This window comes from Bactrocera tryoni, chromosome 4, assembly GCF_016617805.1.
Source record: "Bactrocera tryoni isolate S06 chromosome 4, CSIRO_BtryS06_freeze2, whole genome shotgun sequence".
In the NCBI taxonomy this organism is placed as follows: Eukaryota; Metazoa; Arthropoda; class Insecta; order Diptera; family Tephritidae; genus Bactrocera; species Bactrocera tryoni.
In genome coordinates this window covers 63,536,435-63,680,613 of record NC_052502.1, presented here as the reverse complement: position 1 = coordinate 63,680,613, position 144,179 = coordinate 63,536,435, and the positions used below count along the sequence as shown (strand labels likewise).

At 36.3% G+C, this 144,179-nt stretch overlaps 10 protein-coding genes across 12 annotated transcripts; 4 read left to right on the top strand and 6 right to left on the bottom strand.

Annotated features, from left to right (window-relative positions):
• Window positions 1-37,735: 37,735 nt before the first annotated feature.
• Window positions 37,736-45,861, bottom strand: LOC120773560. Of its 2 annotated transcripts, XM_040102529.1 has the most exons (3): window positions 45,280-45,861; window positions 38,340-38,978; window positions 37,736-38,269 (listed from the first exon to the last, which is right to left on the bottom strand). In XM_040102529.1, the coding sequence occupies exons 1-3, from the start codon at window positions 45,431-45,433 to the stop codon at window positions 38,253-38,255; spliced, it is 810 nt and encodes a 269-aa protein (XP_039958463.1). In that variant the 5' UTR covers window positions 45,434-45,861; the 3' UTR covers window positions 37,736-38,252. The 2 variants fall into 2 exon arrangements, with proteins under 2 accessions (XP_039958463.1, XP_039958462.1); XM_040102528.1 differs by having other exon boundaries at window positions 37,736-38,978.
• Window positions 45,862-58,086: 12,225 nt separating this feature from the next.
• LOC120774653 (serine protease Hayan-like) lies at window positions 58,087-59,003 on the bottom strand. The gene is made up of 3 exons (XM_040104378.1): window positions 58,812-59,003; window positions 58,557-58,722; window positions 58,087-58,415 (listed from the first exon to the last, which is right to left on the bottom strand). Exons 1-3 carry the CDS (start codon window positions 59,001-59,003, stop codon window positions 58,087-58,089), a joined length of 687 nt encoding a protein of 228 aa, XP_039960312.1.
• Window positions 59,004-59,284: 281 nt separating this feature from the next.
• Window positions 59,285-92,312, top strand: LOC120773566 (general odorant-binding protein 19a-like). 2 transcript variants are annotated; one of them, XM_040102536.1, is made up of 4 exons: window positions 59,285-59,334; window positions 91,165-91,243; window positions 91,862-91,953; window positions 92,037-92,312. In XM_040102536.1, exons 1-4 carry the CDS (start codon window positions 59,299-59,301, stop codon window positions 92,235-92,237), a joined length of 408 nt encoding a protein of 135 aa, XP_039958470.1. In that variant the 5' UTR covers window positions 59,285-59,298; the 3' UTR covers window positions 92,238-92,312. The 2 variants fall into 2 exon arrangements, with proteins under 2 accessions (XP_039958470.1, XP_039958469.1); XM_040102535.1 differs by lacking the exon at window positions 59,285-59,334 and adding an exon at window positions 89,973-90,087.
• Window positions 73,154-73,860, top strand: LOC120773562 (probable 39S ribosomal protein L49, mitochondrial). The gene is made up of 2 exons (XM_040102531.1): window positions 73,154-73,261; window positions 73,315-73,860. The coding sequence occupies exons 1-2, from the start codon at window positions 73,184-73,186 to the stop codon at window positions 73,792-73,794; spliced, it is 558 nt and encodes a 185-aa protein (XP_039958465.1). The 5' UTR covers window positions 73,154-73,183; the 3' UTR covers window positions 73,795-73,860.
• LOC120773561 (breast cancer metastasis-suppressor 1-like protein) lies at window positions 73,927-75,381 on the bottom strand. The gene is made up of 3 exons (XM_040102530.1): window positions 75,177-75,381; window positions 74,857-75,101; window positions 73,927-74,427 (listed from the first exon to the last, which is right to left on the bottom strand). Exons 1-3 carry the CDS (start codon window positions 75,364-75,366, stop codon window positions 74,146-74,148), a joined length of 717 nt encoding a protein of 238 aa, XP_039958464.1. The 5' UTR covers window positions 75,367-75,381; the 3' UTR covers window positions 73,927-74,145.
• On the bottom strand, window positions 76,925-80,835 carry LOC120773565 (general odorant-binding protein 19a). The gene is made up of 4 exons (XM_040102534.1): window positions 80,646-80,835; window positions 79,290-79,368; window positions 77,265-77,353; window positions 76,925-77,201 (listed from the first exon to the last, which is right to left on the bottom strand). Exons 1-4 carry the CDS (start codon window positions 80,724-80,726, stop codon window positions 77,004-77,006), a joined length of 447 nt encoding a protein of 148 aa, XP_039958468.1. The 5' UTR covers window positions 80,727-80,835; the 3' UTR covers window positions 76,925-77,003.
• Window positions 92,313-97,847: 5,535 nt separating the features above from the next.
• Window positions 97,848-98,813, bottom strand: LOC120773564. The gene is made up of 5 exons (XM_040102533.1): window positions 98,717-98,813; window positions 98,562-98,649; window positions 98,393-98,481; window positions 98,194-98,333; window positions 97,848-98,123 (listed from the first exon to the last, which is right to left on the bottom strand). Exons 1-5 carry the CDS (start codon window positions 98,777-98,779, stop codon window positions 98,039-98,041), a joined length of 465 nt encoding a protein of 154 aa, XP_039958467.1. The 5' UTR covers window positions 98,780-98,813; the 3' UTR covers window positions 97,848-98,038.
• A 2,518-nt stretch (window positions 98,814-101,331) lies between these two features.
• Window positions 101,332-102,749, bottom strand: LOC120773563 (general odorant-binding protein 19d). Its single transcript, XM_040102532.1, has 4 exons — window positions 102,631-102,749; window positions 102,238-102,516; window positions 101,689-101,742; window positions 101,332-101,629 (listed from the first exon to the last, which is right to left on the bottom strand). Exons 1-4 carry the CDS (start codon window positions 102,691-102,693, stop codon window positions 101,471-101,473), a joined length of 555 nt encoding a protein of 184 aa, XP_039958466.1. The 5' UTR covers window positions 102,694-102,749; the 3' UTR covers window positions 101,332-101,470.
• A 19,221-nt stretch (window positions 102,750-121,970) lies between these two features.
• On the top strand, window positions 121,971-122,344 carry LOC120775888 (glycine-rich selenoprotein-like). Its single transcript, XM_040106268.1, has 2 exons — window positions 121,971-122,079; window positions 122,160-122,344. The coding sequence occupies exons 1-2, from the start codon at window positions 122,025-122,027 to the stop codon at window positions 122,267-122,269; spliced, it is 165 nt and encodes a 54-aa protein (XP_039962202.1). The 5' UTR covers window positions 121,971-122,024; the 3' UTR covers window positions 122,270-122,344.
• An 18,132-nt stretch (window positions 122,345-140,476) lies between these two features.
• On the top strand, window positions 140,477-141,089 carry LOC120775055 (putative glycine-rich cell wall structural protein 1). Its single transcript, XM_040105035.1, has 3 exons — window positions 140,477-140,586; window positions 140,663-140,911; window positions 140,960-141,089. Exons 1-3 carry the CDS (start codon window positions 140,529-140,531, stop codon window positions 141,043-141,045), a joined length of 393 nt encoding a protein of 130 aa, XP_039960969.1. The 5' UTR covers window positions 140,477-140,528; the 3' UTR covers window positions 141,046-141,089.
• Window positions 141,090-144,179: the final 3,090 nt, after the last annotated feature.

Below are 144,179 nucleotides of genomic sequence, written 5' to 3'. Positions count from 1 at the left end.
ATCTGCTGTACGAAAGTTAAAAAAGCGCTTAAACGCGAAGAAGAACACAACACTGAAAAGTATATAAAGAAATTGTGTCCAAATTCTAGCAAGCAAAACTCCCTTTGGAAAGTCCAAAAGTCTTCCAAGCCACCAGTAGATTCCAACATGCCTCTAAGACAGTTGAATGGTAATTGGGCACGTAGTAGTGAAGATAAGGCAAATTGCTTTGCAAATCACCTAGAAAAGTTATTTCAACCCAATTGCCCATAGAACAACTTTGAGTTGCCAACTTTGCCTAATACCGCAAACGAGTCGCATGTGTCTATTAGGACTTCTGCTTCTGAAGTTACTAGAATAATTAAAGAACTTAACCCAAAAAAGTCACCAGGATATGATAATATTACCCCAAAAATGCTAATTGAGTTACCAAATATTGCCGTAGAAGTGCTCTCTTTGCTCTTCAATGCAATTCTTAATCTCGGACACTATCCTCATTCATAGAAAAAGTCGCAGATTATCTTGATAGACAAACCTGGGAAAGACTTAACACAGCCGTCTTCATACAGACCAATCAGTCTTCTCCCCTGTCTTTTTAAAATATTTGAAAAACTGTTACTATCAAAGATGTCCCCTTTCCTCCACGAAAATAATATAATACCAGCGCACCAATTCGGGTTTCGTGAAAAACATAGCACGATAGAGCAAGTAAATAGAATTACTAACGAAGTAAGAAATGCATTTGAGCACAGAGAGTACTGTTCAGCTATGTTTCTAGACGTGGCTCAGGCGTTTGATAAGGTATGGCATGAGGGCCTTTTATATAAGATTAAAAATATTCTGCCTTCAGAATTAATTAAAACAAGTAAGGAAGGGCTAAGTTCAGGTGTCACCGAACATTTTATACTCTCGCACGATAAAGTGATAATCGAGTTGTCATTATCAGTCATTTCCATATTTTTCAAATACCGTATTTGTGTAAAGTTTTATTCCCCTATCATCATTGGTTCCTAATGTACATATACTCGTATTATACAGAGAAGGCATCAGATGGAATTCAAAATAGCGTTATATTGGAAGAAGGCGTGGTTGTGAACCGATTTCACCCATATTGTGTACATGTCATCAGGGTGTTAAGAAAATATTATATACCGAATTTCATTGAAATCGGTAAAGTAGTTCCTGAGATATGGTTTTTGGTCCATAAGTGGGCGACGCCCAGCCCATTTTCAATTTTTAAAAAACACCTGGGTGCAGCTTTCTTCTGCCATTTCTCCCGTAAAATTTAGTGTTTCTGACGTTTTTTGTTAGTCGGTTAACGCACTTTTGGTGATTTTCAACATATCCTTTGTATGGGAGGTGGGCGTGGTTATTAATCGATTTCTTCCATATTTGAACTATATATGGAAATGCCTGAAGGAAACGGCTCTATAGAATTTGGTTGACATAGCTATAGTAGTTTTTGAGATATGTACAAAAAACTTAGTAGGGGGCGCGCCCACTTTTCCAAAAAAATTAAATCCAAATATGCCCCTCCCTAATGCGATCCTTTGTGCCAAATTTCATTTTAATATCTTTATTTATGGCTTAGTTATGACACTTTATAGGTTTTCGGTTTTCGCCATTTTGTGGGCGTGGCAGTGGTCCGATTTTGCCCATCTTCGAAATTAACCTTCTTATAGAGCCAAGAAATAAGTGTACCAAGTTTCATCATGATATCTAAATTTTTACTCAAGTTACACCTTGCACGGACGGACGGACAGACGGACGGACAGACAGACATCCGGATTTCAACTCTACTCGTCACCCTGATCACTTTAGTATATATAACCCTATATCTGACTCTTTTAGTTTTAGGACTAACAAACAACCGTTGTGTGATCAAAACTATAATACTCTCCTTAGCAACTTTGTTGCGAGAGTATAAAAATGTGCATGTCACATATCTGAATAGAGACCAGCATAAGCAATTTGCGACGAGAAGAAAGAATAAATTGCTGGTATCGTAACAGACTTCTATCGCCATTGGGACACTGAATGATTTTCATTGTAATTTTGATAAGTAGCTTCAGCTTTTTCATGTCATAAATAAAAATGATATTGAACGTTTCAATTATTGACAACATTTCTGTATTACGACGAAAACATTTCGAGCTGCAGTTTGATGTATAAGTGGTGGGGTTTTATTCCACTCTGTTTTATCCATCGCAGTGCCTCTGCGAATGGCAGGCAACTTTTCGTGGTGCAGGGGCATAAGCCGCAAGACATACTCGGCATCACCCAACCAGCGTGAGCGGTTGGCACCACTCCTGCGGGTTGTCAAAAACTGCATGCGTAAGGCAACCAAGAGCTGCCACCTCCAAATATAGGGTGTTATGCGACTCCCGTCCCGATTGTATGATTTGCAGCCAGGATGTAAATTCGGCTGTATTCTAACGGAGCCTTCCCAACACCGGGCCGCATTGAGAAGTAACGTTGGTCTTACCACGTCATATAGCTCTGGCGCGGCAGATATTCTCTTTCCCCTCAACTACAGTCCACGCAATAAATATAGTGTACAAGCTAAAAATCTCTTCTATTCATTTTTAAATGTCATATCATTATTTTTTATGTTATTTATTAATAAAATCAACCTCAAGAAATATTTACACAATATATGTACTATAATAAAAACAAAAATTACTACTTATAAATAAAATAATTCAAAAATTCAATTCACTTGGTACGAAAAAAGTATAGGGTACAAACAAATATTTCATATTAAATCAAACCTATTCGAAGTATTAATAACTTATATGGTTACCGTTAGCCAAAATAACTGTGTTTATGCGCCTCGGCATGGATTCAATTAGAGAGCGAAAGGTGGAAATCAGCATTTTCTTCCATTCGGCTTCAATGCACTTCCTTAGATCTCTAACAGTATCCAATTGTCGGCCAGCTGAATAAACTTGCTGCGGAAGTATTCCCCAGAAATTTTCCATGGGACTTAAGCCGGGACTTTTGGTGGACCAGTCCATTAATGCTATATTTCTGTCCATAAAGAAACGTTTTGTTGCAGTTACATTGTGTATCGCGGCGTTATCTTGTTGAAAATCCATGGTTCCTCCCAAAATATTTCCAATAACTACATTAAGACGTTGTCTAATAATTCCATATAACTCTTAGCATTCATTTTATGCATTACAAAACAAATTGGAATTGCACCCTTGTATTCAAAAGCCCCCCCATACCATTAGAGATCCTCCCTGGAAATTTCTCGAATGCCTTGTTTCTAGTGGTCGTCGAATATCTATCCAATCTATGTCATTGCCGTCGGGGCCATCTAAATTAAATTTTTTCTCATCACTAAAAACCACCTTTTCCACTCGTCGTCCCACAATAAGTGCCTTTGGGCATATTGCATCCTTCCAGTTTTGTGTCGAGGTAGCAACATAGGTTGTGGCGATCGTTTAACATACTGGATGTTACTATTCTCTTTCAAAGTGTGTTGAACTCGACGGGTGGACACTTCAAGATTTAGTTGACGCCTAATTTTTTCTGGGGAAATGTTTTTACTGACTGCCAAATGCTTATTTTCCGTTTCGACCGTTCATCAACCTTAAATGCGCAGGCAAGCCAAATGAGTTTGCTCTCGGGCTCATTAAGAACCAAAACGAAGTCCTCCTCGGCCTGGCGAGTGGTCAACAGTATAATTTATCACTTATGCTCTCTTGTATTTATTCGTTTTCCATCTTTGTTCACAGCTATTTGCGTGTTCTTATTTTTCGTGCGTCACAGTGTATCTCACACTGCTCGTTACATTGGTTGTGACCTCTGATAATCAATTATTATGTTATTGCATTTATTTATTATCTTTTAACTTTTATTATCCAAAATTTTTTTATTTTAATTTAAAATTGTTTTTTTTTTTTAGATTTTATTTTTGATAGTAAAGGTTTGCACTATAGACCGTCAGAAATTGATCTATTTAAAGTCTTAAGGCAGGCGTGTAATAACTTCAAGGAAATCGGTCTTAAACTTGAAAACTTTATGGAAAATTTAGGCATTATGAAATGTTGCTTCAATGATTTAAAGGCCTTAATGATCAAGAATATGATTCGAAACCTTTCTCCAAACGTAAACGCCCGTCTAATGAAAATACCACCGAATCTTCCCTGAAAAGAATGCTCTCTCCAAACATTGAGCTTATTAATCTTTCTCCGCATGTCCTCAAGGAGACAAACTTTCGTCACATGATTAGAATACAATGAAAGTTGTAACTGAAAATTTTTAACTGAAAAACTTCTTGAGGATCCGCCTCTTAATAACTCTAAGTGTGTTACCAAAAATTTAGTTGTAATACCGCGAAAAAAGTCGAATATTTTTTAAATATAATAAAGTGTTGTATCTCATTAAAATTAAAATCGAACGATCTGACATCTAATTGTCAGTTTAAAATCATCGTTTCACTGAAAATTGGCTAAAGCCCAACAGTTTTGAAAATAAGATATTGAATAGCGAATTTGAAGTTTTTAGATCTGACCGGCTGAGCAGAATAGGAGGTGGTGTCCTGTTTGCTGTACATTCTTCAATTGCATCTGAAGAAGTCGATGTTCCTTATGCAGACTTCATTGTGTTTAAGTGCATTCGAATTTGTGTTAATATTTTATTTATTTATTTATTTATTTAACCACCAGGATACAAAGTATATACATAAATAGTATGCACCTATAGAGGTGTTACAGTTAACACCTGTTCATAGGCCTGGAAAACAAGTTACTAGAATTTTCTTATATTATAATAGTGATGATATTTACTTAACTTTATCATATATACCTATATACCGCCTTAATCGCACCTATATGTATGTATATATGCTGCATGTTTTAATAAATAATGTTTTCTACATGTCTAATAAAATTGAGAATTGTTTTGGGAGATTTCAATTTACCGAGTGTATCATGGAAATCTATTGATGATTACATCATTCCTCTTAGTAATCGCTTATGTTTTAACAAGTTTCTAATTGAAATGTCGGAGTTGGGTCTTATTCAAATTAATTAAATTTCACACAAGTTCGGTAAGTTTTTAGATCTGGTTTACGTTGATAACGCTACAATATTCTCTGTTGTCCGATGTGATGCTTTGGTATTGTCAGAGGACTCTTATAATTCTGCTTTGGATATTAATATCGAATTACCTTACTTGATAATACCTGTAATACAGTTTTAATTTGTTAAATTAAAAAAACAGAAAATCTCGTGCTTTTAAACTTAAAAAAATTTATTAAGTTGCTGACTAATAAAAATATTCTAAATTCCGTCGACAATTTGCTGAACTTAGCAAAATATGTTAAAATAATTACAGAAACGAAGTAAAAAATAGTATACGTAATCCAAAATTGATCCATATTTCGTCAACTCCAAACGCAAGATTTCTAATTTTCCGTCCACGATAAAATATACTTTGTCCAGTGACATTCACACAATTTCTAATATGTTTGCTGAATTCTTTAAGTTCAATTACTCTTCAAACTCTCCTGTAAGTGTGCTGTAACAGCATAAGTTACGTCCGATTTCTGTTAATAAGTCACCTATCATTTGCGAGGTAGACATCTTCTTCTTCTTAATTGGCGTAGACACCGCTTACGCGATTATAGCCGAGTTAACAACAGCGCGCCAGTCGTTTCTTCTTTTCGCTACGTGGCGCCAATTGGATATTCCAAGCGAAGCCAGGTCCTTCTCCACTTGGTCCTTCCAACGGAGTGGAGGTCTTCCTCTTCCTCTGCTTCCCCCGGCGGGTATTGCGTGAAATACTCTCAGAGCTGGAGTGTTTTCGTCCATCCGGACAACATGACCTAGCCAGTGTAGCCGCTGTCTTCTAATTCTCTGAATTATGTCAATGTCGTCGTATATCTCATACAGCTCATCGTTCCATCGAATGCGATATTCGCCGTGGCCAATATGACAACAACCGATGAGTCGACGTTACGAGTTTTCGAGAGAAAGGTTCTGCGAAAGATTTATGGTCCTTTGCGCATTGGCCACGGGGAATATCGCATTCGATGGAACGATGAGCTGTACGAGATATACGACGACATTGACATATGTACATAGTTCTGCGAATTAAAAGACAGCGGCTACACTGGCTAGGTCATATTATCCGGATGGGCGAAAACACTCCAGCTCTGAAAGTATTCGACGCAGTACCCGCCGGGGGAAGCAGAGGAAGAGGATGACCTCCACTCCGTTGGAAGACCCAAGTGGAGAAATCTATATCTATTTAGAAACTTTTCATTACGCAATTACGCATGTTCGATGGCGAACAAGTTATTGTTCTAAGCATTTTCGATTGGAATCTTTGTATTATGTCAATATTAGTTGCACAGGGCGTACGCCGCAGTTCAATGCCATACATCCAAATTGGCTTCATGACCGCATTAAATAAAAGCATTTTGTTGTCTAGGCTAAGTTTAGAGTTTTTATTTAAAAGCCAATTTAAATTTGAAACTTATATCTTCATGCAAGTTATTTTACTAGATATACTATATGTTTTCTCAAAGTAAGTCTTCTATTTAGATGAATACCAAAATAAGTTGCTTCTTTCGCTTGGAGTACTAAAATATTGTTCATTTTTACTGGCGGGCACATTTTTGGTCTTAGCGAAAATTTAACTTTTGTTCATTCACATTTATGCGCCAGTTGCCTAGCCATTCTTTGATATAACTTAAGTGCTCCCCTAATATTCTTGATGCTATTATGTGACATTTGTTACGGCTCACTAAAGCTGTATCATCCGCAAAAGTTGATGTCAATATGTACATACATTATTAGCTGTTGGAAGATCTGCTGTATATATGAGGCATAGAGTTGAGCCTGAAACACTGCCCTATGGTACACCAGCCTTTATCTGTCTTTCATCAGATATAAATTCTCCCACTTAACCCATAATATGTCTATTTTTTAAATAAGATTCCAATGTTTTATACAATTCTAAAGGTAGAATGTTTTTAATCTTATATAAAAGGCCTTCATGCCTCAGTTTATCAAACGCCTGAGCCACGTCTAGAAATATGGCTGAACAGTACTCTCTGTGCTCAAATGCTTTTAGTTTTTCGTTAATAATTCTATTTACTTGCTATATCGGCTATGTTTTTCACGAAACCCGAATTCGTGCGTTGGTATTATATTCTTTTCGTAAAGCATCTTTGATAGTAACATTTTTTCAAATATTTTAGAAAGACGGGGTAGAAGTCTGATTGATCTGCATGAAGACGATTGTATTAAATCCCAGGTTTAGTATCAAGCTAATCTGCGACTTTTTCCATGAAATTAAATAGTATCCGAAGTTTTGAATTGCATTGAAGAGCAAAGAGAGTAGAGATGCAGCAATATTTGATAGCTCAATTAGCACTTTTGTTGTAATATTATCAGGTCCTGTCGACTTTTTTGGGTTAAATGCTTATATGATTTTAATAATTTCAGAAGGTAAAGTCTTAGAAGTTGCGTAGAGACATGTTGGAGTTAATTGGTGGCTTCATGGCCTTTTAAGCTTTCCAGAATGAAGTTTGCTTGCTTGAATTTTGACACAGCTTTTTTATAGACATTTCAGTGTTGAATTCTTCCTCGTACAGCAGATTTCAATTGAAGCTCAGTGGGAGCGATTTATCTGCTATTCTCGTCTTGCACGCCTTTCTTCATTTACAAGATTTTCTATTTCACTATTAGTGATTTTTCCGAAACTAATCGGCTTGTAGCTTTTGTTTGGTGTTGCTAAGACAGCTGCGTTAGTTATTATATCATTGAGTTATCTTATGCTTTCGTCAATAACTCTTTCTGTATTCATTTTGTACTCAATATTAATGTGACTACTCACATTTTTTTTATATTTTAGCCAATTCGTTTTATTAGATTTTAAACCCACTTTTGGATCAACTAATATGGGTTGTTCACATAACTTTATTAGTACAGGAGAGTGATCAGAAGATAGGTCAGTACATGTTTCAAAATTATGCCCAAATTATTCCAGTGTGAGAGCGCCTCTATGTAGTCATTTTTAATCGTAATAAATGGCCTGGCCATAATGGATAATGTTATAAAAAACGCTAATTTTAAGGAGCTCTCACACTGGAATGAGTTGGACATAATTTTATCGCTGGCGTGCGCATCCCAATTAATAAACCTCCTCGTTATCGCAGAAATACCACCACAAAAAAATATAGAATTAGCCTGTTATTTTTTTTTTTTCATTTTGTAAACTACTCAACTACTTATAAGCTAAAAAAATACCGGGTTGAAAAGAAATTTAAGCCCAAGAACTCCGCACCTCGTGTTCTACTATTTTAAATCAGAGCTCACACAGAACCATCACAATACTCTACAGCACTAGTCGGCAAACTTACACAATCAAATTACAAAATCATTTTTTTTTTGTTTTTTAGTCCCAAACACCTCGGATTAAATATTAAAAATCCCAACAACTTGGAATCAAACTTAAAATATAATTTATTAATTCCGATGTTGGGGTAAAAATTAAGAGTCTAACCTATATATATCTGATCAGCATATCATTGTAAATTGTATTTGTTATTCCGGGGTAGCTGGTGGTTCACACGATACCACCCTTTACGACAGCAAATATGCCGGCATATTTTTAGTTTTAGGTCTCTTTTAATATGGGGTCAGGAAGCCAAATTAAAGACATTTTTGGAATAAAATGTAACCACCGCACAGTATTATTTAATGCGACATTAGTTAATTTTTTAAAAGCATCAAATGTTGTCGTATTTCTGCAGAGTCCGTATAAATTGGCGGCCAGACATGCATTTGCGACATCACCTCTGACGCTTCGTTTAATGCCAAGTAATCTCAAAAGATAAAAATACCCAATTTTCTACTTTTGGTGTCACAATTAAACATACCGCATTTTTATACCCTGAACAGGGTATATTAAGTTTGTCACGATGTTTGTAACACCCAGAAGGAAGACCCTATAAAGTATAAATATAAATGATCAGTATGTTGAGCTGAGTCGATTTAGCCATATCCGTCTGTCCGTCCGTCCGTCTGTCTGTATATATGCGAACTAGTCCGTCAGTTTTTAAGATATCGTTCTGAAATTTTGCAAACGTAATTTTATCTACAAGAAGCTGCTCATTTGTTGGAAATGCCGATATCGGACCACTTTAACATATAGCTGCCATACAAACTCGGAAAAAAGTTCTTGTAGTTCACGAAATTTGGTATAGATTATTTTCTAATTTCCTTGACGTAGTATCTTCACGAAATTTGACATGGTTTACTGCTTAAGGTAATAATATAATCTCCGAAAAAAATGTTCACATCGGATTACTATAGCTTATAGCTTCCATATAAACTGAACACATAGTTACTAAAAGAAATGCACCTGTGAAGGGTATATCAACTTTGGTGCAGCCGAAGTTAACGTTTTTTCTTGTTTAAATTAAATTTTGCGTCACTATATGAATTATGTTCCCTCCGCTGACGAGAAATCAACGTTGAAGTGGATGGAACACTTGATGAGTTATCAATTGATGGCACTGTTTGATAAGGTGTTTTCTGAGAGAAAACTAAGTTGATGCTTTAGGTAGCGGTAAGCAACTGGACTATTGTATCGCCGACCGTTAGTTTGACGATTACTATTTAAAAAACTACTCCTAACACAAGCACTTAACTGAGGAGCAACTTTGTTGCAAACTATCTCAAGATGATCTGACTTTTCCCTACATGAACTAAGTCTTAACATTTACCTACGTCTTTCTATTTCAGTTGCCATATGGACTGACTAAGTCTTTAAACTCATAATCTTTTTCCGTAATTTTTCATTTTCTATCTGTCTCTGAGCTCTATAGGAATATTGCTGAGCAGTACCAGAGATAAAGAAATGTCCAACTCGTCTCTCATTGGAAATGAGAGAGGAATTGCTAACCTCCAAAATCTCCTGAACTCTGTCAACTGTCAAAGTCCAGGAGGTTTTGACGTTTAGCAATTGCTGACTAAATTCTCATAGTTCAATTCTATTTATTTAAGAATAATAAAGGGTTGAAATCAGATATAATGAAATAAAAATCAAATATACAAAATTATTTCAATTTAATAAATCAAGAATGTTTATGGCTTGTACGTAATACCCGTGATCCGTTCAACAATCATATGCCTTTCAACAATCAGAACAAATGATTGTGCCTGGCGCAACATTTTTTTTTATCGAGGGTATAATTATCTCCGCAGACCTGACATTATCCGGACATACCTCCAACCGCTGGTCGTCGTTGCCATCCTCCTCCATCCCCAACACTCAGTTACCTACTACCCTCTTGCCTAAAACAATGTGATGCGTAACAAAATATCAGGTAGAAGATTTGCGGCAAAGATCCCCTTGCTAAATATGAATTAAATAGCAAAGGGATAAAAAGGAAACGGTACTTTGCATCAAAGTAGCAGTAGTGATATCCTTTAGATAACGTTGATGTTAAAGATGATGTTATACCCTGTTTTTGTTTTTATAACGGGTTCCTAGTCAGCGTGGGGTTGATGACGGGTTGTCGTCGACGTCATCTAACGGAAGGCTCAAGAAACGTGCTGTTTCGGGTCGGACCAAAGGAGGAGGGGTGTTAGATGAATGGGGTTAGTGAGGCATGCAAAGAGGTGACCAGAACATATATTGGATATGTCGGGGTCTATTCGGGATAAGTAGGAGTTTAACCTGCTACAGTATCCAGAACGAAGCTGCGCAAGAGTCAATCTCGTTTCTGGTGGCAACTCGAGCTTTTCGTCTACGATGGGTGGTGGTTTAACTCCAAGTACGCGTCCGAAGTCTGGTCGGCGTACTGTCTAATGTCTTTGACGTAACTGAGGAATGACTTCTTGATGTTCCTAGCAGGCGGTTCCGCTCCAAGCAAATAACTGCAATGGTGATTTCTGTGAAAACATCCCCACAGTAACTGCCATCGATTCCATTGCTTGACGTCAATATCGTGCAATCAATAGCGAACGAAATAGCTGTGGGAGTTTCGAGATATTGAAGTTAAACAAAAGCGGGGAGAGGACACCACCCTGCGGAACCCTTGTTTAATTCTTCTCATTTTAGAATTTTCTCCTAGAACAGAATGGGTAGAGCGGTAAAGGTGTTCTCAGTAAATTCTGTGAAGCCGACCCAGTAAGCTTTGTTAAAGTTATCAAAGGCACGACAGAATGGGAATCATCTTGCCTGTTGGAGCTGCTATGGACCGTGGAGGTCCTCTGTTGGCCACTTAGCTGGAGTGGCGGCGTAGTGCGCGAACTATACGCAGGTTGCACAGCCGTAGAGGCTAAGGTCGCAGTAGTGCGTTGGCAACATGTGGCCACGTAACTCCTGGTCCACTCGCTGTGTCTTGAGACTTGAGCAGGTTTTAAGATGGCTCTATCCCTTGCATGTATTACACCTGATTGAGGTAGTGTTTGGATGGAGCCTTTTAGCGCAAACGTAGCAGACAAACTTAGACTAAAAATTACCGATCTAAACGGGGTTAGATCACCGAAATAACAGCTCGGCTGCTGTGGGAATTGCTGTTATACCCTCTATGGCATTACTACTTTTCGCGTAGAACTCCTTTTTAGAATTCCTTTTTGCGTTGGCACTTAATTTTAATTTTACAAAGTCAGAGAGTATATTTAGCCAACTGGATTGCTAATGTCAGACAGGAGAACGGTTCGGCCGTTAAAGGCTAAAACGTCAAAGAATTACTATTTTTTAAACATAAAAAGTGGATTATTGAGGAGTAAAGTACTCTACCGAAACACATTCTAAGTACGACTTCCTTCATCTCATATTTCATTAGTAAATATGTATATAAAATATGTAGATTTTTATGACTCGTCAGCTCTCAGAGCACTTTATGTCTGTGGGATTGACAGACGAACAAAGGACAGCAAGGAGTAGACGGACCGTTTAACGTGTGACTTTCACTACTGTTAAATGCTTACGAATATATTAAGATAAGGACGAAGATAATAACGAACTGCCGGTAAAGCGTACGTCGACGAGCGAATAGTCGTTTTATGTTCGTCAAACCTGAAAGACCCTATTTTAGTATCGACTAAAATATTTAATAATTTAATTTTAATATTTTAAACATTTGATTAAAAATAACTAACATATATTAACATGAAAAATTGTATATGTTATTTACATCATTAATTTTTTGGTGTATTCCGTATGTTATACTGTGACTAACATACAAGGGAGCTAAGTTGCGACGACTGTTTGTGTGATGATAGGGGATATTTCGTCTTGCCCTCGTTCACTACCAGACACATTTGCTTTGCTTCCTTATCCAGTTTGTAGAAAGCAGAGCTAACGGCGCGGTTGTTGAGGCCAATGATATCAATATCATCGGCGTACGCCAGCTGCTCTATACTCTTATAAAAGATTGTGTCTTCTCAATGCAGCTATGCAGCTTGAATTATTTTCGCCAGCAGTAGATTGAAGAAGTGGCACGATAAGGAGTCGCCTTGTCTGAAACCTCGTTTTGTATTGACCTGCTCGGAAAGGTCCTTCCGATCCAACGATCGACGTCGAACCTTCCGAAAAAGAAGTTCTGAAGGTTTTTACGTCCATGATATACATATGTATATTTTATATATATATATACTTAGGGTATTCTTTATTACTTATTTCGTTTGTCTCCTTTACAAAGAAAAAGCAAATATATTATAGAGTTTTGAAATTTCCGTTTTCAATGGAATACAACAATCCTCTAACAATTTTTCTTTGAAATTTTGGAAATTATGTATGTACATATGTGTTATCCAGTTTTATGTAAGATAAGCATACGGGTGATATAAGTATGTGCATATACTACGTAGTGTACTGACTTCAACAAAGCTTTCAGCCAAGATTTCAAGAGGTACATATGTACATACCTACAATTAATGTCTCTTTAGGTTCCACAAGGTCATTTTGGTCCCATTCAGTTCTTCTTAGTTATTAACAATATCTCGTCAGTAATTTAGTGCTCAATATTTTTATAAAAAAAAAATTTAAATCTAATCTCAATTTTAATTTTTACACTTCAAGTGCTCGCAGGTACCTGTTGCAAAACAGGCCTAAACAATTTGGTTTCTTGGTGTGATAGGAATAGTTTCCTTTGAATCTTTCCTTATGTAATAGAGGTCTATAGTCCAGATAAAGTTTTTAACTTTGGGAGTTACTATATACACTAAGGTTAATCTTAGTTTTCATATTAACACAATGGATTTGAAAGCAAAAGGTGCTCTTACTGTTGTTAAACGTTAGTCTGTAGCTATTGGTTAGCGTGTTGTGTTTTGGATGACTTGGTCAAGAATTTTTTTCAGTTCTTTTGCAACTAAAAATCCTCTGTGGCTTACAGGATTAGAGTAACCACATTTGCAACATTTTCGTTGATGTTGATCAGTTGTTGGAACTGGATCTTTGTTGGCCAAAATTAACTGCTAATAAGCCGTTGTTGTCTCTATCCTAATAAAGTGTTGATACGAGTACTACACCCAACTCCCATATTATCATGTGTGTTTTTCTAACAACTTTGATGCCAAATATGTCGTTCAGTATGTGAGTTATATATTGATAAAATAGTTTTATGTTTTCAAGTATACCTGAACAATGTACAAATTGCAAAATAGCCGTTCTTTCTCTGCCCTTAATATACAACGTATAATGATTTCCGTCTTTCCATCTGACTCTAAACCGTTCATGCTAGTCAAACTGTGATATTTGAATGAATTTTATTGCAAAGCTTTCTTAAAAATTATATGATTTAGCGTTGAATTAAAAAGGAATTGTTATCTTGGTTTAATGTAATGAATTCCGATCCTCTGGTTGACGTTTTCCACTTAAACTCAAAATATTAAATTTAGCCTCTTCGGTCGAGTTGATATTACATGTGCATATAACTAACTTGAAGCTGATTTTATGTAATATAATATTTGCTGACAGAAGCTTCAATATAACAATAAAATTAAGTCCAAGTTAATGTTAAGCCAAGAATATACCAAATTTAATGGTAATACACTTTTTCGTCGAACAATGAATGCTGAAATCTTTCACAACATATTTTGATATAAAGTTTTGCTACCACCTGAAGGAATTTCCATTCCTTACTTGTTATACTATTGCAATCAGTTGCTACAGAGTATTATAGTTTTGTTCTCCTAACGGTTGTACGTATCACCTAAGACTAATCGAGATAGATATAGGGTTATATACACATAAGTACATATATATAAATGATGAGGATGACGAGAAAAGTTGAAATCCGGTTGACTGCTTTGATGAGTATAAATCTTATAAGTAGTTCTACCTATAGTGTAAAATGGATGAAATCGGTGGATAACTCCGCTCACTTCCCATATAACGGTACTGTTAAAAATTACTAAAAGCGCGATAAATCAAAAACTAAATACGCCACAGACATTAAATTTAATCACCTATATGGTATGAGAGATCTTAACCGCTGAGAAAATTGGACGATGGGCATAGTACCATCCACTTTTTGGTGAAATCCCATATCTCGGCACCCGACCAAACCGATTTCGACAAAATTAGCACATGGCATTCTTCTTATATTCTTATGTCACATTGTGAAAATGGGCGAAATCGGACTACAGTCACGCCTACTTCCCATATAGCACAATTTTAAATTCCACTTGATAATATGTATAACGGGTTAAAACTTTGCAATAATAATATCTTTAGTGTGCGCCACCTTATGACCAACACAAATTGATTGACGACCAAAAATTGATCTCATCGATCGACGCTTGTGACCGATTATTTGACCAAAAATCACATTTTAACCATTAATCACTCCCCGTATTTATCTGATATGGCACCGTGCGACTTCTTCTTTTCGGAAAAATGTATTTGCCCATTAAAGGAAAGCGTTATGCAGACGTAGAGGCCACTCAAAAGGCTTGCACCGGCATACTGGCGACCATACCAGCCTAAAACACTCGTTCGACATGCTTTTGGATCGTGCAAAAAGCTGTATTGAAGCAGGAGGAGACTAAATTGAATAAAATAAATTGATCTTGCCGAAAAAAACATTTGTCCTGTTTTTTTAAGTCCTGTTTACTTTGGCAAGGTGCTTTCCTACCTACTACCTACTTTTCTATAGTTAAGTTTTGATGGAAAATGTCGGTCAAGGTGTGATATACATATGTATATAACTGAAATTAAAGGATAATCATTATCTTATTATGGCATGTTTGTATGTGAAAAATGGGTTGAATCGTACCAATATTTCCGTTAGCCCCCATATACCTAATATAAAAGGCTTCGAACTTCGGGGTGAATTTGTATCGCATACATACTTATGTATGTACATACATATGTATATCGGCCAATATGTGATGAAATGAATGTAAGAGAGCGTGTTTTATTCATAACAGTGTATCTTTGTGATAAAAAAATAGATAAATTTGTGCGAAAACTTGGCCTAGTCCCTATATAATTAATATCAGGATTTTCGAACATCTGGTTGACTTTACTCTATATGATTGGTTTTACACCTTAAAGTATTTCCCTGGGTTTGATTCTTGCAAGTTCTTAGAGTATAAAAAGATCGGTTGCACCCGAACACAAAAAGTGTAATATTATTTTATGTAATTATTTAATATGAAAAATCTACGTTAAATGGTTGCAAGAAGTAATTGTGACCAAAATGTGTATATGCATGTATGTACATAAATAAATTAGTTTTATTGAATTATTGTAATTATTTTATGTAATTATATACTATATGCTTTTATGTACTATGTACATACATATACATATAAAACTTATAGTTAAAAATTATATAAAATAAGTTATACATATATTTTAAATTAATATACAGCCATTTAATCTCTATCCATGGCTGTATGTACATACTTACATATGTATGTACATATTGTGCTTGTACTTATAATTATATATGAACATATATGTAGGTACATAGGTTCATAAATAAATCTACGAATAAAATTCTAAATCTAAATTATTTTTATTTCTTTTGAGCTAAAACTTGAATTTAAATATTACCAAATAATCTTCATTCAAATATAGAATAACTCAAACAAAATATGTAAGTATTTTCCTTCAGCCAGCGTGCATAGCACAATCTCTGTACTTTCTTCACTATTTGCAAGAAGTTCCGTGGCATTTTTACTGATATGAAGAATGTATAAATACATACATATGTACATATATCTCGATGTGTATGTAGGCACCAGGGCACATTCGGGTATGTATGCGATCGTGCTTACAAACCGTACGACAGAGCGCTAACAGCGCTGCTAACGTTAGCGTCGACGCTGCCACGAACAGTGACTGCACTGCCAACGTACACACCAACGTCAACGCTAAATGTCTCTCAAACAATGCGAGAATCGTTTGTATTATCACGTTTTTACTATGCATTTCGTTTTTGCCATTTTCTAGACGCATAGAATGTACGTAGAATGAGAGAATGGACGGCAATCAGTTCGTTATGCTGCAAAATCTTCAACAACGACGCAGCAACACAATTAACTTGTCAAGCAGTTGGTCGATTTATGGTTGGCTTCGTTTGAACGGTCGGTCGGTTGTTCGTTCGTTCGTTCGCTGACTTACTAGTTCGGGTGTTCGTTACTTTTTTCTTGTTATTATTATTCGAAGGAAGGTGTGCGGTGGGTACAGAAATATTAAGCAGTACTTATACATGCATATGTACGTAAGTAGTCAAGTACAGAAGCATGTCATATAATCTTCCGAAAGAACTACATATATAGGAGGGGTTCGGGGTTGGTGGCTTTTGTGTTGGTGGAGGCGTAGTGATGTGGCCGACGTCAGTGCCACTTGGCACAATACAAATGCTTAACTGGCTACGTACGAATTTCGATATGTACATAAATACGTTTGGTAGGAACTTGAAAACGAAAATTTTTGAGTAGTAACGAGGATGGTTATGAGTTGTAAGTTAGATCTTTCTTCTTATGGCTTCAGAATAGCTTTTATTGTGTTCATGCATAATTAAATATTCTATGTGCTTCATGAAAGGGCGATAAAAACAATTTTATTACTAAATAATGTTAATATCTCTTGATCGATTTTTAGGTGTAAGGGTTTGGGAGGGCGAAAATTTAGTAGATACATACATACATAGTATATATAAATGTTTTTTAACTTTCTATTGACCGGAACAAATGATAGTGTGAGGGAGCAAGTTCTGAACTATAAGGCGCGTGAGAACAAACTTCCCATCCGTTGTTAATAGTCTGGGAACATAAGGCAGAACGTTGTCAAACTGCCTCGTGTCTGATCACAAATTCTGGTCACCCCTTGGAAATTGCTCTTTTGAATTTGATGTGTTGTTGTCGGTAATATTCTCCATTAATGGTTTCACCGGCTATAGAAGGATATTCAAAATTGCCGTTCATTCGGCTGTTTGGTCATGATTCACATATAATTTTTTGCGTTAGGGGTTAGCAGTCAGAATCGGATGCAAACACGATATCTACTGGTAGCGCTCAAGCAGCATTTCGTAAAATCGTGTTCAAGGTCTTACATACATATCTTCAATTTATAAGACACCTGATTTCCTTTCTTTTGAATGCACCGACTGCTTTTAAACGTTTTTGGTCCCCAGAACATTCTTCGTCTTCCAAGCCAAAAACATGCCATTGGCACGTCCTCTCTGTCAGAGCATGTCACTATAATCTTTCACCAAAAGACTTCAACTTTCTGCTGAGGTTTTCTTCATACGTAATTATACTAAAGTATTGACGAAGAACACCCTGCAAGACAATTTTCCAGACACAAAGCGTGACATTGTATACATATATTTGGATGAAAAAAGTATTGTTGGTTACGCTTTAAAAGAATGCACTGAAAATACGTACAAAGGCAGTGGTTTTCTAAGACATGTTCGGGTATTAACGCCTTGTTGTCTGACGGTACTCTCCAGTACCACTTCGAATTTTTCTGTTTTAAACAGAATCGCTGAACTTCTTGCTGCAAGCAGACCAACGGTACTTTAAAGCACAAAATAAAGCACATATATAAAAGTACTTTTTGTAATATTCGTGAATTTTTCGCTCTCTATGCTCATTTCAAGTTAGTGTTTTCCATAGTGCGGTCATAAAAAAAAGTGTTGTATTATTTTACTTATATATTGCAAAATTATTAAAATTTCTCCAGGAAATAAAGAGAAACTTAAAGTTTTGTTAATTTGGCATTTATTATTGAAGAGTCTAACAAAGGAGTCTAACTTTTTTGTTTACCAGTGATATTTGATTTTCTGAAGGAGACTTGTAAGTACCGTCGGGCTCTGTTGGCCCTTGTTTTTTACACACAACACTGATTTCCTTATATACAGGTTTATACAGATAATATAATATAACGGCTGGAGTTCACGACAGATTTTTGACAGAATATCAAATTGCTTCCATTTTGGAAGAAATTCCACTTGATAATGCACAAGATACGGATATTGAGAGTGAGGATGAAGATGAAGATGAAGAGGTGATGACTTCACCGAACGATGAAGATCAGTTTTTGATTGAAGTTCTAAATCAAATTCAGGAAGAAGAAAATGAAGAGACAAATATTTTGCCGGAAAATTTCCGAAGCACAGTTTTTGAAGAACCGTTGCAGAAATGGAAAAAAGTTGAGAAACCCACCGTGGTTGCACAAATTGCCTCAGTAGAGGGACCAGTAACTGGTTTTTTTTGACGATATGGAAACGCTAACACAATTTTTCGTATCTTATATGGAAGCCATTATGGAAGGAATCATATATCATTCAAATTTATGTACATATATGTATGTATGTGGTACAAAAAAATAAAATTTTAAATCTACAAAAAAGTGAACTATTGGCATTTATCGGCATAAACTTTTGTATCGGCTACCATCAGCTGCCAAGTTATCGTCATTATTGGAGTATCAGTGAAGATCTGGCAGTCCCCGTAGTATCAAAAGCCATGTCCCGAAACGGATTTTATTTTATTTTACGTTTTTTGCATGTAAATGATAATTCTAAAATTCCGGAAAACAATAAGGATCGGCTATTCAAAATTCGCCCTATGATTGAAGCTCTAAATCAACGTTTTCAGCAGGTATGCCATGGAACGAAGGAGCTATCAGTTGACCAATCCATGATTCTTTTCAAGGGTAGAAGTGCCATAAAACAATATTGCTCTATGAAACCAATTAAGCGTGGTTATAAATTATGGTGCTTGGCGGATCAACGGGGTTATATCAAAAAGCTCTCTGTATACCAAGGAAAGGATGAAGCTATCGAAGAAAAATACGAAGGATATGGTCTCGGGGAGAGAGTAGTTTTATCTCTCACAGAAGAGAAATGGGGCAAGAACAAGTACGTGTTCTTTGATAATTATTTTACGTCAGTTAGGCTACTCGAATTTCTCAAATTGCGGAAAGTGTTTGCATGCGGAACAGTTAGAGGAAATCGGAAAGGACTTCCTTCAAACATGAAATCGGACAAGAAAATGAAAAGAGGAGAATTCGATTCACGAACAACTATGAACGGTGTAACTTTCTTCAAATGGATCGATAAAAAGCCGATACTATTGGCATCCAATTTTCATGTCACTGAAAAAAAAAGTGTCCAGAGAAGAGATCGTGAAGGCCAAGCAATACAAGTCCAATGGCCGACTGTGATTAAAGATTATAACTCTTTTATGGGTGGAGTGGACCATGCAGATCAGCTGCGTTGTGCCTACGGTATAGGCAGGCGTTCGAAAAAATGGTGGCATAGATTGTTTTGGGGGCTTTTGGAAATAACTTTCGTTAATTCCTACATTGTATACTGATACAAATCCATGATAAGATTACTCTACTAGAATATAGGCGGTCAGTTGCACAAGGCTTAATGACGCAAAAGGATGTTGGTGCCAACAAATGCAGGTTGAGTCTTGCACCAACACACGCTAGCAAAAAACGTCGTGGTAAAAGTGAGTCAGTACCGAAAGATGTCCGATTAGGTAATTTGGGGATACATTGGCCAACATTTGGTGAAAGTCGAGGAAGATGTGAAATGTGCAGTTAAAAAAAAATTCAGTCAAAGCCGCATTCGAAATGTCAACACTGCGGAATATTTTTGTGCTGCAATGAAAAAAAGAACTGTTTCTCCGAGTATCATGGCATTAATGTATGAAAAATATGAGCTCCTTAAGCCCGACGGTACTTCTAAGTACCATATCCTTTTTTTATACTAAGATGTCCTTTAAATTTTTTTATTGTTTTTTATTGCTTAATAATATATGACTACGAATGGAAATATGTGAAAACTTATTATATAATTGTCTTTATTATTGGTTTGGTCTTCAAGGGGTTAAGATTAAGATGCCGTTTTTTTCATTTTCATTCAGATAGCACTAATTTCTAGAATCGCCTTAGCCAATAGAGGGTTTTTCGAAAAAAAGTGTTTCCAAACAATGACTGAGTAGTCGCCATTTGAATTTGACTATATATATAAGTATATTTTGATATTTGTCGATATGAAATTTTCTTATAATTTAAAATAAATCTTTAAAAAGAATTACTCTCAGAATAAAAAAAAAATATTTTTGAACTTTTGGAGAACTCTAGACTAGCTTAACCACTTCAAACAAATCTGAAAGCCTTTTGGAAACACCCATATATGTATGTATTCGCTCCTAAAAGCATAGGAAGTAGTTTACTCAAATCAGTATCAGACTGTACCTCCTAATGATTATTCGTTTGCATTGATTTCACCCAAACAGTAGATTTAGAGTCTTCATGAAATGGATGTCACCGTAATAAATTCTACGAACCGTAATAATGTTTGTTGTCCTTACATACATACGTTTAGTCCAAATCAATGTAAAGCATATTTGTTATAGATATTGATAAAGTTGATATATGTAAATATATATGCATACATATATATCATTAATGCTAAATATCACATTTTTGGAGTGTGCTCCTAGTGCCTAAAGAGGGATACCCGAAAATCTTTTGGTTTCTAACTTCCGTTATTAGCTGTATCAACGCTTCTTGATTCGGTTACATCTATTTAGACATCTTTTGATGCATTATTATTTTAATTAGAAAGTATCTTGTGGTGTGTGACACCCCCCCATCTATGAACGAGTCGGCATTTTCGCATTTTCGCATTGACGCATTATTGCAGATTGAAAGCACATCAGCGTTCAGTTGCATTTGCTGAAAAGTGTCAGATCAACCCTGAAAATGACTTTTCGAAACACCACAGAACACGCCGTGCTCCGAAGAAATATGACGATAATCCAGCAACTGCTTGTAATTTTGATTTCCAGGCATTTTATAGAAAATAATTCAAAATTGTCCTCGAAAATTTCACAAATTGTATTCAAGATAATTTGCAAGAAACTAGGTCAACCTTCAAACCCATTCAAGAGATGTTCAGGATTCCAGCTAACAGAAGTAATATTACAATAGAATCTATACAATTTGTTGTGCAATTGCAACCTAAGTTCTTCAGTGAAGATCTAGATTGTATTTTTGCTGAAACACATATTCTTTTTGATTCATGTAAAGAGTGTAAATCTTTCGATGACATTTCTATAGTAGCGTACAAATTGAGAAAGGTCATTCCTTCTGCGTACAAAATTGTTCATTACATAATGACTGCTCCTGTCACGTCAGCTTCACGTGAACGTTCTTTTAGTAAATTGAAATTTATTTTCAACGATTTGCGTACAACAATGGGGGATGAACGTTTGAATTCTTTGATGCTGCTTTCTTCTTCAAAGGATAAAGTAGACGAAATCGATCTGTGCGATGTTGTTGGAAAATGGTCAATGTTGAAACATCGCAGAGTGAAAATATAACTCAGAAATTTATATTTTTTGCAATTCAATTTTAAACATATTAAATGATTATTATACTAATATGTACAATACTTATTTGAGAATAAAATAATGAATTATGCTATTATGTTGTCAAACTTCTCCGTAATACCTTATCAGAAATGAAGATATCCTTATTTTATATATATTTATAAACATATACATTAAATCGGCAATTTCTTGAAATGAGTCGGCATTTCAAAGGGACTCACCCCCCCCTTGATCTGGATCCTCGCGACGCCCCTGACCGTAAGTATAACTTTTTTGAAAAATATTTTTTTTTTTGCGTTTTTTAGCATGTATATTTATTTATATAGATGGGTAAAACATGTGGCTTAGCAAGAAAAGAAGTATCAAAACGCTACTTTGACAAACCATAATTTGAAAAAATTTTGCAAGTAGGCCATGAGAAATTCAAAAACTTCATAATTCGAGCTATGTATCAATTTTGATACATATAGCATTTCAAACGTTTTTTGCTGCGGTGCACGTCATTTGCGACGCTATTTTTGATATTTGTGTTGTGTTTTATTAGGTGAAGTGCTTCTTTTTTTGAATATTAAGTTATTTTGTTAAATACTTGTACGCGTTCGAAAAAATGGCTCGTCCACGGTTCTTGACGTTTGGAAAAATGGTGAATGAGGTACTGGATGAGAGTGAAGAAGATGAAGATCCTGATACTGAAATTGAAAGTAGTTCGTCTGAGAGCTGTTTATCTGAACCGGATGACATTATTGTCAGTAGTTCAGTTGACGATCTATTGTATATTGCAAAAGATGGTACTACTTGGCGTAGCGAGCCTTACGCCACTGGTCGGTTGGGGAGAGAAAATGTTATCAATTTGCGCCCAGGTTGGTAATAATTGTTTACCAAATTGTTGTAGAATTACGATACTTGGTTTTTAAGTGTAACAAGATTCGCATCAAGTCGGGTAAATAACATTCGAGATTCATTTCTGCTACTTTTTCCATCTTCAGTATCAAAAATTATAATTGAAAATTCGAACAGCTACGGAAAGTATTTACATGGATCCAACCATCTAGAAATTGACGAGGAATTATTTCATGCCTACTTAGGCATATTATTACTGGCCGGTGTGTATAAGTAAGTATTGCAATAGAAGAGCTTTAAAAAAATTTAAATGTTTCTTACTATATATTTATCAGATCCAAAAATGAAACTTTGCATGATTTGTTTGAGGAATACTGTGGACGCCCTATATTTCGGTCAATAATGTCTGAGAGAACATTTTTATATATACACAAAATCATTCGTTTTGATGATGTGCTCACCCGACGTGGCCAAAGAAATGATGACAAATTCGCACCAATCAGAAAGCTTTGGGAAAAGTGGTCTGAACAGCTTCCTATATTCTACAATCCTAATGATTGCGTTACTGTGGATGAACAATTATTGGGATTTCATGGTCGTTGTAAATTTCGCCAGTATATTCCATCGAAACCCGAGAGATACGGTTTGAAATTGTGGCTACTTGTTGATTCACGCACGTGCTATGTATGGAAAATACAAACATACTTGGGGAAAGGCGTAACCGAAAACACTGAGAGGAATCAAGAAGAACGAGTCGTTCTGGATTTAGTTGATGGATTGAAAGGACATAATGTCACCATGGACAACCTTTTTTTCATCTCACAGCCTTGGCCAAAAATTATTACAAAAGCAAATGACAATGGTTGGAACTATGCGCAAAAATAAAAGGTCTATTCCTCCAAAGCTACTGAATTGCAAGTAAGATCCACGATATGAATCAACTTTTGCTTTCACTCCTGATATCACTCTCGTTTCGTATATCAGTCATAAGAAGAAATGTACAGTTGTTATGAGCACATTGCATCACACACCTAATATTGAGAATGAGTCGAAAAAGTTGCCCGAAATCATCTCTTTTTATAGCTCAACGAAGGGAGGCGTGGACACGCTTGACAAAATGTTGAGTTGTTACTCTTGCAAACGTAAAAATAATCGTTGGACTATGGCGGCATTTTCCAACATAATCGATATTTCTGCTTTGAATTCGCATATTTTGTATAACGATATTGATCCGAATTGGAAGCAAACTCAAAGCACACAAAACGTAAATGTTTCCTGCATGAGTTAGCAATTTCATTGGCAAAGCCCTATATGAAAAAACGAAAAAAAAGCCCAAGGAACGAGTTATCTTTGGCGCTGCTTTCCAAACTGTCATCCCAGAATATTCCTGACACTAGTGATAATGATGCTGGCCCATCAAAAAAAACGAAAGAATGATAAGTCACCGAAAAAAAACCGCGCAAGGTGTCAAAAATGCTATCATTCTGGAGAACATAAAAATAAGTGGACATCGTCATTCTGCTTCTTATGTAAAAAGCCGTGCTGCAACGACAGACATGCCAAAAATATTTGCATAGATTGCATTCGTAACACATAAACATGTAATTATTTTAATTATATTTGCCTGAAATTTATCAATAAAAGTAAATGAATTAAAACTTTAAAGTAATAACTACTTTTTTCCTATGAACTGTAGTATGTATCAAAATTGATACATATGTAGCTGGAATTATGAAGTTTTTTTAAAGCTCGATCTACGGTTAAGGCAGAAAAAGTTGCGCGAAAAGAAAAAAAAAATGCTGAAGAAAAAAATAAACGCGATGAACCTTATAACTGCAATCAAACATTTGGAAAACCACTAAAGAAGGTGGAAAATGCATTGCCAAACGATCTAGCAAAAAAAATAAAATTATTCAAAGGCTTTTACAATCGGGAAGATATTAGCGTCCAGTCTCATGGTCGATGGAGAAATTATTTCTAAGCGCTTTATGCTGATAACCGTTTCAGAAGCTACGAGGTTTATAAAAACGAGATAATTGAAGAATCTGTGAACATTTCAACCTTTTATCAATATCGGCCACGGCATATCCAACTGTCGAGCAAAACGCCACATGACATGTGTGTATGCATTTAGCATGCGAATTTCGGGTTTTTGTTAGAGGGTTGCGCAAAAATCATAAAATCTGTTCCTAGGAACTTCCAAAGTTTTTTACAAACTGTTTGTTGCAGTATTGAGGATGAAAATTGTATGACAAACGGTTGCGAAAACTGTACAAAGGATTTAAAAAATGATATCGTTCCTGTAGCATGTTTATCTAAAATGAATGAAAATGTTAAATGGCACCATTGGAGGAAAGTGGATGATAGAATTATATTAACTTACACTGTCGCTCCGTTATCAGAAATTATCCATGAATTAGAAGTGCAGCTACCACTTTTTAAACAACACTTCTTTGTTAAGAGATCCCAACAAAATTATTTTGAATCCGTGAAGAATAATTTAAGACCCGTGGATCTAGTGTTACAAATTGATTTTGCAGAAAATTATAGACTAATCTGCCAAAATGAAGTACAAAGCGCGCACTTCAACTACAAGCAAGTTACGATTTTTACTTGCGTAGCGTGGATGTTCGACAAAACTAAGTCATTAGCTGTAATCAGCGACAGTTTAAATCGATGTCCATATTTTTATAGCAAAAATTGTTCAGGAGATAACACATCAACATGACAATTTTCAAAATATATTCTTATTTTCGGACGGATGTAGCAGCCAATTTAAAAACAAATTTATTGTATGGAGTTTACCTGATTTCTTGGTTCAATTCGGTTTCAAAGCAGTTGAATGGAACTATTTCGCAACCTCGCACGGAAAAGGTGCAGTCGATGGAGTTGGAGCGGTTATAAAAAAAAAAAATTTGGCAAATAGCAAAAACAAAAAATATTATTCTAAGTGACGCATTTTCTTTCTTTCAATGTGCACAAGAGAACATAACTGGTATTCATAGTATGTATGTATATTAGTGATGGCGCAATTAAAGAGAGTTCGCCAACTTTAATGGAAAAATGGAAGGATATACCAAATATTCCCGGCATCCGAAAACTGCATTCGATCTCCTGTGATGATCATTTGAAATTAAAAGTAGCTCAAACCGCATTTTCATTGAAAAAAATATTTCATAAAAAAAACATTTCTCATTTATTTATATGAATTTTAATTTTTGTTTTCAATTTCATTTTTTGAATTAGAATTATTATAGTAATCGTCATTAGAATCATGAAAGGCAAATATGTCGCGTTCTAAATGTCACGTGCTAAATTAGATTTAAGCTTGTAAAAAAAACCGATGAAAATATATCAACAAGAAATGTATCAAAAGAAGCCCTTTTTAGTCCTTTTTAGTTTAAATTAATCATTCTAAAATATATTGTTGCGTTTCGCAGAATCTTGCATTTTTCTATATGTAGTCGAAAGCAAGTTCTATTTTTTGTCGCGTTCTTGATCCCATGCTTATTGCTAATGAATTGGAAACAAATTATCGAAAGCTCCTACATTTTGTACTATACATAGTGATAATGAAAAGCTTTCGAATATTAACAACACATTTTTTTTTTGTTAATTTTTTTACTTTTGGTTTATGCACTTCAAAGGCGATACGATAATAATGCAATCTTCAAAGCAATTATTCGGATATTAGTGGTGGAACCGAAGTTAGCGTTGTTTCTTGTTTTTCTTTTTGCAAATTAACACATGCTCAAATACGATCACTGACGCATACAACTATGTTATTTTTCTTTGATATATAATGTCTCACGTCGTCTCGTGAAATAAGAAAAATTATTGATAATCTTTATATTTGGTATGTGGGGGCTAAAGGAAGTATTGAACAGTTTCAATCCCTTTGTAGCACATACATACTACAATCAGGAAAGGATTCTCTTTGAATATCAATTATATATTGCACACATTGACCGATATTTTCTGTAAAAAGTCAACTATATGTACTGATGTCCAAATATTCGGTACTTAGGGTTTGAACAGTTTTTAGCCATAAGATGGCCTACTCTAAAGTTATTATTCGCGCAAAGTTTTATCCTATTATATTCATTTCTTCTTGATTTATAAACTTGAACGGAATGATTTTAGTGGAATTTAAAACTGTGCCCATCGTGCAATTTTTGGACAGACGCCTCTTGCTGCTGCGATCACCTTTGCCAAATTACGGTTCTATATCTTATTTAGTGCTTAGTTATTGCCTTTTATACTTTTTCGATTATTGTCCGATTCGCCAATCTACGAATCTAATCTTACTTTCTTGGCAAGGAAAATGTGTACCAAGTTGCAAGATATCTTCATTTTTACTCAAGTTACAGCTTCATGGATGGACGCACGGTCGGACAGATGATTCTCTACTTACGGATTTGGAGTTTTGAGCATATTCACAAAAACATTGAACGCCATTAGAATTATTAAGGGGTCAGTAGGGTAATCTGGACTACTTTTTTGAAATTTTTTTTTTCATAAAAATTTTTTATACCACATTACAACTTTTTTCACATATCATGAGGTATATAGTGGAGTGTATAAACAATTTTTTTCGGAATTTTTTGATGACATCTGTCGGAGAAATAGCTGGGTGAATGAGATGCGTTTTCACTGGCGGACACGATTTCTCATGTTTGGATCAAATTAAGCAAATCGGTTGAGTAGTTCGACCGGAATTATGTACGCCAGTTTAAAAAAAGTGAGTTTTGAGAAAAACGCGTTTAAAGTTTGAGGTGTGCACTACGAGCGCTCCGAGCGTCGAGCGATATTATTATTTTTGGGCCTTTTCCGAAACCTTCCAATGGTATAGTGGGTTTCTATATTAATTCTAAGGGTATAATAGAACAGAAAATGCAAAAAAAAAAAATTAAGATTACCCTACTGACCCCTTAAATTGAATAGAAACGATTTACTGAAGTCAGCCAAAATGCTATGATCCGAAACATAGAACAAACGCTGTACTCAATGGAAACCACCTACCCTTTGGAAAACGAAAGCGTTATTTTTTGAACGCACTGCACATGATTGACATATAATATTATACATATACATTAGTACAATCAGTGGTGGATTTACACTAGGGGCAGTCGGGGCTAGTGCCCAGGGCGGCAAATTTTCTTGGGCGGCAAAATTTGGAAAGTAGAAAAAAAAAGTGAGCTGTCAGTTGACAGCTGGCAGATGTGAAACGCCGAAATTATTTTATAAAAGTAATAGCAGAGAACGTATATTTATAGACGAGGTTCACGATGTCGAAAATTTAGGGAAATAGGCTACAATCTTTATCTGCAACCAGATGGTCAGCTCGTTATGAAGCTGTTCATGTACTTAATCAACATTTCGACGAAATAATCGAGATTTTGATTATTATTGAAGAAAATATGGAAGAAAATGCAATTACAAGACAAGAAGCCAAAGGTTTTCGAATTCAATTAGAGCGACTTGAAACAGCATTTATGCAGATACTTTGGCATTTTTTACTCTCACGATTCAATGCTGTTAGTCAAAGATTGCAGAAAGTTGATTGTAGCATTGCTGACGTGATCGATGATTATCGTGGTTTGATCAAAGTTTCTGCTGATACGAGAAATGAATTCGAAATCTATGAAAAAACTGCTTTAAATATTTCAGAGATAAAAGAATATAAAACGACAGTTTCTAGAAAAAGAAAGAGAAAATTACATGCTGATGAATCACGGGATGAGGATGTACAACTGTCAGATCGAGACCACTTTAGAATCAACACTTTTAATGCCATTCTTGACAATCTAGATTCTGAATTGCGAAAAAGATGTGTTGCATATGAAAAGATTCATGAAAAGTTCTCAGTTATTATTAAATTTGGCAATTTGGATACTAGATAGATTCGTAACCGAGCTAAACGTTTACTAAATGTTTATTCTTCAGATTCTGAGTCTTCATTGGAGGACGAATTTGCGCATTTCCATGCTTATTGCACTGAAAAAAAGATGGAACCAAATTCACCTTCTGATATTATGAAACTTTTGCGTGCAAACGACCTTTATGCAGAGTTTCCGAACGTAGAAATTGCATATCGAATATTTATTACTTTAGCTGTAACAAACTGTAGAGCAGAACGATCGTTTTCTTGTTTGAAAAGAGTTAAAAACTACTTACGCTCTACAATGAGTGCAAATAGACTCAATTGCTTAGCTATTCTATGCATCGAATCAGATGTACATATGTACATACATATGCACTTCAACGTTTAGATTGTGAAGATTTAATCGACCAATTTGCAATTCAAAAAGTCAGGCGTGTTTGCCTGTGAAAAAAATTATTGTAATACAATTATTAGTCAAGCTCAGTGCAAAATTTGTAGTTTTAAGAACAAGAACCTATATTTTTAATATTATACTGAAGTATTATATATATAATAAATTATTTGCAATACGTTAAACATTTTAATTTTTTAAAAGCATAATATCAAATCTAAATAATTTTCAGTGAAATTTCAGTGACAGGGCGGCATTTTTTCCAGTGCCCAAGGCCGGCAAAAATTTAAATCCTGTCCTGAGTACAATATTTCGTTGGCTTTAACTTTCCAGCTTTTCTGTTCGAATTTACTTTTTGCAGAGTAAACATAGTACAGGTACCTGTAAAGTAACGCAAGTTTGAAATTAAATAAAAACCACAGTTTTTAGTCTTTCGATTGTAATTTTTTTATTGAATCATAAAGTAGTAGGTATAAAGAACTCTTTATTGAATAACAATTTGGACAAAGAACCACAACGTCTTTCCATACCAATACCTACTCGTATATCGAAATTTTTAATGGCTTTTTGCATAAATGTGGCGGAATTTCTTTCAAGTAGTTGTAGGCTTGTTGCAATACAGCTTTGATTTTAAATAACCCCACACAAATAAATAAATCTAGCGGTGTTAAATCACACGATATGATCACCTAAACGAGAGTGTACACGATCTGGAAAAGTCTCACCCAGTACTAAAAGTGTTTCATAGTCTGTATGACAGGTGACACCGGCATACCGACATGGCTAAATCGACTCAGCAAACAACAAAACAAAAAAGAAAATCGGTTTATTAGAACTTGTGAATTTTTAGCAAAGTTTTTGTTGCAAGATGTTTCAAATTCATTATCATTTTATTCCGTTCCACTTTATTATTATAAACACTCTAGAAGACTCGGCCGCTTTGGTGGCCAAGATAAACACTAAATTCTTATTTTTTATAATTTTTACATTGTGACATCCGGGCCAAAAGTAGCCGGAATTGAAAAATATTGAAATTTTATGTCTAAGGTCGTCTAGAACTAGGCAAGTCCTAAACGATTTCTCGACCGTCTTTGAAGACTTTGTACCATTAATAGGCTTGTGTTTTTAATAAAACTGAATCACCGTAAGCCTTTTCCGCACACGAAATATTCGACAGATCATGGAAATACAAAATTTGAGGCATACCCTTTGTTTGATATTTTTCTCCATTGTAAGAATCGCTACGCACTACTTAGGTGTGGCCACTTAAGCAGCTGCTCTAAACAAACCGGCTGACAGATCGCACTCATATTTGGCATAGTAATTAAGGACACGACTACCATCTTAGCAAAATACATTTGTTTGAAATAACATTTACCGGGGGAATTTAATTACAATTCTGGGCGCTTTTTTGTCACAATGTATTGGTGGTTATTGCAAAAGCCAGACATATGGAAAATTGAAAATGTTTACAATCGAATGCATCAAGACTTTCTCTCCATTGTATATTCTCCAGATGATCTTGGTTTCGATGATGTTATTTGTTAGCTTTTTCACACTCAGCTTGGTTCCATTGTAAAGTCGAGATTGATGTACATATGTACATATGTTACGCATGATGACAACTGATCTTACTTTTTATTTGAAAATTGAAATTGGTAGTCCAATGCCAATGACTTTAAAAATTCTGTGAGAGAGTTGACTACGTGACGCTGGTTTGCAGCAGTGCCAACATCTTTGTAAGTAAACAACTCTCGCATTGAAAACCAATTATGGTTGTTTTATGTATGTGAAGTGAAAGAAATCCGAGGGAAATGTTACTAATTCGGTAGAGGTGTCAACTCCGGCCTTACCATTTCCAATATAAAGCAACTGCTTCAAAAACACAATCGCAGTTTCATATTTGGAATTTTTTTACATGTCACCACAAATTAGATTATTTTAGAAAAGGGCTTAGTTAGTCAGCAATAGTTGATAGAGGAATATCTTACATGATCTGTCGAATATCTCCTGACCTTTTCATGACAACATAAATATTTAAAAGTCCTGTCCAGAGCCTCCAGCGATCTCTTGTGGATAGTCTCAAATTATCATTTTGCATATCTGCAGAAATTTCGCAACATTTTTGGCGAAGTTGCAAATTGGTGTTTCGTTGATTTGCATATTTAGCAGTAATTTCAAGGCAGCTATTTCAGATGATACCAACACAGGGCTACCTCTTTGCCAAAAAAATAGTAGAAAATAGGAATATTTTTCCAGAACCTCCGAGAGATGAAGCAAGTAAGTCCTTCCAGATCCACTGTTCACAGCTTGTATTAAACTATCGTACACATTGCTCTGTTGTTCATTCAATTGTGGAACAGTTATGCGTACTGTTTCAGTATCGTACTGTTGTTCTCTTTGTAACTCATGCTTAAATGTTGGGTGCTGTCAAGCACAAATACGAAAATCATTTATTTGCTCTAAATAAACACATATCTCCTATAATGATCAAAGTCCCATTGTAAATTTCCGCAAATTTTTGGAGTTTTGAAAACTCGAAAAGCACACGAAGTAACACAGACATGTCATTCCTATGTTTCAGCTACCGGCTTCAAGGGGAAACATGTCGTTATTACATTTGCAAAATCCGAATTTGCTACGGCAATGAAGATAAAACGGAATCCTGGCGTATACTAAGTCAATGCGAATCGTTCTTGAGCAACTCTGGTAGTTGAGGGAGAATTCGGACACAGATATTAATGATTATTAATGGTTACAGAATAGGAAAAACGAAAGTTTGTACGTTTGACGTTCGATAGATCACTGAAACATAAACATAAGCCAACCAAGCAGCCAAGACAATTTTTTAACATTCCAATTCTATTCATTATATGCAGTTTGTGTTATATTGAAGCGTGTCCTCTTGCGAAAAAAATTATAATCCATAATGTTAAAGAATCAATTACAATCATAAAAATAACTCAATACAATGATAAAAATGATAACCTTCAAAATCTTATTTTTATTTTTATATTGTCCACTCAAATAAAATCTTATTTCATATTAATATCGTCCTCGCAGTTTTTCCATAGTTTCTTACTTTTTAAACCTGGACTACAATAAGCATTTTAAATTCTCGACTTTTAGCGAGTCTAACGAATAGCAATTCACTTTTATAATATATAATAATCATTCCTCAAAGGATGCTTCTATCGCAATAGGACTCATTGGGAAGTAATGTTACAACATATAGCGCCTAAAACTATGCTGAAAAAAATAACAAAAGTTGGTTATGTAGAACATTTGCGCATTACCTACTAACTTTTACAATTGTACAAAATAAGTATTTCGTTACGTTTCTATGAAAGCTTCGTAATTGCTACTGATATTTTTCCTTTCTCAAGAAACTTATTACTTAGGTACGTTACAAAATACAGTCGAACTTCCATAACTCGAACTTCTTTAACTCGAATTTTCTCTAACTCGAACTAAATGGGTTGGCAGTAGCATTAAGAGAGTAATTAACATATAAATTTCCTTCCGTAACTCGAACTTCCATAACTCGAAGTTCTCCATAACTCGAACGAAAATACATAATTATGACTTCTATAACTCGAAGTAATGTGCTTTTCTCTCATTCTACAACTCGCAGTATCCTGGCCTACAACTCCAAGGCCTGGATGACTGGCCAAATTTTTGAAGAATGGGTTCTAAATTTGGATAAGCGCTTTCAAAGTACTGGCCGAAAAATTTTATTGTTTATTGATAATTGCCCAGCACATTCTAAAGACGTACAAAGCAAACTGAAAGCCATTGAACTGGCATTTTTTCCACCGAATATGACCTCTAAATTACAGCCGCTGGATCAGGGAGTAATTCAAAACTTGAAAGTTTTTTATCGTACCAGAATAGTAAAAGAAGCACTAAAGCGTATAGAGGCAAACGAAAAACAAGATATTACACTTATGGATTGCATCAATCATGTAACAAAAGCTTGGGATATTGACGTCAAAAATCAAACCATAGCGAATTGCTTCAAAAAAGCGGGATTTGGTCAATACTCTGAATGGGAAGAGGAAGATGACATACCTCTGAGTTTTTAAGTACTACTGATGAATATCAAAATGTGATTGAAGCTGATTACGATGCATGGTTAAAAGCAAACAAAATAACTTGCAGTGCTACTCTTCAGGATTATATTGCAGTAGATAATGACCTTTGCACAACTGGCTTTCCTACAGATGCTGATATTGTTGAGAATTACTGCCCTGAATTAGATGATCCAATATTAAGCGGAACGGAGAGTGACGGCGAGGGTTCGGTAGAAGAAACTATTCACCAGCCTCCAAATGCTTTCCGAACATTGAGTTTATATTTGCAAACAAATGACACTACAACTGATGAGCACTATACGGCTTTAAACAAATTAGAGTCATTTTTTACTGAAAATACAAAAAAAAAGAAAATTTTCAGTCACTAATTTCTGAATACTTCACTTCACTGTAACTTATTACAGTTTTCTGTAATGTGTGTTTTAAACAACAAATACATATTCATCATTTAATATACTCTAAAGTAGCAATTGAGTTTTTTTTAATAAAAAATTTTTTTCTATAACTCGAAGTCTCCGTAAGTCGAAGTTTTTTTTGGGATAATAGTGATTCGAGTTATGGAAATTCGACTGTATAGTATGATAAGTAGTCGGGAAATATTTGTCATCATCGTTAAACGATTTGGAGTGCAGTCCATGTAGCTGATGATTTGCGAATGGTTTTGAAATAATTTAACACTTCCAGCCGTTGCTCAGCATCGATAAAACGCTTAAAAACATGTTTTTTCGTTAAAACCATGAATACAAAATAAATTATGCCACACAACTTTTGCTTAAGAATTTGAAAATGTAACATAGTCGACATAAATTTTCTCAAAAAAGTTTGTAATATTGTCAAGTTTGTTTACTTTCCTTCTTTTAAAAGCTGTTTATAACCAAAATTGTTTGTATTAACAGTGATTTTAATTGCATTGTTTGATTTTTTGTGCCTGCCCATGCAGTCGCAGTTCCTCTCATGTTGCGTTAAATATATCTCCCTTCTGTAAATTCAAGTCAATCGTTAAGAAGTCTTAATTTCTACTTTTTGGAGGCAAAAAGATCTGAGTATAAACATAACAGATAGAACAAGTAATGTAGGGCTAAGTTCGGGATCAACCGAACATTTTTACTCTTGCAACTTGCAAGAATCAAAGCCAGGGAATTAAGGTGTAAAATGTCAACCAGAGGATCGGAATCCAAGCAATTTTATATAAGCATATACAATACTAGATGGAGAGGTTTTTTTCGACTTTGGCTCACTTTTGCCACGATCATCGGCTCCGTGTTGTAAGTATAGACCTAAGACTTATCGCCACTGTTTTTCGAAAAATATGAGAGATTTTGGAAACAATCGTCCTTCAACTTTCTTTAGACCCGAATAATCTTTCAAAATGGTTTTCACTGATCCTTTCGATATTCGAACGATCCCGGAAAGATTGCACCAATTGCTTTATTTTATTGACATGTTGATCATCAGTTGATGTTGATGGTCGTCCTGAACGTAGTTCGTCGTCAACGTGTTCTCGGCCTTCTTTGAATAATTTATACCATTCAAAAACATTTGCACGCGACAACGAATTATCGCCGAAGGCTTTTTCCAACATTCTGAATTTTTCGGTATCAGGAATTTGATACCGCACACAAAATATAATGGAACTTGTTTATTGAATAATTTCACTCATCGTAAAAATCACTGAATGCACTTTATGCTCTTCAAAAAGACATGTGTCTCCTCCCGAAGGACAGCATTACCAAAACAGTTAACTTTACGATGAAGTTTAAGGTTACTTTCGGCAGCAAGGATGAGTGGAACGACTCCGCTCTCGAGCTGATGCTGAGGAATAGTACGTTGAGGTGGTACACCGACGGCTCGAAAACGTCGGAGAGAATCGGTGCAGGGATCGCGGGTCCACGCACCAAGCTCTCCATACCTATGGGAAGTTTTCCGAGCATTTTCCAGGCAGAAGTCTTTGCCATAAGTCCGAACATAGAGATAAACCTCCATCGCAACTATCGCAATGAGCGAATAACCATACTCAGCGATAGTCAAGCGGCACTTAGACTCGCTACTAGTGCAGGAGTGTAGAGAACGGCTGAACAGCCTAGCGGAACGAAACCAGGTGCACCTAATCTGGGTGCCTAGTCACAGTGGTATAGCCGGTAACGAACTGGCTGATGAGCTCGCCAGCTCCACACCCTCTATCAATATGGTAGAACCCGGACCCTTCACTGAGGTGGGTCCCCAAACCTTAAAAGAGTTGCTCCGCAAGGAATAAGGAGTGGGCAGAGAAAAGCATTGGCAACGAGTGTATGGTATGCGACAAGCCAAGTTGCTAATTTGGAGTACAACCAGAGCAGGTTTAAAATTGTAATTAACCTCTCTAGGAATAAACTCAGGCTACTGGTCGCATTTTACACCGGCCATTGCAAGCTGAATAGGCATTTATATAACATGGGCCTATCCTCTTGCTGGGAGCCTGAAACACCGGAACACCAGCTAATCGACTGCACAGCAGTCTGTAGACGCAGCTTTAAGGCCGTTGGATCCATGTTTCCGGATAAGGATCGCATTGCCTCAGTAGCACCCGGCAGAATATTGAACTTTATCAATATGCTGGGGCTAAGTGAGTCCTTGTGATTTAGGAGAGGACACAATAGACCTAAGGTCGCGGTGCATTCCTCATTTATCAATCTAATCTAATATGGCAGTTGGGGTAGTATCGACCAAATATTATCTAGTTTTGCCCATACCACACACCACATACTATTAATATGCCACATTCTAAAAAAAACGTTCTCTGGTTTTCATGAAGTACCTCACCAATCATATGGAGTAAAGTCAGCCGGGTATTCTAGAATCCTGATATCAGTTATATGGGGGCTAGGTCAAGTTTTCGCCCAATTTTATCTATTTTGGGTACAAAGCTACACAGTTATGAATAAAACACACTCCTTATTCACTCACATAAGGGGGCTCAGGAAAGTATTAACCCGATTCAAACCATTTTTGATAGACCGATATACTATTATGAGGAAAAGATACTCTCAGAATTTCATATCCCATTGGTATATCCCATACTTTGACCGATATTAGTCAGTTATAGATATTGGGGTCCACATATTCGCTACCTAGGATATTAAACAGACTTGACAGGTTGAATTGCAACAATTTTTGGTCATAAGATGACATACTTTAAAGACATTTTTGGTGCAAAGTTATATCCCGTTATATTAATTGCTGCTTGATTTGTACTATACTGGAAAGTAGGAGAATCAAAGCAATTTAAAATTGTTCTTTATGGTAAGTAAGCGTGGTTGTAGTCGAATTTCGCTCATTTTCGCACAGTGATATAGAAATATGAGAAAAATGCCACGTACTAAATTTAGTCGAAATCGGTCGGGCGGGTCCCGATATATGGGATCTAACCTAAAAGTAGGCCGTGCCACGCGCATGGTCCAATTTTTATCCTGGCTTCTATGAGGCCCTCTCACACTAGCTCGGGTGTAAAATTGTATGTCTCTGACATTTAAATAATTAGTCATTGATTTAATGCTCTTTTGGTCGATTTTACTGTATCATTATAAAGCGAGTGGATGGGGTTATCTTCCTATTTCATCAATTTTTACAGCGTCGATAAGGGTGCTGAAGCGATTTATTGTCAGCGACCTTGGTAATTGTAGCTTAAGTGGTTTAGGGGATATGTACATTAGTGTCAAATAGATGGCCACAACCTTTTTTTAACTTTTAGCCCGCTTGCTTCTGCGATCGGCTATGCCCAATTATAGTTCTATATTTTAATTTAAGGCTTTTGATTCTTACATGTTTTCGATTAATAGCGTTTTGTGGGCGTGACAGTGGTCAGTTTAGATTATCTACGAACTCTATTTTTTACCAAGAAAAGCGTATACCAAGTTTCATCAAGTTAATTTTTTTCATAAAAATACCTTATTCATATCACTTACAAGAGTTTTGTCCATATTTTTGCTGAAACCTGCCCATTGCACAATTCATATGCATTTCGAGATTTAAGTGGACACAAAGTTAACCCGCTTTCAACCGATGAAACGATTGAAACTGAAGTTTGAAATCATTTATTGCTGAAATTGATTGTTGGTAGGCTCAGTTAAGCTGAGGTACAACATATTTTGACGGCTGTATACAAAATTTTACCATTCTTTGTAGCTTCTTCCTCTTTCGTTTCTTAACACGAAATTTTCTTTGAGGAAATATATTTCTTCATTTTAATATTTTGGTTTAATTATATCCTGAACAGGGTGCATTAAGTTTGCCACAAAGTTTGTAACGCCCAGAAGGCAACGTTGGAGACGCCCTTCCCAAGAAGTTACTCATTTGTCGGAGCTGATATACAATCTGAACGATCAAAACTCATTTCTTTTATGGGAAAACATTGTCATATCGACAAGGTATCTTCAAGAAATTCGGCATGGATTGTTATCCAAGCAACAATACGATCTTCGAAGAAATTGTTCAGAATGTCATATAAAATGACCGCTCAAAACCATTTTTTAAAATAAGTTGAACCTGTGAAGTACTATATAATGTATCATAGCTTCGGTACAGTCGGAGTTCTTCTTTTTCACACATTTTATGTGACTGAACGCAATCTCTCTAGCGGAATGGAGTCTGAAAGCCCTAAATAAAAGGATCCGTTTTTCGATTTCGTTTCGATTTACCATACTACTTGATATAAAGTTTCAAAAACAAATAGTACAAAAAATAAAGCATTTATTTCAATTCCACTGGAAACAAAAAATATTTTTCTCTAATAAAAATCAACAGATATTCACAGTACACATATTTGGTGTGCATGCAGCTATATTATAATGTATGTATTAGTGTCTAATTGTATGTATGTAGGTTGTGTGCGTTCAAGCGCTAGGTAAAAGTGTGTTCATGTGCGTAAGGTTTACTATAGTTGTAGTCCTCGATATTAGAAATAAAGCATTCACATCTCACTTCCAAATCGGACCACACCGTTTTCTATCACTGCTGCATTCTTATTCCCTTTCACGTTCACGTTCACTTTCCCTTTCCTGTTTCGCACATCCAGCACTACTACGGCCAACATCCACTCTTCAACTTCATCACCATCGTATCTGCGGCTATACGTTACGCATCGCATGTGTGTGTGTGTACGCCTCAGTCGGCATTATCCAGAATGGCATCAATCAGCGCTACCACCTTCTGCCGGAAGCGGCGGTTCTGTTTCCCGGACATTTCCTTCAGAAATGGATGCAAGCTGTTGAGAAATGATTGATCAGCATCAGGTGAGGAGGGCATTAAACATTGGCGATGATGTTCATTTTTACTTTTAATCCACTCGGCAAATTCCGTCAGATCGACGGCGGATGCGCTACGCGGAGTTGGTTGCGTATCCGTTGCTGCAGCAAAAGCACTACTGTTCGCCGCATTACCGCTGCTATTGTTGACGCCACCGCCAATGGCACACGCATTCATGCTGTTGACGGCCGTCGCTGTACATCGTCCATGTTCCGGCGTTGTGGCACCATGCTCCGTTTTGATGGCGGTCGGTGCCGGCATGACGACTGGTACTGGTATGGCGCACGGCGCTGTCATTGGTGGCTGCACTGTTATGCGTTGTTGCTGCGTCGCGGTTGCTGTACCTTCGTGTAGCGAAACCACAACGTCCTCTTCGGCTATTGCTACTTCCGTGCCATTGGAATCTTTGGTGTCATCACTGCTGACTATGGGCAATGGTATGTGATTGATGCGCGTCATGGGTGGTTGCGGTGTTATTTTGCGCTGTGCAATTATGCTCGGTGTCGCATTGACATTCTTTAGGCGCGTCTTTGTGTAAGGTATTAAGAATTGCAGATATTTGGAGAGGTAATACTTGCGTTTGCCTCGACCAGTACTAGTGCGTGATAGTTTCAACGATCGCAAGAAACTGCTTCGGATCGTACGCCATCTTTCGCGACAATTTCGCACTGCAAATGAGAGAAAGATTCAATGAATAATTATATATTTATTCATGAAGTTAAAAAGTTCAAATTAAATTTATAATAAAACAGGATTAAATAGCAAATAAGTTTCGAATGCGATTTTTGTTCAAAAATACGCGAAAAAATGTATGAACATCTATTGGTGTGCTTAACTCGTTTAAAGCATTTCAACATAAAACTAGTAATAAAGAAATCTCTCTTCAATTCCTAGATAAATCTTAAATAAACCAGAGTGGAAAGTCTCAACTCCTTCGAATTGCCTTTTCTTTTATAGTAACTTTACTCTGTAATATTTTGCTCAGCTCAGTGGTTGAAATAAGTTGCTTTCAGTTGAAAAATATGAAGTTTCGATACCTTCAATTTTGGGTTGCATATGACTTTGGAAATAAACTATGGACGATAAAGATTTCTAGTGTATAAAAGTATTTACTATTAAAGAACTTTCACTTCCAAATAAGCCTACTTGCGCAGAGCAGATAGACAAGCTCAAAAATACGAAAAATTTCTATGAAACAGCACGTCGGAAATTGTATGCATAAGTTCATGAGTTAAAGCATATTCACTGTCCCCAGAATTTGAATTTGATTAAAATTTGTGTGTGCGAAAGCTTTCTGCAAAATTCAAAACAAGGACAAATTGGCATGAATTGGGCTACGATTTGCTTTCGTATCTCCGAATCGGACCTTAGTTGTAGATGAATATGAGCTTTTTAGCCTTAGAGATTGAACGGGCAACTGCTAGGACTCATAAGAAATCCTATTCAGCGTGCACTTTTAAGGCTGTAAGGATTCGGTAAGTCCAAGCTGTGAAGGGAGTAGTAACCGTGTCATGGCTAAAGACGGATTTTAAAGAATGCATGAAGTTCAGCTATGTGTAGGGTTACCATATTCCCTGATTTTGACCTTCGGCACTGATTCACTGATTTTCGTGAAAAATGCATTGATTCCCTGGTTTCCTCCTAAATCGGCGATGTTTTTTAATTATTATAATTTTTTTTTTTGAGTGAGTGCGTGGAAAAAAGTGAGCATCACAGCATTTGCGTTCCAAAACCCGACCGAGTTCAACTCGCGCAGGTTTTTTTTCGTTATATTCCCCCTTTGCGAGTTGAACATGGCTGAGTTTTGGATCACACACCATATTCTATCGCCATCACTCTTGGACAGAGGCTAGGGTAGTTCTTATACCGAATGCAAGTAGAAACAACCCAACCTATTTAAAGAGTTTATTCACTTAAGCTTAACTTCCATCCTGCCTAAAACGATAGAGAAAGCCTTGGACGTGCACATTAAGGCCGCAGTGACTGTCCAAAGCGTAATACACATACACGCAAGGCAGATCGGTAGAGACTACATTCCATACACTGGTATTTAATAAGGGTTTTGAATATAAGGAATACGCTCTTGTAACGCTTTCGACTGAAAAGCATCCAGTCAATAGGTGTTGATTCTGCTATACAAAGTCGGATACTCGTATTTGACCTCTAGAAGGATTGGACCAGAATATAACGACGCTAGAATGACTAAGGAAGCCTGTAGAGGCACTCTGCAAGGTGGAGTGCTATCTCCGCTTCTATGGACATTAGTGGTGGATAAACTGCTAAGGAACTTCGACAGCAAAGCTCCTAAGATAGTGGCATGTGCGAACGACATTGCAATCGGAATAACGAGTAGGTGTTTACAGTCCATTAGCAGTATTATGACCAACATACTCAATACAGTCTAGAATTGGGTATCGCAAGCGGGTCTGGTGTTGAACCCGGAGAAAGCGGATCTTATTGTGTTCACAAGAAAACACAAAATTCAACCATGGAAGTTCCCTTCGATATATGGGACACAACTCTCTCAAGGACCACTCCTACTTTTGGGTAGTCTTGAAAAGCAAACTGCTATGGAATCACAATGTGAAAGAAAGAGTGAGAAAGGCTAGCAATGCCTTATATTGTACGTGTAGGCAGATGCTCGACACAAACTAAAAGCCTGCTAAGCTAATACGGCTGTGTTAACTAACGTTGAGCAACACCAAAAGCTCCGTCAGGATCGGGAAGGACCTCTCCGAGCCGTTCGATACCAAACGAGATTTCAGACAAGGCGACTCCCTATCGTGCGACTTCTTCAATCTACTGCTGGAGAAAATAATTCGAGCTGCAGAACTTAATCGAGCAGGTACAATCTTTTATAAGAGGCGAGCTGGCGTATGCCGATGATATTGATATCATCAGTCTCAACACAGTTCTGTTTTCTCCAGGCTGGACAAGGAAGCAAGGCAAATGGGTCTGGTAGAGAACGAGGGTAAGACGAAAAATCTCCTGTCATCAAACAAACAGTCATCGCTCTCGCGACTTGGCTCTCACGTCACTGTTGACAGTCATAACTTTGAAGTTGTAGATAGTTTCGTATACTTGGGAACCAGCATAAACACCACCAACAATATCAGCCTGGAAATCCAACGCAGGATAGCTCTTGCCAACAGGTGCTACTTCGTTCTGAGTAGGCAATTGAAAAGTAAAGTCCTCTCTCGACGAACAAAAGTCAAACTCTATAAGTCGCTCATAATTTCCGTCCTGCTATATGGTGCAGAGGCTTGGACGATGACATCAACTGATGAGTCGACGTTGAGAGTTTTCGACAGAAAAGTTCTGCGAAAGATTTATGGTCCTTTGCATTCGATGGAACGATTAGCTGTACGAGATATACGACGACATTGACATAGTTCAGCGAATTAAAAGACAGCGGCTAGGCTAGCTAGGTCATGTTGTCCGGATGGACGAAAACACTCCAGCTCTGAAAGTATTCGACGCAGTACCCGCCGGGGGAAGCAGAGGAAGAGGAACCAATTGGAGAAGGACCTGGCTTCGCGTGGAATACCCAATTGGCGCCACGTAACGAAAAGAAGGAATGACTGGCGCGCTGTTGTTAACTCGGCTATAATCGCGTAAGCGGTGTCTACGCCAGTAAAGAAGAAGAAGAAGAATTTGCATATCCATACATGCTTATAATATGAGTTATACTGATTTTGCTCCTGAACGGTTTTTTTTATGACGAACCCGTCAGATATATTTAATATCACAACAAAAAATGGCATTGACATTTTCGCTCTCAACGTATTGCGGATACTTTGCTAGATTAAAGGCGAAGGATGCAAATGCATTCATAACAAACCAAACGCGATATTTAGCATAAAAATATAGCGGAATAATTGGAGTATTGATATAAAGATCTATTATAATTTGAGATATACAGACATATTTTCGAACCATTGCACAGAGCAATGAAATATTTAAACGGGAACGATGGAGTTATATGCATACAATTTCAAACTAAGCGTTCCTAAAAAATAATAATAATATTAGGTTGTCAACAAAGTCTTGCGGTATTTTCGCTAGTTGGCGCTGAAAGCGCGTAGTTCTAGTTTTATTCGTCGGATCGGGTCATACTATACTTTTTGGAAAGCTCATTTCACGCGCAACACGTGTTTAATTGATTGTCGTTTCGTTTAAGTCGTTCGTGAGTTAAAGCATTGCAAACATGGAGCAAAATAAAGAGAAAATACGGCATATTTTACAGTACTACAACGATAAAGGCAAAAATGCATCTCAAGCCGCCAATAAAATGTGCGCAGTTTATGGACCTGATACAGTTTCCATTTCCACCGCTCAACGATGGTTTCAACGTTTTCGTTCTGGTGTAGAGGTGGTCGAAGATGCGCCACGCTCCGGAAGGCCTGTCGTCGAAAATTGCGACAAAGTCGCTGAATTGGTCGAAAGAGACCGGCATAGTAGCAGCCGTAGCATCGGTCAAGAGCTGGGCATGAGTCATCAAAAATTCATTTCAATTTCAATAAATAAAAAAAAATTCCGTAAAAATAACGCAAGACTTTTTTGACAACCCATTATAAAATAGAACTGCAACTAAATACACAGTGCAATAAATTAAAAATGGTTCAGTTAATCATTTGATGAATAATGTACCACGTGAATCCCAAAACTGAAACCATAAGACTGATCCCATAACCTTGCCACCAGAGTTTTTTGTCTTACCACGCTTGAGAACCGTTTCATAATATGCAGTCCACTAGCCCAAACTATGTATCACCTATGTATACATATAAAAATGAAGCAATTGGAGATTTTGTTAAAAACCTGAAGCTGAATACAGTCTTTGTACCTACCTACAAAACGAAATGTTGCTATATGTATGTATGTATATGTAATTATAGCTGAGAATGGTGTAAAAGCGCTAAAGTTAAGGTTGAGGCATTTGCACTCAACATTTCAGCAAATTCAAATTTAACGCCTGAAGATAATAAAACAATAGATGTGTCTTCCAATTCATAAAAAACTCTTCAATATTTTATGTATGATATAAGTACGTTAAAGACAAATTAGCAGAATAGGCACATAGAATTTTGAAGGGTGCAGAATAATCACAAAGTATGTTGATCATACAATGTTTTGGCAATAGACAATAGCGATACAGATCGAAGGCTTAATATAAATCATGTGTTAGATTTACCTTTTAGAGATGGAAGGCGGGCGCAGCAATTAGCTAATTTTGTTTGTCTTTAATACTAACTGGTGGATGAGGAACGTATGGTAATTAAACTCGTTGCCAGAGTTTCACTAAGATTCATAATTTTTTTCTCAAGCAATCGCTTTCATGGACAACCATCCATTTTGTCTTCCTATCATATTCTGCGCAACATGCTGCCAGCGTAAAAAGCGTTAAGGGCGAAAAGCGGTTGCTTAAATGTTGCACCGAACTTAGGAGCTTTTCTACCCTGCCTTTTGTTGCTATATATAAGTATAGAGCTGTATATTATAGCACTATAATTTCACAGCTGATGAAAATCCCGATCATTGAAACTTTTGCGCTGAGGTCAGATATAAAACATGTGATAAAAAGCCAAGGAAGTGTAAAAGTTTATTATCGCCGCAGTGATTCAAATAATTCTAATGTATATGTTTGTATTTCTACAATTGGGCTGCTTTTACTACTACCAGATTCTGCTCAATTTGTTTGAAAGAAAGCAGTAAATTACAAAATTTTAAAAGTTTCCCATATATGAGCGTATTGAATGCTGCTGTTCTACTGAATATCGATAAACGCGTTTTGCGCAATGCAAATAAACTCATAGAGGTTCTTGTAACCGCGACAAAAAATAGCAATAAATTAAAAACAAATTAAATGCTCGTGCACAAACGCTAATCGCAAACAGCGCAATATGAGCCCCAAGTATAGGGAAAAGTCTGAGAACAACTGCAAACAGAGAGCGCCAGAGAGTCACAATTTGAGTACAGATTAAGGAAATTCATATGAGGCAATAGACGATTGTACGAGTGCGGTAGTGGGCACGTACGTACATACACACATACCATATTACATGACAAAAGCTCCGAGCACAGAGAATGCAATACACGAAAGAGGCAAGCAAAGCTTTTGCAGCAATTGCAGCTGGCGTGCCAACATTGTCGCACCTTGCTTCGCATCTCGTCTAGCCATAGCGCGCACCATGGCGCACATGCAAATGCAGCAAAACACGGCAACAAGTAAACAAACCGATTGACTGGCGGCTGACGAAGCGACACGGTGTGACGCCCCAGTCGTAGGCACACGCAGACCGCCACACACACGCGCTTGCGAAAATGCAAAAAAAAACGACAAAAAAGTTCACAATAACAACTTTGTAAGAAGTTGGGGGCGCAGCTCTGGGCAACGTAACTGAGCGTATTGAGGGCGCTGCCACTGCCAACTGACCAACATGTATGTGTGTTTGTATTGCATACACAGGCGGGCGACAATCATCAAGTTGCGTACGTCAGTCGCCGTTGCGGTGCGCGCTGTGGTGGGGTGGGGAGTGCGCGACACGAATGACGAGCGTAGAAGTGCAGCGCAGTGTAGCGCATGCATCGCGAATGCGAAAGCGAAAACTTTGAAGAACGAACGGCACGCAATTCTACGCTGCGCTCTGCGACTGTTGTGAGCTCTAGCTACTAGCTCACTATTACTACATAGCAAATGCGAAAGCTCCGCCGCATGCACGTACAAATAGACAACAACAATAACAAATGAGTAAAAAATGCATTAACAACAATAGCAACAAAATGCAAACGCAAATTATTATAATAGCAATAGTGAATACGTGAGTGTACTTGTACGTACTCGTGTGTACAACAAAAATAATAGAAACCACAATGTTAGCACTAACAACAATTATGGTTATTAGCAATAAAGACGAAATGGGAGCAGCTGCGACGGCGCCAGCCAACAGGCAAACAATGCTTACATACCATTATCTTTTGTTTCATTGGCCACCTCCTGCCAGGCCTTTTGGGTTTCGTCCTTCTTGCTGTAGGCTGGCAGCGTTGAGTTCCAAAGGCACGGATGGTTTTCGACCAATTGCACAAAGCGCACATTCAGGACGGGATCATCCTTGCGCGCCATGCTGATAGCCGATGTCGCAACACTAGATGCGCGTCGCTGGCGTACAAACGGCGGACGACGACGACGTGTGCGTTGCCGACGCCTGATGTTGCTGATGATGATACCCGTCCGCCAAATGTGCACTGACCGCTCGCGCACCGTATTCGCGCGCCCTGTGTCGCACCTGTTATCGTCTTAACACCACAATATATGTAGTACACCAATAGTCACTCAGACGATGGCTGCCCTCGTTTGCATTTGGTGCGCAAAGTGTTGCGCGGTGCGGTGCGGCACAGATAATAATTGAATGCACGTGTGTTAGTGTGTGTGTGTGTATATATATGTTTTTTGCAGTGTTTGTTTGTATTTGTATGCGACGCGAATTAAATAGTAAACGACGATGCAGCAAAATCAACTTGACTGAACGAGCGTTAAGCGAAAACTGAAAAAGCTGCATTGGCGACAGCGGCGCCCCAACAACGACGACTACTACTGCAATCTCAAATGGCAACAGCAAACGCAAATGCAACGACAACAGCGGCACCATTCAGTCAGCACGAAGAACGCGCCGTAAGCCAAAATAGTGGCACAGTGGGAACGTTTGCAGAAACATGTGAACGCTAATAATAATCCATTGTCGTTCATTTGGAGGCTAAAATGGGTCCTTGTATGCTCATATAATACATTTTCCAACCCAATAGAGAGAGTTATGGATTTTGTTAATTTTTTTGCGAACAAATTGTTGAAAGAACTTGCTTATAGCGCTCCTGCCGGATACATACCGCTTAAGGGATGAGTAGTCAGAACTTTCAAAACAACGAGTGTGATTTTGCATTTTCTTAAAGTATGTATAATATCTTAAAAATATTCTCTGAAAATAGTTAGTAAGGGTTCAAGGCGCTCTCGTTTCTGAGTTTAAAACTTACTTAAAATGTCTTTTTCTTAAAACTGTGTTTTTTAATTGTACAGCTTAGTTTTCGAAATCATGAAAAATAGTGCCAGAAAGAAGGATTAAAAATTAACTGATGGTGTTTTGTCGTAAAATGATTTAAAGTTGTCCCAAGAAATTATCCCAAACACATACTAAAGAATTAAAAAATCGAAATTGGATTACATTTACAATTTTTTCACGTTAGCGTAATTTGTTTTATACCATTTTGAAGAATCACTCGCATTGGGCCATTATCTATAATACTCTAGATCACTGGACGGCAAATCTACGATTTATATATATATATTTTATCATTTTTAATCGCAAACATTTTGGAATATAAATTCAAAATCTAATCGCACATCGTAATTAAAAAATGAAAATTTAATTCTTAATCAAAAGTTAAATTTTTAATTCCGACTTTTGTTTAAAATTAAAAATCTAATTTTTCCAAGTTTTTTTAATTAAAAAATCGTCATCCGTTCCAGCTCTAAAGTAATCAACATTTCTTAAATGGTTTCCTGACAAAACATTGTCCGCATTGTGCACGGCATAGTTTGACATTTGCTGAACAAGTAAATGTTCCGTCCATTCTTCTTAGTATTTAAAAGTTATTTAACATCTGGCGGACCGACAATAATAGATCAATTCATATTAGCTTGAACATAACAACTAACGACTATATTTTTTTAAATACGAGATAAACAAACAAGAAAACAAGAAAAACGTTAACTTCTGTTGCATCGAAGGTATTCTACCATCCATAAATAAAAAAAAATTCCATACAAGAACTTGATTTTGAGCGGCACAGTAGATATATGCTATAGTGATCTGATCTGTAAATCTATGGTCCATGCCAAATTTTGTGAAGACATACTACTGTGCCCAAACAATAAGGTGACATTGTATTTATTTTGAAAATTCTTATACACTTATGCCAACGGATTTTCCAATCTTTGAAACACTGGTTGTAGTCACTTTCCGGGATGGCATTCAGTTCCGTCTTCGCTGCGGCTTGAATCTCCTCTATCGTATAAAAACGGTGTCCCCGGAGCGGTCTTTTGAGCTTGGTGAAGAGCCAGAAGTCACACGGCGCCAGATCAGTTGAATACGGTGGTTGCGGAATGATATGGGTTGAGTTTTGAGTTGAATTTTGAGTTGAGCGAAATGATCACGAATTACGAGGGCAGTATGGGATGCTGCATTATCGTGGTGTAAAAACCAAGAATTGTCTTTCCACAATTCCGGCCTTTTTAGGCGGATAGCGTTACGCAAACGACGCATAACGTTCAAATAATATTCCTTGTTGACTGTTTGACCGGTTGGAAGGAATTCATAATGCACAACACCACGATAATCGAAGAAAACAATCAACATGACCTTGATTTTTGAGCGACTTTGGCGCGATTTTTTTGGTCTCGGCTCTCTTTTGGCACGATATACGCTCGATTGATCGGTTGTTTCGGGGTCGTAAGCATAGATCCAAGTCTCATCGCCAGTTATAATGCGTTTCATGACACCCTGGTAGTCGGAAAGCATCGTTTCACACACTTCAACGCGACGCCTTTTTTTCAAAAAATTCAATGTTTTCGGTACCAGTCGAGATTTGACGCGCTTGAGGCCCAAAACATCCTTCAAAATGGTATTGGCTGAGCCTTTCGATATGCCAACTTCATCAGCAAGGTCTCTAATTGTTAATCGACGGTTTTTCAACACCAAATCTTTGATTTGTTGAACGTAAGCTTCGTCGGTTGAGGTTGATGGTCGCCCTGGACGCTCTTCGTCTTCGACACGTTCACGGCCGGCTTGGAACTCACTATACCACTTGTAAACATTTTTTTAGACATAACCTCATCACCAAAGGCTTTCTGCACCATCCTCAACGTATCCGCAGCAGAAAATTGATTCCGTAAACAAAATTTAATACAAATTCTTTGCACAACAAATTTCGACATCGCAAACCACGAAAAACTCACTGATATCGGCGGTACTGTTAAATTATCAACTTCTTGGGGAAGAAAAGAACGAGCGCAAAATTGCAAATTGATATTTCAAAAACTGTGGGACTAGTGCGAGTATATACAGACGGACATGACTAAATCGACTCACTACGACTTTTTCTTCCGAGTCTTACAAACTTCGTGATATTATTAAATCGTACACGAAACACACCGAAGCAAAGTTACGATTATTTCCCACTGCGGGTTAATAAGTAGAGTTTAATTCGAACACTAAAGAATCTTTTGGAGTTTTCTATACTATAACGCCTAGAAAAAGTTATTTAATCGTTTTCTAACTTAAGAAATTAGCTATATCACACAATTGATAATCTGTATGGGTTGTAAACTTGCAGCTTTACGCAGGATTTATTAAAGGATTAATGTAAACAAAGGTCAGAGCAATGGAAACTTATAATAATATATTAGTAATAATAATAAACTGTAATAAGATATATTTGTAGTGTTTTTCTATATTTCATAATATGTAACATATTTATATTTACCTTAGATTTATTACGCATCGCTCCACTGTGCAATGCCAAAGTCACTGTCGGCGTCCAACTGCAGTTAGAGGTATGTAGGCGTTTCTACGTGCAAGCAAACACTTGCGCTGCACAGCAAAAGTTGCGAGTATATTGTGTGCACCCCTTTGTTGCCACCGCCGTCGCAAAAGCTTGAGAGAATGCAAAATATGACGTCATCATGAAACAAATAACTGCGCGTTGCATTTACTGTAAGCCTTAACGTACGCAAAAGCACAATGGCTAAGGGAAAAAGTTCCTACTGCCATAAGGGCAAAGCCGAGGGGTGATGACGGTCGAAATGTCTGAAAATGGCAGAAACTTCATCTCACAACGCCGTGGTGGTTTCAATTGCTGGCGAGAGCCAAAAGCCAAGCAAGTAACCCACGTACATACATATGCTCAAGCAGTAATCGTGCTAATTGCTTTCGGTCGTCGTTAGGTGTAGTGACTGTAATGATCGCATTGGCCCATAGCAGCAGTAACTGCAGTTCTCTGCATGCAATGGACGTATAAAAAATTTACATCTGCGTCGCGTAAGCGTTAGAACTTTTGCAATGATATTGCATTTGCGGGTTTTTGCTTTATTGTTTGTTTTGCTCTTATTTTTAATATAGTTTTTGCTTTGCCTTGTAAATACCTTACGAGTTGCGCCGAATGCACTTCGGCACATCTACCTGCATACATGTACCTATGTATATATTTAATGTATGTATATGTGTGCTGTATCAGACGCATCGCTGGTGCGAGCTTTGGTGTCGTGTGACGAATGTGCATTGGAAATTATTATTGTTGTTATTGTTAGAATATACGTATTAGCTATTGTGTTACATTTTGTGTTGACTTTGTGATTCGTATTTTCTTTGTTCTTTTACCTTCTGCCTTTTGTGTTTTGTAGGAACTCATTTGAGCTTTCGCTGGTAAAAGTGCAAAAGTGGTGAGGAAGTTGAACTCGCCAGTGTGTATATGTGTGTATACTGTCACTATGCACGTGTTTTCATTCACCGTTTGATGAAATGATAAAAAATGTCTACTGACATACATACATATTTACATTCATCAAATACGGTAGCACTCAAAGTCCGCTTCAGTGTTAAAGTAAAACATTTATCTTAGAGCTTTGAGATACTTGTGCAATAGCTCTTGGTTTTTACATTTCATATGAAAGCATACAAAATTTTCGGATTCTGCATCAATAATAATTTTCTTCCGATTGAGCATAGGGAAAACGTGACTTATTGAATGTTTTTTTCATTATAATATTCTCACAATTATCTTTACCATGCGTTGGAGAGTAGTGAATCGAACAAACTATACCAGTAGTTCACACAAACTATTAGCACTTGCGGTGAAACCCTGCGCGAACATAACCTTTGCCGCATACGCAGTTTGTTGCGCTTATATTTTGATGTTTGAAAATCAATTTATAAATGTTAGTTTTTGAGAGTAATTTATCATAGGAGTCGTTCACAAAAGCAAAACTTGGTATCATTGAAGAAAGCGGTTAAACGATTTTAATGAAATATCTGCACACTCTCTTGTATCAATTCAACTCGAAAATTTTGATATTGCTTTTACAATAAAAATTTATGTAATTTGTTTACATGAGAGCAACGCGTAAAGATAGCGAGCAGAGAAATGGCGAAGAAAGCTACACTTTGTATCTTCTCTTTAGTAACTTATGTTATATACTAGCATATTTTTTATATTTTTATACTCTCGCAACAAAGTTGCTAAGGAGAGTATTATAGTTTTGTTCACATAACGGTTATTTGTAAGTCCTAAAACTAAAAGAGTCAAATATAGGGTTATATATACCAAAGTGATCAGGGTGACGAGTAGAGTTGAAATCCGGTTGTCTGTCAGTGCAAACTGCAACTTGAGTAAAAATTGAGGTATCATGATGAAACTTGGTACACGTATTTCTTGGCTCCATAAAAAGATTAAGTTCGAAGATGGGCAAATACTGCCACGCCCACAAAATGGCGGAAACCAAAAACTTATAAAGTGCCATAATTAAGCCATAAATAAAGATATTAAAGTGAAATTTGGCACAAGGGATCGCATTAGGGAGAGGCATATTTGGACGTAATTTTTTTGGGAAAGTGGGCGTGGCCCCGCCCCCTACTAAGTTTTTTGTACATATCTCGGAAACTACTACAGCTATGTCAACCAAACTCTATGGAGTCGTTTTCTTCAGGCATTTCCATATACAGTTCAAAAATGGAAGAAATAGGATAATAACCACGCCCACCTCCCATACAAAGGTTATGTTGAAAATCACTAAAAGTGCGTTAACCGACTAACAAAAAACGTCAGAAACACTCAATTTTACGGAAGAAATGGCAGAAGGAAGCTGTACCCAGGTTTTTTTTTTTTAATTGAAAAGGCGCGTGACGTCGCCCACTTATGGACCAAAAACCATATCTCAGGAACTACTAGACCGATTTCAATGAAATTCGGTATACATATAATATTTTCTTAACACCCTGATGACATGTAAGAAATATGGGTGAAATCGGTTCACAACCACGCCTTCTTCCAATATAACGCTATTTTGAATTCCATCTGATGCCTTCTCTGTATAATACGAGTATATACATTAGGAACCAATGATGATAGCGGAATAAAACTTTACACAAATACGGTATTTGAAAAATATGTAAATGACGGATAATGAAATCTCGTTTATCATTTTATCATGCGAGAGTATAAAATGTTCGGTGACACCCGAACTTAACCCTTCCTTACTTGTTTTTGTTTGCATTTGCTGGGCTCATAACTATAGAGGTTATGATAATTTTTGACAATGGTTTGAATTGAAAGTTTGGATAAATTTACAATTTTTGTTTTTGGTAAGGACTATACCAAAGTTCACACTTAGGGAAACTTTTATGAATCAGTTCCAAATAATACCAACAATAATTTCATTGTAAAATAAGTGTAAAAAGAATTAGTAAGTGATTGGAACAGCTTTTTGTGGGCACCTTTCTGAGAGTGAATTATTTTAAAGTGATAACAAATTGTTATAAGATATGAAAGTAGAGGATACTAGTTGAACCAGATTTATATACTCTAGAAAATAGTATTGTATTAAATAACAAGAAATTATTTATTTATATTAACTTTCATGAAGATAAGGTATTAAGCTGCACTGTGTGCCATGTTTCATTTTAAAAGAAGTAAGAAAGGCGTAAGCCGATGATATTGGTATAATTGGCCTCAAAAACCGCACCGTTAGTTCTGAATAATGAAGCGAAGCATATGTGTCTGGTTGTGAACGAGAGCAAGACGAAATATCTCCTGGCATGAAACGGTCGTCGCTCTCGCGACTTGGCTCCCACTTCGTTGTTGACAGTCATAACTTCAAACTCGGCTATAATTGTGTCTATCTTGCAACCAGTATTAAGACCAACAACAATGTCAGCCTCAACACCCAACGCAGAATAACTCTTTTCAACAGATGCTACTTTAGTGAGAAGTAAAGTCCTCTCTCGATGAACAAAGGTCAAACTCTATAAGTTATTCATCATCCTTGTCTTGCTATATGGTGCGGAGGCATGGACGATGATAAAATCTGATGAGTCGGTGTTTTTTTAAATTATCATTGTTTTATATATTTTATTTGTCGTCTTGAACGAGGCAAAAAATTCCTCCCTTTACACATTTTTTTGGTTAGATTGCCTTGAAGCCTTGTTAACGACATCATTTCTCGATTCAGTCAAGTTGTTGAAGTTTTCAGGGAATGTTACGGAGTGATGTCCTGGCGTATTTATAAATGAATATTCAGAAAATGAATGAATGGCATTTGTCATTGAACATCTTCTAGAAGTCCTAGCTTCTGTCATGCTGAGCGATATGTTGAGCAAACCTCCCCTTCAACAGTTCTCAACCCTTCAAATGTCTTTTCACGACATGTAGAATCATTTGTAAGTAAAAACATTCAGCATTGTTAGGTTGTACTATGCCAAGAGCATCACAGTTCCAGGTACTTCAAGACCTTGTTTCCTTTAATAGAATCGTTTTTTTGATTCATTACACGTGTAGTACTGCGGAACTTCTGGATATAACAACGTCTTAGCAAACTGATCTTCTGCACCTAATTTAAAAACGCTGTAAGAATGGTATTTGGCGGGTTAGCTGCTAATTGTGCCGCATTCTGAGCAGTATATGAAGACCTCTGGTCGTTTTCCAAGTGCACTGCAAGATGGGTGACGGTTGAATAACGGTCGAGAAGGGCAAATGTTAGATTCTCATAACTGCTCATTGCCGTCCCGTTTGATATACTTGTATGTACATATGTACATGTATTTCATAATTTTCGTTACATATTTAAATATATTTTATGCATTTCACATTGTGGAGTATTTAACGTTAATATGAGCCTCAAAAGTTTCAGAAAGCAGAGGAGTGTATGGTACCACTATGGAGGTAAAAAAAAGATTAAATGATTAATTGCAAGAAAATATAATTAATTGCAAGATATTAGTCGATTAATCGCAAAACAACCAAATTTGCCTAGCACAAATAGTACTATAAGAACTCCTATCTACCGTCCGTAAATAGGGACGGCAAGATAATCCCGCTCACTTCCCATATAACGGTACTGTTAAGAACTACTTAAACAGCAATAAATCAGTAACTAAATACGTCAGAGACATAAATTTTCACATCCGACATAGTATGAGAGAGTATGTTAAAATTGGACGAAGGCGCAAAATGTTATCCCGTTAAATTAATTGCTTCTTGATTTGTGTACTGGAAACTGAACGAATCAAGTGGAGTATAAATCTGTGTTATATGGGAAGTAGGCGTGGTTGTTTTGCGATTTCGTCCATTTTCACAATGTTACAAAAGAATATCAGAAAAATGCCATGTGATCAGTTGGTCGGGTCCCGAGATATGGGATTTCACCAAAAAAAGGGCGGTGCCACACCCATTGTCCAATTTTTATACCGGTTTCTATAAATCTCCCTCATACCACCTCAGAGCTAAAATTTAATATCTCTGCTGTATTTAGCTATTGATTTATCGCGCTTTTCGTAGTTTTGTATGTGGAGGGAGCGGAGTTATTCTCCTATTTCATCCATTTACACACCGTAGGTAGAAGTTCATATAATATCTGTACTCAAAAAATTTTTGTTCACATGTGCACCTTGCTACGGGGATCCTGTACCAAATTGCAGCTTTATATCTTAATTCAGTGCTCAATCGCGATTTGCGGGCGAGTGGTCCAATTACGCCCATCTACGAACGAAGCTTCATCGAGATATCTCAATTTTTACTCGGACGGACGGTCGGACAGACAGACAATCAATCGGATTTCAACTTTTCTCCGTCATCCTGATTATTTATATATGTATATGGGGTATTCCATACCAAATCGACCACTTTTGAACCCGACCCCTTTAATTTTGCTGAATCTTTTCTACCCTTTGAAAAACATTTTTGAGAATTTTTTCAAAATTTTTTGTCCAACTTCAAAAAAAGTTATGAATTTTTCAAAAAAATGGCTTTTTATTTTCAAATAGCTATAACTTTTGTAGAAATTGACTTTTGGGGACCTTTTTTTAAAAAAACTTTATGTTTTTGACTAAACTTTTCGAATAAATACACGAAAAAAACTTAACACGATCAATTATATAAAATAATCGGTTTTTTTACGTAAAATCGTCAGTTTTTGGAAGTTTGCCATTTTTTGAAAGTTCGCCATTTTCTTTTCTCAAAAAAACTTTAATTAATTTGACAACTATCCCTGCTAATCCCGGAGTGGGCCGATTTTTTTTTTATTCATTTAAAAAAAATTGTCAAATTTTCAAAAATGAAAAAAAAATTTATATTGAATGAAAAATAATGTATATTCAACAAAATCAAATGAGCATTTGACATACGCTTTTTTGACAATAAATTAGTAAACAATTCATATATTTGTTTATTTTAACCAGTCTATGTTTTTATATGTATCTTGAACAATATGAAGCCGCTTGCTTTACATACATATGTACATATACAGTCGTAGACATTTGACTAATCGCACTTGCATTTGTATACTTTTGTAACATGTTGCTACAGAGTAATCGAGTTAGATATAGGAGTTATGTATAGTATATACTTATGTACATATATGCATGTAAATGATCAGGATGATGAGAAGAGTTGAAATCCGGTCGTCCGTCCATGCAAACTGTAACTTGAGCAGAAACTGAGGTATCGTAATAAAGCTTGGTATATACAGTGGCTCCATCGCATAATTGGACAAGAGTTTGTCTAATATTAATGTCCTCCAAGCATAGCAATAAAAAATCGAAAAGTCCCCCTCTTCGCCAAGAGCTAACAGGACTATCAGGATTGAATTATCTCGTCCGAAATATGATATATTCCCACTCCTTCTTCCAGTGCGTATACTTTTGTGTAAATGCCGACTTTTTTTCTTTGTACCTTAGGTAAGCTTGGACGCCTGACCGTTTTCTTCCATTTTATGCATCGGGTTTCTCTGAAAACATGCGCTGGTTGTCGTTTGGTCACAGAAAGATATCATTTTTTTTTATTTGCCCATTTGTCAAATAAAAGATCTAAATATCCAAACTGAGTTGTAACTTATCATTACTTACTCATATAGTAAAAAAAAGTTGAAAAAAATTGCAAATTTATTGTTTTTTCACTCTAATCAAATGTCTCTTTACGTTCTGACTTTTCATATTAATAAAGTTGTCACTAAAAGCGCCCATACACGAGCACACAAGTGCGTTCGATCGGTATGTGTGCGCTTGCGGTTTATCGTGTATGGGCTTGTTCGCGTACCGATCCATGTTCGCGAAAATGTTTGATTTTTTACGATCGGTGCGCGAACATGTTTAACGTGTATGGCGTTGTCGGCGCACAAAATCTCATTTCTCTCGTGTCGCCGAACAGTGAAGATCGCGGACAATGGCAAGTGTTAAGGGCAGAGCCTGCTTTCGAGGCTTCAAAAAATCGATTTTTTTGAGGATTTTTTGGAAGGGAAAGAAATAATTGATTCAAGCGAAATTTCTAGGCTTTATAGTTATATACTTGAACATCTTTTACAAATTTTTTGGATACGAAATCTTTGATATTCTGCCTTTGGGAAGCAATTACCCGAATAGGTTTGATAGTCATCACTAATATAAAAAAATTGGCTGGACGACTCAGTGATTGTGGTAGCCAATATCCAATTATAATGTATACTTTGGTATATGGTTACCAAAGCGCAATTATAGTCGCTATAGCATGGATATGCAATAGATTAGGACTACCTATTTGCTATAGATAAGTCTTTTCTTTTCTAGAAGCCAACTTTACTCCATTAAGGGAGTTCTTTATTGACCGAAAAAAATGATAGTCTGATGGTGCAAGGTCAGGGCTATCCCATCTACCATGCATCAAAACTTCCCAGCCGAACTCTCCCAGTTTTTGTCGAGTCATCGAAGATGTGTGTTGTCCAGCCTTGTCCTGATGGAAGACGAAGTCCTTTCTGTTGATCAGTTCTGGCCGTTTTTTTCGATTGCTTCCTTCCATTTCATCAGGAGAGAGTAAAATGTAGAATCAATCGTTCGACCAGGCTGGAGCAGCTCATAGTGGATGATTCCTTTCCAATCCCACACAACACTCAGCTTAACCTTTCGAGGCGTCAATCCTGGCTGTGCGACCAGTTGTTGAGCTTCACCACGCTTGGACTATGATCTTTTTCGCACATTATTGTCGTATTTGATCCACTTTTCATCTCCTATTAACATTTGCTTCAGAAATAGTTCGATTTCATTTCGTTTCAGCAAAGGCTCGCAGATGTTAATTCGATCCATTAAATTTTTCACAGACAATACATGTGGTACCCAAACAACGAGATTCTTTTTGTAGCCAGCACTTTTTAAATTGTTCAAACCATTTGATATTGAATGTTAAGTTTCTAAGTGATGTCATGGCTGCTTATGTGACGATCCTGGTCAATCTTTTCCATAATTTCATCGACCTTTTCAACGATAGGTTGGCCAGAGCGAGGTGCATCTTCACATCGAGATTTCCAGAACGGAAGCGAGCAAACAATTTTTGTGCTACACGAACTGATACAGCATAGTCTACGTAATCTTCACAAATTTCATTGGAGGCATGCGTGGCATTCTTCCCTTTTTTATACATAATTTTCAAAATATAGTGAATTTCTTTATTATTTTGATTCATTTTTGAACAGCTGTTACTCTTTTTAAACTTCCGCGAATTTAATTGTTTTTTTAATTTTAAATGAAGCTTACACACTATACACACTATATGGTATGAAACAATGGTAGCACTGGAGATATAGGACTGCAACGACAGCTATTGATAAAATACGAAAAGACTTTTTCAACTATCCGACTACTGTTGAATTACTCAAGTCTACTCGAGAACATGTTTTTAGACCATACACTGACCAACATACTGGACACTCAGTGTGCAAGGTTAAAGAAAATCATTATACATATGTACATAGAATATGGGAGCTTTGGGATTCATAGATCGAAATCGATCAGGTTTAAACTATTACATATCCAATTTTATATTTTTTGCTAAGATACCTTATACATTGATCGATATTTACGGTATAAAAAAAACCGGAAGTTTGAAATTCTTATATAATTCTAAGTTATGTGGGGACAAGTGGAGATATTGTCGTGACTTCATCCATTTTAGGCAAGATTTTTGTTCTGAATTTAATTAACATATTTTACATATTAACCGATATACATATGCGATATTAAAGCAACCGGAAATTCGAAAATATTTATATATTATTAGGTTAGGTATATCAAGAAAAATCGTTAATTTTATAACATATTCACATATTAAATACATCTTGATACACATTATTCCCTGATCTTATTTTCACATAAAAATATCACGTTGCTCATCCAGTTAGTACCAAAAATAACAAGAATTTTGGGCTAAGTTTACGGCGACTTTATTAAGGTTCTTTTTAGATAAAGTTGCAAAGTAAATGCTACTTTATGCGAAGTAGATCGATTCACACAGTTCGCTATTGTCATTAATCAGAGCGCGGAAAATAATTTTAATTTCAATTCAGAAAGAAAATTAATTCCTCCACTTACCCAGTTTATGAGCAAAATCACAAAAATTTTTAACAAACAAAATCGAGTTTATTAAAATTTTTTCACTAAACTCTTTAAGAAATACATGCGTCGTAAATATTTACGTCAGATCTTTATTTCCTTAGGATGCCCAAACTACGCTCTCAATAAAATCTAAGTATTCGGATACTCTAGTAAGCACGTCTGGCACCTGTGAACGACAACGTGGACCAAAAGAATCTATGCCGACGAGTCGATATTTATTTAAACTTGCATCTTCCACTATGACCATAGGTCCACTCGCACTACTACATTCATATACCGATGGATTTACAGCGTGTGAACATAACTGCGTTGTCCGAATACCATCTGCAATAAGCCGGTTTACAAATTTACCATAAGCATCTCGACACAATGGTATTGGAAGAATCCGTACGCGTACTGCACCCACAATACGTTGACCATTGACACCTAGAACGACGAAATTGTATTAAAATTTAATAGATATGATTAAACTAAAATCAAATGAGGGTGTGTAAGAGTGCTGTCCTTCGGACTCAATTAGCGCTGATAGCGTTATTTAGATAGGATAGTTTATATAAATTTTAATACCCCAACGCGTGGCATACAACTCAGTATTGTTTAACGGAATTGCGGCAGCGGTAAATAAGCAAACGGGATACACCAAAGAAGAATAGTTAACGTCACTCTCCAATTCGACCAAACCGATATCGTTGTAAGCAGAAGTCAATGAATAGTTGGGATGCACATGAATGGCCTTAAATTTGAAATTTTTATTTTAAATACTTAAATGTTTATTACGGTATATATGTACATATGTATGAATGTACTCTCATATATATTTACTTTGATTTTCTTCTCAACCATGCCAATACTCTGTTCAAAATTATCAAGGTCTGTAATGCCCAGTCGCACAATCACCGGATTACCATTTTTTATACAATGAGCTGCGGTTAGCACGAAACGTTTATCAATTAAGGCGCCACTACACGGAAATGTGATATTTTCGTTTTGCTTTTGATGACCAATGAGTGCCATATAGGGATATTTTCTAGGTGCAACGGCACTACCTTCGGGTGCATGCGGTATCAAATTGGGCTGTAGGCCATTACCTAATGCCTCACAGACTAAAAAGTTTTCATATTTTTACATAAGTACGTGTGTATTCACATATGTAAGCATATAGTAAGTACTTATAAGTATATAACTGTACAGAGTACCAAAAAACACTCTATCATTCTTTTAGAGTACACACTTAGGTGAGTTTTACTTACTTCTAACCGCCGGGCGTTGAACCACTTGCGAGTTGGTCTTTTGGTTACAGATCGCAAAAATGCAAAGAGTAATAAAAAATACCGCTAGTGGATTGGTGAGTACAGCATTAGCTCTAAAGTTCATATTTCTAAAAAAGAGTTAATACTGCAGAAAACAATTTTTTATTATTAAAACATTACGTTTCTATTTGAGTAATTATTTAAAATATAAAATAGGACACCGCAAATATTAAATTTATTAAATATTATGGCTGATCTTAGCAAGTCTCACTTATTTCACTGCACGTTTGAGCCGATTTTAATCAGAGGCTTCCTATTTATAGCGAAAGTTATGTACATATATGAACACAGATATACTATATATTCCAGTGAAAGTAGATTTGCATACTATTTCTACTGATGATAAGAGTAGAACAATAACATTGCCAACGATTTAATTATGACAAGAATGTGAAATACACATGCTTCCATTACATTAACTTACTGATAAACTGTATGAAACAAGAAGAAACTCTTTAAAATTTTATTAAAAAAAAACCGAACCTATAATACCGCTCACAAATTTAAAAGTTTTCATACAAGAACTTGATTTTGATCGGTGAGTTTGTATGGCAGCTATGTATGTATATGCTATACATAATATGCTATGCGATATCGGCGATTCCGAATGAGAAAAAGAACGTGTTCCTATAGATATCTCCAAAACATGAACATTGCTAAATCGACTCAGCTCATCACGCTGATCATGTACTATTTATATACTTTATTGGGTCTCAGACATTTCCTTCTGCGTGTTACAAACTTCGGTAACAAGTTAGTTCCAGAAGTTTGGTGTCATCGTGATTGTGATAAAACGTTTTTCCTGGTATACTATATGTATGTAGGTATTTATACATATCCTCACTTGAAATTCAAAATAACGTAACAGCATTTTCGGAAATTTACAGTGGCAAGAATGAAACACGAAATAAAATGGAACATGAGTGAAACAAAACTTTAATGTTGGTTAAAACTGGTATATATCTGACCGCAGAACCTTAAAATGTTGAACATATGTATGTAATATTATGTATGTAATTTGAAGTAGTGAAGACACTCAATTTCGAATTTTTTGATGATACGTTGTTTTGCATTTCAGGTGACGATATATAGTACATACTACAGCGCATTTCAAAATTAAAACGTTTTCGTTTCCTAAGTGTAGATAGCATTTATTGGATGAAATGTTGTAATTAACATTGTTTTGTTTTTTTTTTTTTTCATTAGATGCTTCCATCTCCTTCGTTGTCTATTATTTCCTCTCATCTTTGATGGCAACTTGTGAATAAATTTTCCGCATAAGCGACCCACAGGTGTGTTGTAGTAGCCGAATGAAATATTTTATTGACATTAAATGTTTTCTACATATATATTATATTTTGGCTTTCATTGAGGTCGAACTATTCTCTATTGGATTGGCGTCTAATGACTGTGATGACCAATCTAAAGTTCCATTGAGTAAATAGTCTGTTCCTATGTTTCGGATAATTGTCTTCGTGCTGTCCTCCATCACGGTTATTTTGGACGTAAAGCATTTCAGAGGACTACAGTAAACCATTTCTATACAATTTCATCAATCTAACGGCTTTTAGATTTTTTGTAAAGCATATTAAAACCCCAAAACCATAAGCATAGAAGCACCCACAAAAATGCATCATTTGGGGGTGCTTTTTGATTAAATATTTGTTCTTTTCTTAGCCAAAGACGTAAATATTTTACTATCTGTAAATATCAAATGCTCCCAATGTAACCCTTTTCGGTATATTTTTTGGTTATAGTACTGGCGCGTTTGATGGCACATCTCTAAAGCCTTTTCCGTACTGAACTTTGAGATATACTAAATATGTGTCCACTTTCTAAACAAACTTTCTTAGCTTTTCTTATACATTCCTTATACTGAACACTCATTTTGCTTATTTCATTGCACGACGTGATACATTACGAAGAACGAAAAACTGGCCAAATTGTAGCCGTCAGTGACCGCAAGGAAACATGTATTAATTTGTCAAAAAATAAAATAAGTTTCAAAAATCGATCGCACAAAGAAAAAAACACTTTGAACACACTATACTCTAAGATCATATCAGGAAAGCGTTTTATAATCCGATTACTTGCGTAATCAGTTCTTTGTGTATGAGTTCCGTCTTATGAGAGTTGTCTGAATTGAGGTGGTTTCTTCGAAGATGCTCGATTGCTTTCCAGCAATCCTAGCGAATAGCGGTACTTGGCGTAATGTCGTCGCTCCAATGTGTGCGATCATTCCTCATGCATTGTGACCATCCAATCTACTACCTGGAGAAAGTAATTATATAAATGTATGTAGTATTATGGTGCCTCGACTGGTAAATGGCTTGTCAATAAAAACAATTAGCCTTCTTCCGCTGCTACCCACAGAGTTTAATTTTTTAAAGCGCGGCCGAACTAAGAACATCTCGATGTTGAACCGATTAGAGCCATTTTTTGAAGTGCGGTCGAAGGCATGCCAAAAGTAGTTCTGAGCGAGAAACTAGTAATGACATTACTCTTTCTTTAACATTTACAATACTTATCTTTAACGTATACTATTTCTGTTCCTTTTTTCGTTTAGCTATTAATTAATGTTTCGCAACTCATAGTGAAGTCTAAAATTTCAGTGAAGGTAAGCGTCGATAGTTTGAAAGAAAATTAGTGCACGTTCAGCGAATACAAATATTGTTATAGATTTTATATTTTGAAACATATTTCTAAAGAATCAACAAACAAACGAACAGTGATTTCCAAAGCCCGAGGAACGTAGTTTGAACAAGTAAGGAAGGGCTAAGTTCGGGTGTCACCGAACATTTTAAACTCTCGCATGATAAAGTGATAATCGAGATTTCATTATCCGTCATTTACATATTTTTCAAATACCGTATTTTTGTAAAGTTTTATTCCGCTATCATCATTGGTTCCTAATGTATATATTATACAGAGAAGGCATCAGATGGAATTCAAAATAGCGTTATATTGGAAGAAGGCGTGGTTGTGAACCGATTTCACCCATATTTCTTACATGTTATCAGGGTGTTAAGAAAATATTATATACCGAATGTCATTGAAATCGGTTGAGTAGTTCCTGAGATATGGTTTTTGGTCCATAAGTGGGCGACGCCACGCCCATTTTCAATTTTTAAAAAAAGCCTGGGTGCAGCGTCCTTCTGCCATTTCTTCCGTAAAATTTAGTGTTTCTGACGTTTTTTGTTAGTCGGTTAACGCACTTTTAGTGATTTTCAACATAACCTTTGTATGGGAGGTGGGCGTGGTTATTATCCAATTTCTTCCATTTTTGAACTGTATATGGAAATGCCTAAAAAAACGACTCTGTAGACTTTGGTTGACATAGCTATAGTAGTTTCCGAGATATGTACGAGGCGGGGCACGCCCACTTTTTCAAAAAAATTACGTCCAAATATGCCCCTGCCTTATGCGATCCTTTGTGCCAAATTTCACTTTAATATCTTTATTTATGGCTTTGTTATGACATTTATAGGTTTTCGGTTTTCGCCATTTTGTGGGCGTGGCAGTGGTCCGATTTTGCCCATCTTCGAATTTAACCTTCTTATGGAGCCAAGAAATACGTATACCAAGTTTCATCATGATATCTCAATTATTACTCAAGTTACAGCTTGCACGGACGGACACTGATCACTTTGGTATACATATATAACCCTATATCTGACTCTTTTAGTTTTAGGACTTACAAACAACCGTTATGTGAACAAAACTATAATACTCTCCTTAGCAACTTTGTTGCGAGAGTATAAAAAGCTAAGATTCAGCAGCGACGATTTTCGGTTAGAATTGTATCCTGACAACGCCAGATTATTTGCGGTGTAATCTTTCTCTTTATACTTATTGATGCAGTATTTAACATGAAATAAATGTGTGGAAACAATCTATGAAGAGTTAGTGCTTATAAAAGTAAACAATATAAGTGTTAAATAAGTTTAATTTCAAAATTACATTTTTTAAATAGTTGAATTAGATTTCAAATGCTAATATCTCAAAACCTGAGAGTCTCCTACATGTATTTGTATATTTTATGATCCTGTATAACTCTCCTCCAGTATCCTCTATCCACCCATATCCATTTTAACCATGATTGGATACTGCAAGAAGAGCACACTCTGTACTCAATTGAACTTTAGATTGGCCATCACAGTCACCAGACGACAATCCAATATTGAATAGTTCGGCCTTAATGAAAGCTAAAACATTTGACTTCATTCGGTTACTACAACATATCTGTGGAAGTTTATTTGTCGAAAATTAATTTGCAAGTTGCCATCAAAGGTATCAGACTATAATAGAAAACGCGGAAGATTGCAACAACTAGTGAAAAATAAAACAGTATATTTTTAATAATTACAACATTTTTATACTCTCGCAACAAAGTTGCTAAGGAGAGTATTATAGTTTTGTTCACAAACCGGTTGTTTGTAAGTCCTAGAACTAAAAGAAGTCAGATATATGGTTATATATACCAAAGTGATCAGGGTGACGAGTAGAGTTGAAATCCGGATGTCTTTCTGTCCGTCTGTCCGTCCGTCCGTCCGTGAAAGCAGTAACTTGAGTAAAAATTGAGATATCATGATGAAACTTGGTACACGTATTTCTTGGCTCCATAAGAAGGTTAAGTTCGAAGATGGGCAAAATTGGCCCACTGCCACGCCCACAAAATGGCGGAAACCGAAAACCTATAAAGTGTCATAACTAAACCATAAATAAAGATATTAACGTGAAATTTGGCACAAAGGATCGCATTAGGGAGGGGCATATTTGGACGTAACTTTTTTTGGAAAAGTGGGCGTGACCCCACCCCCTACTAAGTTTTTCGTACATATCTCGGAAACTACTATAGCTATGTCAACCAAACTCTATAGAGTCGTTTTCTTCAGACATTTCCATATACAGTTCAAAAATGGAAGAAATCGGATAATAACCACGCCCACCTCCCATACAAAGGTTATGTTGAAAATCACTAAAAGTGCGTTAACGGACTAACAAAAAACGTCAGAAACACTTAATTTTACGAAAGAAATTGCAGAAGGAAGCTGTACCCAGGCTTTTTTTAAAAATTGAAAATGGGCGTGGCCTCGCCCACTTATGGACCTAAAACCATATCTCAGGAACTACTCCACCGATTTAAATGAAATTCGGTATATTATACTTTCTTAACACCCTGATGACATGTACGAAATATGGGTGAAATCGGTTTACAACCACGCCTTCTTCCAATATAACGCTATTTTGAATTCCATCTGATGCCTTCTCTGTATAATATATATGTACATTAGGAAATGAAAATACAATTCAATACTCAAAGTACACAAATTGATCTACTCTAATTAATTTTACTGCAAAATAAAAAAATATGTAAATTATTATCACTTTATCATGCGAGAGTATGAAATGTTCGGTGACACCCGAACTTAGCCCTTCCTTACTTGTTTCGTTACACTTCGGAAACGAAAGCGTTATTTTTTTAACGTAAAAACAAAGTTAAAACACGAAGGTTCACACGTTTTGAAGAATAAATTTCTGCAGATCCTGAAAAAATTTTTCATACATTGAAATTTTTAGAAAATTATATTTGGTAGTCGGAAAAGTTTTTTCGTATTTCTAATCAAATTTCAAACGTAGTGTTTTATATATTTATACTATTAAATAAATAACCAATAATGTACCAATTTGGTCGACCACTTTTTGCCATTTTTCCGCTAGAGACATTATTCCATCAGTGTAAATTAAATTCTAGAACGAAAGCGAGCGAACCATTGTTGTGCTACACGAACTGATACAGCATCGTCTCTGTAAACTTCACAAATTTCATTGGTGGCTTCCCTTCTTTATATACAAATTTCAAAATATAGCGAATTTCTTAATTATTTTCACTCATTTTTGAACAGCTATAAATTTTTTTCAACTTCTCCGAATTTAATTTCACCTTTCCAACACTATACGGTATGACACAATGTGGTTGGTAGCACTGGAAATATACGACTGCAATGATATTTATTGACAAAATACGAAAAGACTTTTTAGACTACCCAATATCTAAGGCACAAAAAATTAAGTACATTTCCATAAATACAACCAAGTGACAGAAATATCAGAGTATTAGGTAACACTAGGCATTTACCCTAAATGCACCTTAGGATCAATTTGCTATAGCATCGACTATGGAAAGAACAGATGTAAGTAAAAGAAATAAAGTGGAATGGCAGACTGCATAAATACCTGCTTATTCTACTAAGAAAATAAGCAATCACTCCTCTGTCAAATTACTATAGAAAAAATAGAAACTACATATATGTACATATGTCATCAAATTTCAACAGCTTTACTGAATTAGATGAGGTAAGTAAAGATCAAAATACAAGTGATGAGACAGACTCTCAAAGAGAAGCAGCCCTATCACCGCAACCAACTTTTATGCCAGATGTTAAAGACAAATGAAATGATAAAAATGTTCACTTCTCTAATTCCTCATAAGCATTTTTATTATATGTCAACAAGAATAGGACAAGTTAGGAAAAGGGTTAAAACTGTTAATGTGTTTTGATAATATTGAACAAAATAACAACAAGAAAAAATATAATAATAAATAATGCGTAGACGCACATTTATAATGCACTGGTAGTCGTGGAACCTCCTATGAAGTCCAATAAAAATTTGCAAGGTTACGGCAGACAAAAGTTAAGGCACACAAAGTGTTATTGTTCAAAGCCATTCAACTGCTTCTCAAAGTCCTGAGAGCACAGGCTTTCCTGTAAATAGCAAATTTCCTGTTTTATCTACAAGCCCATCTACATACTGGTCTTCTAATCTTACAGAAATGCCTGAACGTTCGGACTTTATTGTATACAAAGCAATTCCAAGTCATATGCTTTGACTTTAGCCCGAACCATTCGCCAAAAAAAGTAAAAACGGCAAATAACTGCGAAAACTTGCATAAATGATTTGCAAAGGTATTATTTACATACATACATATATTAAAAATTAATTTGAACTCGACGCAGCCATGGGATTTTCACTGAACTTATTTATGAATCAACGTATCAAGCGACTTCCATTAATCAATCGCATTTTCTTCACAAATATTTCTTTCAGGGTTTTTAAAATTATTCGAATACCATGAAAACGGATTATGGATTATTCGAATATTCGGTTTGTAACCCTTCCTATGAATATTACCGATTATGATATTCGAGTGTTGTTCTACTGCGGAATTGAAAATTGAAATCTAAGCAGCCTTGATTTTTACTTGTTTCAAATTTGTGAAAATAAAAATTGTTTGTTTCTATAAACTTACTTATGTATATACAGTTTGTCAAGAAACTCTTTACACACTGAAAATTTACAGCATTTTTTTACTTTGCATACAAAAACAAACACCTTCTGTTGAATTTCATCAAATTTTTTTAATGTAGAACTGTTGAATAGTATGTGCTTGGTTAATAAGTGCAAAAACAAAAACAAAATATTGCAAGGTTAAAGATTAATTCAACAAAATAGTAGTTTACACATTTTTGACACTGTCAAGAAACTCTTTACACAAAGTGCTTTAGCTACGGTTTAACAAACATATTTAATAACTTATACTATCTTAATCTAGTTTTAATATTTGGTATGTCCCCCCTTAGCATTAACTACGTGCTGAAGGCGTTTTTTCATGGAATTAACTAGCTTTTGGACGTCATATTCAGAGGGTATCTTTTGCCACTCTTCAATCACTGCCGTTTTCAGCTCTGTTCGATTTTTGGGCTGCCTTTTTGCCACTTTTTTTTTCAAGTGTGTCCATTAATTTTCAATTGGGTTAAGGTCCGGGCTCTGGGTAGGTGTGTCAATCACCTTTTGGCAGTTATAAAGGAGCCATGTCCGCACATTAAGCTCTTTATGCTTGTGGTCAAAATTTAAATTTAGGCTTATTGTCGGCAATAAACCCAAATTTTTCGGCACTCTGCTTCAAATGGGTCTTAAGAATTGAGAGGTACTGCTCAGCATTCATAGTATTTTCTATAAATGCCAGCTCTCCGACCCCTTTGCTGCTGATGCATCCCCAAATCATAACCGACAATTTTCCAAATTTAACCGTCGGAATGATATTGCGCTGATCCAACGCTGTTAATGCCTTGCGCCACACTCTGGTTGGTCCATCATTATAATACAGCATGATTTTAGTTTCGTCACAGAAAATGACATCATCCCAATAACCTGCCGGCGTGCTGACCATGTTAACAGCAAAAGTATAACGTTTTTCAACATTTGTCTGGGAAAGCAGCGGTTTCTTTCGCGCAACTCTTGAAGTGTACTTATGCCGCAGAATTGCTTGGCGTACTGTTTCGTGTGAAACGACTGTGCCACACTCTTCTTCCAGCTCTTTGGCAAGGGTTCTAGTAGAAATTCGGGGATTTTGGTCGATCTTACGCAGGATTAGGCGGTTATCCCGTTCGCAAATCTTTTTCTTACGGCCACCTCCACCTTTTGCTTCAAGTACGCCTTCATTTTCCGCGCGACTTAAAACATTATAAATTGTTTTTCTGGAGACACAAAACATTTTTGATAATTCTGCCGCAGATTTTCCCAGTTGGTGATTGTAATAAATCAATTGGACTACATCGAAGGTCAATCTTTTTCCAGGCATTTTAAAAATTTCAAAAAGTCGCTTTATGACACGCGTTCATCAATATTTCACAATTAAATGAGAAAGAATTCAAAAAAACGATGATTGCAAAATCATAGATAGCGGTAAAAGTACCGTTTTTTCTTCAAGAAAAACAAAACAGACACAAACAACAAAATGTGTAAAGAGTTTCTTGACAGTGTCCAAAATGTGTAAACTACTTTTTTGTTGAATTAATATTTAACCTTGCAATATTTTGTTTTTGTTTTTGCACTTATTAACTAAGCACATACTATTCAACAGTTCTACATTAAAAAAATTAGATGAAATTTAACAGAAGGTGTTTGTTTTTGTATGCAAAGTAAAAAAATGCTGTAAATTTTCAGTGTGTAAAGAGTTTCTTGACAAACTGTATGTTAAAAATTAGTAGAAGTGGAATGCTTACTAATCGAACAGTCGACAACGATCTGTTAATCGGATAGTCAAAAATGAGCGGTTAATCGAATAGTCGACGGTGTACAACTATCCGGATACTGCAAACCGAATATTGTTATTCGAATAGTGGCCTATCCGGTTAATTCGGTTAGTCGATTAGTTGAAATATGCCACGCGTTTTCATTCCCGTTTTCACAAAAAGGGCAGTCATACCAATCGTCATGCCCTTATTTGTGTAAATACTCTTTAAAGCAGTTGTGCAAAGTCAGGTTTCTAAATAGCATGTGAGTCCATCTACTTTTTATTGTTTTTCTCATCGTTTCTGCCACTCATTAATGGGTTTCACGTGTTTCCAAAAATCGATTAGTTATTGTTTTATTAAATTCTACAACACCTCTAGAATATTGTCTTAAATTTTCGATTTGATCCAAGTAATAGTTTCGGAGATACAGTCTTGAGAACTTGTGCACTCGAGGCTAGCTAAGCTAAGTGTGCCGTCTTTTAACGCGTTTTTCTCGAAACTGTGTTTTTGAAGTCGGTTGGCAAGATTTCTCGAGAATCACTCAACTAATCTTCATCTTCCACAGAACTTGGAGATATAATTCTTAAATACTTGGACGAAAGATTTTTTTTATTACAACTATTTGGAAAAAAATGTCGAGACATTTTACTGAAATTTATTTTTGCTACAAAGTATTATAGTTTTATTCACTTAAAGGTTGTACGTATCACCTAAAACTAATCGAGACAGATATAGGGTTATATACATATATATATTAATGATCTGGATGACGAGAAAAGTGGAAATCCGGTTGACTGTCTGTCTGTCCGTGCAAGCTGTAACTTGAGTAAAAATTAAGGTATCTTAATGAAATGGTTCCTTGGTTTGAGGGTACCTTATTACAAAAAATATTTCGAGTTCGTAGATGGGCGTAACTGGACCACTACCACGCCCACAAATCGCCATTAACCAAAAACACATAAAAGGCCATCACTAAGCATCAAATTAAGATATAAAACTGTAATTTTGTACAACATACTTTTGGGATTTTTTTTTTTAAGTCTAAGTCCAAAGCAATTCAAACTCAACAACCAAATTAGTTCAGTACAAATCTTATATTAGTTCTTACAGTGTGAAAAGGAATGAAATCGGGCGGAAACCGATTTAAATTTTACCACCGTGATAGTATGAGGAAGTTTTATGAAAGCCGGTATGAAAATTGGACGATGGCAGTAGCTCCCGCCCACTTTTTGGTGAAATCCCATATCCCGACCAACCCATTTCGACAAAATTTAGTATGTGACATTTTTCAGACACTCTTATGACACAGTATGAAAATGACCAAAAATTTATTAAAGCCAATTAAAACTGTTTAAGTTCCTAGGTACCGAATGTTTAGACCCTGGTACCTATAGTTAACTTTTATTCGAAAATGTCGGTCCCAATATAATATCCCAGTTACCCAATGAAAATAAGGTAGCGTCTTTTATTGATAACAGTGTATATTTGTGCCTGAAATAGATAAATTTGAGCGAAAACTTGGCCTAGCCCCTTTATAACTAATATCAGGATTTCCGAATATTGGGCTGACTTTAGTCTACATGATTGGGGTCATTGTCCTCGGTGCTTTAATACTTATTTTATTATTTATTAGAGATTTAAAAATTGAGAGGCGTAGCGTTTGCGGTGGTCCCGGCCAACAGGGGCGGCGGGAGCGTGCCTTGCGCGTCGGAGGCCGCTGTTCTCCCTATAACACTTTGAATTTGGTAGCGATCAGTCGCGTTTATTATACGAGCTCTCTAGCGAGGAATATTTAAACGGAAAAGATGAAATGAATGCGTACAATTTTAAACTGATCCTTCCTCAAAAGTAATACAATTACTAAATATTTGGACAAGTAGAAAAGAACTGCAATCAAATACGCAATACAATGTATTATAACCGGCTCAGTAGTCAGTCGTTGAATATTGTATCACGTGCAACCCAAAAGACTGATGTCATAACCTTGTCAGCCGTTTTTCCACGTTCCAGAACCGGTTGATCATGTACAGTCCACTAGAATGACTGTCGATTGGATTCCAGTGGGAAATAATGGAGCCTATGGATGGTTTCTATTATCCCACACCGACAAAGAGCACTCAAACCCTTCTCAGAATCAGTTATTCGTTGGTTTTGTTTGAGTTATTGGAGGAGACATGGGGTCTCCCACTTTGCACAGAGCTTTCGCCTCTTTAGGGGGTTGTTGTTGTTTGTTGTTGTTGTTGTTTTAACGGAAATTCAATCCCCGTTGGGATGGTAAATGTCATTTGTGTTGTCGTCGATGTCATCTAACGGTAGGCCCAAGAAACGTGCTGTTTCGGCGGGGTCGGACCAAAGGGAGGAGGGTGTTAGATGGGTGGGGTTTGTGGGGCATGCAAAGAGGTGGTCAGTATCATGCGGAGACTCGTTGCATGCAGGACATACGTCGGGTATGTCAGAAGGTCTATTCTGGATAAGTAGGAGTTTAACCTGTTGCAGTATCCAGAACGAAGTTGCGCAAGGGTCACACGCGTTTCTCGCGGCAGCTGGAGCTCTTCGTCTGCGATGGGGTGGTGGTTTGACCCAAGAACGCCATTCACGGGAAGGGAGTCGGTGAAGGTGTTGATGGCTCCGCTGTGAATGGCGGTCAGTACCTGTCTGGGAAGTTAGTTGCGTCCGAAGTCCGGTCGGTGTACGTTGTACGACGTCGTCGACGTAATCCAGGAATGACCTTTGATGCTCCTAGGAGGCGGTTCCGCTCCAAGCAGATGACTGCAGGGGTGATTTCTGCGAAAGCATCCCAGCAGGAACTGCCTGGAGAGGAGTTCATTATGCTCCTTAACTGGGAGCATAAGCATCTCACTGTGTAAGTGTTCAATGGGAGACATCAAAAGACATCCTGTAGTGGTTCGGAGTGCAGTGTTCTGACAGGTCTGTAGTTTCCTCATCTGCGTACCACTGCATCCAGGCGACCATATGGGGGCTGCGTAATTGAAGACCGGCCGGCCGATTGCCTTGTATGTTGCCAACAACGTTTCTTTTTGTCTTTTTCCCCAGCGTGCTGCCGGCTAGCGACTTGAGGATTTTGTTGCGGTTCATACTTTGGCGATAATCGCGGTCGTATGAGGAGAGAAGGAGCATAGACTGTCGAATGTTACACCTAAAATCTTAGGATTGTTGACAGTCGGAATTTTGACGCCGTCGACTGCAATGTTAAGCTCAAGTCTATACTCCTTCGTCCAGTTTGTGAATATGGTCGCTGTGGATTTGGTGGGGAAAAGTGTGAGATTTCGTGCAGTGAGGAAACGAGAAAGGTCGGAGAGGTAGCTGTTTACCTTCGAACACATGCCATCGATTCCGTTGCCCGACGCCAATATCGTGCAGTCATCAGCGTACGAGGTTATGGAAACTCCTTCTGGTGGTTGTGCGAGTTTCGAGATGTAGAAGTTAAACAGTAGTGGGGAGAGGACACCACCCTGCGGAACCCCCTGTTTAATTCTTCTCAGTTTAGATGTTTTACCTCGAAATAGTACGGATGACTGGCGACCGCTCAGATAGTTCATGGTCCACCTCTTTAGCCCTGGAGGGAGCGTAGTTGTTTCGATGTCCTGCAGTAGCGTTGTGTGATTGACCGTGTCAAAAGCTTTTGACAAGGTCCAACGCTACGAGGATCGTTCTTTCGCAGGGTGGTTTCTGGTTGAGGCCAAGAACTATCTGGGCGTTTATGACGCTAAGTGCTGTGGTGGTGCTGTGCACTTTTCGGAATTATGCTGGTGGCTGGCTAGGCTCAGGTGGTGAGTGAAGGTCGGGAGTAGCAAGGCCTGAAGTGTCTTCACTACTGGGGAGAGGAGAGTTATCGGTCGATAAGATTCCCCTTTGTTGGCAGGTTTCCAAGGTTTCAGTAGCGGGACCACTCTTCCGACTTTCCACACATCGGGTATTTGAAGAGTGGTCAGCGACAGATTGAGGACCTTGGTGAGATATCCTACTCCCGTCGAGCCTCCCGTCGAGCCTAGAGGATTTCCCTGGTTCAGAACCCAATTCCAACAGTATTTTCCCCCAAAAAGACAATGCTTTAACACACAAAAATGCTACATATATATCAATAACTAATAGTTATAATCTAACTAATAGAAAACATATATGTAGATGTTAGTGGAAGTATTATCTATGTGTCAGCTACAGAAATGCGTGGACGGGTCCTCTAGTTTTTATATGAGAAAAAATTTTTGAAAAAGGCTGTTTTTTACCCGAGGAAACCCATGTTACACCTTAAGGCTAGCTTGTCTTTCTTGCTTCCTCTCTTGTTTAGTAAGTTGTCTCCTAGTGCTATTTGTTTTGTGGTAAATTTTTTTGAGCTCCATCGCCATAATGTCTGGTGGCATGATACCTGTTATAATTCCAGCGGCTTCGTGTGACACAGTCCGGAAAGCGCAAGCTACCCTGATTACATATGTTTTAAGTTCTCTGCCTTTTCTATGTTTTAAGTTCTCTGTCTGGGTAATCTTTGCACAAAATAAATGTTTTAGTAAAAAAATTAGTAAGGTATTGGCGCCACCTACATTTCGTATTCTGAATGCTTGTTTCACCAGAGAACATAATTTATGTTTTCTGATCAAATGTTGCTAGCGTTCGAGCGCTATCTACAGAGTACTAGTAGATTTTCATATCAGTTAAATACCTTGTTACCGATCGATAATACTTTAAGAACGTACGTTCTCTGCATCACGTACCCGCACTGCTTTGACTACCCGAACAGCTGATTAGGAAGTAAATTTAGCTGAACTTTGACAGAAAATTACTAATTATGGCATCAACCCAAAGATTTTTATCGCAAATTTGTCAAAGCGCGCCTAATTTGCTAAACCTTTCTAGCAAATTACAGGTGAGTTACTTCATTAAGTGTATAGTTACGTATACTTACTTCGTTTATTTCAGCGCTTACCGGCTAGTGTTTTTGTGCGACATTCTAGCTATCTATCATCCCCACCAGTGGGCCCCCGCGAGGAATATCCCGAAGTAGAGATTGTGCGAGATGCTCCTGAATGGAAATATGTTGAACGTTTGCTACCCCAAAAAACGATTCCATACCCTGTTAAAAGAGCTGAATACCCATCTGGTTGGAAGCCACAGACCGCCGCTGCACTACCAGACCTGAAATATTTTGTAGCACGCACGAAAAATCACATGGTTCCCGTGTATTTACAAACAACCTTTCGTGGTCAACGTCGTATTACTGTGATTCGACGAATCCAGGGTGATATATGGGAGTTGGAGCGTGAATTGCGCGTTGTGGTAGAAAAAGCTAGAAATGGCAAATTATGCGCCAGTCGAGTAAATGAAATGAGTGGACAAATTCACTTTCATGGCGATTATGTAGATGTTATACGGGAGCACCTTAAAGAAAATGGGTTTTAAGTTGTGAATTTTGTTGCCACGAGACTGTGAATAAATACGAAATTTTAAGTATGTTCTATAAAAGTACAACTATACAATTTTTATTTTTGTTTTGTTTCTTATTTTTTGGGAATTGCGCTAGTACATAGTTAAGATATAGTTAGTTTAGCTTATTAGCGAAATGTTAAAACGAGTTGGCAGAAATTTAACATGTAACCCATTATGTAAGTATTATGTATATATGCCCTGAGATAATTTTAATAATCAGAACTGACTCCATTACATAAACATATACTGTTAAATTTAAATCCCACTTGATGATTTTATAACTAATGAAAAACTAAGGACTATAGAATTGCAATTCGGCTTTTATCATACAGCCACAGAAGAGACTGAGGTCGCCGTAGATCGTTTGAGTGCTTTTCGTATAGCAGTCCAATCCTCCATAATATCTTCATCACGCAACATGTAAACAATGTAGGGACCAGTAACCGTAACAGCTTTTTTTCTCCCAGGACCACGTACTTTGCTGGCCCGTCTATCAACAGCCCAATCTGACCAAGATATATCGACATTGTTACGATCTTCCTCCAGTCGACGTATTCTTTCTATTAATTGCTCCTCTATCTGATCGATTGCTAATTGCTTTTCACTCTGAAATATATAAGAAAACATTAGACTTAAAGAAAATTGAAAATTATTAAATTAATTAAATAGTTGGCGAACCTTAGATTAGAGTTAGATTAATTAAATTTATATCAAGAATTGTAAACATACAGCTAAATAAATTAAGCATAATTAAGAATTAGGAGGATTTTCCAAAATCTGCTTAAGTGAATTTTTGAAAACAAAAAAACAAATTTTCACCCCAAGTGGAAATATTTTTTGTGTCAAAATTCGTAGTTGTTACAGTAACTGTACAAAATTTCCGCTGCAATCTGCTTATAATGTAGTTGTTGTCGCAGAAAACGTTCTTCAAATAATTTTGAGGAACACTTTCGATTTGACAGTTTTCAGCTATATATAAATCAGAGCTACCTGGAATAGTGACCCTGGGCCTCAAACGAAATTGTTGAAACTTACCTCGAAATTTTGCTGTGCGGCTTGTACTTCAGACTGGTACTTATGGTCAATGTTTTCTAACCGAAATTGACGCAGCTTCTCCGCAACTTCTACGCGATTTTCGTAAGCCTTGTCTAATTCTCTCAAGGGAATTAAATATTCCTCTGAACGTCCTTCGCGCACATCGGCAATCTGTTGCTCATTTTGTTTATATCGCTCTTGATAGTATTGCTCTCGTAATTGTTCAAATTGCAGTTCGAGGCTAGCTGGAAGTTAGAAAAAATTTACAGAAAACGTACTAAGTACTGCACATTGAGTTTTCCATAACATATCATAAGTACCTAAATCCTGACAATATTCACTTCGGATTCTATCCATTTCGATAAAATCCATATCAGATGAATCGTCAGAGTCCATTTCGTTTGCTTCCTCGTCCGTCGATTCTCGGTTCGGGCTGGAGTTTGAATGATCGGACTCGGCCCCAGAAACATCCTCAACATCTGTTGCCTCCCCCTCATTTTTAGCAGGCATAGTGTTAACGCTTAATATTCAACTTAACGAACAATTATCGGGAAAACAACTAAATTTAACAGTTATTTATGTAAACAACTCCGTTTATTGCAAATTTTGTTTAATGTTTTCCCCAAGTATTTTTACAACTGTGCTACCTGCGATTGCTATGTTGTTGTGAACTGCAGACCAAATGTCAAAGGCATCATGATAAACGTCAATTGTGTGGAATGTGAAATATATCTTTTAGATGACATATTGTCACATGTAGATGTCGCCATAAGCACTTATAAACATAAATGGATTTTAACTAAAGTTTGATATGGAATTAAAGTTATTTTTGCACTATTTTATATAAAATAAATGTTTAGAAGCGAATTAGTGAAGTGTTAGCGGATATAAAAGTTAAAAATATACTATAAAATTCATTATAAATGGGAGAAACACGCATTTTAAATAGTTAATTTTTTTAACTTTAAATGCAAATATCTCAAAAACCATAAGTCATAGGCAACTACATATATCTACATATATATATTTTCTTAATCTGGAGAACCTTTTCTATCCGTACATATCCATTTAAACCCCGAAATGGGGATGCTATTCTAAAATTTATCTTTACATTATTCGAAATTCGGTATAAAATGTTATTATAAAGCACTTTTGTTATTTGAGTATTTTTACAAAATCTGTTATTTAAATAATAAGAAATTTTTATATATATAAATATATAATTATAGCCTTGCATGCTTTAAACGCGAAGCGCTTAGGCTATGCTTCACCTTCCACCTGAAAATCTACGAACTTCTTAGCTTTAATGTTCCAATTAAAAATATAATTTAATTATAAATATAATCGATATATTTAGTCTAGTATCTATACTAGCTACATTTCTTTCCTTCAAGCGTCTACATTTTTATTTTTTTATTAATATCCATTAATTTTTATATCAAAATAAAGTTTAATTTCTGCCGAATACTGCTATTGTGAATTTTTATTAATTAAATAAATATTTTCATAGAATAAAATAAAAAGAAAATCATTATGGAATATCACTAACGTTCTTTTTCAACATTAAAACGTATTAAAAATGAATTAAGGAACACGATGGGCAAAGAACTTCTTAATCATCTCACTTTGTTGAATATAGAGCCTGACTTGCTTAAAGAAGTCGATATTGAAAGTATTATCTCTAAATTTGCCCTTAATAAATCCAGAAAACTTTACTTGTAACAATTTTGTTTTATTTAATACCCTAAACTTGAGAACCTATAGCAAACCAAGGGCACCTTGACAGAATTTGCTGCAGGCCCCGCGCTAGTTGAATCCGGCACTAGTGTGTATATATTTTTTATATTTCCTGTAAAAAACTTCCAAAAAGCTACAACTCTGCAATTTGTGCGTTTGTTAAACTATTCATGCATTATACTGTACAATGAACAATACATTGAAGTCGGAACTTCCAAATTTAGCTACAATTGAGTTCCTTTTTATTGAATAAAGCTTTCGAATAATAAATTCTTAGAACCAAAGTACATTTTTGCCATTATTTTATTGGAAAATAATTCGAATGAGGATATGTATTTTTATTATAATTTTTGTAAAATTTAATTGCGATGTCAAAAATAAAATACAATAAAAAGTAATAGACGAGCACTTTAAGGAAAAAGAAACTTCGATATGTTGTCGCGCATACAAATCAAAAGGGCGTAGGACGCGTCGCAATTGTTCTTTATACCACTTGTTACATCTTTGCACTTTGCTAGTCCATTGCGATAATCATCCTTGTAATCGTCCGGCATCAGCAAATCGATTTGCTTCAATGCGCTTTCATAAAGAAACTTGCCTTTCTTCATCTAAAAGAGCGACACACAGAGCAAATTTTTTAAATGATTTAACTTGCCAAATATTACACATACCGTCTGCATCATTTCCATGATACAATTAATATAACATTTTACGTCCTTCGTGTCTGGAACATTACCTTCTTTGATGCCATCTGCCACTTCTGGAAATATTACAAATAATCACTTGAATTAGATAAGCGAATAGCGCAACAAACCCTACATTTCAATTAGTACTCCCCGTTTGCCAATTCGAGGTAAATTGAGAAACCTTTACGTGGTTCTTTTTGATACCATCGACAAAGGTAAAGAGAAGTGGAGGATATATTAGGAAAAAATCTTAGTCAAGAGTGTTGTCACCGTTGAAACCAAAATTATTAGTCCGCAAAGTTATTAAAGTTCGAACGAGGGCCTAGATAAGGGTAATACCATTTTTTGGAAGGAAAGGCATAAAAAATAAAAAGTTGCGAAAAAAACAATTACATTCCTACGAAACTTGATGTTCATCGCAGAGTCATGTGTAAAATGATATGAAACTCTCGTATTGGCTCTCATTTTTCTATCAAACGCGTTCCCTGATTAGATTGGTAGCGATGGAGATCAGGGAATTTCGAACAGCTGATATAAGAAAAGGCGGGATGGCATAAATAAACCATTATAATTAATTGACAAAATCAGTGTGAAATGAAATTTCATTGAGCTGTGCGAACATAACATTTTAACATTTATATATGTATGTATTTTCAAAGTGTTTAATTTAGTGTTTTGTATAATTTATCGAAAATGCCAAAAATAAAGAAATGTGTGGTCGAAATACGAGGTTTGACAATTAAGTAATGAGACTGATTTTATTACTGCGCTTGTGGTAAACCTGTGACCTTGAAATTCCCTTTCTCTTTTTCCGGCATCCCTCCCCTCTCCACTGATATACATTATGTACCATCGCTCTAGCTTGTTTAGTTCGCCTGCTGCGTCAAGTTGAGTAGACGTGTATTTGTAGTGTTCGTCACCAAAATGGAAAAACGAGGTCAAGAGCAACGCGTGGGGATAAAATTTTGCGCCAGATTGGGCGAAACAGCTTCGGAAACGTACGCTAAAATTGTAAGAGTGTATGGTGATAGTGCTCTTAGTCGTGCCCAAGCTCACAATGGTTGTCTCCGCGCGCCCCCGCCCGAAAAAAGCTCGCATGTGCAACTCGAAGGTGAAAACGATGATTATTGCCTTTTTTGATAGCCGTGGAATCGTCCACAAAGAATTTGTTCCACCGGGGAAAACTGTGAATCAAGTCAACTATTGCCAAGTACTCGAAAGATTGCGAAAACGAGTCAACAGGGAGATAACGCGCCGTGCTACACCGCCCTCAGCGTATCCCAGTATTTGGCCTCTAAAGGGATCGCCGTGTTGCAACAGCCGCCTTATTCGCCCGACATGTCAGCCTGTGACTTTTTTGTTTCCTAAAAGAAAATCGGTGGTCAATGGAACCCATTTTGAGTCGATTACGGACATCCAAGCGACCGTGACGAGGGTACTCGCGGACATCCCAGTCGAAGCGTTGCGGAAATATTACGAAGCATGGAAAACGCGCTGGAACCGCTGTATAGCTGCCCAAGGGGACTACTTTGAAGGGGATGGCAGAGTTGTAGAATAATTTTCAAATATACGGTTTTTATGGAATCAGTCTCATTACTTAATCGTCATACCTCGAATTATCTTATCTTTTTATTATTTGTCTTACATTTTGTTAATTTATGGTAGTTATAGAGAAACTTAAAATTGTTTGGCAATTTGTCTTATTATAAACATACAAGGAGTATATATTATAGATAAGATGAATCTAATTCTGATACAAAAACTTTGATAAACCTGAATCCGAAATATGAAAGCTCGAACCAATGCAATAATAATAATAATAATAATAATAATATAAACTATAATAAATATGTATGAATTCTGTTTGCTTAAAAATATTCCGCAAAAAATATTTTGAAATCCCACGTACTTTAAACCCTATACCAACAGGCAAATCACCTATGAAAAGCTGATTTTCAACCCTCCTAAAGCAAAATCTATCCCTCTATAAGGCATAATAAATATTATTACCTGGTGATACTTTATTAAATTTTGGCAGACAGACATCTCGCATTAGCTTTCCAGCAGATATCATTTGCTCCTCGGTGGCCTGAAAATAAAGTACATAATAAAATAGATATTTTTGATTTGTAAGCTTTGAGAACATTTCAAAACAATTCCATAGTTGAAACGCCATTTATAGCGACAACTTTTAACTAGAGAGTATTTTCTGTTCTATAATTTTAAAATTAGCAATACGAGCGACGAGAAGGAAGTTCTACAGCCGTACTCTAAAACATATTTTCCAATTTTTTAAATAAAAAAGTTAACCTACTTTCTACCGCCATTTCTATAATCTCTTAAACGACTGTAGTTGTTTGGATTACTATTTTCTATACATTTGTCGCAAACGCTGATATCGGATATCAGCATATATTTACAAACTGAACGGTCGGAATCAGATCCTTGTATGGAAACGTTTTTCATTCGGCGAGATATCTACATGAGATATCGCATGTGTTATTGCCTAAGGCAATAATAGTGCAATATCTGAAGAAATTGATCAGATCGCGTTACTATATCAAGGCATATAGTATATCATATAGCTGCCATAAAAACTGACCGATCAAAGTAAAGTTCCTATATGGAAACTTTTTACATTAGTGAAGAGTATTCTTGCTTTAGCAACCGAAATTAACGTTTTTTCTCGTTTATATTGTGGTTTATTACTAAATAGTACTTTTCTTTCCAGATACTTTTACGAATTATCAAAATATTATCGTTCTGTAAAACATGACAATATTTTTGTCGAATTTTTTGTACACACAGGAAAGAACTTGATATTACGACCTGAAGATATGTGGATGGTGTAAACTTTACTGAACACTTAACAGTGTATCAAAACGTAGACCAAATTTAAATTCTGCACAGATCACCAGCACATGTTTTGGAATTCTCTCCAGTCTTTGGAAAAGGCGCTTATTTTTTCTGGGTACTTCAGTGTCAATTTTTGCTTTGGGAGTTCTCTAAAGTTCAAAACCTGATGCCTGGAGAACTCTGTGAGAACGGATTTTGAGTCACCTTTGCTAGTTTTAGAGCAGAAACGATTCGGAAAAACTTGTTTGAACTGCTTTGCATTAAATTTTAATACTGTGTGAATTTCGAAAATTTTGTAGATTTCGTACACTTTGAAACTTCAGTTTAATTTTTTAGTATAATTCTAACTACACTCCATCAATAACCATTTCAATCGTAAGATATGATTTTAGCCAGTTTTACACCATCATTTTCTCTATGAGAATGGCTGTATTGCTCATGAAGTTGAATATTGAAAATTTGAATCAACATTTTTTCGCTCTCCAAAAATAATCCAAGGTTCAGACTCACACCGCCAGAAACTTGATCCGAATGTAAAACCAACGCGATGAATACGGTTGCAAGGACGAAAGGATTTATTTTATTCAACATTATTAATGAAACGTGTTACTTTTACTATCTTCACGGAATTTTATATCGAATAAAAGCGCGACTTGCTTTGATTGATTAAACGAGAATGTATCAAATACTTAATATAAACACAAGTAACTTTCTTTTATATCTTGACATGATATATGTATATATGTACATACATAAGAATATTGCGTTAAAAGCACGGACTTGTTATTATATGTAGGAGTATATAATTTACTTGCCACACACTCCTACATGTACATTTAAATATTTATACCCATACCTACATAAATATACTATATATCCAGTTTACTATAGACAGCAAAAATGTGGGTTAAGCGCGTGTCAATCATTTGATTGGTTGCGAGAATAGGCCCGACAACCGGAAAATGTATAGCCGTACAAAAAAGGCGCGAGAGGTAAAGCTCGGGTGTAATCGAATATTAAATTCATTATCAGACGTCTTGGGGGCGGCAAAACGATCTTCGCTGTTTTTTAAAACTCCAATTCGGGCAAAAATTCCTGCAAATTGTGTCAAAAGTGTACAAGATATGGGGCAAAAATGAGTTTTTTCTATGGCTTTTAATAAGATGTCTTGTAAATTTACTATCAATTTCCTCAAAAACCGTTTTGTGAGAATTTTTGAACTTCAGAATTTGCGTGGCGTTCCTTAATTTTATATACTTAATATCGGAGGTATTTTGTAAAAATTCACTTTTGTTATAACCACCTCATGAAACTTGTAGGTAGGTAGATAAAGGAGGCGGCAGAACGTCCTTGGCCCCGGGCGTCCGAAATTGTAGCTACGCCACTGTCAGGTGTATTATCTATTAAGATAAACCCATTCAATTCGGGTAAACAATGTTTTTTTTACAATTTCAATTAATTTAGGTATTCAGTAATTTATACTTAACTCAAATACAAGGCAATCAAGGAAAGAAAGTTTTATGGTTTCCCTAAGCATAATATGCTCAGTTTTTAAAGATGTAATGTGCGGATAGGGACGTAATTTTCATAACCATATATACAGGCTATGAGAACCGGTTCCACCGTAGTCTGTCCAGATTCGGGCATCCTTTCGACGATTATTGGTTTGAAAAAAATCGTGCATTGAAGTTTGTTTGCTCTTCTTTCGCAAATCTTTATAAATTTTTTGATAGCGAGCTACATTTTTTTGAAGATTTCTGCTCTGTCACTTAAAGTGTCGTTCTCCAAAATGTAATTTTCCAACTGCTTTGCCATATTTAAAACTTTCTCGATATTTTTTAGTGAAAAATTTTTATCATCGGGGTATCTGAAAGATCGTCGGAGCTATCTCAAACTGATTCTTCCATTTGTCTTTGTCACTAAATCTGCTTCGTTTATTTCGTCGTTCGCAATTAATTCTTGAATATCAGCCTCAATCTCACTATGTTCCTATATTCATCTTCTATTGGTGTAGAAACAGTGCTCTGAACATCTATTTCCGGTATTACTGCTTTCTAGCAAGCATTTAGTGCTGAAGGACAAATTTCTTAAGTGACACATCAACAATTTCAACGGAATTTAAAGTTGTAAATTGTTTCCAGATTTCTTTAACCGCAATATTTGCGGACTTCATCTTCTCTAATATTACCTCAAAGAATTTCCGAATGTAGTAAGCTTTGAATGCTGCTATTATGCAGCAATCTAAAGGCTGTAATAGCGATGTGTGTGGGGCGGTAATAATTCCAAAAATTTAAAAAAAAAGTTTCAAATTAAAATAGTAAGTATTTGAAAAAATTCTCGTAAAAATCGCGTTGTAAGAGTAGCGTTGTAAGAAAATGTCCACATTTTGGGAACCGCGTTGTAGCGAAAACGCATTATAGGAAACCGCGTTGTAGGAGGTTTACCTGCACATATATGCGAACTAGTTCAGCTTTTTTTTGAGATATTGATTTGAAATTTTATACTTGGCAATAGAATGTATATATGTATGTCTGTTCTACTTAAGTAACCACCGATATCAGAGCACCAAAGCATGTAGCTGCCATACAAATTAGCCGATCAAAATATAATCCTTTCTTGGAAACCTTTTTCATTTGACAAAACTAAAACTTCACGAAGATCGTTTACGTACTCTTAATGTTTTTTCAGTAGTCTTTTGTTTATTTTTTTGTTAAAATTAACAGTGTCAGCCCTATTGCACATTCTCTAGCAGACTTACTTCAAAGAAATTAAAATAAAAACGTTTAAAGTTAAGGAACGAGCATTTTCGTATGTAGCTACGGAATGTCAGGGTCAGGGCCATTTGTAGTATCCAGAGAGAAGTTGTGCGAAGCTCGGCCAAACTGCTGTTAAATTGCAAGCAGTTTATACCTACAAACACACATACATACATACTTTATTTAAATAGTTTTCGCTGATGAAGTGCAAATATGTTGCAAATGCCTCAAACAGATTACAAACATGAAATTACAGGTGAAGATGTGCATGCATGAATGCAAAAAATTGCCCTTTTCATTACGAACGTTGTTATTAGTAAACAAAAGCAAAATAATCGTGAAACATTGCACAACACTAATTTCATAATATCAACGCCCTGTCAGTAAGTGCTCCTGATATATAATACACACATTTAATAAAAGTACACGAAAATCCATAAATACACAAATAAATGTTTGAAAAAAGCTGAAAAACATAAATGGAAAGTCATATGCAAAATTAATAAATTAAGGTGGAGGGTAAGGTTTATAAGGTAAAAAAGTACTTTTTTTGCGAATTTATTTCTTAAATATGGATTGAGTAATTTTATTCGGACATTTTGTATATTATTAAGTATACTTTTGACAATATAAGGTAATAAACTAAAAAAGTGACAAGAAAAATATATAATATATTGTCAAAAGTGTGTTCATTAAGTTACAACAGATCCGAATAAAATTACTCAATCCATATTTAAGAAATAAATTCGCAAAAAAAAAGTATTTTTTTAGCATGAAAATCTTACTCCTCTCTTAATTAAATATACACGAGGTGTTTTAAAAAAATGATAGTAATTTTCGTTTTGAAAAAAATATTTATTCATTTGTCTAAATTAATGTTGTCGCCTTCAAAATAATCCACACTCGATATTAATAAGTCATCTGAAAAGTCCCCGCCCTGACACGTACATATGTATGCACTGTGCCCAAAAAATAAGGTGACATTTGAATTTAAACTGCGCGCGTCGAAGGATTTGGAGAAAATTTGGAGAATTATTTTTTTTTAGGTTGATAGTACTGTCAGTCACATTTATGTCAAATTTCATGTCAAAATATGCATTAGTGTTTGAGACACGTGTCGTTTTGTGAGCTGCTAAAAGTGAGTTTTTCGTTTTTTGCGATGTCGAAATTTGTTGAGCAAATAATTTGCATTAAATTTTGTTTACGGAATCAATTTTCTGCTGCGGATACGTTGAGGATGGTGCAGAAAGCCTTTGGTGATGAGGCTATGTCTAAAAAAAATGTTTACAAGTGGTATAGTGAGTTCCAAGCCGGCCGTGAACGTGTCGAAGACGAAGAGCGTCCAGGGCGACCATCAACCTCAACTGACGAAGCTCACGTTCAACAAATCAAAGATTTGGTGTTAAAAAACCATCGATTAACAATTAGAGACCTTGCTGATGAAGTTGGCAAATCAAAAGGCTCAGCAAACACCATTTTGAAGGCTGTTTTGGGCCTCAAGCGCGTCAAATCTCGACTGGTACCGAAAACATTGAATTTTTTGGAAAAAAAGCGTCGCGTTGAAGTGTGTGAAACGATGCTTTCCAACTACCAGGGTGTCATGAAACGCATTATAACTGACGATGAGACTTGGATCTATGCTTACGACCCCGAAACAACCGATCAATTGAGCGAATATCGTGCCAAAAGAGAGCCGAGACAAAAAAAATCGCGCTAAAGTCGCTCAAAAATCAAGGTCATGTTGACTGTTTTCTTCGATTATCGTGGTGTTGTGCATTATGAATTCCTTCCAACCGGTCAAACAGTCAACGAGGAATATTATTTGAACGTTATGCGTCGTTTGCGTAACGCTATCCGGCTAAAAAGGGCGGAATTGTGGAAAGACAATTCTTGGTTTTTACACCACGTTAATGCAGCATCCCATACTGCCCTCGTAATTCGTGATCATTTCGCCAAAAACTCAACCCATATCATTCCGCAACCACCGTATTCACCTGATCTGGCGCCGTGCGACTTCTGGCTGTTCACCAAGCTCAAAAGACCGCTCCGGGGGCACCGTTTTTATACGATAGAGGAGATTCAAGCCGCAGCGAAGAGGAAACTGAAGGTCATCCCGGAAAGTGACTATAACCAGTGTTTCGAAGATTGGAAAATCCGTTGGCATAAGTGCATTGTATCGGGAGGGGATTACTTTGAAGGGAATGAAATTGATTTGGAAGAATAAATTAAGAATTTTCAAAATAAATACAATGTCACCTTATTTTTTGGGCACATATTAGATTTAAATCCATTAAGTTAGGCCTTCAAAAAGCGCGTATGTATGTAAATTCTATAGCTGTCGGATCATTAGTTTGTGAATTATATCATTTTGAGTGAAGTTACTCTTGTTATTGTGAAAAAAAATGCATAAAAAGGTGCTAAAAAAATATTTTTTATTTATTTATTTTGAAGGGGAAAAATGTAGTTGAAACAAAAACTTGGTTTGCTTACGAGTTTCCAGGGCACTGCCCCAAGAAAATCAACAAAGAAGTATTGGTAAACTTAGCACACGTGGTGAAATTAGCACCCACGAAGGTGAGCACAGTGGACGCCCAAAAGAGATTGTTTACCGATGAAAATACCAAAAAAAGGGCAGAAAATAATTTTGGATGACCGTAAAGTGACGTTGTTCGAGATATCAGTCACTCTGAAGATATCAACTAAATGTGTGCTCTATATCATTCACAAATATTTGGGTATGAGAGAGCAAGGTGGGTGGAGCGCGAGCTCACTTTTGAACAAAAACAACGACGAAATTTTTTTGTTTTATTAACTTTACTTTTATTTATTAAATCTACCCTACTTAAGAGCCTAAAATAAATTTGCGGATCTTAAATTACTCACTTAATTTACACTCTCCATGGGTGATTATTTTTAAACTGGGCCTAAAATATATTACGTCTGGGTTGGTAAGTCGTTTCTACGTAATCTTGAGTTGGTTTGGGTGAATCGAAAGTTTCAATGCATATTTCGCGTTTCGTTGCTCTATTTCAGTTCGTACGTCTGGAATTCTTAAGTCGCGTTGGATGTTCCCATTTCGGATATACCACGGTGCTCCGGTGATTGTACGAAACATTTTTAATTGCGCACGACGAAGAATTTCGATGTTGCTGCTACTCGCGTTGCCCCACAGCTCATATCCATAGGCCCAGATTGGCTTTAAAACTGTGTTGTATATAATGACTTTATACTCCAGACTCAGGGCTGCGCGAGAGTTAATAAGCCAGTGCAAAGAACCTGCCTTTAACTTAAGATAAGTCCTTTTAGCCTCTATGTGGTTTCGCCAAGTAAGTCGTCTTCCCAATAGTCCCCTAGGTAAGTAACATTATGGCTTTGTGGTATTTGTACGTTGTTCAGTGTTAAACGCGATAGCCTTTATCCTCCAGTTTGCGAGCCAGTTGGCCACAACTTCAATATGATTTCCTAGGAGCGCATTTGCATGAATTGGGCACTTGAAGCGACTGATTATTGTAGTGTCATTGGTAAAAGTAGACATAGTCAAGCGGTCGTTTACTGGGATATCTGAAGTGTATAAAACATTTCACATTGGGCCAAGAACACTGCCTTGTGGTACACGAGCTTCAGTCCTTTGGGCTTCAGATATAGTGGTGTTACATCGAACTACAAAATTTCGAACATAAAGGTAGGACTTAAACAGTTCGTGGGTGTTTTGCGGGAGTAGCGTTTTTATTTTGTACATAAGACCATCTAACCATTCTCGATCAAAAGCCTGCGCGACATCAAGAAATATTGCAGAGCAATATTCCCGTTTTTCAAAAGCTGTTTGAATTTCAGATGTGATCCTATGTACTTGCTCGATCGTTCCATGCTTTTCCCTGAAGCCAAATTGGTGAGATTGTATTATGTTGTGGGTTTGAAGATGTGGCTAAATGCGGAGCATAAGAAGTCTTTCAAATAATTTTGACATGCACGATAGCAAGCTGATGGGCCTATAGGAGGATGGCTGCATTATGCCCTTTCGAGGCTTAGATATTCATCACAATAGTTGACTTTTTCCATTGGAAAGTGAGCTTGTTTTGTGATTGCATTGAAAAACATACAGATGCAGATTATAGCACATTTTGGTAGCTCAATAATCATTTCTGGAGTAATTAAGTCGTGCCCAGGAGCTTTTCTTGGTTTCAATTTCTCCATAATTATTTTTGATATCTCTTCAGGTACGAATTTCTCTCGCTCAGATTCCATCAAATAAGGTACGGTTGGAAGTGCAAAGTCATTAGTTGCTGGGTTTGGCTGGAAGACGTTTTTTATTTACATTACTCCGAGCCCATTTGTCATTATTGCCACGTATTGGCATTACACACTCTTTTGGCGCACTTATAGTTTGAAGTGCTTTCCACAACGGGTGCTTTGTACTAATCGGTGACAGCAACGACGAGTTGATTTGGAAATGCTCATGTTAAATAAATCCGTGTTTTTGTCTCGACTGGCAAGGGTATAGAGTGTGTATTTTGCGATGCGCACGGAATAATTTCGCATTTAAAGAAACGAAAGTACTGTTTCAGCAAGACAATGTACCGTGTGACAAGTGAGTGAAAACGATGGAAAAAATACATGAATTGGGCTTCGAATTGCTTTCTCATCCGCCCTATGCTCCAGTTCTGACCCCCAGCAACTTTTTCTTGTTCTCAGATCTCAAAAGAATGCTCGCTAGGAAGAAATTTTCGTTGGATGCAGAGGTGATCATCAAAACTGAATCCAATTTTGACGCAAAGAACAAATCGTAATATAAAAATGGTATCGAAAAGTCGGAGGGTCGTTATAATCAGTGTATTATTCTAAAAGAGAACTACGTTGAATAAGAAAAACGAATTTTCTTAAAAAAATTATTTTGATATGGTAGGACGGGAACTTTTCTATTGACTTGTTTTGTACTTACATGTATATTATTCCCTTTATTATTCTATTAAGCCAACGCACATTCCAATAGTCGAAACACTTCTCAAATTTTATTTTGACTCTTTCAGCGATGTGCATTTAATGTCATCTGACTTGTATAATGACGACCTTTTAACGGATATTGTCTTTTAAGTTTTCTACAGTACTTTGAAGTTTTCAGAATCGAAGAACGCGAATTGCAAATACTTTAGCATAGAAGAATGAACAGACATCGCAGCACCATTCAGTATATTATAAAAAGTCATAATGAAAACTATATATAGATTTAATAAAGTCAAAACCTAGTCGAACAAGAAGACTCCTAATGACTAGAAATTAATACCAATCAAGTGAAGGAAAGCCCACGAATATCAGCACCGAAAATTAACAGCGAACATAAAATTTACTTGGAAAGAGATGTCAGTGATTCAGCAGTAAGGAGAGTGCCTCGTTAAAAAAGTTTCATGGTAGATCATCTAGCAAAAAGCTTTTTATAAATAAACTCAAACGATTACAATTTGCGACTGTTAAACATGGAGGAGGATGTGTGTGGTGTGATGCTGTGTGTCAGCACACGGAGTCGTTAATTAGGTTTCTGTCGAAAAAATAGACTACAAAGATATTATCAAAGAAATTGACCCCTATTTTGTCCCTACTGATATTATAAATGAAAACATAAGTTTGTTTGTCATGCCTTCATGTCGAAACCACTGGACTACTTTTCATGAAATAAAAATATTTTGCTCACCATAAGTAAAAATGAGCGCGGCCAATAATAACATTTGTAAACAAGACGCTGCGTATACGCAACCAGGAAAGAAATGGGTTAAGCGAGTACATATAAAAATTTTCAGTTCAGTGAGTGTGTCATCCAAAACCGTCATCACTTTTGGATCGACTTAACATAATTTGATTTAAGCTTAAACTAATTCTAAAGGTCTTAAAGTTTAATTTGGTTCTGTATGACTTTTTTTCCGTCTCAAAACTAAAATGTCCACTTTGAATAATATGCGTCGAGTTGTTGAGCGCCGTCGAGTTGTTGAGCGCCGAAAAAGAAATTTGCTGAATCCTACTTGTATAACAAGAACAAGTATAGAAATTGTATTAACTATTCATCAGCGTGAAATAATCAGAAAGAGCTTACTTTAAAATTACGTACTGAAAATATTAAATTTATATCTTTTAAAGATATCGACTAAAATTATATAGTTTTTTTAGGTTGGCATATATTTCAAGTCACCTAAGTAAAACTTGTGTGAATTATGGTATGAAGTAAACGATTTCAAAGGCGTGACTTAAAACCGCCGCCACTTTTGTTTAATCATGAGTATGATTATTTATCGATTTCTACTTTTATCGATTTCCACTTTTGTTTAATCATGAGTATGATTGATTTCTATAAAAAAATATTCTTTCACTTTTAATATTTTAATAATGATTCAATAATTGTTGCTTTTGTGATAAAAATTTCGCAAGTTAATTTCAATATTCTTCACCTAACCTATTTATATTGTCAGTGCTAAAGCAACAAAATGGAATTAAAGTGGCAAAATAATGTTTAATTTACAGCCAACATCGTAGCTCCATTAAGTTAAATCTGGGTCAAATACGAAAAATATGTTGTTATTAAGACAAATCTATGTTTCATATATGTATGTATGTATGTATGTACTTGTATGCTTCAATATTCGTAGATACATAATTTTGATCGATGTTTGGCCGACTGAGTTCATGCCTCAAGGCAAAATATTCTTTTTTACCTACTGCTATAAACATACGGTGAGTATTTACATACATATGTATGTATTTTGCTATTTGTACTTTGCAAAAAATTATAAACTGTTAATTTGTTTTCAATAATGTACGTGTAGAACTTTATTGCTGGGATCTTTAACCTAATAATGAGCTGATTTATTATTTCTTCTTTAATTTGCATATATTTACCTAAATATGTACATATGTATATGCACTATACGACAGCCATACAATTTTTTCTACCGTAAATTACTTTGTACATTTTCTTATTTTTGGTTGTCACTCGTGCGAGAAATTAGCCAAAAATTTACAGTATATATTCAATTAGAATTTGTAAACCTTCTTCAGTTTCAGTCAGACTTTTCGCGCATTGGTGTATTGTGTTGCAGTAGTATAAACAAAAAACAGTTTTCTAAATTGACTCTTTAATAATGTATTATTGCAAAGCTATCTTCACTACTTCACTTTTGGCGTTTTTATTCGCTACTCCGATATCTGCAGGTGTAAGTTAAATAATAAATTTCAATTTGCCAATCGCTGGCACGGAAGTGGTTTTAGACCCAAGCAACCATAAGACGATATTCCGCGCGTTTAGTTATTTCGAAAGGTAAATCGTATTCTCTATTTTTTGAGTTTTGCGACGGGTCAGATTGTGAGATATTATAGTAAATACAGGAATGTTTCGAAACCTCCTAAACCTCTCTCATTTTCATTGACACTCGGTAAGAGTTCCAATGACCGATCAATATTATTTCTATAATCTTAAATTATCACTGACATTCCTTATGCAGAGTAAATATTCTTGGGGTATCCGTTCGTCAAACTTAAGAGCAATTTTTGAAATATTTACGGATTTGGAAGAGCTCCACAGTTAGTAATATATAACGTTTCTACAGGTTGACCAAAATAGAACGTTTTATTTTTCAAATACATGTTTGAAATTTATGATAAAAACTGCATAAATGATGCAAAATGTTGGGGCTTTTTCAAGTACGAATATTTCGTAAAATGTTAGAGACGATTGATTCTGTTACAAAGTTTGTTTTTAAGATAGCCTGGAAGAATACATTTCGTTGGCGCGTTGTGACATATTTTACTAGTGACGCTGAGAGTATATTTTCTTCAATAGTACTGCTATAAATACTATGTAATTTTTGTTTGGATTAAAGATGTTTTTAGTGCATTTAAGAAAATAGATCACTATTAATTAGTATATAGATTATTCAAGAATGGAGGTAGTCAAGATCTGTGTTTTCCAGATCCATTCAACTTCCTACCTTGGGGCTTAATGACTAAACTGCTTTATCAATCTTCTGCATCGTTGTGTAATGAGCTTACAATTTCGAGCAATTGAACGGTTAAAGGGTAGGGTAATTTTTTATTTGATGACAACTGTCCTATTGTGATAGTGAAAAATTAACCTGATTTTAAGGACGAAATATTTAAACTAATTTATAGACAAATAAAAAATAGAAATGTTTTTGTTTTTATGAAATTTATTTACATCATAATAGGTTTAATTGTCTCATCTTGATTGCTTGATAACCGTTCTCCGGTTTTTATATTTACTATGTTTCCAGATCACTGAGGAGCAGATGTGGGCCACTGCCAAGTTAATGCGAGATGTGTGCTTACCAAGATTTCCGAAAATTAATATCGGTAAAAATTATTTTATGAATTCTTAATAATTTAACAAACAGTTCGAACAGTACGAGATTTGGTAGTGATTGCTTTCAGGAATAGTAGAAATAAGTTTTATGACAGTTTCGTATGGTTTTTTCGGAGTTACGTCATAAAAGAATGGGCAAAACTTCCCGTTTATATTCATATTATCAATTACAATGGAATATTGCCAGTTCGTTTCGTTTATACCGTGGATTGTAGAGGCAACACTATAATTCTTTACTGCTTTCCGGCCTTTCTAACTACTATAGGGTAATATGTAGACGTGCAAAACAGGCGACAATAATGGGACATGTCAGCTACTTTCTGAGTTGGATCTTTGTATAAGATGTTATACTTCATCCATTTGCTGGGGAACCAACATGTAAGAGATCTAGTTTTACTTCACGTGCTCCGAAACTTTTCAAGAACTTATTGAGTAGGTTTCTTTATTAATATAAATAGGTATATTTTTTAGCGTCTTCATAAGAACAATAATTTATATTTCAAATAATAAATTTATGACTAAAAATATTTAAAACAAGCTGACATGAAATGAGTAAGCGACTCTGTATCCATCTGCAAAGACCTAAAATACTCACACCTTATTTACAGAACTCGCAAATCAATTGCGCGACGGCAACATACCAGACAACAATAAAGATGTTAAATGCTATATTAACTGTGTTTTAGAAATGATGCAAACGGTAATAACTAGTCATTATAACACACTAAATTTAATCAGAATTTTTTTATGTTGTTAAATTTTATCTTGACTACCATACTTTAGATGAAAAAGGGTAAGTTCTTGTACGAAGCGTCGTTGAAGCAAGTTGATTTAGTTTTACCCGACTCTTACAAAGACGATTACCGCGCGGGTCTACTGAAATGCAAGGACGCAAGTGCTGGCATAAAGAAAGACAACTGTGAAGCGGCATACACAATACTGAAGTGTTTGCGTGGTGAAATTAAACAATTTATATTCCCTTAAAAAGTGTCGAATTGCGTGCCTTATTTATTATATATCTCTAATAAGTGCTAAATATGACTTTTGCTATATATTACAATAAAAACTGTCGCATAATTAATTTTTTTATTTGCCTCTATTCATACACATACCCCGTATGAAAAAAATCAAATGCAAGTTTGACACGATACTGGTATCTGGCGATAAGGCGTTAAGCAACTGTGAATGTAAAATAGCGATATCTTGGGTTAAAAATATGAACACATTTTAATTTAAATTTCGTTCGATAGCCCATCCGTCGGAATATTTATTTTTCTAGGTTGGTATGACTGTCAGTGATATCTGTGCAAATGTCACAACAAAATTATCATTAATGCTTAGTATATGCTTGTCTTCCTGAAGAATATAAAGTGATTTTTACGATAAGCGAAATTATTCAACAAAGAAGTTCCATAAAATTTTGTGTGCGGAATCAAATTTCTGTTGCCGAAATGTTCAGGATGTTGGAAAAGACCTTCGGTGATAGTTCTTTGTCGCGACCAAGTGTTTTTGATTGCTACAAATTATTCAAAGAGAACGCGTTGGCGACGAGCCATGTCCAGGACGGCCATCAACATCAACTCATAATCAACACGTTAATAAAATAAAGGAATGGGTGCTTGATAATCGATGATTAACGGTGAGAGTTCTTACTGGCTATGGTTGGAATATCGGAAAGATCTGTGAAAACCATTTTGAAAAATAATTTGGGCCTAAGAAAAGCACAATAAGTTTCAAAATCACTAAATTTTGTCGAAAAACTGGTTTACGCCTACCATGGAACGTATTATTATTGGCGATGAGTCTTGGATTTATGTTTACGACCCGAAAACCAATCAGCCGCATACTCGTATCGTGGCAAAAGTGAGCCGAAGACGAAAAAACACCTTAAGCAGGTCGAAAATCCAGGTGTGCTGCACTCTGAATTCCTTCCGACCGGGCAAATTGTCAACAAGGGATAATATTTGAGTGTTATGCGTAGTTTGCGTGAAGCTATTCGTAAAAATAGGCTATAATTATGGGCCGAAAACTCTTGGTCTTTGCACCACGACAATGCACTGTCGTATACTGCATTGATTCTTTGTGAGTTTTTCGCCAGATTCTCAACCACTATCGTGCCGCAACCACCGTATTCGCCCGATTGCGCTTATGGCTATTCAGCAAACTCAAACGACCGCTCCGGAGAAGCTGTTTTAAGTCAATTGAAGACATCGAATCGTTACGCGCATTGAAGGCTATTCCGAAAATTGACTTTAACAACTGTTTCCAGAATAGAAAAAAACGTTGGCACAAATGTATTGGGGCTATGGGGGATTACTCTGAGAAGGGCGATATGGATTTTGAAGAATAAATTAGGAATTTTAAAATGACGAATAAAGTCTCATTATTTTTGACTCATAGTAGTACCATTTCGTTTTCTTTAGTTTCAAATTATTTCGAAACAGTTAAAATTTAGTAAACCATTGAATAGAAATACTTTTCTTTATTATATTCGTCTATTCTGCTCTCTACGCTGTTCACTAAAAGTAAAATATTAGAGCTCGTTTAACACTACTCACCACTTATTTGGTAGTATTTGGGCTAAAAATATAAAAAATCAAGTTGGAATTGAACTTTGTTACAAAGTATCCATGTAAATCTATTAAAGAATTGAAACAAAATTGCTTTCCTCATAATTACCCACCGATTCCCTAAGGGGTCAGTTGTGAGGATGTGCGTGTTCAAGTGTTAAGTTATTGCAATGAAATTTTGTTTTTAATATTGACTAGTGTTGACGATGAGTTGAAAGCTGAAATTGGCTGCTATTTCCATTTTATGTATACTATAACATCCCAATAGCTTGTCATCATATAAGTATGTCCCATATGTAAACACAGGTTTGTTTCTGATTTAGTAATTACTGACACAGTATCAATGGAACACTCCACAAATTGATACTTAATATAGTAATTAGTGGGTGGAACAAGTTATTAGTAACAATATAATATTTAATTTGATGTGCGTGTTGACTTGCGTTTGCAGTCAATACATTTATGATTTTAAACTAATGACTGAATTTGACTTCCTCCTCATTCGGCAACGACTAAAATATATGGTAAGTATACAATACTTTTTTGTTTTATTACTATCTATTTTATATATGGTATATAAAAATTACAAGTCGACCGATTTTAGAGAAATTTTGCACTCAGTTTGATCCAACTTAAAAATTGGATCAATAATGTTAAAAGTCAAAACTTCTCACACATAAAACAATATTTCAAACCCTAAAAATGCGTTATAAATTCATGTGAGAATCATTTGACTACTCGGTTGTAGCCGAGTTAACAACAGCGCGCCAGTCGTTTCTTCTTTCCGCTAGGTAGCACTAAATGGAGATGTCAAGCGAAGCCAAGTCTTTCTCTACCTGGTCCTTCCAATGGAGTGGAGGTCTTCCTCTTTCTCTGTTTCCTCGGCGGGTACTGCTTCGAATACTTTCAGAGCTGGAGTGTTTTCGTCCATTTGGACAACATGACCTAGCCAACTTAGCCGCTGTCCTTTAATTCGCTGAATTATGTCAATGTCGTCTTATATCTCATACAGCTCATCGTTCTATCGAATGCGATATACGCCGTGGCCAACGCACAAAGGACCATAAATCTTTCGCAGAACTTTTCTCTCAAAAACTCGCAACGTCGACTCATCAGTTGTTGACATCGTCCAAACCTCTGCACCATATAGCAGGACGGGAATTATGAGTGACTTATAGAGTTTGGTTTTTGTTCGTCGAGAGAGGACTTTGCTTCTCAATTGCCTACTCAGTCCGAAGTAGCACCTGTTGGCAAGAGCAATCCTGCGTTGGAGTTCTACAGCTCGAAGTATTTTCTCCAGAAGAAGGTTAAAGAAGACACACGAAAGAGAGTCGCCTTTTCTGTAACCTTGTTTGGTATCAAACGGCTTGGACAGGTCCTTCCCGATCCTAACGGGGTTTTGGTATTGCTCAACATCAGTTTACACAGCCGTTTTAGGTTTGCGGAGATACCAAATTCAGACGTCGCACAATAAAGCCAACTCCTTTTCGTGCTGTCGAAAGAAGCTTTGAAATCGATGAATAGGTGGTGCGGTCGATTTTCTTTTCACGGGTATTTTCCAAGAATTGGCGCATGGTGAGTATCTGGTCCGTTGTTGGTCCGCTTTGTTGTTCTTCAGACGGATAATTGCTATTCGAACTTCGTCATGGACGAGCAGTGGAACGTCTGCTCCATCATCATCGATTGGGGAATCGGGTTCACCTTCTCCTGACGTTATGCTTTCACTGCCATTCAGCAGGCTGGAGAAGTGTTCCCTCCATGATTTTATTATGCTTTGGGCATCGGTTACTAGATCACCTCTGAGAGTTCTACAAGAGTACGTTCCGGTCTTGAAACCTTCTGTTAGTCGCCGCATTTTGTCGTAGATTTTTCGAGCATTATCCTTGTCGACCAGCTTGTCAATCTCTTCATACTCACGGATTTCGGCCTCACTATTTTTCTCTCATGAAATCCGTTTCATTTCCCTTTTCAACTCTCGGTATCTCTCCCATCCTGCACGTGTTTTGGTCGATGCAAGCCTTTTGCATGGCCTCTACATCTGGATAACGCTTTCATTTCTTCGGCAAATGCATTTTTCCGTAAAGGAAGAAGACTCACGGTGCCATATCAGGTGAATACGGGGAGTGGTAAATGTTTAAAATGTGATTTTTGGTCAAATAATCGGTCACAAGCGTCGATCGATGAGAGCAATTTTTGGTCATCAGCCAATTTGTGCGGAACAAACCGTGCACACACCTTTCATAAGCCCAAATGTTCGGTCAAAATGCGATAAATCGATGTTTTGGAGGTGTTCTATTCCATTTCCATGAATTTCAATGATGATTTCGGCTGATTTTTGATGATGGAATTTCCGGTGATCACGTATTTTGATTGGACCATATGTTGATCGTCATTTATGTCAATAACTTCAGTTCCAATCAATGAAATATCATGAAATTCTCACTGGGCAATCGATAAAGATAGCAGTTTCTAACGCACCAGTCGACAAATAGATGGTGACACCAGGGGGCGCTAGATTCAAAATCCTGTTTACTTTGGAATGCACCTTGTATATACTGCCCTACTCGAACCGTCTTTGAACCTTTTTCGTGCGATTTAAGTCGGAGTTTAGCTGTGCTGCAAAGCCTGCGGAAAAACTTTACATAAATATACATTTTGCGTCGCTGAAATTCGGTTCGAAAATCACGATCGGTTGTATGCATTATTGGTCAGCCCACATCATTTATGTATACATATATTCATGATTTGTGTTTATTTTTTGTTTGGTGACAATTTAATTGAAGCTCTGGGGATTTTCCGTGTACAAATTGTTATACAATTGTAGATATTCAAAGGTATTCAACTGTCATATTGGTAGATTCCACTGCTACAAATGTGCCATTTAGTATTTCTGTAAATTATTATTGATTTTCAAAAATTAGTATGCTATTTCTGAACGCATTTTGATGGAAGGGGGTTGGTAATTTTGGCTATCATTTGCTGGCATGCTATCAGTAAGCGTAACATTCGTTATATAAAATCGTATATGCATTTTTGATCCATAATATTTGACAAAATAAATTTATAGCGGAGTCAAATGTAGCAAAAATTATGGAACGGTGGTTTGTAGAATACATTCGAATAAATTGCGCGTGTCGATGCGTCGTTCTAGTGGTAGAGCACTTTTTTCTTCGACAATTAACACCGTTTTTCTTCTATTAAGAAACGAATCGGTTCAATGGTTCGAAATAGTAGAGTTCTGTAGTTGATGCTGGTCACACTTTGTGAGTCCCAGAACTGCGAACATCTCCATTTCGGCTGATAGGACAGTCTTCCCCTTCTTCGGAGAAGATTCGACGGTGATGTCCATTTTTTCGTCGACAGTCATGAAAAGACATATGTACATAGCAACTCTTTCGGATTACGCTTCAACAGTGTCAAGCACTGCTGTGAAGTGGGCTCACGGTTGCGTTTGTTGAGCTAACGCGTTATTTTGACAAGTCGACTTCTAATTTTTAAGCTGTGGTCTGGTAATATGATAGCTTGAACTTTTGTCAGGTTGGAGAGAAGAGTCACTATACACAGCATCCAAATGCTTTGAGATTTTTCCTTCCAAAAACAAAAACAATGAGTCGATTTGTGTAGACTTCGTTATAATAGCTTTTCAGAATCAGATTTGTAGAATATATTTCTTGTTATTAACGATTTTCTAAATTAACAGAGAGTTTTTTTGTCTTCTAAGACGAATAGCTTGAAGGATTTGTAGAAAATATTTGTTGTTATTAACGATTTCCTAAATTAACGGAGAGTTTTTTTGTCTTCTAAGACGAATACCTTGAAGGTAATACCTTAATTAATTTAAAATTTTAGAGCGAAATTAGAAAATGTTAAATCTAAGAAAGATATTGGAGTAAAATGTGTCTATTTTTGACAAATCCATGCATTCTTGTAATGGATTCAACAGTGTTCAAAACCAAATTTTGGCCATTGAAGCTTTAAAAGTAAAGCAGAGAAATATTTAATAATCAAAAAGACTTAGAAGTGATTCAGTACTTTAACACATTGGATTATATTTATATAGAAGTAATTATGTCTAGGCTCCACAGCAAAATATTTTCATATAAGTTGACATTATGCAAGTTATATTGATTAACATATGAATTTGAAAATAGTTTTTCGAATGTTTAAACCTACATACATTTTTCAACAAAAGAATAACAATTCTGCCATTACCACTCATTGTTCCACTTCGGGTATCTCATACTCGCGCTCCTTCATTTCCTTCAGCATGCACATAGCAAACGAATGCGCCACCTCGCATCTTTTCAATGAGAGATATGAGATCATAAGTCTTTACACGTTAGCAAGCATAAAAACGATTATCAACTCACTTATCAGTAATGCCCATTTCAACATTTTTCTCATTACAACCATTGGATATTGCCCTGAGTTCATCAATTTTTTCGGAATACAATAGTACCATCCAGCTCAGTAACTTCTCCGTGTTCACATCAGTGCTATCTTCTACGAACTGTTTAACTGCCAAAATGACAAATTCCCAAAACAAAACAGATATATTTGTATACTTACCAAATCGAACTGCTCCATGAGGCAGCTACGTAAACATCTCGTTATTAAGTCCGCGTCCTCTTTATTCAAGATAAGCTCTTCCATATGTGCTTTTTAATATTAAAAAAGTATTAAGGTGGATATATACTATTTTGAATTCTTCGACAAAGTGTTTTAGCAGGCGACTTACCTTTTTCAGGCTTAGGCTCACATTTCATGGCAAACGGTTCGACGGTCTCAAGCGCTAGACCCATGGGTACCTTCATTATTTCCTCTGCCTATTTTATATAAAAATATGTGCTTTAAAAATTTAGGACATTTTAAATCACAGCTGTTTTAACTAACCAGCACTTTCCTTGTGGCAATCATTGAAACAACGATCGCAAAAACTGTTAACACCTTATTCATTTTATTTTGGGTTTTATCACCTCTACGCGTTCAGTAAGACTGGACCAGAGTACTGAATGCGCATTGCAATATAATTTATGGAATGATGAATGAAGCAAATTAAAATTGTTTTTGCCAGATATCAGCGACAATGTATTTTGAACATGCTCAACTGATAAAATCCATTAGACAGGGATCTAAATTGAACATCACATTAGTAGAAATACATACCTTGTTTTTGCAGTCATAACCTACGCACGTTACTAACTAACGAGATGAACTTTAATCGTTATGTAAACTTTAATAAAAAGGCTTAGTTCCTGTGGAGCTTCACTACAATTAATTTTCGAGACACTCGTGTTTTACCGAATTGTTACCAAATGAATTATTAGACGAACTTTCTCTATAAGTAACCAAATCGAATATGTTGTCGCTTGAGGAAAATAATATGGCTTAAAATGTTCATTTGGCACTTTTTAAGGTACTTAGTTCTGGTGCATAAATTTGAAAAAAAAAACAAGTAAGGAAGGGCTAAGTTCGGGTGTCACCGAAGATTTTATACTCTCGCATGATAAAGTGTTAATCGAGATTTTATTATACGTCATTAACATATTTTTCAAATACCGTATTTGTGTAAAGTTTTATTCCGCTATCATCATTGGTTCCTAATGTATATACTCGTATTATACAGAGAAGGCATCAGATGGAATTCAAAATAGCGGTATATTGGAAGAAGGCGTGGTTGTGAACCGATTTCACCCATATTTCGTACATGTCATCAGGATGTTAAGAAAATATTATATACCGAATTTCATTGAAATCGGTCAAGTAGTTCCTGAGATATGGTTTTTGGTCCATAGTGGGCGACGCCACACCCACTTTCAATTTTTAAAAGGCAGCTTTCTTCTGCCATTTCTTCCGTAAAATTTAGTGTTTCTGACGTTTTTTGTTAGTCGGTTAACGCACTTTTAGTGATTTTTAACATAACCTTTGTATGGCGTGGGTTATTATCCGATTTCTTCCATTTTTGAACTGTATATGAAAATGCCTGAAGGAAACGACTCTATAGAGTTTGGTTTTTTTCTATATATAGTAGTTTCCGAGATATGTACAAAAAACTTAGTAGGGGGCGGGGCCACGCCCACTTTTCCTCCCAAGAAATACGTGTACCAAGTTTCATCATGATATCTCAATTTTTGCTCAAGTTACAGCTTGCACGGACGGACGGACGGACAGACGGGCAGGCATCCGGATTTCAACTCTACTCGTCACCCTGATCACTTTGGTATATATAACCCTATATCTGACTCTTTTAGTTTTAGGACTTACAAACAACCGTTATGTGAACAAAACTATAATACTCTCCTTAGCAACAATTTGAGAGCTTAATCTATGATTTTGTGCATAAGAGGATTTTTCAAAATATTTATTTCCGAGTATAGGTAATTTAATGACACGAAATCCGAAACTTTAAACGCAATTTTCTCGAAACAATTTTTTTTTTTTCAAGTTTATCATAACTTTGTATGTTTTGCTTAACTGATTTGGTGTATGACCTCTTTATATATTTGTATATGTGATTTATAAAAATAAATATTTTTAGACTCAAGTTTGTAGCATCCAGAAGGAAACGTTGCAGAAAAAACGTCGAACTAGTGCCTCAGTTTCTATACTCTTGCAACATGTTGCAATTGTGTATAATAGTTTTGTTCACCTAAGGAGAGATAGATATAGAGTTATATATGTACATATATACAAATGATCAGTGTGAAGAGACCAGTTAAACTCGGAGTGACTGTCTGTCTGTCCGTCCGTCCCTTCGTGTGAACTGTAACTTGAGTAAAAAGTGAGATATCATAAATAAACTTGGTACATAGGTTTCTTGGCAAAAAAGTAAGAATGAATTCGTAGACGATCGTAATCGAACCATTTCCACCATAAGTACCATAACTATATACTCAAAATAATCGCAGTAGCGGCGCCTCTTGCCACCTGTCACCTCACTTTCACACATGTTCAAATTTTCTTGGCACACTGCAACTCGTCACAATTTGGGACCATCTTCGTGCATACCTTGCGCATGTCAAGTGCTCCGCCACAATGTCATGAACCACAGGTTTTGCTGAATTTAACATCTGGGCAATTAAACGAATACTTAGTCGACGGTTTGAGTTGAAAACTTTGCGCAAACGAGTCACATTGTCGGTGTTTGTCGAAGTCGCAGGTCTCCCAGCATAGTCTTCATCAGCGACCTTTTTCCGGCCCTCCAAAAAGGCCTGGTGCTACCGAAACACCTAATTCTTGCTAAAGTAACATCTGGGTAAGCCTACTTGATCATATCAAACGAAAACTGTCGCAGATTTACCGAGTTTCACACAGAATTTAATCTGCTTTAACGAAAGCTGCATTTTCGGCTTGCACCACTCACAGAAATACGTCGCCCTCTATCGAATACAGTTCGACGGTCTCAAAGTACAATTGTGGCGGAAGAAAAACAGACCTATTACTTACCGGACAAACCCTGTAGGCTTGTTTAAAATTGTATTTAAATCAATATGCCTTAGGCATAAAAATGATTATTGCGAAAGATTTATTTACAGTACTTTTTTCAAACAAATTTAGCTTAAAATTGCTTTCCCGACATTTAATCGAAATGTCAAATTAATTTATAACTATACATACATAAGTAATATTTTACCTATTGCCTTTTCTCTAATAGATGAGCTTAATTTTGCGCATTTTCATTTCAGCGGCGATGCATTTATTAATTTGAAAAGCGCGCTCACAAGAATCTTCCGCAGTGATGAACTTTTTACAATTCTCAGCTGAGGCCACAGCAATTGACGTTATTAAGGCATTATTATCGCCAATCTACAAAAAAATGTAATTATTACAGCTGTGTGTGGAGATGAAACTGTAAATGTACTCACGATGTCAGCGATGTATGCAATCGCCGTCGTCGACAACGTGTCGTCTTTGCTCATCTGCAAGTGATATTTTAATTTTAATTTTAATTTCGAACAATTTTTCTAAAAACAAAACAAAAAACTAACTTCGGCTGCACCATAGCCATATATGCCACTTAGATTTGCATTTCTTATTTTAACTAGAAGTATAATTTAATATGAAAATATAACTAGCTAATGGTTTGTACCCAACAGAGTTTTGTTAGTTCTTTGATACATTATAAACAACCTGCAAGTCAAATTAGGGAAAACACTTCTTGAAGATCGGTCAGTTGGAATGGCAGCTATACACTAGGTCCGATATCGGCTATTCTCCCACAACAGAGCAGCTTCTTGAGATAAAAGGACGTGTAATGTACACACGCAAACCCCGACAATCAGACGGACCTGGCTAAATGTACTCATCTCGCTTTATGCATACACTTTACACTCCGTTTTCTTCTGGGTGTTACAACTTCGAGGCAAACCTAATGTACATATATACCCTGTTTAGGGTATAAAAAGTAAACTCACCACTTCTATGCGCTTCAAAATACACTCCATCATACACTTCTCCATGGAAGTCGGTTGATCTTCGTAAAGCAACGATTTTTGCAATTCATTCGAATTAATATTCATTTCTTTTGCGCATTGGTTCTTCGAAGTTGTTACAAAATCTTGAAACTCTTGCAGCGGTTGCGGCAATTGGCGTTTGGTGCGTTTGTAATCCTCCAAAGTTGAAGGATCCTCGCGCGTCATCAGTGGCTTGCGCTTTCCAGATAACTTGTCAGCGTCTTCACTGAGTGCAGTGAGCTAAGAAATAACAAAATATATGTACATCTTTAATGTCACAGGTCTTCGTTAGGAGATTGATTTTTTCTATAGAGACCGCTTCGCATAAAAAGCAGAAAAACTTAATTTGCTTACACTTTGTAGACTCATCAAACAAATGAAGCCAGCAATTAGTAGTGCGCTACTTGACTTAACCATTTTGTTGTCTCTTTTTTAGTCAGAGAACGCCTGAAGAATTACGTGTATCAACTGTGGTGCTCGCCAAACAAACTTTACTTTTATACCTGTCCACTCAACTGTCATTTTTGTAAATAAAAGTTTTGCAAGCGTAGTCAGTTTTTGTGGTTGAAGGTTCTGTAAGAACTTCAAGTTTGCGCTATGTACTTGTATGTACAAAATATATAAAATTTCTGCTGAAGCGTTATTAATTGTTATAATATACTATTCGGTTCATTATTGTGCACATATATACTTACATACACCTATTTAAGTGGCGCTTAGAATTCTGCTTCCTTTCTGTTTGTCGTCTGACGTTTTGAGGATACCCAACAACCGTACGTTCTATAAATCTTATGCCACTTCCGATTAGCTTCTAGATTTCAAATAGTAGTGTTACCGTTAGTCATATTCTAAACAAGATCGTCACCGCTTATTATATTTATTTTCTGTGAAGTATCTTTGGGAACGGCTAAGCACAAAAATAATTGGTATAATTTACTATGCCAGTCGGGTCTACGTTACCGGAACGGGCGAAAACTAATATATAATTTATTTGGAGAGATAAAAAGACTCAATACATTGTAGTGTAATTTAAAATGGTAGTCGCCCTGAGCGTATAGAACTATGAAATATTTGAAATGATTTTACAAATATAACATTATTGTGTCAATGAATTTATAATTATATGATTGTGTAATAAAACACTGACTTTATTTATTGATGTTACAAATATTTTTTTAATGCAACCATGCCTTGATAAGATAATTGTCTCGCCTTTATTCAACAAATAGTTTAGAGAAAATAATGTACAAAAACTTTAAAAATGATTTGCTTTAGTTTCTGTATATATGTATATGTATGTCAATATTTGCACATACTTATGGTATGTACTATATGTTCGAAGCTAGGCTGAAATCAGAAGTTCAAGCATTATTAACAAATTCAATTTCTTCAACGAAAGGTTTATAGCCTAGTAGAAAACTTTACAGAGCTTCGTCTTTGTAGGCTTTCATTCACCTATATTCCTCGTTATGATGAAATCTATCATAGTGTGAGACTATTAATTTCCCGTTAAACAGTTATCAGAGCTTAAAGCTCTCCTATATTGTAACATGTTAGGTTAGTAGCTTGAAAAACGCTTAACGGTGGTTCATGACTTTGATAAGTTCAGCACGGTTTTAACCATTACTATTTGTGTCGATCACAAAAAATTTATATTATGTCCCTGATAAGAAACATTTACTTGTACTTACTTTTTTAGTACTTTTCATTGTACTCCACAGTTATACAAGTATTTTACTTAATAATTGTGGCAATAACACGTAACTTAAAATAAATAAGTTGGAATTAATTTTATGAAAACCTGTTTGCTATCGATTTATTCTTATAACCTTTAATAAACCTCACTCCTTCATTTGGAAGAACAATTATTTACCTTTTAGAAAACACAATATGTCAATATTGTGTCAATGCCCCGAATCTATCTGGCATTGCTACGTTGTTTAGTTTACACTAACTCTGCAGATGGAGGATGGAGACATGTGTAGAAGTTCACGCAAGTGAGGAAAGTTCTCTGATCGCCATTCACTTGGCAGTGGCCAGAAACGATTCTTTTACATATGGCTCAAGAAGCTCACGACTTCCGGTCTTTGACCAAGTATTCTCCTTGTAGCCTAAGATCATCCGTTTGAAGGCGAGTTAAATTGAGAAGGCGAAACATCCCCTACTCAGGGTTGTGCGCTAGGTTTGGGACTCGTCACGTAAAAACGGTGCCCCCAATGAACAGTCCAAACCAGCTTCGGATAAGAAACCTTTTGATGGCGACTAAGGCACGATCCTAATTGGAAAGGTGCCACTGCACAGCTGGTTGATGTCCTTGTGAATATAAAGGCTGTCATCACTGCCGTCCAAGAAATGTGATGGATGAGACATGGCCAGAGGCGAGTAGGTCCTTGTAGCATTTACCACAGTGGCTATATAAAGGAGCGCAAGTTTGGTGTAGCCATGTTCTTCAATATATGGCTGATTTGCGCCCACGCCCCGGCGGAGGAGAAGGACGATGTGACCAAAGATGCCTTCTATGAGGGTTTGGAGTGCACCTATGAGAGCTGCCCCCGCCACGATGCCAAAATCGTGTTTGGCGACTATAACGCCAGGGTGGGCAAAGAAGGTATCTTTGGCGCAACAGCCTGTAAATTCAGGCTCCACGAGGAAACATCTCCAAATGGGTTGGTTATCTGTAGTAATAGATTCCAGCACAAGAAAATACATTAAGCTACCTGGCTGTCTGCGGATCGAAAAGCCACTAAACAGATTGATCATGTTATGATGGACGGAAGACACGTCTCCAGTGTTCTAGACGTGCGTACGCTCCGCGGTCCTAACATCGACTCGGACCACTATCTTGTTGCAGCCAAGATTCGCACACGCCTCTTTGCAGAAAAAAACGCACGTCCACAAGGAAGGTTCGACGTCGAAAAGCTGCAATCACAACAGACAGCAGAACGATTTTCTACTCGGCTTGTACTCGTGCTCTCTGAGACTGAGAGCACTCGTCAACAACTGGGTATAAGGGAACTGTGGGACGGCATTTCAACCTCCTTACGTGCAGCTGCAACCGAAGCCATTGGTTTTTGGAAAATGAAAAAGAACAGCTGGTACGACGAGGAGTGCCGTGTCGCAGCGGTAAGAAAGCAGACTGCCTACCTCACAACGTGACGATAGACCACAACACTTGCGGGATGGGATAGATATCGAGAGTTGAAGAGGGAAACGAGACACATTTGTAGACAGAAAAAAGGGAGGGGAAATGCGTGAGTATGAAGAGCTTGACAAGCTGGTCGACAGGGGTAATGCTCGAAAATTCTACGAAAAAATGCGGCGATTAACAGAAGGTTTCAAGACCGGAGCATACTCTTATAGAACCCAAGGAAGTGACCTAGTAACTGATGCCCAGAGCATACTAAAATGTGGAGGGAACACTTTTCCAGCCTGCTGAATGACGATGGAGCAGACGTTCTATTGCCCGACCATGGAGATGTTCGAATATCAATTATCCGTCTGAAGAACAACAAAGCGGTGGTTGCCGATGAATTGCCGTCCGATCTATTCAAACACGCCGGCGAAGAACAGATAAGGAGCATGCATCAGCGTCTTTTATAAGATATGGTCAGCTGAAAGCATGCCCAACGATTGGAATCTAGGTGTGCTGATTGGACCTTATCAGTGTGGCTTTAGACCTATCAAATCAACAACTGACCAGATATTCACCAAGCGCCAAATCTTGGAAAAGACCCGTGAAAAGAGAATCGACACTCATCACCTCTTTGTCGATTTCAAAGCTGCCTTTGACAGCACGAAAAGTAGCTGCCTTTATGCCGCGATATCTTAATTTGGTATTCCCGCAAAACTAATGCTGCTGTGGGACGTTGAGCAACACCAAAACGATTTTTTTTTCGTGTGGCTTCTTCAACCTTCTTCCGGAGAAAAGAATTCGAGCAGCAGAACTAAACCGAGAAGGTACAATCTTCAATAGGAGTGCACAGCTTCTGGCGTATGCCTTAACAAGCGCGCTGTTAGTTCTGCTTTCTCCAGAATGGATCTCGGAATCCGAATGATCGATTTCGACTAAATTAATACCTAGCATTCTTTCTATGTTTTTATATCACAGTATGAAAATGGACGAAATCGGACTACAACAAAGCCTACTTCCTATATAACATAATTTTAAATTCCATTTAATTCTTTCACTTTCCAATACACAAATCAGGAAGTAACTAATATAATGGGACAATGGATATTTTGCACTAATAATTCCTTTAAAGTATACCACCTTATGACCAAAAATTGTCCGAATATAAACAAAAATGTTAAAGCCCCTAGGTACCGAATATATGGACCCCAGTACCTTTAGTTGATTTCTCACCGAAAATATCGGTCAATGTGTGAGAGATATAATTGAAATTCAGAAGGAATCTTTTCCTGACAATACTAATTCTGTGTATCAAAAATGGGTTAAATCGGGTGAATACTTCCCTGAGCCCTCAAATACTTAATAAAAAGATTTTTGAGCTTCCGGGTGATTATTTTACTCATAACAATGAATGTTTGTGCCTAAAATATAGTAGATATAATTGAGCGAAAACTTAACTTAGCCTTCGTATGACTATTACCAGAATATTTCAACACCCGGCCATTTACTCCATGTGATTGGTGATTGTTTATTTTTTTTTATGTTCGTGTGAAGTTTTCCTACGTCAGTTACTGTATGTTTGACAGTTGTTTGCTTATAAAGCCAAAAGTTGGTTTGGCGATTTCCTTTTGGTCGAAGTGTATTTTTCAGTTTCGTACAGTGGCGTAGCTACAACTTCGGGCGCCCGGGGCCAAGGTGTTCTGCCGCCCCCCTTTATCTACCTACCTACAACTTTCATGAGGAGGTTCGAACAAAAGTGAATTTTTACAAAATACCTCCGATATTAAGTATATAAAATTTAGGAACGCCACGCAAATTCTGAAGTTCCAAAATTCTCACAAAACGGTTTTTGAGGAAATTGATAGTAAATTTACAAGACATCTTATTAAAAGCCATAGAAAAAACTTATTTTTGCCCTATATCTTGTATACTTTTGACACAATTTGCAGGAATTTTTGCCCGAATTGGAGTTTTTAAATACCATTTTGCCGCCCCCAAGAAGTTGCGCCCGGAGCGATGGCCCCCTTCGCCCCCCCCTAGCTATGCCACTGGTTTCGTAAAAAGAAAGAAGTAACAGGGAGACAAATCTGATGAATACGGTGTCTAAGCGATGACTCTCGTTTCGTGTTTGGCCAAATTTGGATTGTAGAATGGAATCTAGAATGTGACGGAGAATATATATCTTTGGTACGAGACACCCTTGATAACTAATTAACTAATATGGTCGAGTCGTTCCAGAGATGTTGACATCCCCTTCTAGGTATATCTTTCGAATCCAACTCGATGATTTTCAATCATCGGAGCAATTCACAACCTGCCGTAAAGCGTCGTAAAATCGTAAAATTATAAAAAAACAAGTGTAAAGATTTATAATTTTACGATTTTACGATACTTTACGGCAGGTTGTGAATTGAACAATCGTTTCTTTAACTTTTTCGATGTTATCGTCATTATTGCCATCGGCTCGAATAGGGCAAGTTACCGATAACTTTACGACCTTCTTTGAATTTTCAAACACGTGTGTTTGTGATAATGTAAACCGCGCAAAATAACATTTAACTAATTCCTTAAATGTCATTCCATTGGAAACTCAAAAATTTTGCAAACTCATTGCTATATTATTTTCTTCTTGGTAATAATCGTTAGACAAAGCTTTCGCGAGGTAAACAAACAACTGTCAAACGCAAAGTAATTGACATAAGGAAATGAAACTTCAGTTTATTCGGATCCGTCCGAGTTAAATTTGATCTTTGATCCCATTATCTTCGCTACAGTTGCGCTCTGTAAACTTCGACTATGACTGTGCATATCGATTTACAACGGATATCTCCAACCCAAATAAATACACTTGCATATGGGATATAATTTAATAATAATTTATATATAATATGTATATAAATTATTTCATGTTTATATATTATATGTATGTACTTTAACTTAAAATAGGTTGATATACATTTTCATTGAAATCTTCGACCTCCAGGATTGCCTGGTGCGCCTGGTCCACCGGGTGGTGCGCCGGGAGCTCCTGGGTTGCCACCTCCTTGGGCTACCACAAAACCTAGTATATGAAATAAAATTTCATAATTTCACAACTAATAATATGATAGAAAATATTCTTACCGCTCAACAGAGCAATCATTGCCAATAAAAGCATTACGAAGTGAAATATCGATTGCATTTTGCTTACTCAACGGGAGCTTCTTTATTATGACATTCGAGTGAGAATCAGAGTATTGAATAGCAAGCTGAGCCAGAAGCCATGCCTTTTATAGTTTGTTGATTCATCACGATAGCTTTACAGTGCTTTACCGTGAATGAAATTTCTATGTGAACACTTGTTAATGTACATTTGTATATGTATATATAAATGTAAATATGCATGAACGTATAGATAACACAAAATAAATAATGTAAACATACGAGTACATATACTTAAATCCGTGATGTGAATGAATTCGAGATTATTTGCTTATCTGGCCTACATCAGGGAATAGGGTAACATACATACATATGTACAAATGTATATGGGTAAAAAATAATAAGATTTTGTTCGTAATTTTAAAATTCTTAATTTATTCTTTAAAATTTATGTAGTCCCCCTCAAAGTAATCCTCCTGGACATTTTTCCAATACTCGAAACTGTTGTCAAAGTCAATTTCCGGTATAGCCCTCACACTTAAATAGTATTTCTTCTTGACAGGTTGGTCGGTCGGAAGGTATTCGGAGTACGCCACACCTCGATAATCGAATAAAACTGTCAACATAACCTAAATTTTTGACCTGCATGGAGATGTTGTTTTCGACTTCGGCTCACTTTTGCCACGATCATGGGACCCGGGTTGTAAGCATAGATCTAAGACTTATCGCCACTGTTTTTGGAAAAATATGAGAGATTTTGGAACCACTCGTCCTTCAACTTTCCGTAGACCCGAATGATCTTTCAAAATGGGTTTCACTGAACCTTCCGATATTCGAACGATCCCAGTAAGATCTCTGACTGTTGATCGTCGATTCCCAAACTCCAATTCTTTTATTTTATTGACTTGCTGATTATCAGTTGATTTTGATGGCTGTCCTGGACGTGGTTCGTCGTAAACGCGTTCTCGACCTTCTTAGAATAATTTGTAGCAATCAAAAACACTTGCTCGCGACAACGAATTATCACCGTGGGCATTTTCCAACATTCTGAACGTTTCGGCACCAAAAATTTGATTGCGCACACACAATTCAATGGATCTTATTTGTTAAATAATTTCACTCATCGTAAATACATATCGCCAAATGCACTTTATGTACTTCAGAAAGACAAATGTACAAGGTCTGTCGCAAAAGAAACAGGACTGTTAAAAAACAACAAAAAATTAATATTTTTCAAAAGTTATATTTTTTTATTCAAAGTAGTTTCCTTGTGCTTCGATACAGCGTTTAGCCCGGTCAATTAGCATTTCAAATGAATGTTTGAGGTAATTTTTCGGAATGCTCTTGAGAATATCGGTCATCGCCTTTTGTATAGCTGAAATGTCCTGAAACCAAAATTGCATTGTCTTTATTTTTGACTTTTGAAGACGACCGACTTCTGATCGTCACAGAGGACCTCACGACCTTCTTGGGATCGCTTAAACCACTCATACACATTACTACGGGATAGGCACTGATCACCATAAACTTTTTTCACCATTTGAAATGTTTCAGTAACGTTTTCCCAAATTTAAAACAAAATTTAATATTTGCTCTTTGCATTTTACGACCGATGACCAAAAGCTACTGTCACTTTTTGATCGATAACATCGACTGTAGTTATCCAATTGTCTTAAATTTTTTACGAAATGTCAACAAGAGATCAAACTTTTTATTTCATATACCCACCAATAGATGGCGCCACCAGAAACAGTTATATTTAAAAAGTTCTGTTTCTTTGCGACAGACCTTAGTACATACAAAGATACATTATCATAAAGATCTAAGCTAAACTCAAAGCTGTCCTCCATTTCAACACTTTGTAAAGAAATCTATCTTGTAATAATGAAGTCTATATTATCGGGAATTTTTGCTAAGATCTTAGCTTAGATTTTGAACGTGCAATTGATCTGGGGTTCTATATATGTATCTACCTACATCCATATGTATGCTATAACTATTAAACGTATACTGTTGACTGCATTACCATAAATCCAGCATAACTTGAATATAATGTAACTTAATATTCTTGTTTGAATACACTAAGCGAAATTTCATCTAAAACTAAAAATTAACATTTTGACTAATAAAAAATTGGATGTTTTCCACGAATTTTGCATAAGAATCTCATCGGATCATCTTAACTATAGAAATAAAGAGAATAATAGCATATCTTTATATTTTCCATTATAAGACACTCATGATAAGGAAAACAAGTTAAATAGGAATAATTATAGTTTTATTTCCATGCACCAATTTTTTCAAGTGTACGAAAGTTGAATTTTCGAAACTACAAAATTTTGGTATAAATACGAGGACGATTTAATGGGTTCGACATTATAATTAACAATATGAATATCCAAGTATTTCTAGCTATTGCGCTGATTATATTAGCAATAGCTATTGGTGAGTATATGTACATACATTTATGTATAATTTATGTCATAGTGAAATAATTTTTTTCCATAGCTCATCCAAGTCCGAAAGCTCATAGAGGTGGCTGCTGTGGCCCCTGGGTTGGTGGAGGTGGTGGAGGCGGCGGCGGTGGCGGTGGGGGTTGGCAAAGCGGTGGTGGAGGAGGAGGTGGTGGAAAATAGATTTACACAGATTGTGATATCTTTATTAAAGCAAATAAATAAGCCAAAGTGCTATTATTAAATAAGTGAGTTATTCATTAAATATTTGGATATATTGTCCTTTCTAAAATATTGACAATTAACAATAGCCTATGTAAAGAACATTATATCAAAATCCATACATAATATTCAAAGTTTAAAAACTCGCTATTTTAAATACTTTTTAATTCATCATTTTGAATACTTTAGCCCTGAAATAAATAAACTGTTGAGCATAGTAAAATTATTTCGAAGTACATCAACTATTTTCGAATTTCCTTTCTGTTGCCAATATTGTAATATTCAATTTGTTTTATGGGTTTGTTTGGTTTACAAATTTTAAACTAGTGGCAACTCCTCTTAAATATATCTCCGGCATATTATAAATGTTTCTTAAACCTATTTAGCTTGGTAATATTTATGGTAAGTTTTCTTTTACATATTTATGAATAAAATATTTTAAACTAATGGCAACTATTCTCAAAAATATTTTTTATAATAAAACTTGTAAGATATTTTTTACCCACATTGTAATGGCTCAGTAGTAATATATTTAGTTTTGTGAATTGTTTTTACTTAAAACTGTTTAACAGGTGGCATCCTTCTAGTTAGTTAAAATATTCGTTTTCGTCATGGTAGCGTTCTGCGTACCTTGACTATTTTTTTTTTTGCAACGCTTTTTGAATTTTGCTATATATATTTCTGGCCTAATAATCAACGAAAATGTTTTTTTTTATTTTTTATTTTTATTTTTTTTTTGTCGATTGCTGTTTTGTTTCGGGCTCATACGCATAGATCCATGATTCGTCACCTGTGACGATCTTATAAACGTCTTTTGAAGCACCGCGATCGTATTTTTTCAGCATTTCTTTACACCAATCCACACGAGCCTTTTTCTGAGCGATTGTCAAATTGTGCGGGACGAGAACTAACCTTTTTAACGGCCAGGTGTTCATGCAATATCGGATGTATGCTGGTGGGAGAAATGCATCGGCATGCCTCTATTTGAAGGTATATTATATGACGGTCATGCATTATCAGTTCACGTACGGCATCGATGTTTTCTGGCACAACGGCTGTTTTTGGACGACCTTTACGGAATTCGTCTTTGAGCGAGCGTCGGCCACGATTGAATTCGTTGTACCAGTTTTTCACAGTGCTATACGATGGTGCTTCAAAGCCATACAAAGGTTTTAGTTCATCGATGCACTCTTGTCGTGATAATCCACGTCGAAAGTTGTGAAAAATGATCGCACGAAAATGTTCACGAGTTAATTCCATTTTTTGGCCGAGATGAATTTTTTAATTCCCTGTAAATAAAACAATTCGCGATTAAATGACAAAACGTTCTGAGTGATGTTAAGCTAAAAAATGTCAAAATTTCCAATGGAAATGTCAGATTGCACCTGGCAACACTTAGTGTTGCCCTAGGCCAGAATATATATAGCAGCCCTCGTAATAAGTTAACAATTCTAATTATTGAACAAAATTTTGTATTAACTTCAGTTAAAAGGCCTGTGTATAAACAGCAGTTTATAATATTTCTTTTGAAGGTCGAAAAGTTTATATCTGAATGGTTGATTTTCGAGAAATTTTTACAAAAACGTGGTTTACGGTTAATTGTTCTAAAAAATAGAGCGCAAATAGGTTTTCTTTGCTAGGTATTGAAATATTATTCAATGTAGTACTTATGTATGTATGTATTCAAACAGTACTAGTTTTAAAAAGTATTCTTTATTAATCTGTGATCTCTATTCATAAAAGTACTGTGTCACAGCCCTTATTCAAGTATACAAGTCTAGAATTTTGAAAAAATCGATTTTTTTTGCATATTCTTAAAGACTGGACCTTTACGAATATATTCCAGAAAGGAATTTTTAATATTCCTATTATTTACCGACTTATAGCTATTTTAGTAATGTAAGTATAGACTGCCTGCAGTTAGACTCAAATCTTTAATCGCGTTTTCTTCTTTCAACACTTCTGACATGATTACACAAGTTCTAATGAACCGATTAACTTGAAATTTGGTGTGGACCTTCTTTATATATCTCTCTATGGTTGGACCTAGGATTATTAAAAAAATTTTAATTTTTAAAAAATTTTGAACTTTGCCAAAAAACTACATGGCAAAAAATTCAAACAGTCGCCATTTACTGAACATTTTTTTTTTATTTACGATAGCGATTTGACGATAGCGGCATTTGTACTGATTAAACATTTTTTTTTGTTTTTTTCAGATCACCCAAAGTGTTGGAATCGTGTCAGGAAGAGCGCAGCGTTATTTTCAACCCGCGCCACGCCACCACGCCGCAATTAATCAAATTATCCCAAAACTTTTTTTTGTACTCTTAAAATATCAATATATATCTGATAAAAATTGAATGGTAAAAATTTTGATTTTTACTATTTTTAAAAAATTTTGATCTTTGCCAAAAAACGGACAAAAAATTCAAACAGTCGCCATTTACTGAATTTTTTTTTTTATTTACGATAGCGATTTGACGATAGCGGTATTTGTACTGTTTTTTTTTCAGATCACCCAAAGTGTTGGAATCGTGTCAGGAAGGGCGCACCCTTATTTTCAACCCCTGCCACGCCACAATTAATCAAATTATCACAAATTTTTTTTTTTTTGTACTCTTAAAATATCATAAATATCTGATAAAAATTGGATGATAAAAATGTTCTTAGTTTTTTTTTATTGGACTTTAAAAAATGCCGTTAAATAGCATTTCTAGACTAGAATACCCCCTTAATGCTAGTAGCATTAATTATCTATCCCGAACCTCAGACCATTTTAGTTACATTGCTTTCATATCGGTATAACGATAAACAGACGACACACCCATAGGCCCAACTCAACAACACATACCTGCCACAGGAATACTATCACTTCGAAAACGAAAAGTCAATTCGAATAATAATTATTATAACAAAAAAACTAGTTTAACTTTGGTCTTTTTAATTTATTCTTTGTTTTTTTTTACGAACCTTAGAGATGGAGAGAAAATACAAACCTCCAATCAGTTAAAACAAGCATCAAGCTTATCAGGCGTAGACCACAGATCGAAAAGCTCAAATTAACGCAATTAAAATAAATTATGAAGCAGGCATATTTGAAAAAAAAATGGGTAAGCCCCACGGAAAGTCATGTGTGACAAGTGAGACAAAATTAATTTCGGAAAACCCTGAATTGATAATGTGTACATAATACAAACAATGCAATTAGTGGGTAGAAGCAACTTTATTCTGCTGGCCACACAAACATAAGTATATTACGTTAAGACGATATCAATTCAGTGCATAAAGTATGTAAGTATGTATAAACTCTGGGACAGCGTTATGTGCTGCATATGTATGCGTGTGAGGTGTTTAGTATAGTATTATATTATAAATGTTACAAACATACGATCGACATTCCCCCATTATGAGGTGCGTGAACTCTTGCACCATAAGCACTTATTGGCTTTAATCATTATCTCTTGCTGTAAGTTCCTCATATAAAGTTGTTGAAGCCGAAATTGCATTAACTGATTGATATCACTGTTTACAAAAGTATATATGCAGCTGTTATTAGGGGATCCACATGTAGTCATAACACTCGAAAAATCATAAAATCATAAACTTTTTCCTAATTTAAAAATTTGTTTTCGGATTGCATAAAAAAGTAAGTTTACGCAATTTAACCCTTGAACGCTATATATTTGGTTCGTTACAACTGAGCAGCTGATTTCAGTTTGCTTTTGAGTTGATTTGTTATACTCTTGCAACCTGTTGCTACAGAGTATTATAGTTTTGTTCATCTAACTGTGGTAAGTATCATCTAAAACTAATCAAGATAGATATAGAGTTATACATATGTATAAACATACATATGTAAATGATCAGGATGACGAGAAAAGTTGAAATCCGGTTTACTGTCTGTCCCTCCGTCCGTGAAAGCTGTAACTTGAGCAAAAATTGAGATATTCCGTAACACAAAAAAATGAGGTCAGGGATGGGCGTAATCGGAATATTGTCACGCCCACAAATCGCGATTAGCCGAAAGCACACATATAAATACAAACAATTTTTAAAAACTGGGCGTGGCCCCGCGATCTAATAAGTTTATTATACATTTCTTCTGAACTATTAAAGCTGCAACAACGAAATATTATAAGAATTGCTACCGGCAATGTAAAATTGGATAAAATCGGAAGATAACCCCGCTCATTCCCCATATAACGGTACTGTCATAAACAACTAAAAGCGCAATAAATTAAAAACTAAATACTCAGAGTCAGAAAATCTTATCTCCGAGATGGTATTAAAGAGCTTTATAGGAGCCAGTGGACGATGGGCATGGCACCACCCACCTTTCGGTGAAATCCGATATCTCGGTACCCGATTCACCGATTTCGACAAAATTTAGTACGTGGCAATTTCCTGATATTCCTGTATGACAGTGTATAAATGGGCGCAATCAGACCACAACTGCGCCTACTTCCCATATAACACAATTTAAATTCCATTTGATTCCTTCACTTTCCAGTACACAAATCGAGAGGTAATTGATATAACGCGCTAAAACTTTGGACTAATAATTAATAATAATGAAACATAACTGCTCAAGCCCCTAGGTACCAAATATGTGGAACCTAGTATCTTTAATTGACTTTTTACCGAAAATATCGGTCAAAGTGTGAGATATACAATTGAAATTCAGACAGAAACCTTTCCTGCCTGTCTTATTTCTGTGTACTAAAAATTATTGAATAGGGTCAATACTTCCCTGAGTCCCCATATACATACATACCTAATAAAAAGATTTGCGAACTTCCAGGTAACTTTATGCTGGGTATATCGGCCAAAATTTGAATTATCTCGAGGAAAATTACCGAACATGTTTTGCTCATAACAGAATATCTTTATAGGTACCTAAAATATATACAATTGGGCGAAAACATTTACTGGAGACATAAAGATTATTATATTAAATATAGCAGTCATATAGTAGTGTAGTAGATTTAATATCATGGTGGAAAAATTTCAAATCCGCGTTCCAATATCAAATCCTACTAAATTGAAAAAAGTGAAGTGCGAGTGACATACTTTATTGCAATCTATAATACTGTAATCAGTTCGTATATTAAAAAAAAAAAATTTCACAAAACAAAACGATGTGGGCCGAATTTTGAGAATCTTTCGAGAACTTCTTCTGCAGTGACTTCAATGTCATTATGCGTGTGCAGCAATGCCCGGCCGATCAATCTATCTTGAAGCTTGTTCGTCCTCAGCCACGTTTTCATGCGGCGAAGTGTCAAAAAGAGCATCGGAGCTCGCATTATTCACAGGAAGTGTGACAGGAAGTGTTGCAGAATGGGTCTACATCGCAGTTCTTGAACGTTTCCAATGAAGTAGTCGGCAACTTGTTGTCTTTTGACTTTTGTTTATGTCCCCAATGGCACTGCTAGTGATCAAGTTCACCTATGAGCTTCAAATCTCGCTCGACATTTTTATTATACAAAAGGTTTTTTAATCTATCTATCAAGCAGTCAATATATTCGATTTCTTTGGTTTTCAAAGCACACACTTTTTCTGGAAGCAGCAAACTCAGTTGATATCCATCCAATACTTCCCTAAAAAAGTGCGTCGTATGAGAGAAACGTCATACTTCACTAAGCCTAATTGATTCCTTTAGAAGAGGTTTCCCTGGTTTCCTTTTCAACAAGTAGTTTTCAAAATATCGTTTACGAATTGAGAATTGTTTCGGTATTTTAAATGAAAAATTATAGTAGATTATGGTATGATACGCGTGGTAACCAAAAAAGAACTGATCTGATTTGTATTTTAAAATTTACTCTAATAGATTTGGAAATTTGGATAAGACTTCCTATCAACCTTTTATTAACTTTAAATGAACAATGTACTTATTAGTGTGCATTATTGGTTCGCTTAGATTTAAAAATCAAAATATTCACTTAGTACTTATGTGGTAACTTCAATATCTTCAGACACACTCAGCCATCGTAATCTAGGTCATTTGACTTGACTCTATTAAACTAATATATTAATTAACCTGCAAGGAAGATATAAGTTCGGGTGCAACCGAACATTTTATACTCTTGGAACTTGCAAGAATCCAAGCCAGAAGGTGTAAAACCTATCATACAGAGTAAAGTCAGCCGAATGTTCGAAAATCATGATATTAGTTATAAAGGGGTTAGGCCAAGTTTTCGCTCAATTTTATCTAAATATTTTAAACACAAAGATATACTGTTATGAGTAGAACACGCTCTCTTATTTCCATTGCGATAACAAATGTATAAGGTTGTATCCCGTTATATTAATTGCTTTTTGATTTGTGTACTGGAAACTGAACTAATCAAGTGGAATTGAAAATTGTGCTATATGGGAAGTGGGCGTCCTTTTTCACAATGTGACATGTAAGAAGAAAGCCACGTACTAAATTTGGTCGAAATTGGTGGGTCGGATCCCGAGATATGGGATTTAACCAAAAAAAGGGCGGTGCCACGGCCATCGTCCACTTTTCACACCGACTCCCATAAAGCTCTGTCATACTATCTCGGTCTCGGTGGTAAAAATTTAATGTCTCTGGCGTATTTAGTTATTGATTTATGGCGTTTTAAGTAGTTTTTCACAGTACCGTTATATGGGGAGTGAACGGGCTTTTCCTCTGATTTCATCCATTTTCACACTATCGGTAGAAGTTTTAATAAGATTTGTACTCATAAAATTTGGTGTTTGTAGCTTAAATGGCTTAAGAGATATATACACTAAACTTGTTAGAGGGCGGGGCCACGTCCAATTTTCAACATTTTTACCCACATACTCCTCTTGCTAAATTACAGCTTTATATTTTAATTGAGTGCTTAGTTATGGCACTTTATATATTTTCGGTTAATGGCGTCTAATCTGCGAACTCGAAATTTTTTTATACTAAGGAACCTACATGCCAAATTTCATCGAGATATCACAATTTTTAATCAAGTTGGACGGACGGGCAGGCAGACAGTCACTCGGATTTCCACTTTTCTCGTCACCCTGATCATTTATATATATATATACAATCTTATACCTATCTCGCCTAGTTTTCCAAATCCAAATCTTAGAAAAGACCCGTGAAAAGAGAAGAATCAACACCCACAACCTATTCGTCGATTTCAAAGCTGTTTTCGACAGCACGAAAAGGAGCTGGCTTTAAGCTGCCACGTCTGAATTTGATATCTCCGCAAAACCAATATGGCTGTGTAAACTGACGTTGAGCAATATCAAAACCTCCATCAGGATCGGGAAGGACTTCTCCCAGCCGTTCGATACTGGCTTTAAGCTGCCACGTCTGAATTTGGTATCTCCGCAAAACCAATATGGCTGTGTAAACTGACGTTGAGCAATATCAAAACCTCCGTCAGGAACGGGAAGGAGCTCTCCAAGCCATTCGATATCAAACGAGGTTACTGACTTTCGTGTGACTTCTTCAACCTTCTTCTGGAGAAAATACTTCGAGCTGTAGAATTAAACCGAGAAGGTGCATTCTTCAATAAGAGTGAACAACTGCTGTCGTATGCTGATGATATTGACATCATTGGCCTTGACATCCGCGCTGTTAGTTCTGCATTCTCCAGAATGGATAAGGCAGCGACGCAAATGGGTCTGGTGGAGAACGATGGCAAGACGAAATATCTCCGGCTCCGACGTCACTGTTGACTTTCATAACTTCGAAGTCATGAATAATTTGTCTATCTTGGAAACAGCATCAACACAAACAACAATATCAGCCTCGAAAAATACAGAGTAATTCTTGCCTACAGGTGCTACTTCGGACTGAGTAGGCAATTGAGAAGTAAAGTCCTCTCTCCCCGAACAAAAACCAAACTCTATAAGTCGCTTATAATTCCCGTCCTGCTATATGGTGCAGAGGCATGGACGATGACAACATCTGATGAGTCGACGTTACGAGTTTTCGGGAGAAAGTTTCTGCGGAAGATTTATGGTACTTTGCGCATTGGCTACTGCGAATACCGTATTCGTTAGAAAGATAGCTGTATGTGATATACATATACATATGTATGTATTATATATTATAGATATTGACTTAGTTCAACAAATTAAAAGACAACGGCTACGCTGGCTAGGTCATATCGGCCGAATGGACGAAAACACCCCAGCTCTGAAAGTTTTCGAAGCGGTACCCGCCACAGAAAGCAGAGAAAGAGGAAGACCTTCACTCCGTTGGAAAGACCAGATAAAGAAGGACCTGGCTTCGCAAAATAGAAAAAAGAGAAACGACTGGCGCGCTGTTGTTAACTCGGCTATAATCGCGTAAGCAGTGTAAAGAAGAAGAAGAAGCGACCCAAAGGCTATAATGTAAAAATATAGAATAAAGCACGGTTATATATTTTTACACAATTTATAATTTTGTGCCTAAATTAAATCAATAACATGTAGAAAATTTTGTACACGGAAGTTTTACCGATTATGTCTGTAGAAAGAAGAGGAAATGGTGAAATGATTGGGTGTTATTAGCGCTACGTGTTACATACATTAGGTAGCAATTAGAACATGAAAATTTAGTAACAAAGCTTCGATAAATCCAACGAATTCCATACATCGAGTTTTGTTATTTTATGCGCCTTTGCTATTTGGCAAAGATTTGCCTTTTTATGCTGCTACCACAACAACAATGTGTGTAATTCGCCCGAAGCTTTACCACTAGAAATTAAAAGGCTTTATTATCAGTTTTGTAGAAAAATATTGATATGTATTTTTTTTGTTGTTATTTCAAACCATATATTTTAACAGTCATTTTAGTATCTTAGGAGTGTATTTAAAATTATATTTACAAGCAATAAAAATAACTACTTTACTTTTAAGTAGTGATTGATCACTCAAACTTTAGTTTAGTAATTCAATGGCCATCGCCACCATCACCACCCTTATAGCTGGCAGACTCTGTTGTGAAACAAATTTTGAAATCTCTCTGTAAAATTGTAGTAATATAATGGAATGATGGATAATATCGCGCATTGAGAAAATGGCGTACATTGTTTAATTTCTTAATACGAACAGATCTGGCTTCATAATAATTGCAAGGTAGGGTTTGGTTTGAATAACATTTATTGAAAATTGGTTGAAAATAACATTTAATTCCCTTAAGAACAATGCATATTATACCAAGCTATTGCAATACTTGCGTAATAAATGTCAAGCTATTCAAAAGACTCATTAGCTGTAGGCTTCATCTTTTTATTATTGGAAATTTGTTTTCCCTAGGTTGATCAAGTACAGTAATTATTGTTTTAAAATTTATAATAAAGTCACCATTGTATGAATTCATAATAAGGATATAAATTCTTGATTTGACATTAAATAGTAAATATTTATTTATTTTTTAAAAAGTACATCTTTGGCTATATTTGCTTCGAGGGTAAACTGTTGGAAATTATTTTTGAAGGATCTGTAGGTATATTTCCTCAATCCTTAAGGATAATACAGTTCAAAACGGCGATACCCCACGTCACAAATGAAGCGTTCTGTCAAATTTTCATAGTTAGTGTTAGTTAAACTGCCGATTATTTAAGCTTAAAAACGTCAAAAACTAATGTATTTTTCTGCGTCAACGCGTCCTAAACAAGTAACGCACCAAACTGTCATAATTTCTGTTTCTAACAGTCTTTTTACATTCCGAAGAAACATTAAGCAGCTGTTTAAAGCTTTATTTTAATTTTTTTTTTAAGTATATTGGAGAAAAATTGTGGGTGGTCATACAATCAATGTCATATACTTATATTGAATATTTTTTTTCTGTGCGCACTGTGTTTTGAAACCACAAAGTTATTAAAAACTTATAGCCTTGGATCTAAAAGCGCTTTAGCATGAGTTTAGCTGCTAGTATTCACATGGCTTTGTATTCAAACAGTGATTTTCATACATTTGTGGTCCAATATTGGCTTCCCTTGGCAAAGATGCTAAAACTACTCCGTCCCAGTTGCAGAATAATACATACTTAACTCAAAGAAAAATTTCTTCAAACGTAGTCTGGCAACATTTCAGCTATCAAATCTTACTCATGTTGTTTGTGGATAACATTTTTCGAACGTCGCACCGATTTTCATTTTATCTTTTGAGTAAAAATAAGATATTTGAATTCACTTATTTTAACCGTGTTCGCTTTTAAGCTTGAGTTTTTTATTGTGTTGTTTATGGGGAATTTTTACCCTAGAATAGAAAGTCCCTTTTCCGAAGAAACACATATATATTTAACGGTTTTAAAATTGTAAATTGGCAGTCACGATTTTGTATAAGTATGTATGTTATGAAATTTGCGATATCGATCTCTTAAAGCTTTGACGAATCTTCGCATTTAAATTTTGATTAGGCCTTAATTGAATTCAAAGTAGAAGTCAATGTATGTATATTGAGTTACGGGTTTGAGTTCTAGAATAATTATGACAAGTTAGGCAATAAAAATAGTGCAACATTAACTGTTTGTGGAAAGCTTAACTAGGCAGTACAAAAACAAAGTGATATTTATTGCAGTATGTTCTCCTAATGTAATGTAATGTAATGTAATTAATATATATGTAAACAACTATAAAATAAACGCTGCATGTATGTACATATTTGCAAATATGCATTACCTAATGCAATTTCATGGCACTCGTCCACATGGGGAATTCTTTGTACGTTGACATGAATACGTCTACACCGAACCCTTTGTTCTCGGATTGATAACAAATAAGCTATGTATTGCGTCTGATTTACGTATAAATATGACAGCTATAACGAACGTCGATCATTGCAGACATTAAGCTTGCAACATGAAGTTCTATACGCTCTTCGCTTTCGTGCTAGCCATGCTGGCTATGGCATTTGGTAAGTATAGCTTCGATTATGAAAAAGAATATAGATTTGGTTTTCAGTATGCACCAATTTACGCACATATTTATTTTCAGCTATTCCTAATCCTGAGCTCCGACCCATTTCTGAGCTATATCCTGGCGGCGGTGGCGGTGGTGGAGGAGGAGGTGGCGGCGGTGGTGGCGGAGGTGGTGGTGGTAAATAAGGCAGTCAGAGGATGGTTTATATTTGTCTTTAATTTTTTTTGGAAAGCGATTGTATTACTTTAAAACATTTATATAATAAACAACATAATAAATACATATATACATACACCCGAAAAAATAATGTAATTTTTATGGAAGATAGTATGACAGTCTGCTAAATAGCTTTACTACTTTACTAACTACTGTATCAATTGTTTTAAAATTAAAAAAAAGAAAAAAACAAGAAGAAACATTAACTTCGGCTGCACCGAAGCTAATATACCCTTCACAGGTGCAATTCTTTTAGTAACTATGTGTTCAGTTTATATGGAAGCTGTATGCTATATTAATCCGATCTGAAAATTTTTTCGGAGATTATAATATTACCTTAAGCAGTAATCCATGTCAAATTTTGTGAAGATACCACGTCAAATGCGAAAGTTTTCCATACCAACACTAGATTCCGATCGCTCAGTTTGTATAGCAGCTATATGCTATAGTGAGCCGATCTGAACAATTTCTTCGGATATTACTTTATCATTATCTTAGAAAATAACCTGTGCCAACTTTTGTGAAGATACATTGTCAAATGTGAAAGTTTTCCATACAAAAACTTGTTTCCGATCGCTCAGTTTGTATAGCAGCTATATGTTATAGTGGTCCGATATCGGCGGTTCCGACAAATGATCAGGTTTTTGAAGATAAAATGAAGTTTGGAAATTTTCAAAAGTATATCTTAAAAACTGAGGAACTAGTTCGTATATATACAGATGGACAGACAGACAGACGGACATGGCTAAATCGACATCGACTCAGCTCAACATACTGATCCTTTATATACATATATGTATATACTTTATAGGGTCGCCGACGCTTCCTTCTGGGTGTTACAAACTTCGTGACAAACTTAATACGAGGTGTGTTCAAAAAGTATCGCGAATTTTGTGTTTTTCAAAAATTATTTATTTATTCATGAATATCTATTTTGTTCCCTTCAAAGTAATCCCCATGAGATATTATACACTTGTGCCAACGGTTTTTCCAATCTTCGAAGCACTTCAAAAAATATTTTTTTTTTATCTTCTTCAGCTCATGCTTCGATGCCGTCTTTATCTCGTCAAGAGAAGCGTAACGTCGTCCTTTCATGGGCCTCTTCAGTTTAGGGAACAAGAAAAAGTCACAGGGGGCCAGATCTGGGGAATACGGTGGCTGCGGCATCATTAGTGTGTTGTTTTTGGCCAAAAAGTCACGCACAAGCAACGATGTGTGAGCAGGGGCGTTATCGTGGTGCAAAAGCCAATTTTTGTTCTTCCACAAATCCGGGCGTTTCTGCCGGAATGCTTGGCGCAAATTGCGCATAACTTGCAGGTAATATTCCTTATTGACCGTTCTTCCCTGTGGGAAGAACACATGATGCACCACGCCCCTGCAATCGAAGAAAACTGTCAGCAAACTCTCGCGATACTTTTTGAACACACCTCGTATGTATACCCTGTTCAGGGTATAATTAAGGGTAGATTTGGTTGACTGTTCGCCTCTTTCCCTCGCAACTCATCAAATTTTTTCTTGGATTCAATGCTTCCAAGAGCAGAATTGGATTGCTAGTGAAGAAATTTCCTTTGTCTTGATTAATTTTATATATCTTAAGTATTAAAGCAGTTCGTGACGAGTCAATAAGCAGGTAAATCTTTATACTCTAGAGTAAAAAATTTTGTTTTTAAAGAGTTATATAACAAGATAGTTACCGTCGCCTTCTTCGTTTTATTTATTTCGTGCACTACTTTTGAGATACTTTTGTATTCCATTTAGGGATGAAGTTTCACGATAAAGGTTGTTTTTTTCATGTATTAAAGTGATAATTTAGTCCTTTTTATTATAGGAGGCAGTTGAGCAACCTTAACCATACAGCTTCAAAAGACTGCATAAAACCTAATTAATTCGGAAACCAGAATAACTCAATTTTTTGTTCGGAGTTGTAGGTACGGTATTTTTTTAATACTATGCTCAAGTAAATATAGTAGACATTTGCAAATGTATATAGTATATGTAAGTGTACGTATGTAATTACGAGTAAATTTACCAATACAAAAGGTCATTAATTTATATAAATTCCCATGAATCTAAATTTTCTATTAGAACAGTAAAATTGTATTACCCAAGCATAATGTTACAATGTTATAATAGCCGTGTCTTTGATTCAGACAAGCGGTAAATTGAGTAAAAATTAAGATACTTATCTCAGTAAAACTTGGTTGGTTTCTTGGCACTTTCGATAGGTCAGTATTGCAGATGGAATCTGTGGACCTGGCCGCGCCTCCTAATATGTGTAATGTATTGTAACATAAGTATATCTCATTAACCGATAAAGCTATATCAACAAAACTTGTTGAGGAAGATGCTTTTGACACATCTTACATCCACTCTCTTCCCTCCGTGTGGAAGAGTTTTATTGAAATCGGTATAAAAAATTCTACAAAGGCAATGACAAATGACGTTGCACCGCCAACCTTTATGCGAAATCCTATATCTCAAGAACGACGAAATTAATTTGAACCAAATTCGATATGTCGCGGACTAGAACTACACCTATGTACTTCACATGTACGTAGGTTGCAATATATATTTCTGGCCTAATAATGTAAATAGGCATATTTATCAACGAAAATGTTTTTTTAAATTTTTTTTTTGTGTTTTATTTATTTTTTTTGTTTTTTATTTATTTTTTTTGTCGATTGCTGTTTTTTTTCGGGCTCATACGCATAGATCTATGATTCGTCTCATAAACGTCTTTTGAAACACCGCGATCGTATTTTTTCAGCATTTCTTTACATCAATCCACACGAGCCTTTTTTTGAGCGATTGTCAAATTGTGCCGGATCCAACGAGAACAAACCATTTTTACGGCCAGGTGTTCATGCAATATCGAATGTATGCTGGTGGGAGAAATGCATAGGCATGCCTCTATCTGAAGGTATGTTACATGACGGTCTTGCATTATCAGTTCACGTACGGCATCGATGTTTTCTGGCACAACGGCTGTTTTTGGACGACCTTCACGAAATTCGTCTTTGAGCGAGAGTCGGCCACGATAGAATTCGTCAGTTTTTCACAGTGCTATACGATGGTGCTTCATAGCCATACAAATATTTTAGTTCATCGATGCTCTCTTGTCGTGATAATCCACGTCGAAAGTTGTGAAAAATGATCGCACGAAAATGTTCACGAGTTATTTCCATTTTTTGGCCGAGATGATTTTTTAATTCCCTGTAAATAAAACAATTCACGATTAAATGACAAAACGTTCTGAGTGATGTTATGCTAAAAAATGTCAAACTTTCCAATGGAAATGTCAGATTGCACCTGGCAACACTTAGTGTTGCCCTAGGCCAGAATATATATAGCAGCCCTCGTATTTAGTACAATTTTGAATTCCATGTGATTCTTTCACTCTACAGTATACAAATCTAGTACCAATACGTACATACATATACATATAGGAAGAAAACAATGCGCATACACAGTGTGCCATCTTAAATCACGGTGCGTATGGCTAACTTCTTACCGAAAATAGCGATGAATTTTTGCGACATAATAATGAGGCCTAGATAACGCATTTTCCTGCTAATAATATACTTCGTGTCAAAACACGGTAAAATCGGATGAATGCTAACCATGTGCCCAATATGTTTAATATAATGATTTTCCAACATCTGGCTGACTTTACAACATGTAGTTATATTGTTCAATTATGAGTTAGCTTAATGAAACTCAGAGAGGAACTCTTTCTGAACGGGTGGATAACGTTAGGTCAATACTACCCGTAAACCCCACATACCTTATGTAGGATCTCAAACATCTTGTTGGCTTTATATTCGGTATTCGAGGTATAAGATATTTTAGCAAAATTAAATGAAAGAATAATAGTGGATATACATATGTATGCATATAATTATGTACAATAGTCTAATGCCGAAAATGTGTGAAAACAATTAGTGATTTTCGTGTTCTAGCTTCCAGCCACATACATATGTACATACAAGGAGCATTCCAACGTAAGCAGGACTTTATGAATATAGCGCCCCTGGTGGATGTCGACTGGTGCGTTGGAATCTGTTATCTTTATCGATTGTCCAGTGAGAATTTCATGACATTTCATGGATTGGAAGTGAAGTTATTGCGTTTTAAATGTCAGTATGTTTCTGTTATCGGTGCGAAAATGAGCTTCGAGCAAAAAGCCAACATTAAATTTTGTTTTAAAATTAGTAAAACTTTTACCGAAGCGCTTCAATTGATGAAACAAGTTTATGGTGATGATTGCCTATCCCGTAGCAGAGTGCACGAGTGGTTTCAACGTTTTCAAAGCGGTCGTGAGGACATAAAAGACGAAACTACGCGTGAATTCATCAAAAAACAGCTGAAATCATCACTGAAATTCATAGGAATGGAATTGAACATCTCCAAAACAACGATTTATCGCATTTTGACCGAACATTTGGGCTTACGAAAGGTGTGTGCACGGTTTGTTCCGCACAAATTGCCTGACGACCAAAAATTGCTCAGAATCCAACATTCGAAGGACATCATTAAATAGGTCAAAAAGTACAAAAACTTCCTTTACAATATTCTGACTGGTGACGAAACGTGGTGTTTCCAATGTGATCTCGAAACGAAACGTCAGAGTGCTGAATGGAAGGCACCGTACGAGCCGAAACCCAAAAAATTGAGCATGGAGATGTCAAAAGTGTAGACAGTGCTGATTTGTTTTTATGATTCCAAGGGTATTGTCCACAAAGAATTTTTTCCACCCGCCGTTAATGCGGTTTTCTACCTTTGAGTTTTGAAGCGTTTGGTGCGCCGTATTCGACGTGTTCGGCCCGTATATCGCGAAGAGAAAGTTGGCGTTTGTTGCACGATAATGCGCCGTTTCATCGTTCGACGCTTGTGACCGATTATTTGACCAAAAATAACATTTCAACCATTAACCACTCCCCGTGTTCTTCCTTTTTGAAAAAATGCATTTGCTTATGAAAGGAAAGTGTTATGCAGACCTAGAGGCCAAGCAAAAGGCTTGTACTTATACAAAAATTTTTGTTAGTCTTGCAGACTTTGTACCGAATATATGAGTCAATGTGGGTGTGACTATGTGTGATCTGGTCTACGGAAAGGGGGCTTAGGTGTCAAAAAAAGGAGAACAATTAACTGACGATTATTTTTAACAGCTTTTCCCAGAAAACTAGTTTTCGCACGTTAGCTCCCTTTTCGTAGACCAGGTCACATATTCAGTTTAGTTGTTGGGTTGAGTTGATTGACCGGGTGACTGTCTGTCCGTTCATCCGTCCGCCTGACCATACAAGCTATAATTTGAATAAAAAGATAAGTATCTTCATGAAACTTGATACATACATGCATACATATGTTTTTTGGCAAAACAGTAAGGCGGAGTTTGAAGATGGACGCCATCGGACCACTGCCACCCCATTAAAGGAAAACCTATAAAGTGCCACATGGATTGTTATTTACTCACAATTTCTTCGAATAATGAATGTTAAATTCTTCACAACATGTTGTAATATAATTAACCAATGCCTGAAGAAAATTGCAGATGATTTTTTCGACTTGCAAGAGTATAAAATGTTCGGTTAGCCCCTCCTTACTTGCTTATTATAAAGTTTTATCAATACCTAAAAATATTTCTACATCAAATTGCTAGAGTATAAAACGTTCGGATACGGCTGAACTAATCGCTTTCTTACTAGTTTCACGTGTATTCAATAGCATATTACATACATTTATATATATAAAAGTACGTCAACCTTCCTTATGTGTTTATTGCGGCTTTCTTATCACATTTGCTCATTTCATTGACAGCTGTTCGTCAACAGTGACACAAAATGCTATATACAAATACAAATGTTTATGTCTATTTTGGTATAATCGTTTCCACTTGCTATCGACGAGATCAGAATTTGCATCATTTGGGAAATCCAGTTTAGACCTCTTATCGCTGTTGGAAGCAATAAAAAGATTTATACACATTAATATGTACTTATATATATGTTAGTATACATGAATACATACATATGTACATATGTAAATTATAGTTTATTTGTATTCACTGAGTAGGTTTGGGGAACAGGTTTTCACCTCAAACGGTATAACAAAACGAAAAAGTAAACAAAACAGTGGCAAAATGAAATTTGTTTTTAGCCGGCAATTTTCAGCTGTTCTTGTTTGTGTTTACATTATAGGAAGGTTAAAAGAAGGTTGGGCGAAGTTGCTATTTTTGTTTGGAAGTACACATCGTCACCTGAAATGCAAAATAACGTAGCATCACTTTTCGTAGGTTTACAGGAGAAGCAAAAAACCATATAAAAAGAAAACCACTTGAGATATTGAAACAAAATTTTCAAATCTGTATTAACATGAACCTATAAGTATATTTTAGAAAAAAATAACGAAAAAATTAAGCAAATTTTATAGTAGGTGTCTTACGTTATTTTGAATTTTCATTTCAGAAACAAAATAACGTATCTAAATTTGTATAAAAATTAAAAATTTTAATATTAATACTTTTTTTTAATTTTAAATAAAAACAGTTGCAAGTTTTTCATATTTCATGTTATTTTTATTATTAATACATACATATGTACATAAGTACTAGAAAAAATTTAAATATTTCAAGCTAAAAAATGAGGATAATGTTTAATTATTATTTATTGAATAACTAATTATTCGAAATGTATATTATCAAAAAAGTAATAACAGTCTGCTGGAATTAAAGCTTCTAGGTCCTGCAGATGTTGCCATTTCTTCTTAGTTATTCTTAAACTTTGCAAAAGAATAGGCTGCTGAATTCCTAAAAAAGCACGAGTCTGATCACTTGGAGCATGGAGTCTCTACACCGAACTCTGGCGGCTCCTTCTCTACCCATATACCGAAGGAGTTGTGGGTGGGAAGAAGCCGTTAGAGAAAAGGGACAGGGAGCTTCTTCACGGATGGGTCAAAAGTGGAGAGGTCTACTGTCAGGAGCTCTCTATCAAATCCAGTTTCTCCAACTTCCTAAGTATTGCAGTGTCTTCCAGGCCAAGATTGGAGCCATTAAGGTAGCAGTAGATTTACTACTCCGGAGTGCAGGCTCCTTCAGAGGAGTGACCATTGATTCAGATAGCAGAGCGACGATTCCAGCCTTTAACTCATTAAGAATGAGAGAATTCAGAGCTGATCGAAGACCTAACCTCGCTACCAATAGCATCGAGTGCCTTTGTGATAAGAATGATATGAGTGCTAGACCACAGCGGAATCGCAGGAAACATGAGCTAGCAAGAAGAGGTCCCCTAGAATCGCTATCGGTAGAATGGGAGCGGATCTGTGCTCCCGTATACTATTCTATTACTGCTGGGCCACAATTTTTACACACCCTGTTGAAAAAGTCTTTTGTCCCAAGATCATTCGCATGAGATCTAGTGATCTCCTTGCCCTCAGTAAGGCAGCCTTTCCCTAGTTTTGGGGCTTGAAACACACCATTGCCCTATTGGCTTCCACGCAGTAAGGCTGGGAATCCTACCAGACGCCATCTGCAGAAGCTGTATGGAAGAAGATTAGGTGGGAACAACTCAACACTTCCTTCTTGGCTGTCTTGCGTTAGGGAGGTCAGGACTTAATCACTTGGTGGCGCATACCTTCAGACATCCCACCTGGTGGGAAGCGTTTTGTTAATTTATAAGTTCGAACACAGGAGTTCTTCTTTTCTATGGCCTCACAAAGGACTACATATATGTATATATGTAGTAGTCCACGTTCGATCAACTAACCAAAGCACATTGAACTTAATCACTAAAAATAAACATAAACAATAAATGAAGGCTAACGTCGATATAAAAAAAAACACTCTGTTCTATTTACATACTTGAGTGATGATACGTTATTTTGAAGTTTTAATATACATACATAGCTTGGGTATTTTTGATCGCAGAAAAAAAAATTTGCGACACATACTGTGAGCGTCAAAAATAAGTAAACAGCAGTTCTATCAATATTAACGTGTTTTTAACAACGCAGTGTTTAATGCAACAATAAAAAGTTGTATTACAGAATTCAAGGCTTATATTATAAGAGTTTAACTTAGTATAAATAATAAACAAAAATTAAACACAGCCAAAAATAATTCACTTAAAGTAAAAATACTCTCGTTTTTTCGCGTCAAAAAAAAGTAGTTTACAGCAGAGTTCTGTAAAGTTAAAATCTATGTACGTAAACTAAATTAATATTCAATCCAGTATTCTGTTTACTTTCCTTTGGACTTCTGGACATCACTTACTCTTCTGGGCATGTATTCTGAAAAATTGTTTAGTAAATTCTGGGGAGATTTTGCTCCATTCTTAAATCAAAGCCTTATTTAGGTCGTCCTTGCTTGAAATGTCCTTCTGCCTGATTTTTCGGTCAAGGTGCTTCTACAGATGCTCGATATTATTAATGTCTGGGGTCTGAGGAGGGTTGTCCAGCGTTTTGGTGTTTGATATAACAGCCACTCACTAACAAATTTTGACACTCACAGTATGTAATATGATGTGGTGAATCGTAATCAGTAAAAAACTTAATTTTTCATTTTTTGATGATACGTTATTTTGCATTTCAGGTGACGATATGTATGTATTACTCATTGGCACGAAGTTCTTACTCTTACGTGGGTTTTAAAAACAAGTTGAAGTGTTAAGTAGTGCCCCTCTATACTTTCTACTATAGCTTATAGTACGATCCGTCACTTAAATTGCTACTCCCTTCTTTATGGTAACTTATTATCCATAATCTCTAGTATTTCTAAAAAAGCTACCAAATTAGAAAATAAAATACACACATAAGTATACTAATGAATTAGACATGTAATATTTGATAGTTTCAACGTGTTCCCTTGATCTGGCCGTCGAAAAAATTTAATGACAAAAAACAGGTAATCGCCGAGATTGAGGCCGATTTTAAATCAAAAGAAAAAACGTACTGCAAAAATTGTACTTAAAAGTTGGACAATTTCTTATTGGCTTGTCAGATTGCAAATATACAGCATTGAATAACAGAATCGAATTTTACCAAAAATTAAAAACCATGACAACTTTTCATTTCCTGACTAGATGTTTTTGTGAGTTCAACGCATTCACATTTTTCAATACATTCATAAAGGGACATTCACATCAAGATATTGTTCATGATAACTGTTTATATTAATGCACCTCTGGATGAACTTCAATTTACTTAAGTTCTTTGTTAACATTTTTTGCGCTCTTATGGAAATACCCTGCATATCCCTTTATTTAAACTTAATTATTATTTATTTAAAGTATTACTTATATTCATTATTTGCACAATAAACACTTAACTTTTTAAGTACTCAGAACTCATGCACTTGAATCCACTTGAAAATATTGACTTTTGCCATTTTATGCGCGAGAATTATTTACGTTTCATTTGAAGTCAAAATTTACGTTTATTGAGTTTAAATAAAACTGCCACTTACAAAGTCAATAATCGCGACATAAAATTTTTCCATTTTTGTAGGTAATGGGCAAATACTTATGTAAGTGCGGTACATGATTACAATAGATTAATGATGTTTTCATCACATACTCTCAATACGGCTGTTGCGTCTTAAAATTTTTGTTCGAACTTTCTTTTCTGATTCTGATTTATATCTTCACTTGTTCTACAATAATATAAATAGTAAGTACATATATGTACAGGAGTTTTCGAAAACTCGAAGATCTTCCTCTTTACTGCTTACGCGATTATAGCCGAGTTAACAACAGCGCGCCAGTCGTTTCTTCTTTTCGCTACGAGGCGCCAATTAAAGATTCCAAGAGAAGCCAGGTTCTTTACTTTCAGAGCTGGAGTGTTTTCGTCCATTCCGGACAACATGACCTAGCCAGCGTAGCCGCTGTCTTTTAATTCGCTGAACAATGTCAATTTCGTCGTATATCTCATACAGCTCATCGTTCCATCGAATGCGATATTCGCCGTGGCCAATGCGCAAAGGACCATAAATCTTTCGCAGCACCTTTCTCTTAAAAACTCGTAACGTCGACTCATCAGATGTTGTCACCGTCCAAGACTCTGCACCATATAGCAGGACGGGAATTATGAGTGACTTATAAAGTTTTGTTTTTGTTCGTCGAAAGAGGACTTTACTTATCAACTGCCGACTTAGTTGGTGGTGTTTATACTGGTTCCAGGATAGACAAAATTGTGTAAGACTTCAAAGTTATGACCGTCAACAGTGAGGTGAGAGCCATCTCAGGATGACAGGAGATATTTCGTCTTGCCCTCGTTCACTGCCAGACCCATTTGCTTTGCTTCCTTGTCCAGTCTGGAGAAAGCAGAACTAATAGCACGGGTGTTGTGGCCAATGATATCAATATCATCGGCATACGCCAGCAGCTGTTCACTCTTATAGAAGATTTTACCTGCTCGATTAAGTTCTGCAGCTCGAACTATTTTCTCCAGCAGTAGATTGAAGAAGTCGCACGATAGGGAGTCGCCTTGTCTGAAACCTCGGCTCGGAGAGGTCCGAGCTTTGTTCAGTTTACACAGCCGAATTAGTTTTGCGGGGATACCAAATTCACACATCGCGGCATAAAGGCAGCTCCTTTTCGTGCTATCGAAAGCAGCTTTGAAATCGAAGAAGAGGTGGTGTGTGTCGATTCTCCTTTCACGGGTCTTTCCAAGAATTGGCGCATGGTGAATATCTGGTCGGTTGTTGGTTTTCCAGGTCTGAAGCCACTCTGATAAGGTCCAATAAGTTTGTTGACGGTGGGAAATACTCTTTCACACAATACGCTCAATAGAACCTTATACGCGATGTTCAGGTGACTTATCCTATGGTAGTTGACGCAGATTGTGAGGTCTCTCTTTTTATGGATTGGGCAGAGCACACTTAAATTCAATTATTGCCTGTGCATGCTTTCGTCCGACCATATTTTACAAAGAATCTAATGCAAGCTCCTTATCAGTTTTTCGCCGCCGTGTTTGAATAATTCGGCCGGCAATCCATCGGTCCCCGCTGCTTTGTTGTTCTTCAGACGGGTAATTGCTATTCTAACTTCTTCATGGACGGGCAATGGAACATCTCCTCCATCGTCATCGATTGTGAATCGGGTTCGTCTTCTCCTGGCGTCGTACTTTCACTGCCATTCAGCAGACTGGAGAAGTGTTCCCTCCATAATTTTAGTATGCTCTGGGCATCGGTTACTAGGTCACCTTTACGGGTTTCACAAGAGTATGCTCCGGTCTTGAAACCTTCTGTAAGCCGCCGCATTTTTTCGCAGAATTTTCGAGCATTACCCCTGTCGGCCAGCTTATCAAGCTCTTCGTACTCACGCATTTCGGCCACTTTCTTTTTCTGTTTACAAATGCGTCTCGTTTCCCTCTTCAACTCTCGGTATCTATCCCATCGCGCACGTATTGTGGTCGATCGTAACGTTGCGAGGTAGGCCTCGTCGTACCAGCTGTTCTTTTGCATTTTCCGAAAACCAATGGTTTCAGTAGCAGCTGTACGTAAGGAGTTTGAAATGCCGTTATGCGTTTTTGGCCACACAGAGGCGTGTGCGTATCTTGGCTGCTACAAGATAGTGGTCCGAGTCGATGTTAGGAGCGCGGAGCGTACGCACGTCTAAGACACTGGCGACGTGCCTTCCGTCTATCACAACATTTTCGATCTGGTTGATGGCTTTCCGATCCGGGTACAGCCAGGTAGCTTGATGTATTTTCTTATGCTGGAATCTAGTACTACAGATAACCATATTTCTGGCCCCGGCGAAGTCGATCAACCTCAACCCGTTTGGGGATGTTTCCTCGTGCCCAGCCTGGCGTTAAAGTCGCCAAGCACGATTTTGACATCGTGACGAGGGCAGCTATTATAGGTGCATTCCAAGCGTTCATAAAAGGCATCTTTGGCCACATCGTCCTTCTCTTCCGTCGGGGGTGGGCGCAAATCATCGATATGTTGAGAAACCTCGCCTCCACCGGAGTTAATGACAGTACTCTGCGACGGAGTCTCTTTCCCACCACGAATCCCACATCGAACTTGCGCTCCTTTATATGGTTACTGTAGTAAATGCCACAAGGATCTACTCGCCTTAGTCCTTGTCTCGTCCAACGCATTTCTTTGGACGATGGTAATGTTAGCCTTCACTCTAGCAGGGCAGCGGCATTTTCCAAATTAAGGGCCGGACATTCGAAGTGCATGCTCTTAAAACATAATCCTTAGTCATCAAAAGCGGGGTCTCTCAACCGAGGCTGGTTGTTATTTTTCTACACACCACTCCATCCACTCTAGATCACCTGTTCAAAAAACATGGTTTTGAGAAAAATGCTTTTGAAGTTTTCCACAAACATTATAAAGAGCCCGAGAATACTTCAAACTACTTCTTTCTTGGTTTGCATTATATTTGCGATGCTATTTTATAATTATTTATAGTGTTCTATAACTTTTCCTTTAACCGATAGATCTTTGCTTCTATCAAATTTATTTTAATAAAATACAGTACAACAAGAAATTGCATTAACTTCGAAGCTATAATACTCTTCACAAATGCAAAATATTCTTTACAATAACTTTGATAGGTCAGTTTATATGGCACCTACATACATACAGTGACTAGATCTGAACAATTTCTTCGGTGATTGCACCGTTGTCGTGAAATGAAAGAGCTTTGCATACATATAGTATACAAGCAGTTTTTTCCGCTCCTTCGTCGGCAGCCATATGTTATAGTATTATGACACCGGCCGTTGGCTTTTATACTCTCGCAACAAAGTTGCTAAGGAGAGTATTATAGTTTTGTTCACATAACGGTTGTTTGTAAGTCCTAAAACTAAAAGAGTCAGATATAGGGTTATATCTACCAAAGTGATCAGGGTGACGAGTAGAGTTGAAATCCGGATGTCTGTCTGTCCGTCCGTCCGTGCAAGCTGTAACTTGATTAAAAATTGAGATATCGTCATGAAACTTGGTACACGTATTTCTTGGCTCCATAAGAAAGTTAAGTTCGAAGATGGGCAAAATCGGCCTACTGCCACGCCCACAAAATGGCGAAAGCCGAAAACCTATAAAGTGTCATAACTATTTGGACGTAATTTTTTTGGAAAAGTGGGCGTGGCCCCGCCCCTACTAAGTTTTTTATATAGTTATAGCTATGTCAACCAAACTCTACAGAGTCGTTTTCTTCAGGTATTTCCATATACAGTTCAAAAATGGAAGAAATCGGATAATAACCACGCCCACCTCCGATACAAAGGTTATGTTGAAAGTCACATGTCAGAAACACTAAATTTTACGGAAGAAATGGCAGAAGGAAGCTGCAACCAGGCTTTTTTTTAAATTTGAAAATGGGCGTGGCGTCGCCCACTTATGGACCAATACCATATCTCAGGAATTACTAATCTAATCAATTTTACAGCAAAATAAAAAAATATGTAAATGACGGATAATGAAATCTCGAATATCACTTTATCATGCGAGAGTATAAAATGTTCGGTGACACCCGAACTTAGCCCTTTCTTACTTGTTACTATTAATATTTATGAAGTTTTATTAGTGATTCATCATGATTTGCATCATTCAGATGAAGCAAAAAGTTTTCACTTTTAAATTATTTATTTATATAGTGCACATTTGCTAAGTTCTATTGCTTAAATAAGGTTGCCAGATATTCTGAGTTGTGTAAATTTTATTAAACTATGTAGATAATTTTAGTTCTTTGAAGTTGTGTTGCAAGTGTCTAATAAGCCATTAAAAACACTTAAAAAACATGAATTTTATATAAATTTTGTTTAATGACAGAAATGTACCTAAAGTTCGATATTGTCTGCCAATGGCATGGTTTTTGTATAATTTGTTACTCTAGTCGAAATTGGAAATTATTGCTCACAGAGTGGTGACTGTCACGAGTATACCGTTCGCAGCTTACATACATTAAAAATATAATATATATTAATTAACTTAGCATAACACAAAAAAATTATAAATTATCCATTTATTCATTTTATTTGCTACGTTTTTGGCCTCAAAAATTCTTAATCGTTTTTGACTGAGTCCACAATGGCACGCCTATCACCCAATTTGAGACCTTTCCAGACATCACTTTTCTCTACTATCACCAGCCAGCACCATATTATTTTAGATCCTAAGGAGACCTGGCTTTCCATTTTATAATACGATAAAGTGTTGACTTTATACCTCGAGGTATAAATACTTCTCAGTTACCTTATCTAAACAGATCAGTGATCAGATGAGAATTTATTTAATTCCATGTCAAACCTTATTTCCGAAGATCCCACTGTACCAACTGCTTATGAAATCAACTTTTTTTGTTGATTGAGTTGGGTTAAGCAAAAAAGTAAAAAATCAATAACTTTTTCTCAAATGCAATATTGGCAGCTCTAGTTAATATATCAATAGGAGAACGTACATACATACATATGTACATATTGCATAGTATGCCATACTAATTTGCATATACAGTCGACGCTCACAAAATATAACCGCTTTGTTTTTAAGGTCACTCTAATTTCTGGAGGCTTCTTTATTTGTTAAGGTACTCATATAAGCAAAAAAATTAGTTAAATTTACTTTGAAGGCTACTTTGAATTAAATCTGTTAATGTAAAATGAAAGCAATCAAGATTTTCGATTCTAATTTCAGAAGGTTTAATCTAGTGCAAACACAGATTCTAAATTCTAGAATTTCTATTTACTGAAGGTTTTAATTTGTGAGCGTCGACTGTACTGCAATGCAACATCTGAAAATATAGAAGATTGATGACTTATACACAATACCTACATTTAAATAGGAGCAATTAAAATTCGTCTACAGTGAACTCTTGATAACTCATTATTGCAAGAAACTACAGAGCTTTACAAACAAAAACAAATTTCCCGATTATGTAAGCAAATTTTGAAGTTATGAAATGTCCAACTAACGAATTTTTCGTCAAAGTTTTGAATGTGTTCCTGTTTTAAGGTGTAGGATTCTACACAACTTTTTACGCATCACACATCAACATCACGTGACCTGAAGATGATTTATTGCCAAAAAACACAAAAAATTATGCGAAAGGCTTAAAGCAAATTAAACTATTTCCGCAATGACCTGGATAAATTTTGGAAATTATAGTAAGGAATAGAGAGAGCGGTACAACCAGGATCTATGAGTGATGGAAGAAAGGTATCAAGGTTGATGGAATCGTGCTATGTTGGCAGATTAACGCGGTTCTTAAAAAGAATTTGTCAATTGAAAAAGTATGAAATAAAACGAGTTTTTATTAAAGTATAGCATATGTTTTCAACAATTTTCTCTACTTTGATGTATGATGTCGGCTATTTAGATCTTGTTTCCTGACTTATGTGATGTAAAATGAATTAAGATTTATGATACTTTCATGAATTGCACTTACAAAGGTATTATATATCTAAAATCGATCTAATATATAATAAAAAATCGTATATAATGAAAAATATGAAATTTTTTGTTAATTACGATAAGGTCTTTAGTTGATGGATCTTCTCTTCCGGCAAGTGTTGCAGGAATTGTTTAATCTTATCAGCTACTTCAATGAATATGTTCCAACAATAATTACTTTATTTGTATTATACCGTTTCTTTGCTGATAAGACATAACCTTTGCTGAACAATTTTTTATTTACTTTACTTCAAATTTTCGTTCAATACAATCAAATCAGACGAATGATGTAATAAGCGTTGGTATTACATACCAGTCAAAAAAGGTGTAGTTGCATAAAAGACTATGCTCTGTGTCAGAAATCATTGAAATTGGTTGAAGAAAAGCATGAACTGGGCTATGAATTTGTTCTGCATCCATCAGTGTCTGACTCCCACCGACTTCTTTCTCTTCTCAGGTCTCAAAGAAGGTACACTGAAAAGAAATTTAGTTACATTAGAGAAGTATTCAACGGAATGAGGAGTACTATTTTTAAGCAACTATTTTTTGTGCAAACAATTTGGTCTCAAAAGATATGTATGCTTTAGTTAAAGCAAGGGAAGTACCTTCAGGTACATAAGGCTTGTTGGTTAAATGGGATCTAGGTCGAGTATTCGTCCAATTTTATTCATTCTAAACAAAAACATGCACCGTTATAAGATAAATACACTATTTCAATTTTATTAAGATAACTCACATATTGGCCTTTATATGGGGTATACAGTCACGCAGAAGCTCGAAAAGCTTTACGAGTATATTAGGTATATGGGGATTGAAGGAAGTACTGAACTTATTCAACCCATGTGTATGTAACAAACAGACATACAGACGTACATTATGCAAGAATTCTCTCTGAATTTCAATTACATTGACACATTGATCAATATTTTCGGTAAAAAGTCAACTATGGGTACTGGGGTCCAAATATTGTATTCAGTACCTAGGGAATTGAAAAGTTTTTGTTGGAAAATTAAAAGTAAATTTTTTCGCCTTTTCACATACATAATATTATTAACCGGGTTAAATTAAGCGGTAATATTTACTCGTAACAGGTCATTCTAAGTAAAACATTTTATGGCTAAATTCTTTTTTATACTCTCGCAACAAAGTTGCTTAGGAGAGTATTATAGTTTTGTTCACATAACGGTTGTTTGTAAGTCCTAAAACTAAAAGAGTCAGATTTGGGTTACATATACCAAAGTGATCAGGGTGACGAGTAGAGTTGAAATCCGCATGTCTGTCTGTCCGTCCGTCCGTCTGTCCGTCCGTCCGACGTGCAAGCTGTAACTTGAGTAAAAATTGAGATATCATGATGAAACGCGTACACGTATTTCTTGGCTCCATAACAAGGTTAAGTTCGAAGATGGGCAAAATCGGCCCACTGCCACGCCCACAAAATGGCGAAAAACGAAAACCTATGTATAAAGTGTCATAACTAAGCCATAAATAAAGATATTGAAGTGAAATTTGGCACAAACGATCGCTTTAGGGAGGGGCATGTTTGGATGTAATTTGTTTAGAAAAGTGGGCGTGGCCCCGCCCCCTTCCAACTTTTTTGAACATATCTCGGAAACTACTATAGCTATGTCAACCAAACTCTACAGAGTCTTTTCCTTCAGGCATTTCCATATACAGTTTAAAATTGGAAGAAATCGGATAATAACCGCACCCACCTCCCATACAAAGGTTATGTTGAAAATCACTAAAAGTGCGTTAACCGACTAACAAAAAACGTCAGAAACACTAAATTTTACGGAAGAAATGGCAGAAGAAAGCTGCACCCAGACTTTTTTTAAAAATTGAAAATGGGTGTGGCGTCGCCCACTTATGGACCAAAAACCACATCTCGGGAACTACTAGACCGATTTAAATGAAATTCGGTATGTAATATTTTCTTAACACCCTGATAACATGTACAAAATATGGGTGAAATCGGTTTACAACCACGCCTTCTTCCAATATAACGCTATTTTGAATTCCATCTGATGCCTTCTCTGTATAATATACTCAATAGGAACCAATGATGATAGCGGAATAAAACTTTACAAAAATACGGTATTTGAATAATATGTAAATGACGGATAATGAAATCTCGATTATCATGTTATCATGCGAGAGTATAAAATGTTCGGTGACACCCGAACTTAGCCCTTCCTTACTTGTTTGTAGTACAATTTGTACGAAAGCAATTCGAAGCCCAATTCTTGGATTTTTACCACAGCTTTCACTGTCTTGTGACACGGTGCATTGTCTTCATGCAACAGCACTTTCTTTTTCTTCATATGAGACCGCTTTTCGACGATTTCGTCGCTGCTGATGGTCCTTCTCTTTTCAATGTAGTCAACGAAAATTATTCAATGCGCATCCCGAAATACAGACACCAAAAACTTGTCATCCGAATAACATATCACATATTAGTTTACAATTGCGGGTCTAATAAGAGCAGACTTTACTGTATTTTGAAAATTTACTCAATTCAAGTGCAAACAATTACTAGTAAATTTATGCATTTTCCACGCCTCGTAAAATGTTTGGTCGATTTTGTGACTTTTCTCAATACAAATATCACTTTTGTAGGCACACAGTTATTCCGTCTGACTTTACTCCAATTCACTAAATATATTATGCATACGTCTGTTATGTTATTTTTATACTATATATAGTATGTATATGGGTATATACCTTATCCGCTGTTGTTACTCTTCATGCATTTTTTGTGATGCCCAGGGTATAAAACACGGTAGCATTGCATTAGCTCATCAATCGCAATTCAGTATTCAGCGAGAATTGTTGCAATGAAGCTTTTGCTTGTTTTCTGCGTTGTGGCCACACTCATGGTTGTCCAGTGTTATGGTACGTTCTCATAAGACATACACATACGAATGTCGAAAATTTTAACATACATACATATATTTCTTTGTACTTGCAGCTGGGGAACCTAAAGGGCCGGGTAGGCAGAAGCGTTCACCCGAACCACTTAGTAGCAATGGAGCGCCTGGTGAGCCTGGTAAAAATGGCGGAGGAGGTGGAGGTGGTGGTGGCGGTGGCGACAATGGAGGTGGTGGTGGTAATGGTGGAGGTGGTGGCAATGGTGGCGGTGGTGGCAACGGTGGCGGTGGTGGCAACGGGGGCGGTGGTGGCAACGGTGGCGGTGGCGGTGGTGGCAATGGTGGTGGTGGTGGCAATGGAGGTGGTGGTGGCAACGGTGGCGGTGGTGGCAATGGAGGTGGTGGTGATGGCGGCAAAGGGGGCAAAGGGGGCAAAGGTGGTGACGATGGTGCTCCTGGTGCGCCTGGAGCTCCCGGTCATTAATTTTGTTTACGAAAATAAAGTTTTGTTTTGTTTATAAGTCGGCATTCGGAATTATTTTTTATTGATGGTCATTGACGCTCATTGGTTGTAGTTCTACCTATCTCTCTGACTCTGTACGTAATAAACATCTACATATGTACATATCATTACCATTTTATAATCTCAATTAGTTGCAAATTGTTAATGATCAATAATGTTGGAATTAACACCTACCTTAAACAGTTTAATATGATCACCTAATGAGTGGGTTGTGATGGTGAGTATTTAACCGTCTACCTAATACTGCCAGGAAGCATCTCTGAGTGGAACGACTACTCAAAGTTTTTACTGAATATTTTCTTCAATGTGATTTGAGTTATTGTTAAGTTAGGTTAGTTAAAAAGGCAGATTTTTAGTGAGGCCATCAATAATACTACTTTGATAGCTAGAGACCAATTCGCTGAGTTCGTAGAAAGTGTGGCAACCGAGATGCTTCGACCTTACTCTGGCGAAATGTGGACCGTGGATGAGAAAGTATGTAGATCTTTCTGCCTCAACTTCCTCATTGCAACTTCGACAAGTTGTGTCTTCCAAAACCTTTAGCCTCACCGTGTGAGTGCAAGTGAGACAGTGTCCAGTTGGGATAGTTATCGTTGCGGAAATGTGAACTTTGATAAGAGCTAGCAGTTCAATGGACCTAAGGAGTTATTGTAATTTCAAAGTATTTTGGTGTTTTTATCAAAAATGTTCTGTAAACTTGAACAGAATAGCGATAAAAATGATAGATAAGGTGGATCGCTCAATTAGGAATGTCGAAATCATTATGCTTTTAGTATTTCGCAAAACTATCAGACGTACATACTTATGTACATACTTATGTATGTTCAATGTAAATATTGAAAAGTATATGCAGATTCTTCAATGGTATACTACCAAAATACTTACTCAAATTCAATATCCTCAATATGCAAGGTTAACGCTTAAAATTAGCAAATTAAAGAAAAAATCGCAAATAAGAAATGGAAAAATAAAAACAAATATTATTTTATGTTTCCTAGAATTACTTTAAAGAACAAAAAAACAAATATTTTCACTGAACTAACTGTATTCGAAGCGCTCCACCCTGCTATCGTTGACATTACAGCGAAGAAAAACTATGATAGCATGGTTTATTTACGTTTAAAGTTCGTGTAACAAAGTCCGTTGAAACACATTATTTGAGGATTTCCATAACAACATTAGTAAATATGAATAGAAGTTCTGATTATCAAGCTGTTATTTTAAAATGCGCTATATGTAACGTGTGATCCAAGTAGAAGTACAGATCATACATGAAACGGTGAAATCATCGGCCCATATGCAGGGGCTCACACGACTAATCGGATGCGTGCATTGCCAATGATGGCACCCTCCAATCATGTAGTGAACATCTTAAAAATTATACATATGATACATCAAATTAAAGAAAAACTCTTCTATTTTATTTTTGGAAACTTAAAAATAGTAATAAATTTATTCACTGCGTAAAATTTAGAGAAATAACTCGCAACATAAAAAATACGTTCCACACAACTAACCGGAAAATTACAAGAAGTAACCTTCTACAAGTAACGGTGCTTCTGAACGTTGTGGAACAAACACTGAATATTCTTTTCGGCATATTAGTATGACGCCCCGCGTACTCATAATTGTACCAAAATTCGGAAGCTAATTATTCAGTTACGGGAAGAAGGAAAAACCATTAAAGATATTTCGGAGATTGTGGAAAGGAGTACTTCAACTGTCTGCGATATTGTAAAAAAGTTTGAGAAGGAAAATAGGATCAATAATATTAGTAGAGCTGGTCAAGGAAAGAAACTAACAGCAGCCGAAGAAAAGTTTGTACTGAAAATTGTTGAAAAAAATCCCTTTTCCTCGGCGAAAAATGTAAGAAACATATTTCAAAATGAAAAAGGGAAGAAGGTTTCAGCTGAAACAATTCGCCGCACACTTAGAAGCTTCGATTTACATGGTAGAGCAGTTGTAAAAAAGCCGTACATATTCGAAAAAAATAGACAGTAAAGGCTTGAAATTGCGAAATTGCGTTTAAAAAGGCCTGATGAGTTTTGGCAAAGGACAAATGGCATAATTTTGATTTAGTAATCATAAAACAGTATTATTACTTCTTTTTCAAGGTTCTTTTCACACACGAAAACAAGTTTAACTTGCAGGGATCTAATGGCTGAAGTTTTGTATGGCGGCGTCCCAACGAAGCTTACTTGCCAAAACATACTAGGGCATCACTTAAGCTTGGTGGTGGGTCAGGAATGGTTTGAGGATGTATGTATGTGTTTATATCGGCTAAAGGAACGGGCAACCTGCATTTTGTGCAAGGTATTATGGATTGTTTCCAATATTTCGACATTTTAAAGGAAAATTTAAAGTAGTCATGTGCCACATTGGGAATTAAAGACAATTTTATATTTAACCAAGACAACGATTCGAAGCACAAATCGGTGATTGCTCGTACTTGGTTAATATACAATTGCCCTCATGTACTGGGTACACCTACTCAATCCCCAGATCTGAACATTATTGAGCACGTATGGCAAGAAGTCAGTCGAAAAGGCAGTATTCCAATGTTGCTGGGCTCAAAACGGCTATTTTGGAGGCTTGGAACGCAATACCACCAAAATTTTGTCAAAAACTTCTCGCCTCTATACCAAGGCGACTAGAAGCAGTTTTATCTGCAAAAGGATATGCTACGAAATATAAGTAATCATTCGCTTTTTAAAAATCCGGTTAGTTATGTGGAACGAATTTTGTACGTTGAGAGTTATTTCTTTAAGTTTTACGCTGTGAATTTATTTATTATTACTTTTAAATATCCAAAAATGAAATAGAAGATTTTTCCTTTATTTTGATGTATCATATGTATCATTCTTAAGATTTTTACTTTATGATTGGATGGTGCCATCACTAACAATGTACGCACGGTTAGACGTGTGAGTCACTGTGTCTACATATCTAAAACTATGCCGGTAAGAACGTAAATGACAATGTCGACCGTTATCGCGCCTTGATAATAATTACTGACTATTGATAATCAACAATTTGATGCCTGAAGGAATTTTGTTTTTTCGAAAATAAGTGAAAGTTGACCAAAAAATTGCTTG

Coding starts and splice junctions, on each gene's coding strand:
- LOC120773560 (XM_040102528.1), bottom strand. CDS start 45,433: ATGGCGCGCAAGGATGATCCCGTCCTGAATGTGCGCTTTGTGCAATTG. Junction 38,979..45,279: donor CAATGAAACAAAAGATAATG/GTATGTAAGCAT, acceptor TCTCATTTGCAG/TGCGAAATTGTCGCGAAAGA.
- LOC120774653 (XM_040104378.1), bottom strand. CDS start 59,003: ATGGCACTCATTGGTCATCAAAAGCAAAACGAAAATATCACATTTCCG. Junction 58,723..58,811: donor TGGTTGAGAAGAAAATCAAA/GTAAATATATAT, acceptor TTCAAATTTAAG/GCCATTCATGTGCATCCCAA. Junction 58,416..58,556: donor GTTGTATGCCACGCGTTGGG/GTATTAAAATTT, acceptor TCGTCGTTCTAG/GTGTCAATGGTCAACGTATT.
- LOC120773562 (XM_040102531.1), top strand. CDS start 73,184: ATGGCATCAACCCAAAGATTTTTATCGCAAATTTGTCAAAGCGCGCCT. Junction 73,262..73,314: donor ACCTTTCTAGCAAATTACAG/GTGAGTTACTTC, acceptor CGTTTATTTCAG/CGCTTACCGGCTAGTGTTTT.
- LOC120773561 (XM_040102530.1), bottom strand. CDS start 75,366: ATGCCTGCTAAAAATGAGGGGGAGGCAACAGATGTTGAGGATGTTTCT. Junction 75,102..75,176: donor TGAATATTGTCAGGATTTAG/GTACTTATGATA, acceptor TCTAACTTCCAG/CTAGCCTCGAACTGCAATTT. Junction 74,428..74,856: donor CCGCACAGCAAAATTTCGAG/GTAAGTTTCAAC, acceptor TATATATTTCAG/AGTGAAAAGCAATTAGCAAT.
- LOC120773565 (XM_040102534.1), bottom strand. CDS start 80,726: ATGTTGAATAAAATAAATCCTTTCGTCCTTGCAACCGTATTCATCGCG. Junction 77,354..79,289: donor ATTTAATAAAGTATCACCAG/GTAATAATATTT, acceptor TAATATTTCCAG/AAGTGGCAGATGGCATCAAA. Junction 77,202..77,264: donor TCATGGAAATGATGCAGACG/GTATGTGTAATA, acceptor TCGCTCTTTTAG/ATGAAGAAAGGCAAGTTTCT.
- LOC120773566 (XM_040102535.1), top strand. CDS start 90,016: ATGTATTATTGCAAAGCTATCTTCACTACTTCACTTTTGGCGTTTTTA. Junction 90,088..91,164: donor CTACTCCGATATCTGCAGGT/GTAAGTTAAATA, acceptor CTATGTTTCCAG/ATCACTGAGGAGCAGATGTG. Junction 91,954..92,036: donor TTTTAGAAATGATGCAAACG/GTAATAACTAGT, acceptor ACCATACTTTAG/ATGAAAAAGGGTAAGTTCTT.
- LOC120773564 (XM_040102533.1), bottom strand. CDS start 98,779: ATGAATAAGGTGTTAACAGTTTTTGCGATCGTTGTTTCAATGATTGCC. Junction 98,650..98,716: donor TTGCCACAAGGAAAGTGCTG/GTTAGTTAAAAC, acceptor TATATAAAATAG/GCAGAGGAAATAATGAAGGT. Junction 98,124..98,193: donor GAAATGGGCATTACTGATAA/GTGAGTTGATAA, acceptor CTCATTGAAAAG/ATGCGAGGTGGCGCATTCGT.
- LOC120773563 (XM_040102532.1), bottom strand. CDS start 102,693: ATGGTTAAGTCAAGTAGCGCACTACTAATTGCTGGCTTCATTTGTTTG. Junction 102,517..102,630: donor GTTTGATGAGTCTACAAAGT/GTAAGCAAATTA, acceptor GTTATTTCTTAG/CTCACTGCACTCAGTGAAGA. Junction 101,743..102,237: donor TTTTGAAGCGCATAGAAGTG/GTGAGTTTACTT, acceptor TATCACTTGCAG/ATGAGCAAAGACGACACGTT.
- LOC120775888 (XM_040106268.1), top strand. CDS start 122,025: ATGAAGTTCTATACGCTCTTCGCTTTCGTGCTAGCCATGCTGGCTATG. Junction 122,080..122,159: donor CATGCTGGCTATGGCATTTG/GTAAGTATAGCT, acceptor ATTTATTTTCAG/CTATTCCTAATCCTGAGCTC.
- LOC120775055 (XM_040105035.1), top strand. CDS start 140,529: ATGAAGCTTTTGCTTGTTTTCTGCGTTGTGGCCACACTCATGGTTGTC. Junction 140,587..140,662: donor CATGGTTGTCCAGTGTTATG/GTACGTTCTCAT, acceptor TTGTACTTGCAG/CTGGGGAACCTAAAGGGCCG. Junction 140,912..140,959: donor TGGTGGCAATGGTGGTGGTG/GTGGCAATGGAG, acceptor GTGGCAATGGAG/GTGGTGGTGATGGCGGCAAA.